General features: G+C 42.0%; 3 protein-coding genes and 1 non-coding gene across 9 annotated transcripts in view; 1 reads left to right on the top strand and 3 right to left on the bottom strand.

Annotated features, from left to right (window-relative positions):
- Positions 1–9,989, top strand: part of LOC129701311 (bestrophin-4-like) — an 18,887-nt gene extending 8,898 nt beyond the window's left edge. The window contains exons 4-9 of the mRNA XM_055642476.1: positions 258–412; positions 2,076–2,153; positions 4,993–5,145; positions 5,652–5,732; positions 8,412–8,566; positions 9,692–9,989. Coding sequence (XP_055498451.1) covers positions 258–412; positions 2,076–2,153; positions 4,993–5,145; positions 5,652–5,732; positions 8,412–8,566; positions 9,692–9,989 — 920 coding nt within the window. The remainder of the gene's footprint in view (positions 1–257; positions 413–2,075; positions 2,154–4,992; positions 5,146–5,651; positions 5,733–8,411; positions 8,567–9,691) is intronic.
- A 17,213-nt stretch (positions 9,990–27,202) lies between these two features.
- LOC129701332 (small nucleolar RNA SNORA35) lies at positions 27,203–27,334 on the bottom strand. Its single transcript, XR_008724187.1, has one exon. It is a non-coding gene; the product is annotated as a small nucleolar RNA SNORA35 (small nucleolar RNA).
- Positions 27,335–27,472: 138 nt separating this feature from the next.
- LOC129700853 (40S ribosomal protein S8) lies at positions 27,473–31,187 on the bottom strand (the record flags this gene model as incomplete). Its single annotated transcript, XM_055641616.1, has 5 exons — positions 27,473–27,628; positions 29,284–29,413; positions 30,274–30,449; positions 30,548–30,647; positions 31,146–31,187. Coding segments are annotated over 5 exons (558 nt in total), but the record flags the coding sequence as incomplete, so codon positions are not given.
- Positions 31,188–36,363: 5,176 nt separating this feature from the next.
- On the bottom strand, positions 36,364–99,990 carry kif2c (kinesin family member 2C). Of its 6 annotated transcripts, XM_055641615.1 has the most exons (23): positions 95,819–96,358; positions 93,890–93,937; positions 85,993–86,087; positions 83,927–84,010; positions 82,433–82,475; positions 78,287–78,310; positions 77,445–77,555; positions 70,804–70,916; positions 70,425–70,523; positions 69,842–69,896; positions 63,993–64,155; positions 62,957–63,047; positions 61,211–61,274; positions 61,041–61,132; positions 59,997–60,139; positions 57,187–57,391; positions 55,296–55,406; positions 51,700–51,767; positions 49,441–49,558; positions 47,095–47,166; positions 44,136–44,231; positions 41,694–41,829; positions 36,364–37,617 (listed from the first exon to the last, which is right to left on the bottom strand). In XM_055641615.1, the coding sequence occupies exons 4-23, from the start codon at positions 83,960–83,962 to the stop codon at positions 37,553–37,555; spliced, it is 1,905 nt and encodes a 634-aa protein (XP_055497590.1). In that variant the 5' UTR covers positions 83,963–84,010; positions 85,993–86,087; positions 93,890–93,937; positions 95,819–96,358; the 3' UTR covers positions 36,364–37,552. The 6 variants fall into 6 exon arrangements, with proteins under 6 accessions (XP_055497590.1, XP_055497584.1, XP_055497585.1 ...); XM_055641609.1 differs by lacking the exons at positions 93,890–93,937; positions 95,819–96,358 and adding an exon at positions 99,783–99,990; XM_055641610.1 differs by lacking the exons at positions 93,890–93,937; positions 95,819–96,358 and adding an exon at positions 99,783–99,990 and having other exon boundaries at positions 70,804–70,901.
- Positions 99,991–144,179: the final 44,189 nt, after the last annotated feature.

Raw genomic sequence — 144,179 nt, 5'->3', positions numbered from 1 at the left:
CACGTTCGATGGAAGAATTTTTTTTTTTTGTGTATGGGTCCCATGCTGCAACTGCGTAGTCCAAATGAGGTCTAACGAGGGTGAAGTATAGCTTCTCCTTGACAGAAGTTGAACAATGATGAAAGTTGCGCCTCAGGAAGTTTAGGACACCTGGTCTTGGCATCATGTTTGGCACAGACATTGTGGCTGAAGGACCTGTTCCTGTGCTGTACTGCTCTATGTTCTACATTCTATTTGCTACTCATTCTTGTTTACAGGTTTTATGACCCATGAAGAGCTGGAGAAATTTGAAAGCCATTACTCTGACTTTAATAAGTATTGGATTCCGTGTGTGTGGTTCACAAATCTGGCAGCTCAGGCAAGGAGAGAAGGACGGATCCGTGATGATGTTGCTCTCAGACTACTGATGGATGTAAGCCTGATCCCTAGCGTACTGTAAATAAATCAGTGTGCCCTATTTACAAGAAGCGCCTGTCATTGAGTTGGAGGACAAAAGAGTGTACGACAAAGCTCACGATAAAATCCACTGCACTTAAGGAAGGGAAATTCACTCAGAGAACAACTCGTCTAAAGCATTCAAGGTTGTACAGTGGCACAGATGGTACAGTGCCACACAGCACCAGAGACCCAGGTTCGATCCTGACCTTGGGTGCTGTCTGGGTGAAGTTTACAAGTTTTACTTGTGACCTTGAGAGTTTCCTCCAGGCACTTCAGATTCCTCCCACATCCCAAAGACATGCAGGTTTTAGATTCATTGCCTGTAAAGTTGCCTTTAACGTGTAGAGTATGAGGGATAACATGGAAATCGTGTGAATGGGTGATCGATGCTTGCTATGGACTTAGTGGGCTCATTAAACATTGAGAAAACTACCTACAACCAATTATAAAGCAATTACTCTCATTGAAAAAAAGAGTAATTTCTCCAGGAAACTACAATGAGTGGAGCACAGTTGGCACACGCATTATCTGCATAAAATCATTCTTAATCTCATTGAACAGCATGAAAAGCAAACCTGACTGAATGACAAATTATCCAGTGGTCTTTACTATGGAACAGAACTACCATTGTTTTCAGCCTACAACACGTTGATGAAGTATAAATGAACACCAGTGTGCAGCATCACTTCAAATGGTCAAATACATTATACGTTAGACTTTAGAGATAGAAACATAGAAAATAGGTGCAGCAGTAGGCCATTCGGCCCTTCGAGCCTGCACCGCCATTCAATATGATCATGGCTGATCATCCAACTCAGTATCCTGTACCTGCCTTCTATCCATAACCCCCTGATCCCTTTAGCTACAAGGGCCACATCTAACTCCCTCTTAAATATAGCCAATAAACTGGCCTCACCTACTTTCTGTGGCAGAGAATTCCACAGACTCACCACTCTCTGTGTGAATTTTTTTTTTCTCATCTCGGTCCTAAAAGACTTCCCCCTTATCCTTAAACTGTGACCCCTTGTTCTGGACTCCCCCAACATCGGGAACAATCTTCCTGCGTCTAGCCCGTCCAACCCCTTAAGAATTTTGTAAGTTTCTATAAGATCCCCCCTCAATCTTCAAAATTCTAGTGAGTACAAGCCGAGTCTATCCAATCCAGATACAGCGTGGAAACCCACCAAGACCGTGCCGACCAGCGATCACCCCCCACACTAGCACTATCCTAAACACTAGGGACAATTTTACCAAAGTCAATTAACCTGCAAAACCTGTACGTCTTTGGAGTGTGGACGAAAACCTGGAGAATCTGGAGTGTGAACCTAGAGAAAACTCAAGCAGCTGCAGGAATAATGGACAAACTCTGCACAGACAGCACCCATAGTCAGGATCGAACCCGGGTCTCTGGTACTATAGGCAGCAACTCTACTGCTGTGCCACCATGCCGCCCCTTCTGCTCACATATTCCTCAGTGATCGTCACTACATAAATGATGATGCATCACTTAACATAATTTGTATACCTGGTATATATATACACACACACACACATATATATGTATATGTATATATATTTCTATATGTAGATATATAGATATGTAGATATATAGATATCTTTACTTTCCTTTCTTGCAGGAATTAAATCTTCATCGTGCAAAATGCAGTCTGTTGTTTCACTATGACTGGATTAGCATTCCTCTCGTGTATACTCAGGTCAGTATTTTATTGAACTTCACCCCACAAAACTGAATGATGCCAACTTCAATCCACTGCTTATGCCAGGTCTGTTGATCTCTAGCATACATGGTATGCATTTTGGGTCAAGGGGAAGGTGGCAGGAAATGGCCCTGGTCTGCCAGGCTATGCTGAGGAAAATGAGCTGAGAATCACCTCAAGACGGCGAAGTCATAAAAATACTCCCAAAAGGTAGTACCTGTATTAGCAAAGGTAGTATTGCACAGGTATGTAGCAGGGGTAAGAATGGGTTCAAGCAGATGGATAGTTATTCAACTGCTGTCAATGCTCACATGCTTACTGGGAGGAAGAAATAAAAGTTTTTTTAAAGTTTACATTTATTGAGTTATTTTAGGTATAAATGCAAACAGCCTAATTTCATCCCAATGTTTAGTTTAGTTTAAGAGCTTAGAAATACAGCGTGGAAAGAGGGCCTTTGGCCCGTCCAGCAATTCCCGCACACCAACACTATCCTACACACACAAGGGACAATTTACAACTTTACCAAAGCCAATTAACCTACAAACCTGTACGTCTGTGGAATGTATGAGGAAACTGGAGCATCCGGAGGAAACCCACGTGGGTAATGGGGAGCACCATCTATACAGACAGCACCCATAGTCAGGATCAAACCCGGGTCTCTGGCGCTGTAAGGCAGCAACTCTACCGCTGCGCCACCGTGTAAGTTATCTTTTCCTCTTTTTGGGCAGGGGAGGGAACTCCTAGGTGGTGCTGAGAATCCAGTTCATTGGCATTTCACTGAAATCAGAAATTCATGATGTGGGGAATTTACCTACATCAATGTATGTCACATCTACCACTGAGTCTTTGCATAGATATAATTTACAATTTATTAGAATTCTTTGAGGATCTATCGAAAAGGGTGGATAAAGGAGAACCTTTAGATATATCTGAATTTCCAAAAAGGCACCTGACCAGCTGCAATATAAGGGATCCTGAGGTAATATGTGCGTCTAGGAGCATGTGAGGCTGGGAAAGCACATCTCGGACCCGCAGACCCTCAGCATAGGAGCACCGCAAGGCTGCGTACTCTCCTCTCTCCTCTACTCTCTCTACATCAATGACTGCACCTACACTGACTCCTCTGTCAAGCTTCTCAAGTTTGCGGATGACACAACCCTGATTGGACTGATCCAGGATGGGGAGGAATCTGCCTACAGACAGGAAGTGACACAGCTGGCGTCCTGGTGCCATCGAAACAACCTGGAGCTCAATGCACTTAAGACACTGGAAATGATTGTAGACTTTAGGAGAGCTCCCCCTCCCCTCGCCCCCACTCACCATCAACAACACCACAGTCGCATCTGTGGAGTCTTTTAAATTCCTGGGAACCATCATCTCCAAGGACCTTAAATGGGGGGCCACCATCGACTCCACAGTCAAAAAGGCACAACAGAGGATGTACTTCCTGCAGCAGCTGAGGAAGCACAATCTGCCACAGGCAATGATGGACCAATTCTATACGACCATCGTATAGTCTGTCCTCACCTTCTCCATCATGGCCTGGTTTGGCTCAGCCACCAAGCACGACATCCAGAGGCTGTAGCGAATCATACGATCAGCTGAGGTTATTGGCTGCAACCTTCCCTCCATTGATGAACTGTACACTGCAAGGGTCATCTCTGACCCCTCTCACCCTGGCCACAAACTCTTTGAATCACTTCCCTCTGGAAGGCAATTCCGGACTGCCACAGCCAGACATAAAAACAGCTTTTTGTCCCATGAGTAGTAGCTCTACTAAATAACCAAAAAATCTGTAGCCTCCTTTTGCTCTGGTATTTTATTTAATTCTCATGTTTAATTGATGTCTTATTATTAATGTTTAATGTTTTATGTGTCATTCCTTGTGGGCGGAGCACCAAGGTAAATTCTTTGTATGTGAATACTTGGCCAATGAACGTATTCATTCATTCATTCAATATGTTGGTAAGGATACAGGAGTGGTTACCACACAGAAAGAAGAGTGTTGGGTACAAAGAACATTATTTGACTTTTACTGGGGTGTCAACAGGAATAGGTGGCAGGGGCTTATCTAGTCACCACCAATATTAATGAGTGGGAGAGACAGTCAATAGACAGTCTGTAATGGAGACATAGATATCAAGAAGTGGGAGAGTTGATAGTCTGTTTCCTGTGTTTGTTAGCCTGAGGAAGGGTCCCGACCTAATATGTCAGTCTGAGGATGAGTCCCCACCGAAACGTCACCTATCCATGTTCTCCAGAGATGCTGCCTGACCCACTGAGTTACTTTAGCACTGTATTTTTTTTGCCAAGATAAATACCTAGATAAAGAAGCCACATACTGAACCACCGGGAGATCAGGTTGGTTAATGCAAACCGATCTCCCAGTGGCTCAGCACTTCAATTCGCCCTCCCATTCCGAATCAGACCTTTCTGTCCTCCATGGCCAGAGTGAGTCCCACTGCAAATTGGAGGAGCAGCACCTCATATTTCGCTTGGGTATGAACATTGACCTCCAATTTCAGGTAGTCCTTGCTTTCTCCCTCCTTCCCCTTCTCAGCTCTCCCACAGCCCACTGTCTCCGCCTCTTCCTTTCTTCTTCCCACTCCTCCCTCCCACACATCAGTCTGAAGGGTATCGACCCGAAACGTCACATATTCCTTTGCTGCACACATGCTGCATCACCCACTAGGTTTATCCAGCATATTTGTCTACCTTCGATTTTTCCAGCATCTGCAGCTTTTTCACAAGAGTAGTTCTGCAAACTAATTTTTTCTGATCTTGTGAATGGCCCACATTCCATGAGTTATGACTGTCCCTTTTGTTTCATTCACAGGTGGTCACTCTTGCCGTTTATTCCTTTTTTGCTTGCTGTCTGATTGGACGCCAATTTCTTGATCCAAGGCCTGGCCACGAAGACGATAAGATAGACATCTATGTTCCTGTCTTCACCTTACTGCAGTTCTTCTTTTATGCAGGCTGGCTTAAGGTCAGGACTTTGCAATCAATTGTGTAAATTAAAAGGACAGATTAAAGGAAATTAGATGTTTATAGGGAGTTGCATGAAAATTACGCAACGGTGAATCCGCAGCCCATCTTATTATTCATTTCTAAATTTTATAAATTAAAAATTCATAAGCATGGGAGAAATTCATGGATGGATCCCAGTATCATGTCCAACTTCACATTCTAATACTGTTTATTTAATAACTGTCTGTCAGAACCTTTGGAAGGCAAGCTGTGAATAAACCTAAATATCTAGCAGCTTAACTTAAGAAATGCAAATCATTCAATAGAAATTCCAGAGTGATCAGTTATAACCAATAGTGCATGTGGACTATGTGATCTGTGCCAAACCTTTTTCTCCTATGGTTATTCATACATGTAATTTTCCAATTTTTCATTAAAGCCATCTCATATGATTCTCACATCAATAAAATGGACTCTACCAATAATTTTCTCTGAGCTGCTTTCCTATCTTTCTTCCATAATCAGGTCGCAGAACAGATCATTAATCCATTTGGGGAAGATGATGATGATTTTGAAACAAACAAACTGATAGACCGCAATCTTCAGGTATGTTAATATTGTGCTTAATAATAATAATAATAATAATGCATTTTATTTGCTGGCGCCTTTCTGGACACCCAAGGACACCTTACAGGACATAAAATCACAATACATTTATCAATATTAAAATCAAGTTGATTAAAAACAAAAAAAAAAAAAAAACATTTTAAGTCATTAAAATCAGGGTGATCATGGTGGAAGTTATGTCGGATATGCTAATCTAAACAGGTGTGTTTTGAGTTGTGATTTGAATTGATCGATAGTGTCCAGGTGACGGATGGGAGGTGGGAGAGTGTTCCAGAGATGTGGGGCAGAGCAGCTGAAGGCTCTGGCACCCATGGTGCTGAGTCTAAATGTGGGGACAGTTAAAATTGCAGCTGAGGAGGAACGAAGTGACCGGGAAGGAGTGTATGGTAGCAGCAGGTCAGAGAGGTATTGGGGAGCAAGGTGGTGTAGGGCTTTGAAGGTCAGCAGTAAAATCTTGTAGTTAATCCGGTGGTGCACAGGGAGCCAGTAAAGCTGAGTGAGGATGGGTGTGATGTGGTCCGATGATCTGGTGCGGGTGATGATCCGGGCTGCAGAGTTCTGAATGCATTGGAGGCGATGAAGAAGTTTATGGGAGGTGCAAGTGAGGAGGGCGTTGCAGTAATCGATGCGGGATGTGACCAGAGCGTGGATGAGGACTTTTGTATTGTCTTTGGAGAGGGAGGAGCGGAGTCTGGAGATGTTGCGGAGATGAAAGTATGCAGAGCGTGTGATATTGCTGATGTGGGGGCCAAAGGAAAGTGTACTGTCCAGAATGACGCCAAGACTTTTGACATGGGAGGAGGTGGGTATGGGTGAGCCGTCAACTGAAATGGTGAACGGGTGGGTTTTGGAGAGTATGGACTTTGAGCCAATTAGCATGATTTGTTTTATTTCCATTGAGTTTTAGAAGGTTGAGTGACATCCAGTTGCTGATAGCTTGAAGACAGGTGGTGAGGGCAGTTGGGGGAAGGGAGGTGTTTGGTTTTGTGGAGAGGTAAAGTTGTGTATCATCGGCGTAGCAGTGAAAATTGATTCCAAAATGATGGAGAATATTGCCAAGAGGTTGAATATAGATGATAAAAAGCAGTGGCCCCAGCACCGATCCCTGAGGAACACCATGGGTGACTGTGGCAGTTGTGGATGTGATTATTTCCCTGGATGAACTGTTTTCTGTCGTGTAGATAGGACCTGAACCAAAGTAGTGCATTGTTGTTGATGCCGGTGGCAGATAGACATTCCAGAAGAATTGGGTGGGAGATGGTGTCAAAGGCTGCTGTGAGGTCGAGGAGGATCAGAATGGATAAGTGTCAGCTGCGAGGAGGTCATTTGCAATTTTTACCAAGGCTGTTTCAGTGCTGTGATTGTGGCAAAAACCGGACTGAAATGGTTCAGAGGTTATTGTTTTGAAGGTGGACTTGAAGTTGTGTCACTACTGTCCTTTCCAGAAGTTTAATGATGAATGGGAGGTTGGAGATGGGGCGGTAGTTATTTGGATCAGAACCTTATTGCATTTTTGTGCAAAAGGCACGTGTTTTGGCGCTGCAGAAATGGCTGACAGTAGAGACAATGACAGCAGATACCTCCCTTAGTCTTCACTTGTTACTTAATTTTAATCAATAACATATCAAAGTGCCAGTGTTCTTTCTGACCCCAGTGCCACCTCAGAGAAAATATTGCTATTTGTTTTATTATATTCACGTGTACTGAGATACAGTGATGCTTTTGATGTGTGATAGCCAATTAAATCAGATAGTGGCATATATTAATACAATGGGGAAAGGACAAAGTGCTAAGAGTAACTCAGCAGGTAGACAAAAACGCTGGAGAAACTCAGCGGGTGAGGCAGCATCTATGGAGCGAAGGAAATAGGCGACATTTTGGGTCGAGACCCTCCTTCAGACTGAGCAGGTGATATAATAACTTCAGCTCAGGGAAAATTATAGGTAGAGTCCATTTTGCTGATGTGAGAATCATATTCGATGGCTTTAACTCAGCAGGTCAGGCAGCATCTGTGAACTCTGAAGAAGGGTCTCGACCTGAAACATCACCTGCTCATGTTCTCGAGATGCTGCAGGGTTACTCCAGCATTTTGTGTCCTTTTGTGTATTAACCAGCAACTGCAGTTCCTTGTTTAAATGGAGTTGAATGCTGTTACAATGGGGAATTGACTTCAGAGTGTATCTGACATCAATGGCCCCTTCGAGCATTGACTTTGGAAAAATTAGGTTATCAGAGAAATTTAAAAGCATCACAAAGATCAGATTTTCAAGTTTTAAATAATGATGATTAATTAAAGATTTATTTTGGGATCTGCCTTCGCTCCACTCTCTTAATGTTGTCTTGTGCATATTGAAAATCTTTCAGCTTAGTAATTGTGGACAAAGTTATTTTTGTGCTTCACAGGCCACTAGGATAATTCAAAGAAGCCATATTGTATTCTTTACAAACATAGCTTTATTCCTCATCAAATAATACCTAACATTAAGCAAAAAATCATAACATATACATGTATAAAACAGTATTGAAGACAATCAGGTCTTCCAACTAAAATAGTGAATCCGTTTTTCTTTCCACAGATATTTCCAGTATTTCCTGTTTTTATTGAATATTTCCAGTATTTGCAGCATTTTTGATTTTGACTATTTATTGGTTATGCAGGTTTCCTTTCTTTCAGTGGATGATATGTACCTGAATCTTCCAGCTTTGGAGAAGGATAAATATTGGAACAATACTGCACCTCAACCTCCTTACACCACTGCCACAGCTAGCGAGATACACAAACCATCATTTTTGGGATCTACCTTCGATATGCAGTCAGTATAAGTTCCATTCTATATCTTCATAAGTGGTGGGGGAAAACTCATTAAATATAAGCAATGGTTTAATTCACAGGATGAGTACATCATTGCCAGACCTGGCATTTATTGTCCAACCTTATTTATCTCATAAACAATTGCTTGTAGGATGGGGTGGGAAATCTGGATTAACAAATAGACCAGAGGATAGAAGGATGGCAAATGTATTTCCCCAAAAGCCAATAGTGAACTAAATGGGGATATAAGGAACTGTAAATGTTGTTTTATTTAAAAAAAAAACGTGCTGGCATAACTCAGGTCAGGTTGCATCTCTGGAGAGCAAGGATATGTGTCGTTTCGGGTCGGGACCCTTCTATATTAAAAAAATTGAAAATTGAAAGGCGCGCGAGGTATCTCTGGTGTAGGTCGTAAAGAACTGGACAAGGGGCGATAGGATGGAATCAAGGTATTTGGAGATGTGGGGCAGGAGCATGCAGAAACAATGGGTCTGTTGATGGATTATGTGAAAGACTAGATGGGTTGTTGTGATCCATGATGGGCATCACTGAGACAACTTAATTTAAATTCGGGAACTGTCAATATTGCGATTCAAATCTACTTTTGAGACAGACTCCTAGTTAGTAACTATGATATACAGTATTGTATTAGTTGGCATACGAGCCAAATTTATTATCCAAATATTATTTTTTCAGTTAAATACAATTTCTAAAGTAATTTATATTATTTTATGTATATTACTTGTTTATTGAATGGATTTAATTCATTTGATGAAATACCATTGATAGCTTATCAAAATAAGAGACTTATTCATGATAACTTGTATTAATATAGCATCTAAAATATATCCCTAAGGATCGTCATGATGTTATCAAATGAATGCAACTTGATTGTATTTAAGTTATCAGAAATTTGAAATATCCATTTCACTCTGGGACTAGGGTTCTGATTTAAGTCCACTTGAGGTTTTTTTTTACAATTAGCAGAGATCACACAAATAATCACAAGATCCAATGACCTAAAGAAATCCAAATTATTCAATTAGATATCCATCAGAAAAATTATCCATAATTATTTCAACATCCATTATATATAATTAACTTCACGTTTTTTTGTTTTTTTTAGCATGATCGACAGCCAGGTACAGCAAGAGTCAGAAATGGAGCTCAAAGTTCACACTCCCTTATTTAATCACTTCCTGAATGTTGCTGCTTCACCGGCCATTAGTCTTAGAAACTTTGGCTGGGGCAGTAAACAAAATTCATTACACAGCCACATGGAAGGCAGCTCTTCAAATTGCCAGCTCAATGAAGCTGATCTGGTCATACGTATGAAGGAAGAGGAGTATGAAAGAGGGGATCAAGACAGACCCACTGAACCTAGTCTTGGTTCCCTACTGAAGAGCTCAGATGATCAAAATTAGTGTGACAGCCCGCTGTGCTGTAGACAACCGTATGGAAAAAAATGAAAGAATGTCATCTGCTTTTCCGCTTGCAAAATGTATGAACAATGAATTTTCCAGTTTCAGGTAACTCACCCCATGTTCTCCCAGTCATTTTTCCAACATAGTTCTCTTGTCCTTTTTTCATCTTCCCCATCCCCTTCAATCTGCCCATGATTCCTGCCTCATCAGGTTCCATTGATCATCTATCAGTCTAATTCCAACAAGTGCAAGTCATTTAAATGCAAGTTAAAAAAACATGCGTCAGAGGTTATGGAGATATAATATCAAAGGGGGGGGTCAGTATTTGTGTGTGTGGGGGGTGGTCTGCGTGTGTGTGTAGCTACAGCCCCCCCCCCCCCCCTCCCGACCGCACGTTGAGGGGACGGGAGCAACGAAATTCTAGAATATTGATGGGTTTACAGAATGGCATTATAAATGAGTTGTATTCCAAGCTGCTATGTAAGTGTTACAATTCACATCATGACTAACACAAAACTGTCAGCTGCACACGTCACAAAGCACACACTGAACAGAAATATCTTCTTTTTACGTAGATCACATGGGTGACATTCTTATCTCAAGGTTTGCAAATTCGTTAAGGGAAAACTTCCCATGACTGCAATGATCTAGAGGATGGGGTTGTTTTCCTAGGCAGAAGGCTGGAGAGATTCCCGGCATATTTCTGATAGAGAATGTTTCTGGATAAAGAGGTTGAAAATGTTGAGTTGATATTCAAAACAGATCAGCAATTCTTATTGAGCAGTAAACTCCAGATGCCTATCCCTGCTCCAAAATTTGTAAAAATTCAGATATACAATTTTCAATGGACAAGTAGTCAGATTGTGTTTTTTTTAAATAAAGTGTTTATTAAGTCATTTCCAAAATATATCACTGCAAATTGTATATCACAATATCAAAATATATCACTTCATTTAAACTTTCCACGGACATAGCACGGTTGAGCCACTAATCCTCCATGTAGAGACGCTGGAAGGGGGAAAAAATTGTGGTATTAATACAAGCCAAATTCTAATTAGTATGCTGAAGTGCATTTAATGAGAAAACTTTTTCTGCAATTCTTGCAATTCTCCATTCAGTCCCTGCATTCCGTTAGTTTAAGTGGTGCTTAAATACCATCTGGCAACTTATTTCCATGCCTTCAGTCTACAAAAGTAGCATCATTAATTCAGTAGCAGAACTGGATAATGTTGTCATCATTAGATCAGGAAAAAGTTGATTAGCACCAAGCACTGGAGGTCTACATTCAATATAAACTCATTGTGAATGCCATCTACCAACAACATCACTGATACGTACCATGGAGACTTCTGTTCAGATGGGCCACTACTTTGCCTTTCACACCCCAATCTTCTTCAAGTCTAAGAATACAAAAGAAAACACAAAGATATAGTACCTCAGTAGGCAAACAAGTAATGTTGCTGTCCACTTAATATCCTTCCCAAGTCTTCTTCAGATCACTAGGTGTCACCACAGATATTCAGTAGCAGAACTGACAGAAATTATCATCATAAGACTAGGATCATCGACAGACTACCAATGGTAGACAAGGATTAAATTGACACAGCCATGACCCAAAACAACCATCGGTCGGCCTCCACAGAAGTTGCTTGACCCACTGCATTCTTCCAACAGTTTGCTTTCTGCTTCAGATTTCCACTACCTGCTGCCTGGCCCATGTCCTTTGGCCAGATTTGCAATTACAAACGGCATTCAGTTCTGAACAGTGAAGAAACTGGCAGGGGGCTTAGGTAGGGCAAGATGAATGGCTACTCATGTATGAAAGGAATTGTAGATGCTAGTTTTTACACCAAAGAGACTCTCCTCTCTCTCTCTCTAAATATTTTACAAAGCAATTCCCAAAGAAGAATTAGGAATTAAAATAAACATACCATGACCAAAACATATCCAATCGTTCAACTTCCGAGTCAATTCCACCACTGGAGTTGGTATTACAAATCTGCAGATAGAAAATTGCATTTCAATGACCAAAAACTAGATTTTACATAAGCAGATTTTTACTTAAAAGTGGAAGAAATGTCAACTTAGTTGGTTTTCTCATTATATCTACAAGTGTAGCTGGAAAAATGCAACTCGTGGGTCCCAATCAAGTCAGAAGGGTCCTAACAGTCACCCACATTCTCCATAGATGCTGCCAGATCCAACATCGCGTCCCTTTTCAACTCATGAGTCTAGTTTCCCAAAGCAATGGGTAATTTAATAGTTCAATTTTTAAAAAAGACCCAATAAACAGATTTGGGTTGTAACATTTCATACAGACTATACAACCGCATAGCTACCAAAAAAGTGCTGCAAATGTTTAGCAATGGCTAGGAAAAAAAAAAATCATAAGATCATAAGTGATGAGTAGAATTAGGCTATTCGACCCATCATCATGGCTGATTTATCTCTCCCTCCTAACCCCATTCCTCCTGCCTTCTCCTATATAACCTCTGACACCCGTGCTAATCATGAATCTATCTATCTCTGCCTTAAATATATCCACTGACGGCCTCCGCAGCCTTCTGTGGCAAATAATTGCACAAATACAACCTCACGAGCAAGAATTTGCAATAAATTAGCCTGCAACTCTGTTGAATTTAAAATTACGATACAGCTTGCGAAGTTAACAACGTTGGACCTGAGCAAATACGATTTCACTCCCCGAGCATTTGAAATTTAAATCTTGCCAATTGTGAAACATACTTTTCCCACCGAGCGCTATAAAATTTGTAACGAATGGAAATACACCGACGTGCGGCTTAACAGACAACACAACCTACAGATGCAGGTAGAAAAACCAACTCATGGGCCCCAATGTTCGCTTAGTCTGCCAGATCCACTTTTTATATCATTAAAATAAAGTAAATAAAGTAAACGGGTCTCAGGTCCCTTGCATTAAAGGCAATGCAACCACTCACCACATGGTCGGTGTCAGGGTACAGATCTCTCTACTCGGGTCTCACATCAGAACCGCCTCCAGCAGCTGCATGGTGATGCATCCTCCTCTCCGGAGCCTGAAAGAGAGGAAACGGTGAACGTGAACCCGGGCACAGGAACAGCCGGGGGAAGGGGAGTCAGTGGACGTTGATCAGCGAGTGCTCAGTTCTCCAAGGTATCTCTTCACAGGGTGAACTCAGAGATAGCAACATGTTGTCCTCATCGACACTCACCGCCCGGTTATTGCTCCCCCCCTGGGCCCGGAGCGCTGGCCCCACCTCGCTTACCTGACACGTGGCCCCGGCGAACAGCGACAAAGCCACAAGTCGAGGGTCGAGGATCTCCGGCGGCAAAGGCCGAGCGCCGCCCCGGACCCTGTATATATACACCCGCGCTGACGTCACAACGTGTACCATGTGATTGGACGGAGGCTGCCCATTGTTGCGGGCTATGATCGATCCCATTGGCCGCATGGGGAAGGACCAATGATCATAGAGCTGAAGAAGGGTTTCTCCACAGATGCTGCTGCACCCAACAGCAAAGATCTTATAGCCAAATATCCTATAGGATCTTTGCTTATAGCAAAGATCTTATAGCGGAGCAAGATAGGCTACTCCTGCTAAATGCAATGGACTGACGTGTAGTACGCTATGGAGAGGATCATGGGCATTTTCCACGCCCATTTTAGCAACCTGAGCCTACCTAACCCGACCCGACTCGCACTGTAATCAATGTTGCGGGGCAACAGTTTGTGTGGGTCAGATTCATAAATCTGTCAGTTCAAACTTCTTGTCAAGACTAAAATTTGATTCTGGTAATTGTCTTTTTTAATTTTTTTAAATCATTTCTTTTTAAATGGCTCACAAGCAGTGTTTGAGTTGATTTTGTAGTAACCGGAACCGACCCGACTCGCAGGGTGATTGACAGGGGGGACTTTTTGTGCGTGATTATAGGGTTAGATTCATAATTCAATTAGTTCATAATTCTGTTGATTCTTGTTAAGGAATAAAATGTTTATAAACACACATACATGAAATTATATAAATGTATATAACACACACAATTATATTTATTCTAAACCAATAATGAACTTTATTTCAGACTAGACAAGGGACATTAAATAAGAAACATTGTAAATAAGAAACATTGTCTTGGGGCACTCTCTCTCCCCGCTGCCCCGGGCCCCGCACTCTCTCTCCCCGCTGCCCCGGGTCCCGCACTTCCTCTCCCCGCTGCCCCGGGCCCCTCTCCCCCGCACTCTCTCTCCCCGCTGCCCCGCACTCTCTCTCCCCGATGCCCCCGGACCCCGCACTCTCTCTCCCCGCTGCCCCGCACTCTCTCTCCCCGCTGCCCCGGGCCCCGCACTCCTTCTCCCCGCTGCCCCGGGCCCCGCACTCTCTCTCCCCGCTGGCCCGGACCCCGCACTCTCTCTCCCCGCTGCCCGGGCCCCGCACTCCTTCTCCCCCGCACTCTCTCTCTCCCCGCTGCCCCGGGCTCCGCACTCCTTCTCCCCGCTGCCCCGGGCCCCGCACTCTCTCTCCCCGCTGCCCCCCGGGCTCCGCACTCCTTCTCCCCGCTGCCCCGGGCCCCGCACTCTCTCTCCTCGCTGCCCCGGGCGCCGTACTCTCTCTCCCCGCTGCCCCGGGCCCCGCACTCTCTCTCCTCGCTGCCCCGGGCCCCGCACTCCTTCTCCCCCGCACTCTCTCTCCCCGCCCCGGGGCCCCGCACTCTCTCTCCTCGCTGCCCCGGGCCCCGTACTCTCTCTCCCCGCTGCCCCGGGGCCCCGCACTCTCTCTCCCCGCACTCCTTCTCCCCGCTGCCCCGGGCCTTGCACTCCTTCTCCCCGCTGCCCCGGGCCCCGCACTCTCTCTCCTCGCTGCCCCGGGCCCCGCACTCTCTCTCCCCGCTGCCCCGGCCCCGCACTCCCTCTCCTCGCTGCCCCGCGGCCCGCACTCCTCCTCCCCGCTGACCCGCCGCACTCTCTCTGCCCGCTGCCCCGGGCCCCGCACTCCCTCTCCCCGCTGCCCCGGGCCCCGCACGCTCTCTCCCCGCTGCCCCGGGCCCCGCATTCTCTCTCCCCGCTGCCCCGGGCCCCGCACTCCTTCTCCCCGGGCCCCGCACTCCTTCTCCCCGCTGCCCCGCACTCCCTCTCCCCGCTGCCCCGGGCCCCGCACTCTCTCTCCCCGCTGCCCCGCACTCTCTCTCCCCGCTGCCCCGGACCCCGCACTCCCTCTCCCCGCTGCCCCGGGCCCCGCACTCCCTCTCCCCGCTGCCCCGGACCCCGCACTCCCTCTCCCCGCTGCCCCGGGCCCCACACTCTCTCTCCCCGCACTCTCTCTCCCCGCTGCCCCGGGCCCCACACTCCTTCTCCCCGCTGCGGATCCAATCTTTGGCCGGAAGCAAGAAGGCGGGACCAAGAAAGCGGAGCAAGATGGCGGAACAAGATGGCGGAGTCAGCTTGCTAAAATGTGTCCTGTAATCACCCATGAAACCGCCCATGAGCGAACCTCACGTTTGCGTGAGAGTAACCCATCTTGCTTCGCTATAAGATCTTTGGCTTATAGGGTGATTTCACCAAAGGTCAAATGAGCGTAGATCCCCCCTCACGTGACCGAAAATTCTGACTGGAGGACATCTCTCAGTTTGGTACATGTAAGTGAATGGGGAAACACGCACTTTCCCACCCGTTAAAAACATGGAAAACGGCCGATTTTTGAGCTGAAATTTTCTGTGCTAGTCGGGGTGACCCTGAAGCACAGCGACCTAAATTTTCAGGCAAAACAAAAGATAGAAAGTGAGGTAATTACAAGAGGGAACTGAAGGTAGAAAGCCGCGGAAGTGAACAGCTGACATTTGCCGTGGTGATTTAAAGATCCAAAATATCGGGAATTATCGCGTTTGCTCGCTGAATTTCATCAAAAGTAAGTTAATAATGCCTTAGTTTTGATGAAATTCAGCGATTTCACATTCACTTACATGTACCAAACTGAGAGATGTCCTCCAGTCAGAATTTTCGGTCACGTGAGGGGGGATCTACGCTCATTTGACCTTTGGTGAAATCACCCTATAGCTGCTCTAAGGTCTTTGCCCAACAGTTCAGCATGCCCTAGTTGCATGTAGGAGATATGAGACAGAAAGAGGATTTATGATCATTGAAATGAGGAAAATTGGATTGACAGAAATATCAGTAAAGAACATTCTAGAGTGTGGAAGGAAAGGAAAAGGAATAAAGTTGTTGTTTGATTTCTTGAGGGCCTCTGGGCTTATAGAAAAAAGACATGAGTACTGTGGAATGAAGCCAGAAGATGGCAGCAATGCAACATTGCGGATGCCGGCTGCCGTAAAACTCCAAAGAAGAAGAAGAAGATGCTGCTGCATCCGCTGAGTTTCTCCAGCATTTTTGTGTACCTTCGATTTTCCAGCATCTGCGGTTCCTTCTTAAAAACATAATAGAGCGGATGGTCCACTCGGCGTAAAAGCTACAGTTACAGTTTTTTGGTTATAGAGTAGAGCTACTACTCATGGGAAAAAAAACTGTTTTTATGTCTGGCTGTGGCAGTTTTGGGAGTCCGGTGTCACCTTCCAGAGGGAAGTGATTCAAAACGTTTGTGGCCAGGGTGAGAGGGGTCAGAGATTATCTTAACCTCTCGCTTCCTGGCCCTTGCAGTGTACAGTTCGTCAGTGGAGGGAAGGTTGCAGCCAATAACCTTCTAAGCTGATCGGACGATTCACTGCAGCCTCCGGGCCTCGTAAGCCAAACCAGACTATGATGGAGAAGGTGAGGACAGACTCTACAATGGTCGTGTAGAATTGGACCATCATTGCCTGTGGCAGATTGTGCTTCCTCAGCTGCCACAGGAAGTACATCCTCTGTTGTGCCTTTTTGACTGTGGAGTCGATGGTGGCTCCCCATTTAAGGTCCTTGGAGATGGTGGTTCCCAGGAACTTAAAAGACTCCACAGATGTGACTGTGGTGTTGTTGATGGTGAGCGGGGTGAGGGGAGGGGGAGCTCTCCTAAAGTCTACAATCAATTCCACTGTCTTAAGAGCATTGAGCTCCAGGTTGTTGCGATGGCACCAGAATGCCAGCTGTGTCACTTGCTGTCTGTAGGCAGATTCCTCCCCATCCTGGATCAGTCCAATCAGGGTTGTGTTGTCCGCAAACTTGAGAAGCTAGACAGAGGAGTCAGTGGAGGTGCAGTCATTGGTGTAGAGAGTAGAGGGGAGAGTACGCAGCCTTGCGATGCTCCAATGCTGAGGGTCTGCGGGTCCGAGATGCGCTTTCCCAGCCCCAGCCTGTCTGTCAGGAAGCTGGTGATCCATCGACAGGGGTTCAAGCACAGTCAACTTGGAAAGTTTGGAGTGTAGTAGCTCTGGCACAATGGTGTTGAATGCAGAGCTAAAATCATCAAACAAAATCCTCACAGAGGTCCCCTGGCAGTCTAGGTGCTGGAGGATGAAGTGCAGGCCCAGGTTGACTGCGTCATCCACAGATCTATTGGACCGATATGACAATAGACAATAGGTGCAGGAGTAGGCCATTCGGCCCTTCGAGCCATTCAATGTGATCATGGCTGATCATCCCCAATCAGAACCACGTTCCTGCCTTCTCCCCATATCGCCTGACTCCACTATCTTTAAGAGCCCTATCTAGCTCTCTCTTGATAGTATTCCAGAGAACCGGCCTCAACCGCCCTCTGTGGCAGAGAATTCCACAGACTCACAACTCTCTGTGAGAAAAAGTGTTTCCTCGCCTCTGTTCTAAATGGCTTACGCCTTATTCTTAAACTGTGGCTCCCTGGTTCTGGACTCCCCCAACATCGGGAACATGTTTCCTGCCTCTAGCGTGTCGAAACCCTTAACAATCTTATATGTTTCAATAAGATGCAAACTGCAATGCAATGCAAAGGGACCAGCATTGTGATATCAGTTTGTGATATTTTTCAGCTTGGCCAGCATAAGCCTTTCAAGGGTCTGCATGACTGTAGAGGTCAGTGCAACCCGAAACGTCACCTATTCCTTTTTCTCCAGAGATGCTGAGTTACTCAAGCTTTTTGTGTCCATCGTGTTTTATTGTCCTATGTCCCAGATAGATCAATGGAATTCTTGCAGCAGCATCACAGAATAGGTAAACATAGTACACACAAACAATAAAATAAAGTTGTTTATATATACACATATACACACATTTAATAAACAAATAATAGAAACATAGAAACTAGGTGCAGGAGGAGGCCATTCGGGTCTTCGAGCCAGCACCGCCATTCATTGCGATCATGGCTGATCGTCCCCAATCAATAACCCGTGCCTGCCTTCTCCCCATATCCCTTGACTCCACTCCACTCCCCTAGAGCTCTATCTAACTCTCTCTTAAATCCATCCAGTGATTTGGCCTCCACTGCCCTCTGTGGCAGGGAATTCCGCAAATTCACAACTCTCTGGGTAAAAACGTTTTTTCTCACCGCAGTCTGGCTTCCCCTTTATTATAAGACTGTGGCCCCTGGTTCTGGACTCGTGCAACATTGGGAACATTTTTCCTGCATAAAACTGGTCTAGTCCTTTTATAATTTTATATGTTTCTATAAGATCCCCCTCATCTTTCTAAACTCCAGTGAATACAAGCCTAGTCTTTTCAATCTTTCCTCAGATGACAGTCCCGCCATCCCAGGGATCAATCTCGTGAACCTACGCTGCATTGCCTCAATCACAAGGATGTCCTTCCTGAAGTTCTGAGACCAAAACCAGACACAATACTCCAGATGTGGTCTCACCAGAGCCCTATACAACTGCAGAAGAACCTCTTACTCCTTTACTGAAATCCTGTTGTTCTGAAGGCCAACATTCCATTAGCTTTCTACACTGCCTGCTGTACCTGCACGCCAACTTTCAGTGACTGGTGTACAAGAACGCCCAGGTCTCGCTGCACCTCCCCCTTGCCTAATCTAACCCGATTGAGATAAAAATCTGCCCCCTTATTTGCCGACAAAATGGATAACCTCACATTTATTTATATTATACTGCACTCACTCAACCTGTCCAGGTCACCCTGCAACCTCCTAATATCCTCTTCACAGTTCACACTGCCACCCAGCCTTGTCTCATCTGCAAACTTGCTAGTGCTGCCCCTAATTCCCTCTTCCAAATCATTAATATATACGGTAAACAGTTGCGGGCCCAACACTGAGACTTACGCCACTCCACTCGCCACTGCCTGCCATTCTGAAAAGGACCCGTTCACTCCCACTTTGCTTCCTGTCTGCCAACCAATTTTCTATCCATGTCAACACCCTACCCCCAATACCATGTGCTCTAATTTTAGTCACCAGTCTCCCGTGCAGGGCCTTATCAAAGGCTTTCTGAAAGTCTAGATACACTACATCCACTGGCACCCCTTCATCCATTTTACTTGTCACATTCTCAAAAAATTCCAGAAGATTAGTCAAGCATGATTTTCCTTTCATAAATCCATGTTGACTTGGACTAACCCTTTTACTGCTATCCAAATGCCCCATTATTACCTCTTTAATAATTGACTCCAACATCTTTCCCACCACCGAAGTCAGGCTAACTGGTCTGTAATTTCCCGTTTTCTCTCTCGCTCCTTTCTTGAAAAGTGGGATAACGTTAGCTATCCTCCAATCCACAGGAACTGATCCTGAATCGATCAAACATTGGAAAATAATCACCAATGTGTCCACTATTTCAAGAGCCACCTCCCTGAGGACCCTGGGATGCAGACCATCAGGTCCAGGGGATTTGTCACCCTTCAGTCCCATTAGCTTACCCAATACTATTTCTCGCCTAATGAAAATTACTTTCAGTTCCTCTACCCCCTTAGATCCTCTGTCCTCCAGTACATCTGGGAGATTGTTTGTGTCTTCCTTAGTAAAGACACATCCGAAGTACGTTCAACTTGTTACCCATAATAATTTCACCCATGTCTGCCTTCAAGGGACCCACATTTGACTTTGCTACTCTTTTTCCCTTAACATATCTAAAGAAGCTTTTACTGTCCTTCTTTATATTCCTGGCCAGCTTCCCTTCGTACTTCATCTTTTCAGCCCGTATTGTTTCCTTCACTTGTCCTATGAAAGTTTCCCAATCCTCTGGGTTCCAGCTACTCTTTGCTGTTATACATCTTTTCTTTTAGTTTTATTCTATCCCTAACTTCTCTTGTCAGCCACGGTTGCCTCCTACTCCCCTTAGAATCTTTCTTCCTTTTTGGAATGAAATGATACTGCATCTTTCGGATTATGCCCAGAAATTCCTGCCATTGCTGTTCCACCGTCATTCCTGCAAGGATCCCTTTCCAGTCTACCTTGGCCAGCTCCTCTCTCATGCCTTCATAGCCCCCTTTGTTCAACTGCATCACTGACATTTCCGATTTAACCTTCTCCTCAAATTGCAGGTTAAAAATAATCATATTATGATCACTACCTCCAAGTGGTTCCTTTACCTCGAGTTCTCTTATCATATCTGGTTCATTGGACAACACTAAATCCAGAATTGCCTTTTCTCTGGTCGGCTCCATTGCAAGCTGCTCTAAGAATCCATTTCAGAGGCACTCTACAAATGATCTTTCTTGGGGTCCTGAACCAACCTGATTTTCCCAGTCTACCTGCATATTGAAATCCCCCATCACCACAGTGGCATCACCTTTGTTACATGCCAGTTTTAACTCCTGCTACAACTTACACCCTACATCCGGGCCACTATTTGGAGTAGATAACACCAATTAGTGTCGTCTTGCCTTTACAATTCCTCAACTCAAATCCAGTGACTCTACCTTGTCAGTCCCTATGTCTTCCCTCGCAAGGGACTGAATTTCATCCCTCACCAGCAGAGCTATCCCCCCTCCTCTGCCCACTTGCCTGTCCTTTCTATAGGATGTATAACCCTGAATATTAAGTTCCCAGACCCGATCCTCCTGCAGCCACGTCTCAGTAATCCCTACAATGTCATAACTACCAACCTCTAACTGTGCCTCAAGCTCATCCACCTTACTTCTTATACTTCGCACATTCATATACGATACCTTTAATTCCTTGCGCATCTCACTTTCACATCAATCCCTATTGCACTTGGCCATACTCTCCTATCCCTTTGTGAGCTTTCTTTCCCATTAATTCTGGGGTTACTAACTATCCCTTTACTCTCTTTCCCTTTAACTCCATCCTTGACTATCCCATTTGACACCCCCCCCCCCCCCCCCCCCCATTCAGTGCAAAAAAAAACAAACAAACCCTGAAATCTGTAGCTTCAGAGCTGGAAATCTATGCAGTTCAGAGGTTGTAGTGTTTAATAGCCTGATGGCAGTACGGACGAGGCTGTTCCTGAATTGTCATCCTAACCTTATTGGTTGTATGTCCCATTGTCAACTTCCCCTCAGTCAAAGATGAAACACGTGAGCCATTCTTAGTATAAACTAGTACAATGACTAGGGTGGGGGAGGGACGGAGAGAGGGGTGCAAGGGTTACTTGACGTTAGAGAAACCAATATTTACAGTATAACGCTGGGTTGTAAGGAACCCAAGCAAAATATGAGGTGCTGTTCCTCCAATTTGCATTTGGCCCCACTCTGACAACAGAGGCCCAGGACAGAAAGGTCAGTATAGGCCCAGGTGGACTTAGTGAAGGTGTTCAACGATATGATCACCCAGTCTCCGCTTGCTCTCGCAGACATATGAGTCCATACCTGGAACAATGTATGCTGCAGGTGAGGTTGGAGGAGGTACAAGAGAACTTCTGCCCAACCTGAAAGGACGGGATCCCTGAACAAAATTGGAGGTACAGGTATTGCATCTCCTGTGGTTACAGGGGAATGTACCTGGGGAGGGAGTGATTTGGGCGGGAATGGATGAGTTGACCAGGGAAATATGGAACAAATTCTCCGCGGAAAGTGGTGGAGATGGGAAGATGACTAGTCGTGGGATCCTGTTGGAGGTGGTGAAAACGTTGTGTTATACGCAACTGGGTGAAAGGACGAGGGGGACTTTGTCCACTGACTGGGGGAGGTGAAGCAAGAGCAGAGCTGTGAGGTACCGACATGTGTGAGGGCCACATTTATGATAGAAGGGAACCCGTTTCCTAAAGAATGAGGACTTCTTGGATGTCCAGATATGGAACACCTCATCTTGGGTGCACATGCAGCATAGGAGGAATTGGGAGTAGAGGATAGTGTCATTGCAGGAGGCAGGGTGGGAAAAAGTTGAGATTGTTGTGAATCAATGGTTTAAATCAAATAGGTTTATAATAGCTGTCACTGTCGATTTCACCAAAAATAACAATCAAAAGTGATAAAATAAAGAAACATCAAAAACACACCACAAACAGAGATGCCTCAGTGAAAAGCCAGGGAGTCAAGCATTTTAACACTGGATTTGCAGAGGTGCCAGAGATGGTCCAACAGAATTTGGGCATCCGACTGACCTCAGTACCTCCATGACCAGAAGAGACCGGGCAGAAGCGTATGGTGGAGTAAGAATTCAGTCTGTGTTCACTCCTTCACCTGTGGGAGATGCAGGAAGGTGGTCCAACACCGGAAATGCAGTGAAGTCCTCCGTGGGTGCAGGAGGGTAGGCAGCCAGTGGAGAGGGCAGTGCCTGGAACAGGAATTGTTCAACATACCCTAGAGGTAGGCATAGCTGGGGCCCCATGCGAGTGAAAAACAAAGTGCTAAAGTAACTCACTGGGTCTCGCAGCATCTGTGAAGAGCAATGTACAGATGTTTCAGTTGTGGATCCTATTTAGACTAATAGTGTGGAGGGGGGGAAAGCATGGAAGAGAGGTAGGGATGAACGACCGACAAGCGATAGGTGGATACAGATATGGAAGGGTGTCACCTGAGACTTACGTCAAGAATTAATAGTGCACCACAGGAATAGGCCCTTCACCCATGCCTGCACATCACCTTTGGTCTCCTTCACATGTGGCTGCATCAGACAGTGTATATGTGTGTGTGTATATATCCTACTTATTTTTTTGTCTACAGTGCCCTCCATAATGTTTGGGACGAAGACCCATCATTTATTTATTTGCCTCTGTACTCCACAATTTGAGATTTGTAATAGAAAAAAAAATCAAGTGGTTAAAATGCACATTGTCAGATTTAATTATAGGCCATTTTTTTTGTTTCACCATGTAGAAATTACAGCTATGTTTATACATAGTTCCCCCATTTATGGTGCCCTGAAATGGGGGGACTATGTATAAACACTGCTGTGCCGTTACTAGCCTGCGTTCTATCAAATCCTGGTGTTGCGAAGGATGGGCCTGGCACTGCTGCTGCACCAGAGCTGGATATTGCCCACCCACCTACCCCTTCATGAAAAAAATCTTGCAGACCAACACCATTGACCACAAATCAATCACGCAATGCTAGTCTCAAAACCCTGCTGGACAAGGAACTGATGAATCTTGTGGGGCAATCAGGATTGCCCAGTTAGGTGAAATGAGTCATCGCCAGAACTCACCAACACCAAGCTTGGCTGATACCGACTGATCCTCCCACTTAGTTCCTTACTGCACCATCCGAGTCTTTACTCCCAATGGCATCCACAATCAGTACCCCATTTCTGCCATCTCCCGACTCCGCTATCTTTAACAACCCTATCTAGCTCTCTCTTGAAAGTATCCAAAGAACTGGCCTCCACCGCCCACTGAGGCAGAGAATTCCACTCACAACTGTGTGAAAAAGTGTTTCCTCATCTCTGTTCTAAATGGCTAACCCCTTATTCTTAAACTGTGGCCCCTGGTTCTGGACTCCCCCCAACATTGGGAACATGTTTCCTGCCTCTAACATGTCCAAATCCTTAATAATTCATGTTTCAATAAGATATCCTCTCATCCTTCTAAATTTAAGAGGTGAGAAAATACTTTTTCACCCAGAGTTGTGAATTTGTGGAATTCCCTGCCACAGAGGGCAATGGAGGCCAAATCACTGGATGGATTTAAGAGTTAGATAGAACTCTAGGGGCTAGTGGAATCAAGGGATATGGGGAAAAGGCAGGCACGGGTAATTGATTTGGGACGATCAGCCATGATCACAATGAATGGCTGTGCTGGCTCGAATGGCCTCCTCCTGCACCTATTTTCTACGTTTCTGTTTCTAACCAACAGGCTTTGTCATCCAATGGCAAGGGTGTTTTGTGTACAGGTGCTAAAACGACGAGCATACCACTAGCACATTTGAATGTATAGGGTCTTTATGGTGTTTTGAGATTTCATTTTGTACATATTTGAATTATACATAAAATGTATGTTTATGGCTATCGAAATTCCTTTTGAACATTACTGTATCTGTTCTCATTCTAGGCACCTACCACTCTCCATGAGAAATACCTTGCACATTTTATTAATCTGCCTTGCCTCTCACCTTATGTGCACTCTAGTACAGGACCATAGCTCCCTGAAAAAGGAAACACAAGTAGATAGAGCAGTAAAAAAAGTGCACGTCATACTTGCCTCCATAGGTTATAACATTTGAGTAGAGGAATCAGGACGCCACGTTGCAGCTTTATAGGACTTTGGTTAGGCTACATTTGGACACTTATGCGCCGTTTTGATTGCCTTATTACATGGAAAGGTTTACCAGAATATTGCCTGGATTAGAGCGATTAGCCATCAGGTGACATTAGCCATAACTTAGTTTGTGTTGGCCAAAGTATGGGAGGTTGAGGGGAGACATGACAAATGTGTGAGGTGTAGAGGGAGACAGCCAGAACCATTTTCCCCTTGGTGGAAGAGACAAAGTATTAAAGAGATGTGCGAGACGTGTTTTTTTTAAACGCAGAGCAGTGGGTGCTGCAACACACTGTGGTGGTGGAGACATATATGATGGGGGCACTTGAGATTGGTACATGGATATGCAGGAAATGGTGGAACCATATAACAATTACAGCACGGAAACAGGCCATCTCAGCCCTACAAGTCCGTGCCGAACAACTTTTTTCCCTTAGTTCCACCTGCCTGCACTCATACCATAACCCTCCATTCCCTTCTCATCCATATGCTTATCCAATTTATTTTTAAATGATACCAACGAACCTGCCTCCACCACTTCCACTGGAAGCTCATTCCACACAGCTACCACTCTCTGATTAAAGAATTTCCCCCTCATGTTACCCCTAAACTTCTGTCCCTTAATTCTGAAGTCATTTCCTCTTGTTTGAATCTTCCCTATTCTCAAAGGGAAAAGCTGATCCACATCAACTCTGTCTATCCCTCCCATCATTTTAAAGACCTCTATCAAGTCCCCCCTTAACCTTCTGCGCTCCAGAGAATAAAGACCTAACTTATTCAACCTTTCTCTGTAACTTAGTTGTTGAAACCCAGGCAACATTCTAGTAAATCTCCTCTGTACTCTCTCTATTTTGTTGACATCCTTCCTATAATTGGGCGACCAAAATTGTACACCATACTCCAGATTTGGTCTCACCAATGCCTTGTACAATTTTAACATCACATCCCAGCTTCTATACTCAATGCTCTGATTTATAATGGCTAGCACACCAAAAGCTTTCTTTACCACCCTATCTATATGAGATTCCATCTTCAAGGAACTATGCACGGTTATTCCCAGATCCCTCTGTTCAACTGTATTCCCTACCATTTACCATGTACGTCTATTTTGATTTGGCCTGCCAAGGTGTAGCACCTCACATTTATCAGCATTAAACTCCATCTGCCATCTTTCAGCCCATTCTTCCAAATGGCCTAAATCACTCTGTAGACTTTGGAAATCCTCTTCATTATCCACAACACCCCCTATCTTGGTATCATCTGCATACTTACTAATCCAATTTACCACACCTTCATCCAGATCATTGATGTACATGACAAACAACAAAGGACCCAACACCGATCCCTGAGGCACCCCACTAGTCACCTGCCTCCAACCCGACAAACAACCATCCACCATTACCCTCTGGCTTCTCCCATTCAGCCACTGTTGAATCCATCTTGCTACTCCTGCATTTATACCCAACAGTTGAACCTTCTTAACCAACCTTCCATGAGGAACCTTGTCAAAGGCCTTACTAAAGTCCGTATAGACAACATCCACTGCTTTACCCTCGTCAATTTCCCTAGTAACCTCTTCAAAAAATTCAAGAAGATTAATCAAACATGACCTTCCAGGCACAAATCCATGCTGACTGTTCCTAATCAGACCCTGTTTATCCAGATGCTTATATATATTATCTCTAAGTATCTTTTCCATTAATTTGCCCACCACTGAAGTCAAACTAACGGGCCTATAATTGCTAGAACATAGATCACAAACAGGCAGTTATTAATTTAGTCTAGCACCACGTTCAACAAAGTCTGAGCTTTATCTAGATGCTTATATATATTGTCTCTAAGTATCTTTTCCATTAATTTGCCCACCACTGAAGTCAAACTAACGGGCCTATAATTGCTAGAACATAGATCACAAACAGGCAGTTATTAATTTAGTCTAGCACCACGTTCAACAAAGTCTGAGCTAAATGGTATCACTATTTATATTTTGCACATGTTCAAAAAGTAAACATTCTGCAAGCCTTGCCACTTGAGTATTTAAAATCTGTGAATCACACGAATCTGTGATTCATGCTATTTATGAATAATTCATAAGCATAAGTCTTCCAACAGGTACATGCAATAGCCTGAATTCTCACCATCATACTTTCAAAACTCAATTTTCCAGATGTCAATGCCTGCAAACAACCTACTCCAATCAACTTTAGCAAGTTCCTGTATACCATCAAAGTTGGTCTTGCCCCAATTTAAAACTAACCTGTGAAGCTTTCCTGTCCTTTCCACAACTATTTTAACATACGACTGCAGTCACTGGTCCCAAAATGCTCACCAACTGACACCTCAGTCACTTGCCCTTCCGTATTTCACAAGAGTAGGTCAAGCATTGTCCTCTGCCTTGAAGAGCTACCCATACATTGCTCAAGGAAACTTTCCTGAACACACTTGACAAATTCCATTCTATTTAAGCCCTTAACACCAGGATGCCCCGGTCTATATTGGGAAAAATAAAAAGCTCATTGATGACAGCCTAGGTCTTGCAACTGTCTGCAATCTCCCACCATATTTGTCGCTCTAATTCCCGCTATTTGGAGACATTGTGTAATCTCAAGGGCGAACATATCTTTTAATTTCTCAGCACCACCCACATTACCATCAATAATGTCATTCATATGGAATAGATATTGAAATAAACTCAAAAGATTACCATGTGAAAAATATGTTTCCTGCCTTCGAAAAGGTGAAGCTACAAATAAAAGCTCAATCTTTCTGCAAACAGGAGTTTGATCTTGCACAAGAATGAGTCTTGGAATGCCACAGCAAAAGCACCAAGTCACTAGATTGTGCATAAGAATCATTCTTGTCATGGTAACCATACACAAAGATTGCCATTAGTTTTACATAACTTTTAAGTTGCTGGAAAACACAAATTAACGTGCACTGCTTAGTCTTATGTCAACCTGTTATGGAATTAACAGAAATGGAAATAGTTGAAAATTGTTTTATTAGTATCACATTTTCAGCAAACAATGTCTATTTGCCCTTTTTGGCTTTGATTTTCCTCAGGTAGAATTCAAGCTCTTTTCCTTCAAGAACGTAGCCATCAGCTCTGCCACACTGACCAGGTCTTGAAGCTATGCAAGCTGCAAAAAAAAAAATCATTAAATAAATTAACTGGATTTAATCTTGATATTACATTGGTTCATATATTGTTCAGTGCTGTGAATAAGCAATATCCTTATACTAGTTTCAAATCAGGATGTGATCACCGTGTGCTGGTAAGTTGATATCAACCCACAACTTTTTGGAGCCATTGCTCAGATGTCTATTCTGCACACAGAATGGGTACAGACAATAGTTAGAAGCTGGGCTCACTTTACATTGTTTGCAACTTAATAAAGGGTGGGCCACTGGTGTGTTTAATGGAATGAAAGTGTCTGCAATAACAAAGGCCCTCCATGGACTGCAAATACATATTCACATCCTAGTGTTTAAGCTATGGAACAAGCCATAGCATTAACAAAGAAAAATTGTATGACATAAACAAGGGTGTCACATCCAGATCAAATATCGAAATCCCTGCTTATTCACCAGCTAACCCCCTCTATCTTCACAGGCAACTAGTTTATCCATGAGATCTCAAATCATGCTGTTTGTGTGTTACAGGCACTGATGTTGCAGTAAATAATACAAATGATTGGCCTTAAGCAAGTATGCTGTTTGACCAAATGTGGCCATGTGTGCCAAGCAGGACCCAAATACATTTTCAAGCTGCATCCAATCTGCAGCACAAATTTCATGCCCACAAAGCCATCTACTGAAAATTTAAAGACTAGCGAGTGAATTTGGCAACATTTACATTATGTGCAAAGAAATCTTCAGGTGTTTGGCAGGAATTAGACAGAGAACTGCAGGCTGTTAAGGCTAACAGTAAGTTACACAAGGTAGGATGGTCAGATAGGTAGATTAAACAATTTAATACTAAATTGGCTTGATGGTTAGAGTGTGTTAGTGGAGGGGGGGTGGAAGAATAGTGGACAGTGGAGGAGGTAATTTAAGATCACAATGGACCTGGAACAAATAGGAAAGTGAGCCAAAGGACACCAGATGTAATTTAATTTGCAACGCGATGTGGCGCACTTTGGTAACTAGGTCAGGATTTGCACAATAAATTACAGAGACATCTGGGAGTACAAATACAGTTTCCTGAATGTGGCAACAATGATAGATGGGTAAGTGAACACGATGTTTGTCATTAAGACACAAAAAGCTGGAGTAACTCAGTGGAACAGGCAGCATCTCTATTCCTTCTCTCCAGAGATGCTGCCTGTACCACTGAGTTACTCCAACTTTTTGGGTCTATCTTTGGTTTAAACCAGCATCTGCAGTTCCTTCTTACACATGATATTTGTCATGCTTGCCCTCATTGGTCAAGGCATTGAATACAGTTAAAACATCATGCTATAAATGTACAGGACTTTACCCAGACTGGAGCGGTTGAGTTATAAAGAAACTGGATAAGTTGGGAGTTTTTTTGTTGACTGGGCATAGAAGACTGAAGGGTGAATGTAAAATTGGAGGCAACCCATGGGGCGCCCTTTACTCAGAAGGAGGTGGGTATATGGGGTATATGGAACGTAGAGGAAGTGGCAAAGGCAGGTACAATTAAAACTATTAGCAACTTGGCCTGCATGGACCGGTTTTCACACTGTATAATTCTATCACTCTGTATCGATGTGCAAAACCTAGGATCTTCTCTGCTAAGGGATATCATGTGATAACATTTTAAATTATTTACCAAGCAATTTCCCCTGCTGGAATTGTTCTTCTAGCAACGAGTTGATTTTTGCATTCTTTCTTCGGTCTTCATATTTCTTCTGAATTTTCTTTGACCTCTTCTTGTTCAGAATTTCTTCCTCTTCAGGTGTCTGAAATCAGCAAAGCTTTCTTTTATCACAAAACTGGAATCTAACTATTGTCAGGATGGTCAAATCCCATTTTTTCAATATAATAAATGTTGCAGTGTATCAGTTGAATATTTTAAACTATATTCCCTCAAAAAAACCTGTTAAGACTTCCAAAGCAAAGCCACATGTCATAATCACTTTAAATCCAATTGAATAAGTAATATTGAGGGTTCATATTAGCACATTTATATTCTTTCAGGTACTCATCCCGTCGAATGAATTACATCCCACAATAATGGAAATGGAAGATTAGAAAACTTGCTTTCTTAGATCACGGCCCTAAGTAGTCATGATGCTGCTTTGGATGGGCTGCATTAGGTGTGTTGCCAGCAACTCTAGTCGCCCCATCATAGGAAGGATGTGGAGACTTTGGAGAGAGTGCAGACAAGTTTAACTGAATAATGCCTGGATTAGAAAGTATAAACCACAGAGAGGTTGGACTGATGGGGAAATCAAATACTAGAGGGCACAACTGTAAAGCGAGATGGGCAAAGTTTAAAGGAGATGTGCAGTGCAAGTTTGTTGTTTAAACAAATCGCGGCAAGTGCCGGGAATACACTCCTGGTGTGGTATTCGAGGCAGATACGATAATGGTACTTAAGACTTGGATAAGCGTATGGATATGCAGGGAAAGGGAGGGGACACAGATTATGTGCAGGCAGATGAGTTGGTCTCAACATCATGTTTGATACGCATTACGGGGGTAATGGGCCAGTTCTAGTGCTGTTCTGTTCTCTGCTCAAGGCAAAAGGGTGAAAAAGCACAAAAGTAAACTGCAGTAGTTATAAGAATATAGCAATCAAAATAATTGAGGGACATACCAGCTTGGCACCCTTCTTCCGACCAAGAGGAATGGCAAAGTGAGATTCATACCACTGCCTGAAAGGAGTGCTGTCGATCTGAACAATACAGTTCTTTACTAATGTTTTTGTCCTGACCAATTCATTGTTGGAGGCATTGTACACTACATCAATGATCCTGGTCTTTCGCGTACAACCTGCAAAGTGAAAGATATTTTAGCACTGGTTTAGAAGTGATGAGAAAAAGTCTATTCAAAGTAAGGACAAGCTTGCACATCCCACAAAAGAAACTTACACTCAGAACCCCAGGAGTAGTTTCCAGCATCCAACCTCAACGCCCGATATTTTTTATTCCCACCACGGACTCTCACTGTGTGGATACGACGTGGCCCAATCTGGAGGCAGAATAAAATGTCACTAGTTTAATAGCGAAAGACAATGAAATCTCCAGAAAGCACTCATGGCAAGTAATCCTGACTCTTGGTGCAAAATACATACAGCATGTGCACAATGCTCTGCATGTAAAATCATGCATTATGTTTAAAGTTTTTCTTTGATGTTATTTAAATTTAAATGAGGATCGTTCTGGACAGATTAGCATAAAATTACCTATTCCATTGCAGAAGATGCAACCCAACATTTCTATTAAAATATTGAAAATTGCCCTTTCAAAATTCAGTAAGAAGGCAAGTCAAGCAGTGTGGTCAGAGTAACTATGACAAAGAAACACTGGTGGGCTCAAACATGACCAGAACAGTCAATACAAACCCACCTATCAAAAAGCCAAATACTCATCATTCACACTGCAATAAGTTGTGAAAGACATCCAACATTTACCTGAAGGTAAATCTACGAGCAACAAAGTCACAATTAAACAAACAACTGTATCACACCTTGGTATTTGCAGGAGGACGTCCGAGTTCATACTTCCTTTTTTTTTACAAAGATGGTCTTTACTTTTTGCCTCCTAGTCTTGGGATCTCTTAAAAGATATCTCCCTAGCTCCTTCACTTGGGAGACAATGTTATCTCTCACACCTAGGAAAGCCTAATTTGACACTAAATATAAGCTGTAAGCTAGCCCAGAAACCAATTACCATTCGGCTTCATCAAGAATATAGCAATCAAAATATTCCGGAGGAATACCTGCAACAAATCATTGTTAATAAACTGCCATTCCATGTGAGCAAATCAAATAGATGGTACTCAACAGCAGGTATTCAGTTCTCCAAGGTGATTCTCTCCAATATATATTCGGTGTTTACAAGAGTTTCATCATTTATACCTGCTGAATTATAGATCAACGTTGCTGCAGTTCTGATTCTGTAATAATCAAAATCACGATCTACTATATAATATCTTTAATTAAGCGGCATAATCCAGATGATTCTGATATTCCTAAATCAGGACGGCCAGTGACTCGCTAGAATTTAGAAGATTGAGGGGGGATTTTATAGAAACGTACAAAATTATTAAGGGGTTGGACAGACTAGATGCAGGAAGATTGTTCCCGATGTTGGGGAAGTCCAGAACAAGGGGGTCACAGTTTAAGGATAAGGGGGAAATCTTTTAGGACCGAGATGAGGAAAACATTTTTCACACACAGAGTGGTGAATCTCTGGAACTCTCTGCCACAGAAGGTAGTTGAGGCCAGTTCATGGGCTATATTTAAGAGGGAGTTAGATGTGGCCCTTGTGGCTAAATGGATCAGGGGGTATGGAGGAAGGCAGGTACAGGATACTGTTGGATGATCAGCCATGATTATATTGAATGGCGGTGCAGAAGGGCCGAATGGCCTACTCCTGCACCTATTTTCTATGTCTATGTTGATCCTGAATACACAGATCTTTGATCGCCCAAATGCAGCACTGAAGTGTCACCCGGTTATTTTGATCTTACCTCAATCCCCTCCACCCAGAGTTGCAGTGCTTGCAGCCCAGCTCACTACACTACCAGTCAGCAAACTACTGGGCAGCGGCGTGCATCTCGCAGCGCAGCATCTCCTGACCCAGAGGGCCGCCATATTGACGGCCTCCACCTACCGCCGGCGCTCCTGACATGAAATACTAAAATATCATCAGATCCCGACCGGGTTGTGCCCCAGGCAGAGCTCATCCCTCATCTGCGAGCTTACTTGAACGTAATCTGTGACATATTGACGGTCCCGACCCGACACAAGCGGCGGATTGACGCGGATTATAAACTACAGACCCCGCGGCCTCACGTACCCATTATCAGGCGGCGGTTGGAAAGAGGACACGCAAAGCCTTCTGGGTCATAAGGCGTTTCGAAGTCTCGCGTGAATCAGACGGGAGGGCACGTGACGCGGGAAAGCGGTCACGTGACGTGGATGCGTCACGTGACAGAAGAGCGAAAGGCGTCACGGCCCGCAAGGCAGCGGACGGTGCAGGGACGTCATGAGCAAAGATCCTATAGCAGAGCGAGATGGGTTACTCTCGCGCAAACGTGAAGTACGTTCATGGGCGGGTTCATGGGTGATTTTATGCCTCATTTTAGCAACCTACCTCCGCCATCTTGCTCCGCTTGATCTTTGGCCTTCTTGTTCCCGCCTTCTTGCTTCCGGCCAAAGATTGGATCCGCAGCGAGGAGAAGGAGTGTGGGGCAGCGGGGAGAAGGAGTGTGGGGCCCGGGGCAGCGGGGAGAAGGAGTGTGGGGCAGCGGGGAGAAGGAGTGCGGGGCCCGGGGCAGCGGGGAGAAGGAGTGTGTGGGCCCGCAGCGGGGAGAAGGAGGAGTGCGGGGCCCGGGGCAGCGGGAGAGAGAGAGTGTGGGGGTCAGCGGGGAGAAGGAGGGCAGCGGGGAGAAGGAGTGCCCGGGGCAGCGGGGAGAAGGAGGGGTGCGGGGAGAGAGAGTCCGGGGCAGCGGGGAGAGAGAGTGTGGGGCCCGGGGCAGAGAAGGAGTGTGGGGGGGCGGGGGGGAGCGGGGCGGGGCAGAAGAAGGAGTGTGGGGCCCGGGGCAGCGGGGAGAAGGAGTGCGGGGTCCGGGGCAGCGGGGAGAAGGAGTGTGGGGTCCGGGGCAGCGGGGAGAAGGAGTGTGGGGCAGCGGGGAGAAGGAGTGCGGGGCCCGGGGCAGCGTGGAGAGAGATCTGCTATAGGATCTTTGGTCATGAGGTCATAAGTGATAGGAGCAGAATTAGGCCAATCGGTCCATCATGGTTGATTAGATCTCTCTCTAAACCCCATTCTCCTGCTTCCTCCCCATAACCTCGGACACTGTTGAGTGGTTCATGGCGAAGATAGACTCAAAAAGCTGAAGTAACTCAGCGGGACAGGCAGCATATCTGGAGAGAAGGAAAGGGCGACGTTTCTTCTGAAGAAGGGTCTCGACCCGAATCGTCACCCCTTCCTTCTCTCCAGGGACGCTGCCTAACCCACTGAGTTACTCCAGCTTTTTGTGTCTATCTTTGGTTTAAACCAGCATCTGCAGTTCATACTTCCACATGAGTGGTTCATGGCTCTCAATGTAGGTGAATCAGTCACACAGGTTGTTTCAGGAATCTGGTAAATTAAGTAAATTTTCTTTTTCGGAACCTGGTGGAGTGTGGCTTACGGCGTATGTACCTGCAGCTTGGTGGTAAGCAGTGAAAAGAGGACATTACCCGAATGGTGGGATCTTTGATGAGATGCCTTTCTTGAGGCAGGGCTTCGTATAGATACTTTCAATGGAGGGATGCACCTTTGATAAATCAGTCTGCGCCCCCCAGGCTGCAGGCTCTTGCATTCCTGTGCATTGGAGTTGTATACCAAGCCATGAGTCAAAGTCAATTTTATTCGTCACGTGCACATCACATGCAGTGAAATTAATTTGCCAGCAGCGATACACTTAAAAAGAACACACAATAACATTGAACACAAACATCCACCACAGCATTCTTCGCTATGGTAGAAGGCAAAAAAGTTCAGCCAGTCCTCCTCCTTTGTTCACCCGTGGTCGGGACCATAGACCCTCTGTAGTCACCACTACAGACGGCCCAATGTACAGGCGGTGGGACACACTCCGCGGCTTGGAGGTCCTGAATCGGCACTTTCCTACCGGAGTCCGCGGCTTCAGGATGTTATAGGTCGCAGGCCGGCAGTCGGAGCTCTTTTCCGGTAATGATGTAACTGGTCAGTATACTTGCTGGTGTACATCTGTACAAGAGTATTCGGTAACGTGCAAAATGTCTCCAAACCTAAGAAAGCAGAGGTGCTGGCATGTCTTTCACATGATGGGTCTAGGATATGACATCTGAGATGTTAACGTCGAGGAATATCTCTACTAACACTCTCCACCACAGACTTCTTCTTGCGTATGGTGTGCACAGCCTAAAGTTGTAGGACAACTTGGTCTACTTGATCTTATTTGATTGCATTCGTTGAAACAGGGCGGACCACGTGAAGGTTGCAATCTCCCACCTCCACCACAGACTTAATAAGGGGCATGATTTCCTGACTTCCCCTTTCTGAAGCCTACAATAAGTTCCAGTCTTGTTGACATTGAGCGAGATGTCATTGTTGTGGCACCACTCAACGAGCTGTTTATCTTTTTCTCAATACTGACTCACCACCGGATGTGTCCTCAGCTAATTTATAGATGGCATTGGAACTGCTCTCCCAGTCACGGGTGTAGAGAAATGGGCTTAGCACACAGCTTTTTTCACCTGCACTAATTAACAATGAGGAGGTGTTGCTCTGCTGGAGGTCTGGGGATGAGGAAATCTAGGATCCAGTTGCAAAGGGAGGGACAGAGATCAGGATCAAATTCATTGTATTTTAAGTTGTGACAATTTCCTACCATTCACAGTAGGGAATCAATTTGTGCCATTTGGATATAATACAGGGAGCTAGGTTTAACTAGATAGGCTGGTGGTGCATGTAGTCAATTGCTTCAAAAACACATGTATAGCAGAACTGGTCATTCTGCATTGACATGATGTTGTAAATAAATGTGATATTGTCTCCTCAGTGATTTGTGCATTTGAGAGGAAAAAAAGATTTGAAATATTACTCTTCACTTTGCACTTTTAATGCAGAAAGTATTAATGAAGTCATTAATATAAGTAGGAAAACATAGGAAAAAAAGGAAAAGTTTGTGGAGGTGACCAAATTTGCATCAGCCTTTGGGTTGAAGGCATGCTTAGGCGAAGAACCACAGGGCATTTGGAGGGAATTTCAGATAATGGAGCATCAAATGGGGAGAAGCCAAGTGACCATGGTTATGGGACAGTATGTTACAAAGGGCAGGCTACTGCAAAGAGTAAACTATGGTCTTCTTCTGTCCTCCCAGTACCATCTGTTACTGCACCTTAGCTAATAGGATGCAGGCAGATTTCACTCAACATTCTCTTAAACCAAGGTAGTAGGCAAACTATTGGATACACAACCGAGGCAGATCCTGTCTTCACTTAGGTACCTTGGAAAAAGATCCATTTATGGCCTCCTGCAAACAGCCTTTTTTTTTATGGCCCTGGACACACATTAAAACCAAAATCCAGTAGACTACGTTTGTACATTTTATCAACTGAACTTTATTAAATAATTGTTATTGGTGATAGGCTGTAGCTGCTGGATCTGATCTGATCTGTATTTATGCCTAAAATATTCTGTCGTGCTGCAGCAAGCAAGAATTCCATTGTCCTATCTGGGACACATGACAATAAACTCTCTTAACATAGAAACATAGAAATTAGGTGCAGGAGTAGGCCATTCGGCCCTTCGAGCCTGCACCGCCATTCAATATGATCATGGCTCAGTATCCCGTACCTGCCTTCTCTCCATACCCCCTGATCCCCTTAGCCACAAGGGCCACATCTAACTCCCTCTTAAATATAGCCAATGAACTGGCCTCAACTACCCTCTGTGGCAGAGAGTTCCAGAGATTCACCACTCTTGACTTGACTTGGATGATTCAAAAATCAACAGATATACACTAAATTTCCCGTCTACTAGTTTCACCACGTTTTATACCTAGTGGTCAGTCTGCTTGTATAAAGACCGGCTCAAAAATAAATTGTGCTATTGGTAACTTGATAAAATGTCATATTTCCTGTATATTAGTATTAATCAGTTCACATGTTTGCATGCAAACTAGATTAGTTAAAAATGAAACTTGCATGGTATTTCATTATCTTTATTAAATGTCAAAAAAATGTTACAGTATGATTCCTCAATTTAACAAATTTCAGTGGATTATGCAGTCTGGAGTGGACACAGACAAAAGAAAGTTCATATTTGACTTTCCATCATGCGTACCAATCATTTGAAAGACTAAAAAACCTTAATTCAGTTCTTTGCCAGACAGTTTTTCATTAAAAAAGGTGGCATATTTCAGAATTGTGATTCAATTGATTTCTCTCCTTCTACTCCATTTTTGAATATACAGAATATGAAAATGGTTAAAGTGAATTAAGCAGATTTATGATGGTTTGCTTTGTACTCTGGGTTGAACAATATCAGAAATAAGTTTGCAATGGTTAACTTTGGTTCTTCCAGACTCCAAATTGTACAATTCTTGGCAATACAATAGAAGAATCACAATGTTCTACAGCCAATTTATAAAATTTTAGTTAACCAAAAAAATCTAAAACCATTTTAGCAGGCTAAGAGACATCGCAAATTTTAAAAGGAGATAATGGTAGTATTCTATCTACACACTAAATAGACTTTTAATTATAAACATGCTGAAAACACCAGTCAGTCATTGGTCATTAAACCCAAACAAGCAGGTTATCCTTCTGGAGCCTTACGAAATATTTAACAGGTTTTGCGTGTATTAAACACTTTCACAACTCATGAAATATTCTGCTAAATTTTGAGTCATTGAATGAAAACAAATGTGCCCCAGTGTAGTCATATTAACATCAAGGCACAAAGAACTATGGAAAAAGGTGCAGTTCCACTGTCCTACATAAATACAAGTTTTCTACCTTTAAATAAGTTCACTTTCTCATACGCAATGGAAGGATGAGAGAAATCAATGCATTCTGAAAAAACTAATCATAACTGACTAAACATCATAACTGCATCACTATCTATGTATGCAAACTTGCACTTTTAGTTATGCATCACAAAGCAAGTTCAAGTATATTATATACTAGATATAAATCTGTACATTTTCCAAAAGAAAACATCTAAGAAAGTCATATAGACAAAAGTTTTAGAAAGACGATTGTGAGGACACAAACATTAAAGAGGAACACGTACAAAATTTGCAGCCCCTGGGTGAATGAAAGTTGAATCCAGTGACCACAAGTTACAATCTGAACACTTGAACATCTCAAGATCCCCAAAATGCAGGCTGTGGCATCAACCTTTAATTTTAGCAGCTTGCTCTTCCTTCTGCAAAGCTTGTCGCAAGGCTTTCAAGCTTTCTGCAATTAAAAAGACAAATATTTTAATATATAGAGACCAAGACAATTTTGATGTTCAGATAAACAACATTGATCACTTCATGAAACGGAGTTTTATTTCCAATTTATTCATGTTGCAATACTTGAATACTCAGGTCTGATTTTGCACTCCCATTAAGCAATATCTTAAACACAAAATGATAATTGAGAGCAAATATTGCTATATTAGTCAATGCTCCAAAGTAAGTTAAGTGCATTATTATTTATTTGGATAAAAAATCAAAAAATACACATGCAATTTTTATAAGATAGCAAACATTACTAGTATAAATACCATCTCAGAATGAGGAAAATGTCAACTTTAATTCATTTTGTGGGTTTGAGATCATTGCTGTATAGATTACTTGCTGTTATGGGATTGAGCATCTTTTTCATAGTTCGTCGAGGTTCAATGACTACACTGATAAACATTTGTTCATATTAAGATGGAGGGTTAAAACTAGATTGGCCAGGTGGGATTCAAAGCTGCAGTGAGGCAGAGAGGTTGGAACTTGATACAGAATTATATACTTAAGAAAGTCTGTTGAGTTCAATTGCATTTAATTGTAAGTTCATAATTTCTAGGTGCAGAATAAGGCAATTCAGCCCATCAAGTCTCCTCCGCCATTCAATCATGGCTGATTCGGCTCTCAATCGAATCTCCCCATAACCCTTGACACCCTAATGGGCCTGTCCACTTAGGCGATTTTTTGGGCGACTAAAGACGACTACTGCAAAATTTTCAATGTCAGAACATTTTCGGCGACAGGGGTGACAATTTTTGTCGTAGGTTGACGTATGTGTTGTTGTAGATTGTTGCCAGGTGCCATAGGTAAATTCCATTAAACAAGTCCCTGGCAGTCGCCTAAAGAGTCACCTTAGTGGGACAGGCCCATAATGTCTTAATTTTTCATGTTGAAAAATTAGTGGCGACCAGAATTTTTACACCATGGAGAGAGAGAGAGAGAGAGAGAGTGTGTGTGTGTGTGTGTGCGTGTGTCTCCCACCTGCTACGACTTGACAGTTGCCTGAAAAATTGTCTAAGAGGGACAGGCCCATTAGTAATCAAAACTGTCAATTTCAACCTTAACAATATCCTCCACAACTGCCTGTGACAATGAATTCCAGATTCACCACCACCTGACCAGAAATTCCTTCTCATCTCCATTCTAACGGCACGTCCTTTTATTCTGAGCCTATGGCCTCTGGTTCTAGACTCTAGATTGGTGAAAACATCCTCTCCACATTCACTCACTCTAGGCTTTCATTTCAATACAAGAGGCCTGATGGGCAAGGTATATAAACTTGGCATGAATAGGTACGTGGGACTGGGCCATTATATCCATTACGGAAATGCGGTTAAGGGAGGGACAGGACTGACAGCTTAATATTCCAGGTACAGTTGCTGCAGGCAGGATAGAGGTGTAAGAAAGAGAGGAGGGGGAATTACATTTTTGATAAAGGAGAACATTGCAGCAGTAGTCAGAGATAAAATTACTGAGGGATCCTCCAGTGAGACTATGGGTAGAGATGACAAATAAGGGGGTGATCTGGTTGATCCCATTGTCCTATTGGCTACAAAAGAGTCAATGGAAATTAGTGGAACAAATATGAAGGGAGATTCCAGAAAGTTGCAAGAAGAGTAGAGTTGTTATACTAGGGGATTTTTACTTTCTAACATAGAGTGGGACTGTATGAATAGCTTAGGTGGGTAGGATTTGTTGAATGCATTCACAATAGTTTCCTCTGGCTATTTAGAGTACAAAGCTTGACCTACACTTAGGAAAATGACTGAGGTGCCAGTAGGGGAGCATATTGGGACCAGTGACCATAGTTCTATTCGTTTTTAGATTGTTAAAATGGTTCAAAATTTAGTATAAATCAGGCCAACATTGACTGGAAAAGGTTGTTTGCAGGTAAAGGGACATCCAGTAATCCGGAAGCTTTTAATAGTGAGACAATGAGAATTCAAGGTCTGCATGTTCCTGTTAGAGTGAAGGCAAGGTTGACAGGAGTACGAGAACTCTGGATGACGAGAGATATTGAAGCTCTAGTACAAAAGGCGGAGACATGGGACAGATACAGGATCAAATACTTAACTGTTTGGAGTATGGTGTTCAGTTTGGTCGCCCTGCTATAGAAAATATGCCAATGCCGGAAAGAGTGCAAAAATGATTTAAGATGTTGCCCCGCTCTCATTGACCTTCTTGGTTACATAAACAAAAACGGAATCAAATTCGTGAGATACGATCTCCCATGGACAAATCTGTGCTGGCCATCCCTAACCAACCGCCGCCTTTCCAAATGCATGCACATCTTATCCCTCAGAACCCTTTCCAGTAATTTACCTACCACAGATGTTAGGCTTGCTGGTTTATACTTCCCATTTTTTCTTTAATTAAATTTGCAAAATCAAACCATATAACAATTACAGCACGGAAACAGGCCATCTCGACCCTTCTAGTCCGTGCCGAACACATAATCTCCCCATGTCCCATATACCTGCGCTCAGACCATAACCCCCCATTCCCTTCCCATCCATATAACTATCCAATTTATTTTTAAATTATAAAAACGAACCTGCCTCCACCACCTTCACTGGAAGCTCATTCCACACAGCTACCACTCTCTGAGTAAAGAAGTTCCCCCTCATGTTACCCCTAAACTTCAGTCCCTTAATTCTCAAGTCATGTCCCCTTGTTTGAATCTTCCCTACTCTCAGTGGGAAAAGCTTTTCCACGTCAACTCTGTCTATCCCTCTCATCATTTTAAAAACCTCTATCAAGTCCCCCCTTAACCTTCTGCGCTCCAAAGAATAAAGCCCTAACTTGTTCAACCTTTCTCTGTAACTTAGTTGTTGAAACCCAGGCAACATTCTAGTAAATCTCCTCTGTACTCTCTCTATTTTGTTGACAAAAACCCAAAATAATTAGCTTCAGTGTCTCTTTCGATACATCCAAAGCTAGTGAGATGTATCAAATGAGGCACTAACGTATAGCAACATAATAGTTTTGGGATGTTAGGGAGAGGGATACATATGTTGACCTATATGTAATCTCAGACACATTGCTTGCAATAATTACACCAATGGTTGGAAAAGTGATGGTGATGGGAGCAGGCAGTGGAACAAAATGGACCATTGTAAAATGTCATGCCCATTTTGCACTAAAGGGCCTGTCCCACTTAGGCGACTTTTTAGGCGAGTACAGGAGTTCCCGCATTCTGGGAACTAGTCACAGCCTCAGTATGGTCGCCGCAAATATTTCAACTTGTTGAAAATATTTCTGTGACCGAAAATTGGTCGCCATGGAGAAAATCGCTAATCCTGTAGTTGTAGGTGCGGTTGTAGTGGGGTCGCCATGTAGTTATACGTAGTCGTAAAGTAGTTTTAGTTAATTGCCTTTGCTGACCGGGCATTTTCATTGGCTCATTGGGCAAAAAAACCCATAAGCACGAGTTTTCAGAACCAAGGATAACCAAGGACAATGTTAAATGCCCGCCAAACTTCACAGCTGTGTATCTCTGGCTTATTAAAAGTTGCCTGGCTTCTTAAAAGTGTCTCCACTCCTTCTCTCCCCCACCCCCCTCTTTTAAAGGACTTACCGTACCCTGTGCTAGCCATCTTAACCTTCCTGTTCATCACGGTGTGCGTCTGTATCACCTTGGCTTTGCACCGTGTGAATTTCAGACAGCACTCCCCCACTTTCCCTGGCCCCCACCTTTGCGATGTGTTTGTGTGTGTGTTCCACTCTGACACTCGCTGTTCCAGTTCCCAGTTTTTCAGCGAGTGCCGCGAACTTGACAGTCGCCGGCAGTCCGCTGAAAAATCGCCCAAGTGGGACAGGCCCTTAAATTCACTGATCGTAAAGAACAATGGCATATTAAAGCAAGTGGCCTTTTGTCACATTGAGTCTAATTTCCAGTTCCTTTAGTGAAGTAAGATGACTGATGAAAGGTTGAGAGCATTATGAATTGCAAAGATATTCAACCCTTTGTTTTTACATATTCAGATTAATTCTCCTTCATTGAATACAAGAACATAAATTTGAAAACTGTACTGTCAAATTCTTCGAATATTTCCATCCTCTCATCCATGTACGATTGCAAGATGTTGGTGTAGGTTTCAAGGTTAAAGTCAGGTAGTTGAGTCATCTTCAAGAGCTTGTTATCTGCATCGCCCCACTGCAGTAATTTCTGGTGAAAAGATAAATCATTACTTTCCATATGAAACTACACCCTCTTCTGGTGATTGTTGGTATAGAGAACGAAAAATTAAAAGAAACATTAAGCATTAAGCAGATGCAAGTTTACAAAAAAGTGCTGGAGTAACTCAGCAGGTCACGCAGCATCTCTGGAGGGCATGTTTAGGTAACGTCTTGGGTCAGGACTTCTTCAAACATTAAGCATTCCTATATTTGGCATTGCTCATAGTGGACTAAATAGCTACTACCCTGTTCAACGATGGCTGTTTGGCAAAATATTTGGGAGTCATTTCCTTTTAATTTGGTTTGCAGGATCCTTTGAGGATCATTGGTACATTTTTATATTATGAATTATTTTGTTATACAAGATACAAGAAACATTTAATTGTCATTTGGACCCCTTGAGGTCCAAACGAAATGCCGTTTCTGCAGCCATACGTTACAAACAAATAGACCCAAGACACAACATAATTTACATAAACATCCATCACATTGCTGTGATGGAAGGCCAAATAAAGATCCAAACAGCATTTCTAGGCCCCCCCCCCCCCCTTGCAACTCTTCCAAACATGTCTACAAACATTCAGTGCTCTCAATGTAGCATCCCTTACATTCGTGAATGTGCAGACTAGTCACTGCCTTGCTAAACAACTGCACTTTAAACAACAACTTGATCTGGAGTTCCTAGTTGCAACCTATTTTAATTCCTGCACCAATCTTTGTCCACAGCCTCCTCCACTATCAGAGTGAGGCCAAATGCAAACTAGAGGAACAGCACCTCAAATTCCACCTGGATAGTCTAAAACCTGATGGCAAGATCACGGAATTCCCAAATTTCAGGTATTCTGCTCGTTCCTTTCTCTCTCCTTCTGATATACCCAGGTCCTCTCACACACCACCTTTTCAACCCACATCCCATTCCCATCGCCCAGTTTATTCCCCCATCCACTTCATCTGTACTTCACCCACATTCCAACCACTGTTCTCATCTGCCCACCCCACCTCCCTCATCTGGTTCCATGCTTCACTTGCCTGACTATCTGACTCCACCATCTACTGTCCTTTCTTGCCTCTCCCCATCACCTCCTAACCTCTCCATTTCCACCCTTCCCTCTCCCTGACTCCATCTGCCAATTAACCATTCCTCATTGGAAATAGACACAAAGTGCTGGAGAAACTCAGTGGGTCAGGTAGCATCTCTGGAGGAATAGGATGGGCGACGTTTCAGGTCAGAACCCTTTTTTAGACTGAAGGCGGCTCCCTTTGGTCGATCTTTTACCCATCTTTAAACCAGCATGTGCAGTTCTTTGTTTCTACATGCCCTCCTCATCTGTATCACCCATTGTTTGCCATTTCTTGCCCCAACCCACCCTGTACCGGCTACTTCCCCGCTACTCCTACAGTTCAGATGAAGGGGCTCGACAGAAATGCTAACTCTCCATTTCCCTCCATAAATGCTGCTCAACCTGCCAAGTTCTTCCATCAGATTCTTTGTTGATCAAGGCTCCAGCGTCCGCAGTCTGGTGTCATCAACTGCAATGCTCTGTTTTATATGGAATTCCAAGGAAAAATGGGATTTTGCGGGAGGCACTGCCCAGGACCAACCCTATCATATGTGTTGATTCAAAGGTAGAGTACCATATCTTTGTGGTCTCATTGACATTACGAAATCAAAATATTCTGGCAATCATGAAAATTGCTTTGTGCTATTGCCAAAATACATCACCATTCCAACAGAGGCAGAACAATACTGGATGAAAATAACTTTCAGGCTCATACTGCGCTAAAACAAACTAAGGTTGTGATATTCTGGGGTTTGGAAACAGCACAATTATTTGGTCTCTTAGTTAAATGTTTCTTTATCAAATATCATCTTGCAGGATATTACGAGCAGACTAGGTTGTTCTGTTAAAATTAAATAAGTGATTTGTATTTTTAGTCAAAGTTTTCTTAAAATATTAAATACCCAAGCATATTAACAACGTGGATCAAGAATTCCATCAAAACATTTAATGAAATAGTAAATCATGAATCAAATAAGATATTGTTAGAGAGCCATAACTGGATAAAAGTAGCCCACTGTAAGTTGGAGGATGGGGAGGAGACAACACTGAGGGAAGGCCTGTTATCTTAGTTCTTCCAGTTGTAGCACTTAAAGCTTTCCCAAATATAATTAGCTAAGATATTGAGGGGACAAATCAGAATCCTGCCGGTGTAAACGGTTCAGTTATTCACCCACTGGGGAAAAAATAAATTAGTCAATATTATAATTTTTGCAAAATAACGTCCATTTCTTACCTGCTGAATTTCTCGATGTTCATCCACCACCTGTTCTTCCAATTCAAGTAGTCTAGAAACATCTACGTGCATGTCACAAATCTTTGATGGTGCCTCCTTAAAATAAAAGTTTATACATATGTAAGAAACCTTTTAAGTTCAAATTTTAAGAAGCTTGATTCAGCTGACAAAGACCAATGCCATTTAGTTAAACGTGGATGTAGATTATTTCTAAAGTGTTTGTAATTTTAGAAGTAACAATGTTTTAGTCTTGCAACGTACTCTAAATCAAAGGGAAAATTGGGTGTAATCATTCTTGTTGCATTGGTGGCTTGTCTCCAAATTCGAGCAAGAAGATTATGTAATTGAAGTAAAACATGACCTGATGTCAGATATTACAGCTTTCATCAATTATTATCTCGACCTTGGCCTTAAGTAAGATAAATGACACATTCAAGTAACTGGCTGATTTTACCTTCGACATTATGGCCAATTAACCTTAAGGTTAGATTTCAGCCAAGCCAACAATAATTTTTAAACAAATACCATGAACATTGGAAGTCTGTCCTGCTACAGATTAACATTAAGAACCTGAAAATAAAAGACCCCAGCTCAAATTATTCTGGTGTTCGCTAAACACAAGTCAGAGCATTTTGCTTTTATTCGAAATTCCTATAACATTGACTCAACAGCACAACTTATTAGAATGGACAATTAGTAAAGTTAGTTTGAGCAATTTCATTTTTAGAAGGATGTGGAGTAGAAAATTGGGGAGAATCAAGTTGAAAATGACAAAGCATCTGAGTATTGTTCCCTTCGTATGTTGCTTAAGAGCACTATACTTTTATTTTAGTTACTTCCCTACATTAAGAAATAACTTTGATCAGGGCTGTTTCAGATACATAAGATGGCAGTGATTTGAAATTCTTGAACTGCTTCCCATTTTCTTATCTTCATTGAATAAATATACCTGCAACTTCTGTTTCATGTGTACACCAAAGTCTCTACTCATTCATCATGGTGCATTATATATTCCCAATAGGCATACTAGGCAAGGACACATTCTCCTCAGAAGTTAGATTTTTCTATTGATCTGGGCACACCAAAATGCAGCCAACCAGACTAACTTCAAATTATATGCTCGTTTCAGAAGATAATACATTATTCACAATGAGCCACACTCGTCTACAGTTGTAAATCTAAAATGTCCTGCACTAAGTGGATAATTAAAAACAATACAACCTTGACGTGGTACAGGAGATGCAAGGGGACAAGTTTAAACACTCATGTTGGAAGTGAAATAATGTTTACCTAATTTTGGTTTATCTACCTATATAGTACTTTCCACATACAGATTGAATACGTTTCCCCAGTAGCCACCCCCATTCCACCCATTCTATTACTGTGTACACTCAGAATTGCTCTAATAGGAAAGAAAATCCCCAATACTGGCTTACCAATACTTTTCATGAAATTCAGCTGTATTTTATTAAAGTCCTTTATTAACAACATTCCAAGAGGCATAGGGGTAAGGGGTGTCATCAATGGCCTAAAACTCAACTAAAACTGCATGCAAATATACTATGGCCGAGAGCAGGACAGAGACAGGGTGACCTATGTTTGAATGATTTGCCTCAACATTTTAAAACTCCTTCCTCCACTGACAAGACAAAAACGTTGCATGATAGAATATTCCCAATACATCTGGATGAATGCTGCTTCAACAACACTCAAGCAGTACAGCATAATCCTGAACAATATAGCCCGCTACAGTGTCAACTCATCCACCAGTCAAACCATGTCCCCACCATCCGTGCACCACAGCTGGATTATGTTCCAATAAAATGCCTCTTATGCCCGTCCCACTTAGGAAACCTGAACGGAAACCTCTGGAGACTTTGAGCCCCACCCAAGGTTTCCGTGCGGTTCCCGGAGGTTTTTGTCAGTCTCCCTAATGGTCGAAAGTGGTTTCCGCTTCTTCTATATTCCGGCGATTATTTCAAAAAATTCAAAACCGGCCGCGACTAAAAATAGGTTGCCGTTTTAAAAATCATTCATTTTTTAGTCGAAGCCGGTTGTGATGCTAGTTGAAGGTGGTTGCCGGAGGTTGCAGGTAGTGGAGGTAAGACCTTTTGAATTTTTTGAAATAATCGCCAGAACATAGAAGAAGCGGAAACCACTTTCGACCATTAGGGAGATTGACAAAAACCTCCGGGAACCGCACGGAAACCTTGGGTGGGGCTCAAAGTCTCCAGAGGTTTCCGTTCAGGTTTCCTAAGTGGGACAGGGGCATTAGTTAATCATCTCGATATGTTGTAACACTCCTAGACCCATAACCTCTCTAGGACGAGGACAGGGTCATAGGGAATAGGTTGAATTAGTCCATTCGGCCCATCAAGTCTACTCAGCCATGGCTGATCTATCTCTCTCTCCTAACCCCATTCTCATGCTTTCTCCCCATAACCTCTGACACCTGTACTGAGGGTTAAAATAGAACACAGTAACCTCAAACATGTGTAGATACGTGCCAGGTCATACATCATTCTAAATGTGAAAACTTGCGATTTGTTCGCCAGGTACTCAACAGCATTGTGAAAATAACCATCGTGGCTCAACACACAGCAGTTCACCCTCTTTGACCAATTAGAGATTAGCATGCATAAATACTGGCCAAGTCAGCAACATGCATCCCAAGCAAAAACTCTAAAAACAGTCCCGTAAAGTAACCAGCTTTGGAAAAAGGTTGTGTCACACCAAACACAACTCTTCAAAGGCAGCCGTGCGTGCTACCACTTCACTGCTGAAAATAAACTCGCAGATAGTGCCAGAGCCTAGATAATGCAACAAAAGGCAATTCAGCATCACATTTCATTAAAATCGTAAGTTTAGAAATGTTGATACAGATTTCAAGCAGTTCCCCGAATAAAATCTGAAACAGCCCTGAGATTTGGGAAAGCTAGTAAGAAACTATTAGCCTAACCTGAGGTACGTCCAAACCACCTTGCGCTGTAAACATTTCCTGATTCTCACTTAGAACTTCATTTTTGCCAGGCTTTAAAGACAATATCAGAGGGGAGAGTGAGAAAGACAGCGTGCTCTACATGCGTTACCTTAACAGAGATTAGATTACATTCCGTAGCAAAAAAAATTAGAACATGGAGCATTGTTTCCAGTTCTCCGGTGAGCTTTTAATAGCGTCTCACAAAATGAATTGTCGATTTTTGATAAAAATTTGATCAAATTATTCTGCCAAGACTTGTAAACAATGCAAAACAATAGATATTGTCTTTATGCATGCATTCACTGTGAAACCAAAAAGGTACCAAGCAGTAGATGTTTAGAACATGCAGTGTTAATTTTGCCAATGTTTTCTTTGTACAGTAAACCCTCTTTAGAAAGGACCATTGAGGGGGAAATGGTGTCAATTATTGCCAATTGTCCACTATAACGGAGTAAGAGAATATGGAGTAATAGAGTATCATTGCACAAGTAATAGAAACAAAGAACGGCAGATGCTGGGTAATACACAAAAGGAGACAAAGTGCTGGAGTAACTCAGGTCAGGCAACATCTCTGGAGAACATCGATAGGTGACATTTGCGGTCAAGGTATTTTTTCAGACGCTGTCTTGAACTGGGCCTGGAAATCAGCCCTGGCCCGCTGCCGCTGGGGGATAAGAAGAGTCATTGGTCACGGCCCTCAGGCGGCGGGACTGTAGGTAAGGGTTAGTGGTTGCAAGCATGGCGTAGAAGCTGTGTGGGCTGGCAGTAGTGGGGAGAGGAAACCATGTCCCGCTCCGAGAGATTTCACAACCACTTCCCGCCTGGACCTTAAACATCATCTCTGTATCTCCTTCAAAAAACACTAACCCGCCTGATCTGCTGAGTGTACGTGATACTTTAACAAAAAATGGATTTTTGTTACTGCAAGCTAAAATACGAAAGACCGTTTGTTGCATTGTTTAATGGAGTTAAAAGTCCATTGAAGCAAATGGTTGTCAATTTCAATTACCTCTGCAGAGTAACCAGCTTAAACAGTTTGTCCGTTATAATTTAAATTTGATATTAAGTGGTCCACAATAACGAGAGTTTACTGTACTTAAAAAATTATACAAATTGCATTGCACATCATTTTACACCAAAGCTACATTAATTCTCAAGACCAAGAATAAATTAACATTAGGTGACAAAATGGTTAATAGGAATATTTATGATACATTACAATGAATAGCAATGCAGAATAAATTATGATTACATGGCAGAGTGCTACCATTAAGCCAATCCTGAATCCAGAAATTGGGACGAAGTTTATTTTTGTAGAATAAATATGCAATAATATGTTCTCTAAACTCAGTAAGATGGTATTTTATTAAAAGATTTGCAATTTCTAACTAATTGCATTAATAGCGATCTTTTCCATTTTACTTCAATGAAATGGACCATTCTTTTCCAAAAAAAGTATTCTCTTACTGGTGGTATGGGATCCATGTCCTTGTTTTGAGCAGATGGTTAAAATAATTGAATGGACAAGTAAAGCCACTAATCAAATTTGATACAGAACCTCATTCTTTAAAATGAACTAAAAATGTAATATACAAGACATTGTTCCCTCCCAGATGAATACGTTCAAGTGAGTTTATTGTCATGTTTGTCATATTAACATACAAACATCAGAATCAACCCGAATTCATGAGTGACATAGGTAGCATCTTATGCCCAGAGAGTGAGGAGTTCATGAAACAGATTATTCCAAATAATCACCAGGCACAATTCATTTGGCAGCAGAAAGATGTAGTGAGTGAACTTACACTCTGAAAGTACCCTGCACAAAATCCAGTGCTGAAATTGGGGGAAAAAAAGATTCCAAACAATTTTAGTTTAAAATAGATCAGAATGTTAGGTAATGAAAATGTCAGAAAGTTAGTAAAAAAAATGAAGTGGACATTGCCTTGGAAACCCAGAAATTATACAAGTCCTGCAATTCAATATCCATTGGTTTGGCTGCTGTCTAACCAAGACACAACCCACTCTTTCTCTCTTCCCCCAACCCCCACATGCATCATGATCAATTTAAACTCATCTGGTTCATTGGGAAATTATACAACAGGGTAACAGCTATATACAAAAATAATACATTTAAGCATGTTGGTATATTAATTAGATTAATTTTAAATAGTCTTGAACATCTGCCAGTCCCGCAAAGAAGATCTGAGGATATCAGAGATTTACTGTGCTTTTGGCACGTGCAAAATTGTTAATGTCATTTCAAAATATCGACTTTAGAATCTCAGAGATTATTTCAAAAGAGCAGCTCCCAACCATACTTACAATTTGCTCACAAAGCAACCGAATATCAGACTGTTCCAAGGATTCATTGATTTCGTTCCCTTGAGAGATTGTAGAACATTCTGGTTCATTGGGAGTGTCAACACACAGTTCTTTCACCCTTTAACAGATATGAATACAATTCAGCACCACTGTAATTACTTAATAATGGGCAATGAAGTTTAAGTCACACAAGTGTTTTATAGTTCTGCCAATGCTAGATTCACCCAGCAAAGACATCTTTAAATTTTTATACAGTACCCTCCATAATGTTTGGGACAAAGACCCATCATTTATTTATTTGCGCCTGTACTCCACAATTTGAGATTTGTAATAGCAAAAAAATCAAGTGGTTAAAATTGTCAGATTATATTAAAGGCCATTTTTATACATTTTTATACATTTTGGTTTCACCATGTAGAAATCACAGCAGTGTTTATATAGTCCCCCTATTTCAGGGCACCATAATGTTTGGAACACATGGCTTCACAGTTGTTTGTAATTGCTCAGGTGTGTTTAATTGCCTCCTTAATGCAAGTGTAACGAGATCTCTCAGCACCTTGTCTTTCCATCACCTGTGGAAACTTTTATTGCTGTTTATCAACACAAGGATAAGAGTTGTGCCAATGAAAGTTAAAGAAGCCATTATGAGGCTAAGAAACAAGAATAAAACTGTTGGAGACATCAGCCAAACCTTAGGCTTACCAAAATCAATCATTAAGACGAAAGAGAGCACCGGTGAGATTACTAATCGCAAAGGGACTGGCAGGCAAAGGACGACCTCCACAGCTGATGATAGAAGAATTCTCTCCATAATAAAGAAAAATCCCCAAAACACCTGTCCGACATATCAGGAACACTCTTCAGGAGTGGATTTGTCAATGACCACTGTCCGCAGAAGACTTCATGAACAGATACAGAGGCTACCATGCAAGATGCAAACCATTGGTTAGCCACAAAAATAGGATGGCCAAGTTAGTTTGCCAAGAAGTACTTAAAAAAGCAACCACAGTTCTGGAAAAAGGTCTTGTGGACAGATGAGATGCAAATTACCTTATATCAGAGTGATGGCAAGAGCAATATATGGATGAGAGAAGGAACTGCCCAAGATTCAAAGCATACCGCCTCATCTGTGAAACACAGTGGTGGGGGTGTTATGGCCAGGGCATGTATGGCTGCTGAAGGTACTGGCTCACTTATCTTCATTGATGATACAAACTGCTGATGGTAGTAGCATAATGAATTCTGATGTGTATAGACACATCCCATCTGCTCAAGTTCAAACAAATATCTCAAAACTCATTGGCCAGCGATTCATTCTACAGCAAGACGATGATCCCAAACGTACTGCTAAAGCAACAGAGGAGTTTTTCAACGCTAAAAAAAAGGTCATTTCTTGAGTGGCCAAGTCAATTACCCGATCTGAACCCAATTGAGCATGCCTTTTATAGGCTGAAGAGGAAACTGGACGGGACTAGCCACCAAAACAAATGTAGGCTAAAGATGGCTGCAATACAGGCCTGGCAGAGCATCACCAGAGAAGTTGTCCATGAATCACAGACTTCAAGCAGTCATTGCGTGCAAAGGAGATGCAACAAAATACTAAACATGACTACTTTGATTTATTTGACATTGCTGTGTCCCAAACATCACGGTGCCCTGAAATAGGGGGACCCTGTAAAAACACATTGCTGTAATTTCTAAACCAAAATGTATAAAAACGCCTTTATTAAAATCTGACAATGTGCACTTTTACCACATGTGATTTTTTCTATTGCAAATCTCAAATTGTGGAGTACAGTGGCAAATAAATTAATGACAGATGTTTGTCCCAAACATTATGGGGAGCACTGTATTTCCACTTAATAACCCAGGTAGGTACCTTATGTTTATACTATCTTAATTTACAAATTGTTGTTCATGAAAGATTACTTCGGATAATTGTATTTTTAAGTATCGTGGCTTCTTTGACAAAGATTTTCAAGCTCAAGAACAATACGAGAGATGTTATATTGAAACTCATGGCCAATAGCTTTTTGATTTTCAGTTAATCCTTTTTTCAAAAATGACCTCTTCATGAATCAAGGAACAACTCATTATAACTCTCCCCTGAGCACATTTTTAAATATCTGAATGCAAGGAACTAATACATGACTGAACAACAGGCATGGCACATTGAATTAATTGAATACCGTCTTAGGCTCCCATTTGTCTTCTTCATAAAACATTCCCAAAATTGAACTACAAAGTTTCAAAAGTTACCTGTCTGCATATCTCAATGTGTTTAGAGTGTGCTCACACGAATTTAAGCCTGGTGAAATCATTGCCATCTAGAAAAGAGAAGAAAATATTACCTGATGATAATGACAAAAGGCTTTCCCACAGATCTACAGTGCCCTCCATAACATTTGGGCCAAAGACCCATCATTTATTTATTTGGCTCTGTACTCCACAATTTGAGATTTGTAATAGAAAAAAAAAAATCACATGTGGTCAAAGTTCACATTGCCAGATTTTAATAACGGCCAGTTTTATACAGAGTGATCTCTCTCTCTTCCCCCCCCCCCCCATTTCAGGGCACCATAATGTTTGGGACACAGCAATGTCATGTAAGTGAAAGTAGTCATGTTTAGTATTTTGTTTCATATCCTTTGCATGCAGTGACTGCTTGAAGTCTGCGATTCATGGACATCACCAGGTGCTGGATGTCTTCTCTGGTGATGCTCTGCCAGGCCTGTATTGCAGCCATCTTTAGCTTATGCTTGTTTTGGGGGCTTGTCCCCTTAAGTTTTCTCTTCAGCATATAAAAGGCATGCTCAATTGGGTTCAGATCGGGTGATTGACTTGGTCACTCAAGAATTGACCTTTTTTTAGCTTTGAAAAACTCCTTTATTGCTTTAGCAGGATGTTTGGGATCATTGTGTAAGAAAGAACTGCAGATGCTGATAAAATCGAAGGTAGACACAAAAATGCTGGAGTAACTCAGTGGGTGAGGCAGTATCTCTAGATAGAAGGAATGGGTGATGTTTCGGGTCGAGAACCGTCTTCAGACTGATGTCAGGGGAGGGGGCGAGACAAAGAATAGGATTAGGAATACTTTATTATTACATGTGACGAGGCAGTGAGATTCTTTGCTTGCATACACAATGTATGTATAAATAGCAGCCACCTACGGTGCTGACAAGGTTATAAAGCACGCTGGCTCCCCCTTTTGTCCCCCCCCTCCCCTCCCATCACAGCAGTTCCCCCACACCGGGTCCCCATTGTATTTTGTGTCTCCCCCCCATTGTCCTTCCACTCTCGGCGGTCCTCCATGCCGGGTCCTCCATTGTTCTTCCCCTCACCCTTTTCTCCATGCTCTCATCGACCGCTGGTCGACCCGCAAGGCTTCACCACCGCCACGAGGCTTCACCGTTGCAGCCATCGAGGCCTCACCCCTGTCGACACCCCACTTGATGCCTCTGTGGTGCCGACCTGGGCTCCAGCTGCGGGCTCCGTTGGCCGCTTCGCCCGACCCAGATTTCTACCCACGTGGCCCCGGCTGTGCCCTATCCAGGCTTCTACATGGCGATCCAGGAGGCATCGAGACCGCGGCGCCTCAATTGCATGTAGGCGGAGACAGTAAGAATGTAGGTGGAGACAGTAAGACTAGTGGGAGAACTGGGAAGAGGAAGTGGATGGAGAGAGAATGCAAGGGCTATCTGAAGTTAAAGAAGTCAATGTTCATACCGCTGGGGTGTTTGCGATCATTATCTTGCTGTAGAATGAACCCCCGGCCAATGAGTTTTGAGGCATTTGTTTGAACTTGAGCAGATAGGATGTGTCTATACACTTCAGAATTCATTATGCTACTACCATCAGCAGTTGTATCATCAATGAACAGTACCAGTACCTTCAGCAGCCATACATGCCCAGGCCATAAGATCCCCACCACCGTGCTTCATAGATGAGGTGGTATACTTTGGATTTTGGGCAATTCCTTCTCTCCTCCATACTTTGCTCTAGCCATCACTCTGTTAAAAGTTAATCTTCGTCTCATCTGTCCACAAGACCTTTTTCCAGAACTGTGGTTGCTCTTTTAAGTACTTCTTGGCAAACTGTACCCCGGCCATCCTATTTTTGCAGCTAACCAGTGGTTTGCATCTTGCAGTGTCGCCACTGTATTTCTGTTATGAATTCTTCTCGGGCTGTGGTCATTGACAAATCCACATCCGACTCCTGAAGAGTGTTTCTGACATGTCGGACAGGTGTATGGGTATTTTTCTTTAATATAGAGAGAATTATTCTATCATCAGTTGGTGGCCTTGGGTGTCTTCCTTGGCCTGCCAGTCCCTTTGCGATTTGTAAGCTCACCACATGCTCACTTTCTTCTTAATGATGTTCCAAACAGCAAGCCTAATGTTTTTCTGATGTCTCTAACAGTTATATTCTTGTTTCTCAGTCCCATAATGGCTTATTTGACTTTCATTGGCACAACTTTGGTCCTCATGTTGATAAACAGCAACAAAAGTTTCCAAAGGTGATGGAAAGACTAAAGACTAGGAAGTGAGAGCTCTCTTATACCTGCATGAAGGTGGGAATTAAACACACCCGAGCATTACAAACACCTGTGAAGCCATGCATCCCAAACATTATGGTGCCCTGAAATGGGGGAATTATGTATTCTCTACTCTACATGGTGAAACAAAACAAAAATGTATAAAAATACCCTTTAATAAAATTTGACAATGTGCACTTTAACCACATGTGATTTTTTTTCAATACGAATCTCAAATTGTGGAGTACAGAAGCAATTAAATAAATGATGGGTCTTTGTCGCAAACATTATGGAGGGCACTGTACATGAGGGCAACATTGTTTCTCACAAAATGTTAATATATTTTTGCTATTTATGCATGGCCCTTCACATGTCATGTTGTTATCAAATCTTAAGTCACAAACATTCCCATCTTCCAGTTTATTTTGTGAACAATCTCATACAGAACAGAAGACATGGGCAAATGCTTCTAGCCATTAGAGAAAAAACAAGTGCAAAATCTGTGGTGGGCTACCACTTGTTTTTGGCTTTGAATCTTGGATGCTGTGTTATGCAAACACGAGCTATGGATACACCCTTGGCCATCATTTGCTGTAGAGTTAATGTGCACTGAGTGTACAATATGTACAGCAATGCATTGCCAAAATAAATCAATATTTACAGATAATTACTTTTCAGCATCCATGGCTGGAAACAAAATAAAAAAATAATTGGATTCTGATAGTCTCCTGTGAAGTGAAAGTCACCCGCAAATAGATTATATGTGGAAAAATCATTCTGTATAATGTTACTGTTAGGATCATATACAAATAATATTTTAAAATATTTAAGTTAAAATAAGTTTTACTTGATATAACCCTTTTAAGAAACAATAACCCTCCCTAGTGCAGAATTTTAAATACCCGAATTAAAGGAACTAATACACAACTCTGTAAACGACTTGAATCAGTTGAATAATGTGACAGGCTCCATTCTCCTGTGAAGTGAAAGTCACCCATGACTACATTATATGTAGAAAAATCATTCTATATGGGATCGGAAGAGCTGATGTTACTGGTAGGATCATGTACAAATATAATACAATTAAATGATAAGATTATAAACCCCACTTTTCAAATGTTAACATTGATATTCATTTGAAACTGCAGAAATTTGATTGTGGACATTATAGACAAGTGTTAAATCATTGAAGATACCACATGCAACTACTCAGATGTTAAAATATGTAACTGTAAGAGCATTCAATTGCCATGTGGAGGAGGGGGGAGAAGAATCACAATATTAACTAGAAGCAAATCTTTATCTTGGGATGAAATCATACCATGCAGGTTCTCGAGTTTTCACCAATAAATGAATCTCTCAGCACCAAAGTTAGCTTGCTCGCTCGGAAAGGTGTATAGTTATTATTCTGGCCCAATGATCGAATGCACTCCTGGAAAGCAAGGAAGTAATTATGGCAAAGCATACATGTAAAAATGTTTAAGCTGATCGATTAAGCCTTCCATTTCTTCTAATGTACCATTTCAATAAGGCAGTTTAACAAATTGGCCAAATCAGTTAAACATACGCCGAGTTAGAAGTACTATTTCAGTAGAAAAATGCTGTATCATTTTTCAATGGAGTAACGGCAGAATGAAAGGCAGCATCCAGACTAATTTTGTACTCGAGCTTGACTTGTAATATTCATGTATTATATTATCTGATTTTGTTTTAAAATAGCATTGAAACAAAAAGTTTTTCACTGTACCTTGGTGCACATGACATGACACATGAAATATGATATAGCATTTTTCTACTGAAATGGAACTTTAACTCGGCATATGTTTAACTGATTTGGCCAGTTTCGAAGTGCAACTAATTATAGTAGGTCGCGTCTATCCCCTCTTAATAGTTCTTGTGTATCGCCCACCAAAAATGCATAAGAGCTTTATAAGCCAATTTGCTGATCTGATCTCTAGGCGTTTGCCCAAATTTGACCGAGTCTTGATGATTTTAACATTCATGTCTGCTGTCCTACAAAGCCTCTAGTGAGTGAATTTATGCACCTGGTTGAGTCCTTCAATCTGACTCTACTTACCACTGGACCCACTCACAAACTTGGCCATACACTGGACCTGGTGCTATCGTCCTGTCTCCCAATTTGTAATATAGAAATTATTGATGCTTGTCTGTCAGATCATAGTGCAATTATATTTGATGTATCTCTGCCTTTCTCGCACTCAAAATCCCATCTCCCTGTTCGCTACTCCTGCTACACAAACTCATTGATTGCCAATAAGTTCTCCGAGGCTCTCATAGCTGCTTCCGACATCTGCGACATCGAGGCTTCCCCCCCCCCCCCCCTCCCCCCCCCTCCCCTCCCCTCTCAGCACTGATGATCTAATTTTTTATTCAATACCACTTGCTCTTCCATCCTGGATTCTGTTGTTCCTCTTAAAATGAAAAAGCCTAAACCTCAAAATTAGCCTTGGCTCAATGACACTAAGGGAGTGCAGAAAATCAGAATGGAAGTATAAATGTGATAAGCTTCAAATTTCCTTCAAATTTCTGAGAAACAATCTTCTCAAATACCAGGAAGCAGTAAAGTCTGCGAAAAAACACAATACTTCTGCGACCTTATTTCCAAAAACGCTCAAAATTCCAAGGTCCTATTTAGTACTATTACCTCCGTCATATGTCCCTGCCAAGTACAAAGAATTTGTATTATTTTCTTTCCGCGTTTACTTTTAATGGAAAGGTTATTTACATTCTTCAAACAATTCAGGTTCCAAAGGCATCACACTTAAGAGGTGCCAAGTATTTTTTTATTTACATATACAAGTGCAATGGAAAGATGGGTCAATAACTGGATAATGCAAAGTTAAGGTCATTGGCAAAAAAGGAGATTAGCTGTGAGCTTTTAGTCTCTAAAACTTCCTGAAAGAATGGAAAAGACAAAAGGGAATTTGGAACTTGGGAAACAATCCAAGACTAAGTAACAGTTTGGGTCACTAACATTTTTTTTTCAAATTGATACGCTGAGCCCAAGTCTATTTCAGATTTTCCACCACTGCAACAAACTTAAAAAAAAAATCATTTTCTTCTCCTTTCTTCTTGAAGGAATCAACATTTTACTGGGATATAATCAATCATCCTCAAATACCATTCTGACATTCATAAAATCAAGATAAATAGAAATTATCCAGTTAATATATCCAAATGTGAAGTATTACCTTCAAGGCAAGTAGACTTTTATTGATTTCTGAACTTTCCATTCGTGTTAGTCTGTCTGCACTATTAGTGTCAGCACCTCGCTCATTTCCAGCCAGATCAATGAGCGAAAACTGTCCATAAAGCTTATCCTTCTTTCGTAGAATTATTTGGAAGACTGCATGTGACCTGGATGAGTAATTATTTGCAGAGGTTTGCCCCGAAGTCCTATAAAAACAAAAAAGGAACCTTTTAGAAGCAAACTTGAAGACACCAATTAGTTTTTGAGAGAGCTTTTAATATTGTGCTTTTATAACATTATGATGTATGAATGATGAATGTTAAAATGTACAAATAATGGACAAATTCCAGAATGTGATAAGCCATCAGCACTTGCTGCTCACATTCCTGCAACGCTTATTTCTACTTGAAATGACCAAGAACTTCCTTATTAGCCTCATTAGCAAACTCATTCCATGTTTGGAGATAAGGCACCTCTCAACAATGTAGAACAAGTCTACATTCAAAATGTGTCTTAAAGTTGCAATAATAGAGTGTGCGGACAACAAATTGAGATTATAATCAGAGAATCCAAAACCTTATTAAATGAGAATAACAGGCTCAAGGAACTCTTGATCCTAACTCCCATGTCTGGATGATCTTGGAATTGTGCTCTTGCTTAAATACAAAGTTTCCAAGGGTTTGCTATATTTGTACAAATTAAATTTTGATTGCGAGGATTTAGAATACACTTTGCTCTACCAAAGCTCATACTTTGATTCATATACACCAGGTAGAAACTAAGTCACCAGGTCGAAACTATTTTTTACACAGTTATCTCGAGATTTTTTAAACACAAATATCCACACAATTTTTTAAAAAACAACTAGACAGGTGGGACCCATTGGGTCCCTGTCACACGGGAGGCCTGGTCCCCCAACGCAACCAATTCCCCAAACGCAATATTCCACTTCACCCATATCTCCCAAGGGAGGCCTGGTCCCCCAATGCAACCTGCTCACCAACACGATATTCCACCACTCACCCATAGCCCACAACTGTGCAGGTTCAGCTCCTTTCCCCTCAGTCCCTGCCCCTTTTTAAACTTAACAAAAAATCCAATTCCCTTGCCCTGCCCCTGCCCATTACAGTGTTCCAAATCAGAGGACTCTGTGTCCTGTCTTTGTAACATTGTAACGGGCATGGGAATTGGATTTTTTTTTAAAAGTTTGAAAAGAGAGAGGGTGAAGGAGGGAGTGCTGGGCGATGAGGGGAAATGAGCCACGCCTGCACAGTTGGGGCTATAGTGAAAAGTTAAGTGAAATGTTAACATTTTTTAAGTTTAAAATGTGAATAACTTGTAAAATATAATATCAATCGGAAGGAAACTTTGATAACACACCACAGGACAATGGTGTGTTTAAGAAAGAACTGCAGATGCTGGAAAAATCGAAGGTAGACAAAAATGCTGGAGAAACTCAGCGGGTGAGTCAGCATCTATGGAGCGAAGGAATAGGTTATGTTTCGGGTCGAGACCCTTCTTCAGACTGATGTGTGGGTGGGGGAGAGGGCGGGAAGAAGAAAGGAAGAGGCGGAGACAGTGAGCTGTGGGAGAGGAAGGATGGAAAATGCAAGGACTACCTGAAATTGGAGAAGTCAATGTTCATACCATTGGGGTGTAAACTACCCACGCAAAATATGAGGTGCTGCTCCTCCAATTTGCAGTGGGACCCACTCTGGTCATGGAGGAGGCCCAGGAAAGAGAGGTCGGATTCGGAATGGGAGGGGGAGTTGAAGTGTTGAGCCACCGGGAGATCAGGTTGGTTAATGCGAACTGTGCAGAGGCGTTAGGCGAAGCGATCGCCAAGCCTGCGCTTGGTCTAACCGATGTAGAGCAGTTGATACCTAGAGCAGCAGATGCAATAGATGAGGTTGGAGGAGGTGCAGGTTAACCTCTGCCTCACTTGGAAAGACTGCTTGGGTCCTTGGATGGAGTCAAGGGGGAGGAGTGAAGCAACAAATGTAGCATTTCCTGCGGTTGCAAGGTGAGTAAGGTGGGCCAAAAATTGTAGCACTATCGGGTACTGTTTTGGCGTAGTTCCGGGAGCACATGGGCATGCAGGCAGAATCACAAACAAGATGAGTTTTAGTAAAATATAGATATTATCTCAAATGTCCCTTAGCCACTAATCCCAAAATAATTGTTATTTCTTTGTCTTCAATGCAATGGTTTATTTTCCTTGGGATAGAGAAGATTAAAGGTGGCCTGATAGAGATATATAAGCTTATGAGGCATAAATAAGGTAAATATGATAATTTTTTTCTTCGGCAGTGATATTTTAGACCATGTGATTTCAGGCGAGTAACAAGAGGTTTAGCAGAGATCTGGGGTAGAATGTTTTCACGCAGAGCGTGGTTGCAAACCAAATGTCACTTCTGGTATTCTCACATTTGAGAATCGCCAAAAGATTGGTTAGTACAGGTGTTAGGGGAGAAGACGGGAGAATGGGGTTAAGAGAAAAAGATATATTAGCCATGATTGAATGGCGGAGAAGACCTGATCGGCTGAATGGCCTAATTTTGCTCCTATCACTTATGAACTTATTACTGGCAATAAACCAAGTGTAGGCAAATCAAATTAGTATAGTTATGTACTTGATGAAAGATGGATTTGTGGGGCAGAAGGACCAATTTCTGTGCTGTATAACTCTACCACTCTGACAAGTTATTTTGCACCACTGTATTTCTTCTTGTACAAATCAACCTGGGTTGAGGGGAGAAAGCAAGAATCCCTGACAAAGAAAATTGAAAAATTGAGTGTGGAAAGAGATACCTGTAATTACTCCCCATATCAATATTCATGATCACATCATCTACACAGAAGACATCCTGCTCTAGCAGCCCTACTATCTGCACTTGTTGTTTGTTGTCTTCCATTATACGCAACTTTGTTTTCTTATTCAAGAGATCAAATACCTGCAAGAGAATTTTCAAAATCAATCAATAGTCAACTAGGGTAAACAACATATCTTTCAAGTGTACAATATTAAATATGCTTTTGCTTGCTCAACTTTTAGCTTCACTGAGAGAACACTGAAAGATAAGCATTAAAAACCTGATACAGAAAAAGAATGAAACCTACTGCCTATTATTTTTTTAAAGACACCAAATTTATGACCATTTTCCAAACACACTTCCTTCATTGAGCTTCTTTTGAAAGTCACGTTCTACATTTGCCATTTTGCTAATGCTGTTTGACTAACTTTAACTATTTAAAGTAATCATTTCCTTTCTTCAGTAGTGATATTTTAAACAATTATACATCAGCTCTGACAACTTCCAAATATAAAAGATTGAACAAAAAAATTAAGAGCCTGTTAGCCAATAATTTCCTTCAATAGTTATTGACTGCAGCATACAGATATAGCTACATTCATCCGTAATTTCAACACCTTCTTTGACAATGGATAGGTCGCATCATCGCCTCCATCATCATTTAGTTAAAATGTGGGGGATAATTAATTTGGTGACATATTTCAGCAAATAAACTAGTAAAATGCACTAATGATAAGTCGCAACTACAGAAGAATAAATGCACAGGGCGATTCCCATATAAACACACTATGTATTGACATGAGTAACTAGAAGCAACCTTATACAGGCTGGGAGCACACAAATACACCTTTAAAAACATTTTTCTCCATTTCATTTTTGCCAGTTGAACAGCCCCATCCTCAATTACTTTTCTTTCTGAATTGTTTCAAATTCCTTGAGAATTTGAGTGCTTTTCTAGCTCACACATTTTTATTTTTATGATTTCCATTGGTAGTTAGCACACAACTTATATACACCTTTGATTTATGAAATGTGCACTTACCTTACCGCTATAGATTTCAAAAAAGCTTACAAATACTTTCAGATTAAGATCCTTGTATCGGGGCTGTTCAAGCAGCGAAAATACATCTTGAGCTGAAGGAAAAAAAAGGAAACTTAATAATTGTGTCACAGACACATTATATTTCCATCCATTTTTTATCCATTGCTTACTTGCAAGTGCGTAGATTCCTTTGGAAGAGTCTTGATTCTTCCCAGAGAAATCACCACCCATTGTCTAAAAAAAGGAAATATTAAAATGTTTGTGTTACCGTTACACTGGAATAGTTGAAGAAACAAGACTTGCTGTTGCAAATTAAGACACTGTCACAAAAGCAGACAATAAGTCATGCAGGTAACATCCTCAATTTCCCCATATCTTATTATTTTCATGTGTCATAGGTTGGGGCTCACATTTGCGAGGATTCAATTAGTCATAGATCGTGGAAACAGGCCTTTCAGCCCAACTTGCCCACATCCGGCCAAAGCTACACTAGCCCCACCTTGTTGTGTTTGGCCCATATCCCTCCAAACTAGTCCAATCCATGTATCTGTCTAACCGTTTCTTAAATGTTGGGATGGTCTCTGCCTCAACTACCTCTTCTGGCAGTTCGTTCCATACACCCACCACCCTTTGAGTAATAAAGTTACCTGCCAGATTCCAATTAAATTTCTTCCCCCATCACCTTAAAACTGTCCTCTGGACCTCGATTCTCCAACTCTGGGCAAGAGACTCTGTGCATCTACCCTCGATTTTTATCTAGCTTCGATTTTTCCAGCATCTACAGTTCCTTCTTAAAAACTGTGCATCTACCCGATCTATTGACCATATGATTTTATACACCTCCAAGATCAACCCTCAACCTCCTGCACTCCAAGGAGTACAGTCCCAGCCTACTCAACCTCTCCCTATAGATTAAACCCCGAGACCCTGCAAACATCCTCAAAAAAAATCTCAATTGGGATTTATTATCTATTTAAGGTGGTGCACAGCTTCCTTTGTGGGAACACCTCTGGATTTTTTTTTACCAGATGGCCACTTATAGACAGGCATGTACTAAATTTCACCAGTCCTTGCTTTTATTCTGTTTTCCTGGCACTGGACTCGCCATCCCAGCACTAGAACCATAACTTTAAATTATGCTCCAGGTTTTGTGCAATGAATTTGCACCAAATTAGAAATGGCATAGGTTCAACTTATATCACTAGACAAAACAACTTCAAGGCAAAGGAAATAAATATTTACCAATTGATTTATTTAACAATTATTGGCAAGAATTAGAAACTATTTCATTTTAAAATGTGCCCTTTTAAAAAGGTGTTTGAATATTTTAGCTGACCAGCTGACCATAAATTCTCCATTTTAGGTGAATTTATTATGGGGAACAAGGAAATGGCAGACAAGTTGAACAGGTACTTTGGGTCAGTCTTCACCAAGGAAGACACAAACAATTTCCCTGATGTACTAGTGGCCAGAGGATCTAGGGTGACGGAGGAACTGAAGGAAATTCACATTTGTCATGAAATGGTGTTGGATAGACTGATGGGACTGAAGGCTGATAAATGCCCAGGGCCTGATATTCTGTATCCCAGGCTACTTAAGGAAGTGGCTCTAGAAATGGTGGACGTATTGGTGATCACTTTCCAATGTTCTATAAATTCAGGATCAGTTCCTGTGGATTGGAGGGTAGCTAATGTTACCCCACTTTTTGGGCAAATGGGAGGTCTTTCCCCTCACTCCCTATCCCACATTCATTAGGCTTAGTACTTCAAGCCCTGTTTTCTAATATCATTCTAAATGCAGATCATAAATGATTCTAGAGCAAAAATAACATATCAGTAACTCCATACAACCCCAAACAAAATCATAGGGTTAAAATATTTTTTTACAAGGAATCCACGTTATGCATAATATCTTACATGAGTCTTGCCACTTCCAGTCTGCCCATAGGCAAAACAGGTAGCCATTCCTCTTTCAAAGATGGTTTGTACCAAAGGCTTTGCTGTGAACCTAGGATAAAAAATTACATTGAAAACACGGCAACATTTTTACAAACATACATAATTATGATCAAACTCAAGGATTTAATTGCTAAGCAGGAACAACATGATGGTCTTACTGCAGAACCAAGTCATTTTGAAACCAAAGATAGGCTACTAATCCCAAATTTGATAGGATCGAACATGTCAGAAGTGTAATCTGTAGCATGCATTAAGATTCAAATCCAGGCAGTTCAGTACTTTATATAACTGAATGCATTATTATTATATTTCAGCAAGTTTCTTTTCAGAATTTCCATGTGCAAATGCCTCCCAAGATAACTTGTTTTCCTCGGAATAAACCGACTAAGAAAACAACAGCTGAAAGAGTCAGACCTGAAACAAAACCACAAGCATTCAGGCTTGGGTTACCCATGTTTGGGATGCAGTTGTATACCTATGGAGAACACTATGGGGAAACAAGGCCAGATCATTGAAAGATATAACATACATTTTCCTCAACCTAGTAATATTAAAATAAACTTCGCAAAATCTGAGCACCAAGTAGATTGCAGAGCAGCCACCGCTCAAACAATCCACACCACTATATATATGTACCAATTTACCTCAATACACATCAATGCAGTTTATCCCATCAATAACATCCTATTGGATTCTATTTTTTGTAAATCCAACTTCCTCTTAAATGTATACATTCTAATGTCAAACACGTTAATGTCCTAGGGAATATCCTGCCCGCTATATTATATATGAATTGAGAATGACTCCAAATTTAAAGAAATAACAGTTGAGGAGACGGGTCATAAGATAAGAGACCTTCATGGTTAAAGTCTCACTATCGTGTATCCGTACCCTGCTCATTTCACACACCAGTGAAAATATAATTAATAATCACTAAAACCAGGAATATATTACTGCTGTTCAAACTGTCATTTTCAAACAAGATTTACAGTACCTATATACTTCTTCGTTGATAGCTGAATCATCAAAGACATAGTCAAATTTGAAAGGCTGGTTATCCAAGAACTTGGTGAGATCAACTTTCATCTTTGGCTCATGCACAAGGACAACATTTTTACTTGAAACGGTAATAACATCAATCTCTTTTTTCATTTTTTCTGTGAAGTAAAAAAAGATTAAACCCCAAACAGGTCATTTAAGAAATCATATCCACTGCCACACCTACTCTTACGTTAGCAAGACTACGTTATTCCCTTTTATTCAAATATTTGCAAACCTATGATTAACACATGCTATTAAGACATGTGGCTAACCTCTCTTTTCTCAACAATGCACAATATCTTAATTTTTTTATTTTTTTTTTAAGTTATCCATTGAGTGCAACAGAAAGAAAAAATCTATTCAGTGGGAAAGAACCCTGTGGGTCTTGAGTTTTAAAATAGTACACCCAATAAATAGCTTATTTCCAAAAGCATGATAAGTGGACAATAATTCACATGCATTTGGCAATTGAAAAAAAAAAGCTATTTTCATTTGTTTACTGGAGTTTAATAAATATAACTACACTGGCAACTTCAGATTTAAAGTAAAGGTCATAGTTTACAAAAAGGTAGGGAAGAGATGGAATAAAACAATATTTAAAATGGGTCCCGTCTTAGGATCCTGCACAGTAGTTTCAAAATATGGAAGTTTTTGTATGTAGCCTTGATTCTAATACTGTTGAATAAAGAAGTTTCACCCAAATTCCTTCCTGGATTTCCTAATGATCATCTTAAATTTGTGATCCTTCATTAGGTTACACAACAATTGGTAAATGGCTTTATGAAGCATAAGCTATCATGTATATACGATCCTCTTCGGATCGTTTACCTTGTCGTGGTGAAGAAGCTTGCTAGTCCCCATGATTCTGAGAGCGATGCCGACGGAGGCACCACCTTCTGGTAGGGCCACCCATGACGGGGTAAGGTCGAGGATGAGGATCCAGACTAAGAACAATCCGATCCAACCTACAAGACCTCAACGGCGGACCAGGTGGACAATTATCTTGAACTCAATGGCTGTGAAGGCGAATTAAGGCTGCAACAGATCTATCAGCTCCAATTGTCTTGGTTCCCTTGCCATTGGAATAAGTTGATTGATTTGTGAAGGACCATGTGCCTCTTGGAGTGCAACATCAAGTACACGTTTAACAAACAGGCATCTTCGGTCTGTGAGCAGCACAAAACTTCCAAAGACTTTCGGCGATCGGGAAAGGGCGACGGGAGCAGGCCATGTGATGGCTGGAAGCTCCTAGTCAAGAACTGGCACCGAAGCGGCAAATACTTGATTCAATCGTTCAACTTTGGACAGAAGCAGGAAAGTTGTTCGGTGGCAGTATTCATGTCTGAGCAGCCCTATTTAGGATCCACTCTGCTCACCCCGAACTAGGAAGGGGCTAGAAAAGGTGCCCTAAAAATAGTCTGCTTTGTCTCTTCCTGTCTTGAAAGCCGCATACATTATGCGGTCGAAAACCATCAAGAAACAAAATTATGAAACTCAGAACTTGGAATATACAAACTCTGATGGACAACTCAAACTCAGACCGACCAGAGGGAAGAACCGCCTTTATTGCTCGGGAACTCCGAAAATTCAGCTTTGACATCGTTACTCTGAGTGAGACCCGCAGAGCTGGAGAAGGGCAACTGAAGGAAGAACAAGGTCAATACATCTTTTTCTGGAAAGGTCTTGATCCTAAGCGGAGGAGTAGGTTTTGCCATCCGAAGCAGCCTACTTCAGAAGCTGACAGAACAACTACTGGGAATCAACGAACGTTTTATGACTCTACGAATCCAGCTCGTCAAGAACCAACACGCCACCATCATCAGCGCCTATGTTCCAACTCTGGACACTGAAGATGAAGTAAAGGAGAACTTCTACGCCCAACTTGACCACGTCCTATCCTCTGTTTCCAACGACGACAAGATCATTCTCTTAGGAGACTTCAATGCCAAAGTCGGGAAAGATCATAGGCTCTGGACTGGAACAATCAGCAAGGAATGAGTTGGCATGGTCAATGCCAATGGAGCACTCCTCCTCCCCAAATGTGGTGAACACAACCTGGTGATTACAAACACCTTATTTCACCAGAAAAACGGGCACAAAGTCTCTTGGCAGCATCCACGTTCAAAACACTGGAACCTCGATTACATCATCGTACGATCCGGTGACCAACAAGATGTACTGAAAACAAGAGCTGTTACTGGTGCCGATGAGTGCTGGACAGACCATCGTCTCATCTCGTCCACCATGAGAATGAAGATTCTGCCCAAAAGGAAACATCAAAACCAGAACACCATCAACAAATTCAATGTTGACGTCCTTCAAGACATCAACCATGTACAGAAGTTTCAACAAAAACTTCAAGAACAATTGCCTCAACAAGTCCCACCATCTGTCGAAGAACACTGGAATCGATTAAAGAACGCTATCATCACCTCCTGCACGGAAACAATTGGGTTCTGGTAAAAAAAAACCATCAGGATTGGTTTGACAATAATGACAAACAACAACAACTCATCGATGAAAAGAGAAAAGCTTTCATCACCTTGCAAAATGACCAACAGTTGGCTACCAAAAGGAAGTGTTATCAGAATGCAACGCTGCAGTCCAGAAGAGCACCCGAAACCTGAAAAACCAATGGAGGATGGAGTAAGCTCAGGGAATCCAACAACTAGCAGACTGCAACGACACTGGAAGCTTTTTCAACCCCATCAAAGCCATTTTTGGTCCATCCACTCACGGTCAAGCCCCTCTCAAAAGCAAAGATGGGTCAACCATTCTGAAGAGCAATGCTGACATCAATTCTAGATGGAGGGAACACCTTGAAGATCTAAATCAAATCACCTCATTTGACAGGAATGTGATCCCCAACATTCCAAAGCAGCCTGTTGCTGACTCCCCAAGCAGATTACCATCACTTGAAGAAGTCAAAGAAGCCGTCAAAACCTTGAAAAACAACAAGGCAGCTGGACTCGATGGAACACCAATCGAGGTCTACAAAATTGGAGGTAACCTGCTCCATTACCATCTGCATCAACTTCTCATCAAGATCTGGATAAACAAAGACGTACCAAGAGATTTTAGAGACTCAGCAATCGTTGCCATCTACAAAAGGAAAGGCGATCGATCTGACTGCGAAAACTATTGTGGAATTTCCCTATTAGCAACAGCAGGCAAAGTCCTCCCCCACATCATGAACAACCGACTCAAACCTTTAGCCGAGAAGATCCTTCCAGAGACACAAGCCGGTTTTAGACCATCATGTGGAACAGCCAAAATTGATCTTCACAATACATCAACTACAAGAAAAATGTTGCCATTCATCGACCTCACTAAGGCCTTCGACTCTGTATCAAAGGAACTCTCATGGGACATCCTATCCACCTTTGGATGTCCTGAAAAGTACATTCGAATCCTGAGACTCCTCCCCAATGACAGGCTTGCCACAGTCATGGCCAACAACAGCAACTGTGAGCCATTTCAATTCAGGTCAGGAGTGAAACAAGGATGCGTGATTGCCCCAACACTGTTCACCATCTTTAATTTGACAACCATCCACATCATCCAGGATGACCTATCGCCAGGAATCGCCTGCAGAACAGATGGCAGACTTTTCAATCTTGCCCGTCTCAAGCCCAAAACTAAGACAACTATGAGCTCCCTCATCGAGTTCCAATACGCAGACGGCAAATGTGTTGCAGCTCTCTCAGAAAATCATCTGCAACAGATCCCGACTGCCTTCAACAGTGCCATACACAAAACTTGGACTTACCATCAACTCAGGTTATCTACCGATCGTCACCAACTGAGACAAATCGGAAAGAACCAATTCAACTTGGTGAAACAACCTTGGAAAATGTGGATCACTTTCCGTACCTTGGAAGTCACCTCTCCTCCAATATCAATCTTGATGACAAGATTCAACAACGCCTTAAGTGTGCTGGAACAGCTTTTGGACGTCTTCGAACGAGAGTCTTTCAAAATTGTGACATCCGAACAGACACCAAAATGTTAGTGTACAAGGCAGTGGTGATTCCAAAGCTCCTGTATGCATCAGAAACCTGGACACCATACGAAAACACTTGAAAAGTTCCATCAATTATGTCTTCGGAGTAGTTTAAATATCAGTTGGGAAGACAGAAGAACCAACGTCAGCGTGCTGAATGAAGCAAAAACATCTAGCATCCACGCCTTCGTCATCAAGAACCAACTAAGGTCATGTTGTTCAGATGGAAGACAAGCGTCTACCAAATCAAACCTTCTAATCCCATCTTAAAGAAGGCAAACGGAAAAGAGCCGGACAAAAGAAGAGATTTAAAGACGCCTTAAAGGCCAGCATGAAGAAATGTGCAATCGACATCGATAATTGGGAAACCAATGCCAAGGACAGGAAACTCTGGTGAACCTTCATCCAAGAAGGAACAGCGACCTTCAAAGCCAAGAGATGTGCAGAATTAGAAGAAAAGAGAAGAAAACAGAAAGAGAGGCAGCAACAACCAAAGCCCGATCTGCCATCTGGAATTACCTGTTCTGAATGTCGAAGAACTTTCAAAGTCAGGATTGGACTCATAAGCCACTTTATAGTCCATAAAACCAACAGAACGTAGACCATCATCCTCGACCTCGAGGGATAGCCACGACAATCATGTGTTTAAAAAGGAATCTAGTGAAACACAGATGCAGGGCTCGAAACTAACGGTTGCCCGGGCGCCAATGGCGACCTAAAGTCCTGCTGGGCAACCTAAAAGCTGTGCCATTTTGCCCGGCTTGGCAAGCACCTACTGTTCAACTCTGAGCGGGCCCCCCTCTCCATCTCTCTCTGTCACTCTCCGTCTCCGCCCGCCATCCGTTTACCATTGTGAAAGCAGATCTGACTCCTGGCACATGATGTATAGACAGAGCTAGCGGGGCTTTGGGCATGAGCGAGAAATTGTGCAAAGGTGAAACTTTGTTTGCCTATTCAAAACAGGCATAAAAGGCATTTGGCTTATCCAGTAGAGTTGCGTCATAGGTAGAGATCACTCCCAACGTCAGCTTGTAAGGGTATTTAACCTCTGCCACAGTCACCTTGCATAGACTTAATTGAATTGAGCCTCTAGCTAGTTTTTGAAATGGCTCTTGGAAATCCTCTTCGCATGTGGAGATTCTTCTTGAAAGGGATTATTCTTCCTGAAAGTCTTGGATCTTGACTTTAACAGAGAGTGAATACCACTGTTCATCCAAAGTTTCTCATAAGGGTAGGCCTGTCTTTGATAGCAATTGAGAACGCATTTCTTAATGAAACTGTTGATGTTGGAGATAATACTCATTCAGGCTAGATGAAGTGGCCTTGAACATGTTCCAGTCTACCAGGCAGTCTCGATATAGATCCTTGGCCTCGTCAGACAGCTACGGTATTTTTTCATTCCTGCCTCGCGATTCAGTCTCTACATACCTACAGGAGCAGCACCGACGGAGGATTGAGACATGGTAGGAGTAGTTATAAATGCAACTGATGGTGGTATAACAGTGGTCAAGCATGTTAACAATGCATATGGTAGGAGACATGATGATTATAACTGAGGAGTACATTAGCACGAGATTGGCACTGCACAATTTAAGTACAAGGCAATGGAACATATTGAATGGTAAATTTGATTTTAGAATTTATCAGACCCATAAAAGGTGGATACCCTTCCTCACTCCAAGGCAAGACAAAGCCAAGCATTGACGATAAATTCCAAGCACTTTTAAGCCCACGGGGCAGCACAGCCTCAAAAATGTGCAATATATTCTTATCTACAATTATAATATAATTGAGCAAACCTTTTCTGCTGAGTGGCCGTTTCCGGACACAGACGCATATTTTGTGCAACTCAACCTGAAAGAATTTAAAAGGCAACATAATGAAAAGAGCACTCAATGTAAGATTACACCCAAAATCTTCAATTTCTGAAATGAGACAAATCACAAATCCCAAGGGTGCAATTGTCTGGACTAAGCTATATTGTAAATCTTTAAGATAACCAGCACAAAACCATAATATCGGGAGAAAGCAGGAACAGGGTACTGATTCTCGATTATCAGCCATGATCATATTGAATGGCGGTGCTGGCTTGAAGGGCCGAACGGCCTACTCCTGCACCTATTTTCTATGTTTCTATGACTGTGCTTTTGTAAACAAGTTTTTTAGCAGTCAGTTCAAAAGTATTACTATGGTATCTTTATCTTGCGCCACTGTTCAAGGTAGACTTCAGTTTCATGCTACAATTTGCTAGAACAGGGCAAGTGTACTCTTCAGATGCCAAACCTTGAGGCCAGTTCTCTTTGAGGATCAAGGCAAAGAGTACAGCATCACTGATAGCCATTACATCCAAATCATTAAGCATGATACAAGATTATTACTCACAGGATCGGAAGTAGACAGTGGATGATAACAATCTAGAGATGCTCTAAATTCTGTAATCATTTTCATGAATTCCCAGTTTGGATTGCTGGTGTCATATTCCTGTAACAATTAAAAAAATGAAAAATATTTAGCTGCAGAGAGGTTTTAAACAATAAATTAAAAATAGATTTGCATTTTATACGAAGTATAAATTGCACACGGTAAAGTGAAATTGCAGGAAAATATCATCTTTTAAGATATAGGGAAAACTGAATCAAGACAGTCCAAAAAAAAAGTGTTTTTTTGGAGAAGGTATCAAACTTCAAAGTTACATTTTATATTCCAACAAAGATGCTATTTATTCAACTTGCTCCATGTCTGGATGTGCACAAGTTCCTACCTGAGCACGTTTCCCCCTTATTTCGTGAAGCTGCGTTCGCCTATCATCCCGCTGTTTCTTCAATCTTTCAGTTTCTCTTACACAAGTGGATTTTCTTCCTGCAAAACATTTCACTACTAAATTCACTACTAGGATTTTGATTTTACCAGAAACATGAACCAGCAGGGAAAAAAATGAACATATGCAGCAAATTCTTTCATCAATTTCTCACGAATCACTTAAAGAAGCAATGTATTTATGGACCCACAGAATATTTAAACCTACCACATCATTCAATTTACAAGGGTACGCAAGTAGTCTACAATTTGAGAGGGAGATGGGTAAATCGGAGGTGTCGGTATTACACTTGAGCAAAGAGGACTATGGAGCCATGAGGGAGGAGCTGGCCAATGTTGATTGGCAAGATACCCTAGCAGGGATGACAGTGGAACAACAATGGCAGGTATTTCTGGGAATAATAATAATAATAACTTTATTTATAAAGCACTTTAAACAACTGCAGTTGCCACAAAGTGCTGTACATGAGAACTCATGGACAAGAAGTTATTACAAACCATTAAAAACCGTAAAACAAAGGACTATAAAACAGTAAAAATTAAAAGACATTAAAAGCACTAAAAACAGGAGCAATGTCTCAGCCAGTGTCGAAAGCCAGAGAATAAAAATGAGTTTTTAGGGTGGATTTGAAGATGGACAGTGAGGGGGCCTGTCTGATGTGCAACGGCAAGGTGTTCCAGAGTGCCGGAGCAGCAACAGAAAAGGCTCTATCCCCTCTGAGCTTCCGCTTAGACCTTGGTACCTCAAGGAGCAGCTGATCAGCTGACCTGAATAATACAGAAGGTGCAGGATCGGTTCATTCTAAAGAGGAAGAAAGATTACAAGGGGATTAAGGGGAAACCGTTACTGACACGGGAAGTCAGGGATAGTAAAAAAATAAAATAAAGAAATATAACATAGCAAAGATGAGCGGGAAGCCAGAGGATTGGGTAACTTTTAAAGACCAACAGAAGATAACTAAAAAGGCAATACGGGGAGAAAAGATGAGGTATGAAGGTAAGCTAGCCAAGAATATAAAGGAGTAAAAGCTTTGTTAGGTACAGTGACTTGCAAAAGTATTCATACCCCTTGAACTTTTACACATTTTGTCACGTTACAACCACAAACATAAATGTATTTTATTGGGATTTTATGTGATAGACCAACACAAAGTGGTGCATAATTGTGAAGTTGAAGGAAAATGATACATGGTTTTCAAATTTTTTTACAAATAAAAAAACTGAAAAGTGTGGCGTGCAAAAGTATTCAGCCCCCTTTACTCTGATACCCCTAAATAAAATCCAGTGCAACCAATTGCCTTCAGAAGTCACCTAATTAGTAAATAGAGTCCACTTGTGTGTAATCGAATCTCAGTATAAATACAGCTGTTCTGTGAAGGCCTGAGGTTTGTTAGAGAACATTAGTGAACAAACAGCATCATGAAGCCCAAGGAACACACCAGACAAGTCAGGGATAATGTTGTGGAGAAGTTTAAAGCAGGGTTAGGTTATAAAAAAATATCCCAAGCTTTGAACATCTCACGGAGCACTGTTCAATCCATCATCCGAAAATGGAAAGAGTATGGCACAACTGCAAACCTACCAAGACATGGTCGTCCACCTAAACTGACAGGCCGGGCAAGGAGAGCATTGATCAGAGACGCAGCAGCCAAGTAACTCTGGAGGAGCTGCAGAGATCCACAGCTCAGGTGGGAGAATCTGTCCACAGGACAACTATTAGTCATGCACTCCACAAATCGGGCCTTTATGGAAGAGTGGCAAGAAGAAAGCCATTGTTGAAAAAAAGCCATAAGAAGTCCCGTTTGCAGTTTGCCACAAGCCATGTGGGGGACACAGCAAACATGTAGAGGAAGGTGCTCTGGTCAGATGAGACCAAAATTGAAGTTTTTGGCCCAAATGCAAAACGCTATGTGTGGCGGAAAACTAACACTGCACATCACCCTGAACACACCATCCCCACTGTGAAACATGGTGGTGGCAGCATCATGCTGTGGGGATGCTTTTCTTCAGCAGGGACAGGGAAGCTGGTCAGAGTTGATGGGAAGATGAATGGAGCCAAATACAGGGCATTCTTGGAAGGAAACCTGTTGGAGTCTGCAAAAGACTTGAGACCGGGGCGGAGGTTCACCTTCCAGCAGGCCAACGACCCTAAACATACAGCCAGAGCTACAATGGAATGGTTTAGATCAAAGCATATTCATGTGATAGAATGGCCCAGTCAAAGTCCAGACCTAAATCCAATTGAGAATCTCTGGCAAGACTTGAAAATTGCTGTTCACAGACGCTCTCCATCCAATCTGACTGAGCTTGAGCTATTTTGCAAAGAAGAATGGGCAAAAATTTCAGTCTCTAGATGTGTAAAGCTGGTAGAGACATACCCCAAAAGACTTGCAGCTGTAATTGCAGCAAAAGGTAGTTCAACAAAGTATTGACTCAGGGGGGCTGAATACTTTTGCACGCCACACTTTTCAGTTTTTTATTTGTAAAAAAAATTGAAAACCATGTATCATTTTCCCTCCACTTCACAATTATGCACCACTTTGTGTTGGTCTATCACATAAAATCCCAATAAAATACATTTATGTTTGTGGTTGTAACGTGACAAAATGTGGAAAAATTCAAGGGGTATGAAAATTTTTGCAAGCCACTGTATATGAAGAAGAAAAAAACTAGTTAAGGTCAAAGTTGGACCCTTGAAGAATGAAATGGGTGAATTTATTATGGGGAACAAGGAAATGGCAGATGAGTTGAACAGGTACTTTGGATCCGTCTTCACTAAGGAGGACACAAACAATATTCCTGATGTAGAGACCAGAGGATTTGTGGTGGCGGTGGAACTGAATGAGATTCACATTAGGCAGGAAACGGTGTTGGGTAGACTGATGGGACTGAAGGCTGATAAATCCCCAGGGCCTGATGGTCTGCATCCCAGGGTACACTTAAGGAAGTGGCTCTAGAAATTGTGGACGCATTGGTGATCATTTTCCAATGTTCTATAAATTCAGGATCAGTTCCTGTGGATTGGAGGGTAGCTAATGTTATCACTCTTTTTAAGAAAAGTGGGAGAGAGAAAACAAGGAATTATAGACCAGTTAGCCCGACATCGGTGGTGGGGAAGATGCCGGAGTCAATTATAAAATTTGAAATGGCGGCACATTTGGATAGCAGTAACAGGATCGGTCCGAGTCAGCATGGACTTACGATGGGGAAATCATGCTTGACTAATCCTCTGGAATTTTTTGAGGATGTAAGTGGGAAAATGGACAAGGGAGAGCCAGGGCATGTAGGTTACCTGGACTTTCAGAAAGTATTTGATAAGGTCCGACATAGGAGATTAGTGGGCAAAATTAGAGCACATGATATTGGGGGTAGGGTGCTGACATGGATAGAAAATTGGTTGGCAGACAGGAAACAAAGGGTAAGAATTAATGGGACCCTTTCAGAATGGCAGGCAATGACTAGTGGGTACCGCAAGGCTCGGGGTGCTGGGACCGCAGCTATTTACAATATACATTGATGATTTGGACGAAGGCATTAAAAGTAACATTAGCAAATTTGCAGATGACACAAAGCTGGATGGCAGTGTGAACTGTGAGGAGGATTCTATGAGAATGCAGGCTGACTTGAACAGGTTGGGTGAGTGGGCACATGCATGGCAGGTGCAGTTTAATGTGGATAAATGTGAGGTTTTCCACAGGTGGCAAAAACAGGAAGGCAGGATATCTAAATGGTGTCAAAATGGGAAAAGGGGCAGTACAACAGGATCTGGGGGTCCTTGTTCATCAGTCACTGAAAATAAGCACGCAGGTACAGCAGGCAGTGAAGAAAGCAAATGGCATGCTGGCCTTCATAACAAGAGGAGTTGAGTATAGTGGGTATTGTGTGCAATTTTGGTCTCCAAACATGAGGAAGGATATTCTTGCTATCGAGGGAGTGCAGTGTAGGTTCACGAGGTTAATTCCCGGGATGACGGGACTGTCATATGTTGATAGATTAGAACGGCTGGGCTTGTATACTCTGGAATTTAGAAGAATGAGAGGGGATCTTATGGAAACATATAAGATTATTAAGGGTTTGGATAAGCTAGAGGCAGGAAACATGTTCCCAATGTTGGGGGAGTCCAGAACCAGGGGCCATAATTATGGCTCGTACCAAGTCATCCAACGCCTACCCTAAAGATTTGTGATCAATCAAATGGAAAAACTGACACCATATCCGTCGACTGATTAAAGCCAGCATACGTCGAGAACCAACCGACTATCTCACCCACAGAACCAGCAAAGTCACATGACCCCCAACACTTCCTGTCAAAGAGCTCCCACACTGCAGTACCAAACAAGATCAGGCTGTAAAATCAATCCGCCACACTGGTACGGGTCAGGACAAAGCCAGGCGGTCGCCACCTTGTATGACTCGTTGCCTGAGGGGGGAACTGTGGCGCCAGCTACAAGAGCCAATATCAACTCCCAAGCTCAGACGCACTAATTGGTCTTATCTGCACACGGGTTATGATTAGTGAGAATTAAGGTAAGAGGCTTCTGAAATAAACGTGACTCAAGATGTCTGGCTCAGCTAAGTGTCGCTTGTTCTCTACTTCCTGTCGTGAGATTTTGTAGATTATACAATACTACCTCATCTGTGAAACACGGTGGTGGGGGGTGTTATGGCCTGGGTATGTATGGCTGCTGAAGGTACTGGCTCACTTATCTTCATTGATGATACAACTGCTGATGGTAGTAACATAATGAATTCTGATGTGTATAGACACATCCCATCTGCTCAAGTTCAAACAAATGCCTCAAAACTCATTGGCCAGCGATTCATTCTACAGCAAGGCAATGATCGCAAACATACTGCTAAAGCAACAAAGGAGTTTTTCAAAGCTAACAAATGGTCAATTCTTGAGTGGCCATCATCTGGTCTGAACCCAATTGAGCATGCCTTTTATATGCTGAAGAGAAAACGGAAGGGGACTAACCCCCAAAACAAGCATAAGCTAAAGATGGCTGCAATACAGGCCTGGCAGAGCATCACCAGAGAAGACACCCAGCAACTGGTGTTATCTATGAATCGCAGACTTCAAGCAGTCATTGCATGCAAAGGATATGCAACAAAATACTAAACATGACTACTTTCATTTACATGACATTGCTGTGTCCCAAATGTGGGGGGAGGGGGGGGAGGAAACGATGTATAAACACTACTGTAATTTCTACATGGTGAAACCAAAATGTGTAAAAATGGCCTTTATTAAAATCTGACAATGTGCACTTTAACCACATGATTTTTTCTATTACAAATCTCAAATTATGCAGTAGAGGTAAATAAATAAATGATGGGTCTTTGTCCCACGCATTATGGAGAGGACTGTACTCGGTGGGCGGCGCGACTCTCGTCAGCAGCGGCCTCTGTAGTCCGTCTGTGGTTTTATTATTTTTTGTCTCATTTTTATGTAGTTTTTGTTTGTTTTTTTCTCGGGTTGTGTGTGTGTGGGGGGGTGGGGGTAACTTTAAAATTTTTCCCCTGCACGGGAGAACCGACCTTTTCTTTGTCGGGTCTCCGTGTCGTTGGGGCTGCAACGTGGAGCGGCCTCCAACAGGAACGACCTCGGGTTCTAGCTGCGGAGCTGCCGACTACTCACCGTCGCGGAGCTGGCCGAGTCCGGAGCGGGTGGAGCGGTGGTGGAGCGCTGCTGCCACCCGACCTCCGGAGATTCGGAGGCTGCAACTGCGGGTCTGGCGGACGGCGGCACCGGGAGCCCGCGGGTCCCTGCTGGGAGACCGCTTTTTGGGGCTTCCGCAACGGCGACTTCTCCCGCCCGAGTTGCGGGGTTGAAGAGCACCTGAGCGGGGCCTTACATCATCGCCCCGCGCGGCTTGGAATGGCCGCGGGACTTTGCGAGCGCACGCCGGGGGCTCTAACAACTAGACCCGGTGTGCGACCTTGCATCACCCGGCGTGGCTTTAATGGCCGCGGGACAATCGCCATTGCCAGCCGGGGGCTTTGACTTTTTCCCTTCCATCGCAGCAATGTGATGGATGTTTGTGTAACAGTGTTGTGTCTCGGGTCTTTTTTGTTTTGTAATGTATGGCTGCAGAAACGACATTTCGTTTGGACCACCGGGGGTCCAAATGACAAATAAATTGTATTGTATTGTATTGTATATAGTGCTCCCCCCCCCCCCCCCCCCCCCCCCCCCCCCCCCCCCCCCCCCCCCCCACCCCCCCCCCCCCCCCCCCCCCCGCCCCTGACAGTTACATGGGACTATGTCCTGACAAACTTTGGACAAAACTATAAACTAAATTGCTTTACCAAGGAAACCTCCTCTAAAGCCATCTTTGTGGCGAAGTGACGTGATGAAGCCATGCTTCATGATTGTAAATAAAGTTTTGATCAAAGCCTATCCATTACATGTACCATAGCACGAGGAATATTCCTGAGTCTCATCACAAGGTGAAGATGAATGACATGTTTATATCCGATCAGATGGAGAACAATATTATATCAATATAATAAACATTAAAAGAGAGCTTCAGTGAGAGTGTGCATTTAATATCAAAACAGGCCGTGTGACAAGCCTTTTACCTGCAGAGACGTTCTTGTAGTTTACAGGTTCTACTTCAGCCATTCTCAAATTGGGCGCAATTTGTACTTCCAATGCAGCTTGTGCTTGTGCTCTTGAACGAGTGGACCGTACTTGGAAAACAGATTAGAAAAAGACCATATTTTAACATCTCAAAGCCTAATTCAGTGACTACTCATTTATCCTCAACTCTATTTTGTATTAAGGACCCAGATTCCATTTTACACCCAATACAACCCCAGAACCCCTGTAGAGCAAACCATCCAGCAAATCCATTTTGACCTGGCCACCATCTTATGCAACTCCCATGAATGCGCATATAGCACAAAGTAACAGTCCCATCTACATTATGGAGTGTTTGCTATTCATACCATCTGATCGCCACTTCATCAGCAGAAATTCAACAAATGTCCCAAAATGGTTAAGAAAATGGAATATCAAAAACACTGAATTATTAAATAGACTTGGCGATACCAATTTTGTTTTTTTAATGGATAGAGCACACTCTGCACTGGTCAAGGAACAAGGCATATCCTAGAAATAGAAGCTGGCAAATAAGGCAGAAAATAAAATACAGCTAGGTTCTCTGGATGGTGCTCTACATTTACACTGATTATACCTGCTGTCAATCAGAAGTGAAATGGTCAAGCATTCATACCAGTGGAAGTTTGGAATTATTTAGATAAAACTATAAGCGTTGCACTCAGGAAACACTTTTAATATCACCTCAACATAGTTCAAAGTTGTAAAAAGAACCAGTGCTGCAAAAACTAGACTGTACTTCATTAAAGTGATTGAAAGATATGATACAGTGCAACTTGGTGAATAGCATCAGTAAAGTTACCTTCATGATCATCAGAGAGAGGGTCTAGAATATTCATCACATGAAAAGATAAAAACTCCATTAGATTCTGCAAAACCTGTTCCTCTCTTCTACCAACCCAAATGGTTGCAGACAAACAAATCAGTTTGATATTAATTTGTATTTAGATGCAAGATCTTATTTAATTATGAAGCTTCAAACATTTAACATTGCTTCCCATATAGTAATTAAATCAACCAGCATGCTGTAACAATACAATAGACTTCCAGGTCAAACTTAGAATACAGATATATATTTTTTTAATTACAACATTCCAATTTGACATCTTCATTCACCAATGGCAGAAATGAAAGCTCTCAATTACAACGAGAACCAAGCAAATGAAGTGATATTTTAATGACACTAATTCTGCATTTGATACAGTCTGGTTGTTTATGATTTATTGGAAGAATTTATTCTCTCAGTATTTTCTCCCACACCTTTTCCTTCCTGTAATTATCACCTGCTGACAAACGTATAATTTTACATCTACCAAGGTCAAGGGCCAAGTGGAATTTGCTTCCAGACCTTAAATATCATCAGGTTATTTCTGTGTCCCAAAGATTATGGTGCTCTGAAATAGGGGGACTAGGTGTAAGCACAGCTGTAATTTCTACATAGTGAAATCAAAATGTATAAAAATGGCCTTTAATAAAATCTGACAATGTGTATTTTAACCACATGTGATTTTTTTCTATTACAAATCTCAAATTGTGGAGTACAGAGGCAAATAAATAAACAACGTCTTTGTCCCAAACATTATGGAGGGCACTGTGGTTACAGGAGTGAAACAGTGCTGGAACGCTTCCATTGAGTTATGTTGCATTATTGAACATCCTCTCCACATTCCCCATTGAGAGAACCTATAACTAGAGATCACTATTTAAATCAAGATGAGACAAAATTATCTTATGGTTTTGTCATTGCAACACCTCTGTCAGTGAATAATGGAAGGTGTGTCTGATTGTTATTTTAAGGCAGAAGTTAAAAAAAAATCTGGATAAACTACAGGATGAAAAGCTACTGGGAACAACGTTGAGGTCAGCATCATTGCTTAGCTCAAAGGACCAAGTGACCTACTCCTGCTTCCAATGTGAATTCTAATTTGTATATAATGACTGACCAGCATAATCATACAGAAATCTGCCAGTTAAGCAATACCAGGAAGGATATATTTTAATCAATATCCTTTCTCAAACCTGTAGCATTTTAACTTAATTAAATTGTTTTACCTAAAAGATAACTAAATGGAAAGAACAGGTATTATTGGTTGAATGCCTAAGATCATGATTATTTATTAGATTCACCTCCATCATGCAATCCGTGATATCTTGCACACAAATAATTACATTTGGTTTAAAAAAAATGTCCATTATTAGGTAAAGGAGTCCAATGTTATTCCTTTGTTTAAGAAGAGAAGTAGATCATGGGCCAGTAAGTCTCACAACAGTGACTGCGAAGAAATTGGAGAGGATACTTTGGGATAGGATCTATTCTCATTTGGAAGATAATGAGCTAATTAGGCACAGTCAGCATGGCTTTGTCTGTGGCAGGCCATGTCTTGCAAACTCGATTTGAGGTATTTTTTTCTTTAAAAGAGGTGACAAAGGTGATGTGCAATGAGGAGAGGGCAGTGGATGTAATTTACTTGGATTTTAATAAGACATTTGATTTAAATGTTTTTATGGTAGGTTGATCCACAAGTTTAAGGTGCATGGAATCCATGGTGAGATGGTTGTTTGGATTTAGAACCGGCTTACCCATAGAGGACAGTTGTGATGGAAGAGGGTTACTCTGACTAAAAGTCTGTGACCAGTGGAGGTCTGCAAAAATCTGTGCTGGAACCTCGTTTCTTGGTTTCTTGGTCCTCCAAAATATTCCAAATGGAATTTAAACTGGAGGTTTGTGATAAATATAAACTTGGATGTAAATGCAGATGGAATTTTACATATTCCGATAGAGATTTATCCCGTGGAGTCCAAAATCGCTTTATCTGAAAAGTTCTTGCATTATTTCCAGAGTTATTAATGAAAATGTTCACAAATCTCAAAAAACGTGGAAAAAACTGTATTTCACTTATTCCCTGTGCTTAGCCCTGCTCACAACATTGTTGCTATCCATCTACACGGAGTCCTGCTAGCCCTAGCAAGTGCAAATGCTTTTTTTTTTTAAAGTCACAGTACACTGAGTTCTGCTAGCTAGCAAGTGCAATTGCATTTTTCTTTAACATTTAAAAATGAGGGAGGGTGAATAAGGCAAAATGAGCAGCCCCTGTGTTAGAGAAACGGGCGAGTGGTGGAATATTTCCTTGGGGAACGGGTTGCGTTGGGAGACCAGGCGTCACGTGGGGGCTATGGGTTAGTGGTGGAATATTGCGTTGGGGAACCGGGCTTCCCGTGTGACAGGGACCCAATGGGTCCCACTTGGTCTAATAGCTATTAAAACTCTGATCTTGGATGTGGATTTGTATGTTTATTTGTTCATGTGTAATCACATCTTCTCGAAAAACGACGCGCTAACAGTAAATCTTTGACATATTCCGATAGAGATTTATCCTGTGGAGTCCAAAATAGTCGTATCTGAAAAATTCATGCATTATTTCTTGAGTTATTAATGAAAATGTTCAGAAATCTCATAAAACGTGGAAAAACCCCATCTTTTCTTATTCCCTGAGCTTAGCCCTGTTCGCAACATCGTTGCTATCCAAGGCGAAATGAGCAGCTCCTGTGTAGTTGTTGGCTATGGGTGAGTGGTGGAATATTGTGTTGGGGGAATGGGTTGTGTTGGAGAAACAGGCGAGTGGTGGAATATTGCCTTGGGGAACAGGTTGCATTGGGGGACCACGCTTCCTGTGGGAGCTATGGGTGTGGTGGAATATTGCGTTGGGGAATGGGTTGCATTGGGGGACCAGGCCTCCCGTGTGACAGGGACCCAATGGGCCCCACTTAGTATATAGCATATTACTAAAACTTTCATCTTGTTTGTTTTTGAGTCTGCCTGTCTGTGATTATACATGCCCGGAACTATGCCAAAACGGTACACGCTAGCGCTACATTTTCTGGACCACCTTACTCACATTTGTCCTGTGGTGTGTTTTTAATCGTTTCGTTCAGATTGACGTTATACTTTACAAGTCATTCACATTTTTTATGTTACAGAATCCCACTTTGTGAAAAATCTTTCGTCAGTTAGCAGCTATGACGTCACAATGGGATCTCATTTACATAAACTGCCCGTCAACAGTGTTCGACCCAGTGCAATGAGAAATTTGTTACATTGTTGTAAGGAGGGGGGTAGAAATGTTATTTTAACATTGTGTTTAGTGGAGGAGTTGGATAGGGGAGAGGAGTGGGGGAGCAGGGAGATAGCGGGAGAGGAGGGGAAGGGAGAGGGGTTATGGAGGGAGGCAATGACAGTGGATAGGGGAAAGGAGAGAATGTAGGGGAGGAGAGAGAAGAGGGGGAAGGGGGTGTTGGGGATATGGGGAAATGAGCCACGCCTGCACAGTTGGGGTATGGGTGAGTGGTGGAATATTGCGTTGGGGGAACGGGTAAGTGGTGGAAACGGGTTGTGTTGGGGGAACGGGTGAGTGATGGAATATTATGTTAGGGCAACGGATCCCACTTGGTCTAGTATATTATTTTATTATATTATTACATTATTAAAACTCTCACCTTGTTTGTTTTTGAGTCTGCCTGACTGTCTGTAATTATTTATGCCCGGAACTATGCCAAAATGGTATACGATAGCGCTACTATTTTTGGACTACTTTACTCACAATTCTCCTGTGGTGTGTTTTTATCAAGTTCCGTTCAGATTGATGTTATATTTTACAAGTTATTCACATTTAACTTTACAAAATCCCACTTTTGAGAAAAATCTTTCACCTGCACTGGCAGTTAGCAGCTATGATGTCACAATGGGATCTCATTTACATAAACTGCCCCTTACCAGTTTTCCACTGGCAGTTAGCAGTGTATGACGTCACAATGGGATCTCATTTACAAAAATGTCCGTCAAGTGTTCCACCCAGTGCAATGAGAGATTTATTACATTGTTTTAAGCAGGAGGGAGGGAGTGGGGGAGGAGTAATACATGCATTTGAATTAGCATTTATCTTTAACTTACTTGCGATTCCATTCCTTGGCAGAGCCAATTCACGTTTTGGGATCTAAAATAGATAATAAGGTATTTATTGTAACTGGAAGGGGAATGCAAAATGTTCCATTTAGTTCCTTTAAAAAAAAATACAGCTTTCCATTATTTTATGATCTCAGCATAGACATTGAACATGCAATAGCCTGTTCCACCAAGAGTGGAAAATAATTGCACGTGACAATTAATAAACTAAATTAGTTTGTACCAATAATATACTTTTCCAAAACAAACAAATATTTGATTCAATGACACAAAAACATGAAAAGAGCCAGCTGAGAAATTAAGCAATGTAGTTTGACCTTTCATGTTAGGGTTCAGGTCAGCTGAATCCATAGGTACATATTTGGTAGATTTCGTAGTAATCTCTAAATAATCTTAAAATTAGTCAAATTAATTGATATGTCAAGAAATTTCATACATAGTGCTATGTAAAACATACAAACAGCCATTGCTTTCAGCTCAATTATTTTGCCATTTTTTGGTAAGAAATTTCTACTAAAGATGCCTACAACTTCTCCCACCCCACTCTCAAAAGATGTATGTCCCATGGGTAGCTTACAACCCAGCGGGAAACAGCATCTCAGTTCTCTTGGGTAGCTTAGGATGTTGAATTATCTACACCTCCCTCCCCTCTCCATTAAAAGTCCATTATCCAGCTCCACAGCTCGCAACTACATAGCCCTCTTGGGCGTATACCTGTCTCTAGCCAACAGATGGACTATCGGGGAAGCCCATTGCCTGAGGTCATCTGTTGCCAGCCCTGATATGTCCTGTTTTTTTCAACACTTCCAATTCCCCACAATCGTTCTGAAATAGGGTCACCTATCCATTTGCTCCAGAAATGCTGTCTGACCAGCAGAGTTGCTCCAGTATTTTGTGCTTGACTTTAACAAAAATATGCCGTTTGGAATTCTCTTTCAAACCCCAAGCTGGAAATGGTCTTCAAAACATCTTGTTTCCACATATGGGCGTTTACTCAAGATGGGTAAATCGAGTTGGGGATACACAAGTAAACATGGCACACTTGGGAATTTTTGTGATCTGGAAAATCCACAAGTCACACTTCAAACTATTTGTTAATACTCTCTCACATTAAATTATTAAGATATTAGAGTGGCATTCCAGTGAACCTGGCAGGTTTAAAGTGCTGGAATCCAGGCCAAAGTGAGGGAATGGGGAGCACAGCAAGCATCATCTTGCGAGGCTGACCATTGGGTTAAATCCAGATATTGAACCATTGGGACCTCCGAATGGTCAGATATTAGATGATCAGTGTTACTGTTTCAACTATGATTTAACTGAATTGTAGAACATGATTAATTGAACTTTTCTTGCATATGTGCAATACTTTTCTCCACTTAGCTACCATTCCTTGTGGGGAAAATGAGTTACCAGTCAAATAAGGATATTGCAGGAATTAAAATAAATATATCAACTCCCATGAGCCAAGAAATTAAAACTTGCCTGTGTTCTCCTTCTTGGGAGGCTTGGAGGTGGCATCTTTTCTACTAAGTTAGGATTTAACAACAGCAAGTTTTCAATGTCAATCTAAAAAAAGCAAAATAAATGTATTCAGAACTCATTCAAGTCAACACAAAAGTTTGTGACAACATAAAACAAGTTATGTGTAGGTTGATACTCAATGAGTTATATGAAGGTAGACACAAAATGCTGAAGACAGAAGGGTCTCGACCCGAAACGTCACCCATTGCTTCTCTTCAGAGATGCTGCCTATCCCGCCGAGTTACTCCAGCATTTTGTGTCTACTTTTGATTTAAACCAGCATCGACAGTTCATTCCTACACGTTATATAGTGATATATACCAAGATGCCTTTACTACAAAACAAATGTCAAATACATATGTCATCATCCATAAGTTATCAGCATACAAACCTATCATGATCGTTATTATATGGAGACAGAGCAAATATCTGAAAATTTACAAAATATGAAATTGTAGGTGCAGGTTGTGCATAAAACGCAGGGTTTTTATTTGTGGAATCTGAAAAAAAAGACTACAGTGATGGATGAATATTTCCTTGTCATCAGCTACGGGATTTCCACAAGATGACAATTTAATTTGTCTTAACCACACTTCAACATGCAACAGATCTATCCTTAACCTTTTCCCAAATGGCTATTCATTTGGAGGCCACAGGATAGCTTATGGATGATGGGGGCAGGGATGTGGGGAAGGGGATTTCCAAACACATCCCAAGCTCCTACTACACTGTAGCTATTCCCACTTCCTAATTTCCCACTAATTAAGGATAGATGTTTAATAATCACATTCATGCTAACTATGAACATGGAAAATAAAGTATCACCTCCCCACACAAAAAAAACATATACAGAAACCTCACCAGCACTTAGAATGCGTTCCCAGGAACAAGTGCGTTAACGAACTCTGTGCTAAAAGAGCTGCCATAACATTATACTTGGAAGAGTTGTTGACAGTAATGCTGCACCACGAGCTGGTGCAAATATCAGTCCTCTCGTTGTGTGCACTGCAAAGACCTAGTGCAAATTACCCCAGGTCTTAGTTTGGAGAGCCTGCTTAGAAACATTAGTGTTGGGCAGGCTGGGGCAAGCAGAGCAATTGCTCATTGCTGAGATACCAGGCTCAGGCTACATTCTGTCCAGCAGGAAATTATGGGCCATTGCTGAGAATGGGTAGAGGATGCGACACGTATTGACAAACAACTCTAAACTCTGTGTCCCCACTGGATGTGATGGAAGCTGTCACCTTCCATTCTGTCAACCTGCACAACTCTCCCAAGCACAAAAAATGCAGACCGAGGCTTTATAATACTCGTTGCACAAACCTGTGAGGACCACAAACACTATAACAATTCAATGCTCTGTGGCACAGCAATGGCAGTGAGGCACCAGTGTAACTGTGCTTCATTACAGTCAGTGTCATAAATATGGCAATGGAAACACAGGACGGCACAATGGTAGAGTTGCTGCCTTACAACACCTGGGACCCGGGTTTGACCCGGAATACAGGTGCTGTCTGTATGGAGTTTTCATGTTCTTCCTGTGGTCACGTGGGTTTTCATCAGGTGCTCTGCTTTCCTCCACATTCCTAAGTTGTGCAGGTTTGTAGATTAATTGGCTTCCATAAAATGTCCCTCGTATGTAGGATAGAACCAGTGTGATGGGCAGCACGGTCTGGGTGGGTCGAAGGACCTGTTTCCATGCTGCATCTCCAAACTAAACTGGCCCATTGGAACACTGAAACCACATTGACCATCAAACATCCATTTATGCTAATCCCATTATTTGTTTTCTTGCAAAAAAAGGTTCAGAACTATTAATTTATGTTCAAACAAGAATAAATAGGAAACAAATAAAATGGTGTTAAGTTAAAACAATACTTTGTGTCAGTCTTCATGACAGATGGTACCAGACATGTCCAAAAGGTAACATGTTTGTTTCACGTGACAAAAAAAACCACTATCACCTTTGAAAAAGTACACCATCTCCAAAAAAAGCAAGATTCATATCTGACAGAGGATTTCATTACCTCTTTGGCTTTCGATATGGAATCCTCCAGCCACTCGACTCTTACGACAGATTTTTCAGCAGTCACTTCAGTTATACTTGCATCTTGTATCACCCCTATGAAAAAAGGTGCCATAATCATCAAAAGGGAAATATGGATAAACAAAATACATTCTCTTCTTCCAAGCACGAATGACATAACATTGTTGTCTCAAGTATATAGCACCCATTTTTTAAAGTAATTTTTCATGCTTAAAGTGTATTTATTGGCATCTACATAACGAGTCATTGACCCAAACGCTGTATTCAGACTTTGCAAATTTGACTAGGCTGGGAGTGACTATTCCTTAAACATCTGGTAGGTATGTTGCAAAACCTACCTGAATCGTCGTTGAGAATCTGCCCCAGGCCGTGTGCGCGATTTTGGCGCTGTTTAGAGGGGGCGGGTTTAAAACGCGATTTTTACTAGGCTGTTGCAATCGAAAATGTTCAGCCTAGTAAATCATTAACGAAAAATCGCTGAAAGACCCCGTCGCAAAAGGTATTATTAGTTTTTATGGCCTTGTATAATAGTTATAGTAGTTTAAAAATCACTCTCTAAACCCGCGACCTCTCGCAGCCCCAGGGTTTTATAAAGCCAACAATTAAAGGTATGTACCTTATTTTTACATTAAAAGGGGCTTCTTAAGAACCCTGTAAATACAGTTTTCTATAGTGAGTAGCTCATTTTGGGCTCTTTATATCCCGCTGTATTTTTCTGGGCATTTGAGGGCACAAATCCAGCGCAATGTGAACGTTCTAAACCAGCGCGTTCACAGGATCCCACTAGAAAGCCAATTTAAAATGGACTTTAATTTACAGCAATTGAACACTAAATTCCTTCCATTTGGCCTATAAATTGATGTAAATTAGATTTTAAAATCATGTTTTATTGTGAATTATTTGTGAATATTATTTGGACACTTAGGCTATTTAAAAATGTTAATCATTTATTAAGAAATGGATAGATGTTTAGATCTAGTAATTGAAGTTTGAAATTAGCTACAATTGGGTAACTAACTAATTATATGCTTTAATTTCAGGTTATCCAAGTAAGATTATTTTATGGTTACACAAAAAAGCTGGAAAACTCAGCGGGTGCAGCAGCATCTATGGAGCGAAGGAAATAGGCAACGTTTCGGGCCGAAACCCTTCTTCAGACTATTTTATATTCGTTTCAGAATGGTTCAATCTATGATAACTGAAAATGTCATTCAGTTCTCTTAATTTTTAAGAAGGTTATGGGCTTTTGACTGTCCATGATCACAGCTTTTTTGTTATGTCCATAGAAAATCAATAGGGAACAAGATGCTAATTTCCGAGTATGAAAATGGCCATAACTTTTTTATTACTTGAGATATGAAAGTGAATTAGGTGTCAAATTAAACTTATTTTTATGCTTTATCTGATGGGATAAATTGCAGACTTGATTTTTTAAATCTCAAAACTTTGTTATCATTGCTACATCTGGGGTCAAATTTCAGGAGAGCTGTCCCACAAGTCCCGCATTTGATTAAACTTGGCCAAATGGACTACTAAATTATGTCACCCACCAGGGGAGATTGTGGAGGACAGGAATAAGAGTCTTAGGGTTTCCAATACCAACTCCAGTACTCAAAATTTCATGCTAGCAGCAAACCTCCTCGGGAGTACCAACCACTGTCTTCCCTCAATAATGTGCTCCTCCATGTTGAATAATGCCTGGAAAAGGCATAGAAAGCAGGGCAGAGAAAGTACTCTAGCTTTGGGATCAACATCCACTACTATGAGTGACTTAATAGACCACCACTGACAGATTATCGTCCCGAATGTCATAACCTGCAGGTCTAGTTTTTTTTAAGCAGGGACTGAGTGAACCAAAGATAGACAAAATGCTAGAGTATCTCAGCGGGTCAGGCAGCATCTCTGGATAAAATGGAAAGGTGATACTTCGGGTCAGGATCCATCTTCCGACTGATTATAGTGAAGGAAGGGGGGTGAGGAAACTTGAAGCAAGGAACGAACTAGGACAAATTAGGGCCTGCAACAGATTACCTCGGGCAAGGAGGTTCCCTGATAGTCCAATTGCTGGCTAGATCCATCTTAAAGGCATCTCGAGAACTTCACTGCCAGAGCCTGTTTTTAACTATTTTGACGCATTCATTTCACGCAATATCAAAAAATAGCCAAGAGCACTAGAAATAATAAAAGGCTATATATCATTCCAGATGTTGCATTGAAGACCCATGCTCCAGAACTAGTTGCACCTCTAGCGCAGAATACACATGCACCTTCTTTCTAACCTGGTCTGTTGCATTCAGTGCTCACAATATGGCCTCCTCTACATCAGTAAGACCATGAATTGATTAACCAGTTGTTTTGTAGAGCACCTACATTGTCTGCAACAGTAATCTTGAGCTTCCTGTTGCATATCATTTCAACTGCCTTGCCCATTCCCAAACTGACCTGTTCATCTTCTGCCCTCTCCACTGCCACAGACAGGCCAAATACAAACCAGAATGACCTCTTCTTTCTGCCTGGGTAGCTGCAACCTAGTGGTATGAATATTCAATTATCCAATTTTCAGTTACCCTTGCCGGTCAAACCCCTTCCTCACTCCCACCAGTCCACCCAGATTCTCCATTCTTTTGTTTACTTGAAGCCAGATTGAAATTGTTCAAGGATATTATTTGTTTTCAAGGTAGGTCTGGAGTTGAGATGAAACTACCCTCTCAAGAATTTTGGAAATGAATGGCAAGTTGGAAATAGGCTGGTAGTTGTTTTGGTCACTAGAGTCCAAACCAGGTATTTTCAAGGTTGGTCTGATTATGGCAACTTTCAGTGAAGAGGAAACTATACCAGTGCAGAGAGGAGCTAATAATGGAGGCTATCAGGGAAATGATAAAAGACAGGCATGCTTTAACTAGGGTTGTGGGGATTGGATCCAGGCGACATGTGGAGTTATTGGACTTATGGGGACAGTTCATGGTGCTTATTGATGGTAATTCAGTCTGCATGATGCTGGCAGAGGTCAGCTGCTCATGGATTGTGTTAATTTTGGAGTTGAAAAACTTCAAAAAAGCAGAGCATTGTTCATTGGAAAGGTTACTGTTCATATTGGTTTCAGTAGCCTTTTCACTGTGGAGAAGAGAGTTTTGGTATTTCCTTCACCCGTGCTAATGATATTTTCATAATAAGAGGTTTTAGCTATTGAAAGCTATTTTTGTAGTGGAGTAGATGATCAAAATACATTTGTTTATGAACAGCAAGTTCAGTCTTGGTGCAGCCTTTCCAGGCGTTGACCTAAAACTTTGAGTAGTTCAGGTGTGTACCAGGTAGCAGCATGGGAAAATGAGACAACCCATGTTTTCCGAGGGGCTGGATAATCAAATGCAGAAGATAAAGTGTTGTTGTAGTAGTCCATTAGATCTTAGAGTGAGGAGGCTGGAACAGGAACAGGGTTCGAGGTAATTAAACTGATGAGATCTTGTGGATTACATGTCTGATGTTGCGGTTTGACATGATGCGATGCACCTTTGATTTACTGAGCGGTAGGTTGGTGTTGAATAATACAGCTTTATGGTCCGTGATGGGTAGTTCAGCGGAGGTGATGTTATATGGTGTAATGCCAGAACAAACTAGGACAAAGATATGGCCCTTGGTGTGTGTTGTAAAATTGATATATTGTGTTAGGTCGAAGCAATCTAACATTTCTTTAAAATCTTCAGTAAAAATATTGTCAATGTTATCAAAATGAACATTACTATCCCCCATTAGGATGATATTAGGAGACATTGCACCAAGGATGGTTAAAACTGTCGATAGTTCAGAGATAAAAATATTAAAAAATGGTTCATTTGAGACTATTCTTTCAAAACTTGATGCTCACTTCACCCCGGAAAATATTAAGACAAAGATTACTTGGTGGGCGGTGCGACTCTCGTCAGCAGCGGCCTCTGCAGCCCGTCCGCGTTTTATTATTTTCTGTCTATGTTTTTATGTAGTTTTTGTTATTTTTTGTTGGGGTGTGTGTGTGGGGGGATGGGGGGGGTGGGAGGGAGGGAGGGGGAAACTTTTTAAATCTCTCCCTGCACGGGAGACCCGACCTTTTCTCGTCGGGTCTCCGTTATCGTTGGGGCTGCAATGAGGAGCGGCCTCCAACAGGAAGAGACCGGGGACTCTGGTGCCGACGACTCACCGTCACCGTCGCGGGGCTGGCCGAGTCCGGAGCGGGTGGAGCGGTGGAGGAGCGCTGCTGCTGCAGCCCGACCGGAGAGTCGGAGGCTTCAACTGCAGGTCTGCGGACAGCGGCACCGGGAGCCCGCGGGTCCCTGGAGGGAGACCGCTTTTCAGGGCTCTCGCAACGGCGACTTCTCCCGCCCGAGTTGCGGGGTCGAAGAGCTCCTGGAGCGGGGCCTGACATCACCGCCCCGCGCGGCTTGGAATGGCCGCGGGACTCTGCGAGCGCACGCCGGGGGCTCCAACACCAAGACCCGGTGTGCGACCTCGCACCATCCGGCGTGGCTTTAATGGCCGCGGGACAATCGCCATCGCCAGCCGGGGGCTTTGACTTTGACTCTGACATCGGGGGGGGGAGAGTGCAGTGGAGAGATAAGTTTTTTTGGCCTTCCATCACAGCAATGTGATGGATGTTTATGTAAATTATGTTGTGTCTTGGGTCTATTTGTTTGTAATGTATGGCTGCAGAAACGGCATTTCGTTTGGACCTCAAGGGGTCTAAATGACAATTAAATGTATCTTGTATCTTGTACTTAAAGAACTCCATAGTGAACAGATGTTGCAGGAATAAAGTCTACAGCCAGAGGTTGTATGTATTTGCCAGGATTGGACAATGACATAGAAGCAATGGCAAGCAAATGTAGCACCCATCAGTGATAGAAGTAGGCCTGCCCAAACCCCTTTGCAAACATGGTCTTGGCCTACTAGACCTTTTCAGAGGGTTCATAGGGTTGGGTCATGTGATATATTCAATATCTTATCAGTCTCGTGAATATGCGCAGTGTACTTTTGCAAAATAATGACGACCCACACTGGCAACAGTGAACTGGCAACTGAAAACCTGTGCTTGTTTCTATCTACATGCTGAAGCCATAATATCTTTCAATAGTGGCAGGGATCCGATAGAGTTTGTGAACTTAACCTTTAAATACAATGCAGGACTGTTTTGTAATTTGCAGTATTGTTTAACATTTTAAATAGCAAATATAGAGCCGTGTTGCAGTTGTTTGCGAACTGGCCACAATAGGCCAGATCCTTCTATACATGGGAGTATAGTTTAAAACAGCAGCTGTACAAAGCGTCTAGCGTTTGTCAGGCTATCTTTTTGTGTCTACGTGGCAAGATGGCATCCTTGGGATACAAAGGCCGACTAGGAACTTTTGAAAAGAACTGTGAAACCTTTACCTCGTGAATGGAAATGTTTATTACAAATTACATTATTGATGCTGAAGAAACAGAAGATGACAATCAAGTGCAGGTAAGAGCACAAAACAAGTCCACCCAGGAATGAATGAAAGCCTTTCTATTAACTGAAATTGGTCCTGAAGTTGAAGAAACTCTCACCAACATCAAAGCCCCAGAAAAAGCAATGTTTCATTTGAGACTCCTTTCAAAACTTGATGCTCACTTCAACCAACCCGAAGCTCATAGAGATTGCAGAAAATTACACATTTCACATAAGAAACTAGGTCCGGTGAGACTGTGAGTGAGTACGTCTCATTGATGAAGTTGTCCCTACACTGCAATTTTGTAACATTTCTGGATTGAGCTTTGTGTGATAGATTTGTATGTGGAATGCTGGATGAGTGAATCCAATCAAAATTACTGAGCACATCAGCCCTTACTTTTGATTTGGCATGCAAAACTGGTTTGGCCATGGAGCGGCATGTCAAAGTGCACATGAGTTTCCACCAAAACATGCTGGCCAGTCAACAAGTCAAAAAGCAGTTCCAAAACACAAGCATGACAAGACAGGGAAAAGGCCTTCACAACAAAGTTCTAGGAAAAGCACAGATATTCAGCTCAGCTGTGATTTCACATGTAATGGAACATGGACAATAAAGCCTATAGCATTTGCATCATGCACACTTACCAAGAGTTAGTGTAATTATGCATAAATCGAGAAAGAAGCCCTTGGTATCATCTTTGGGATCAAGAAATTCCATTAGTATCTGTTGGGTAGGAGATTTCACCCTGGTTACTGATCATAAGCCACTTCTCACTCTTCTTGGTCCTTGGCAGCCTTGAGGATGCAGTGCTGGGCAGTTCTCCTGTCATAGCATGACTACAGCATTGAGTACCGCAGCTCAAAAAAAAATGCTATCGCTGATGCATTGTCGCATTTGCCTCATGAAGAATCAGATGTGGGCACTGAAGGTGTCACAGAAGCAGTGGACAATGACTTTCCAGTCACAGTATCTGAAATTGCCGCTGAAACTCAAAAGTACACTGCGCATACTCACACATATTCACGAAACTGATAAGATATTGAATATATCACATGACACATATCATACCAAAGTTACAGTTACCATTATATACACTACAATGGATTTTCAGCAGCCAGAGATTAACCTCGAGGTACTCCAAAGCCTTGCCTCAGCTATGTGGCTTAAATAACCAGTATGATAGCATGCACCAGTACGATAGTATGCACTCCAACTTTCAAGAAGTTCAACACAACCAAGGATAAAGTAACCGTTGAGTGGAACGCCATCCACCATCTCAAAACGTCACTACACTACAACCACTCCACTACAACCACTGTACTCCATCAATAAAAGACAATTACAGCTACCCATTCAGGCTGCTCCGACAGCAACTATCAAGCCTGTAATTCCTACCCCCAAGGGCAAAGGCTAGGGCCGAAGGAAACACCCATGGGTTTCCACCCAAGTAAAAGTATTCTAACTTGGAGTTGAAACATTGGCCCTTTGTTGTCCCTTGACCCAAATCATAGAACGTCTCTAGAACTTTTGGTAATAAGCGAGATTGGTTTTCCGACTGCGCATGGCCAGGACATAGGTCACTAGCTATAAACAGTCTCGGCAACGGTGGCGCTGCATTGTGTGCAAGCTTGCGTTTCGTCCATGGTCGGGGTCGGGCCTGGCTCTCCATCACTGCGGGTGCTCTTGAGTTGCTGTTGGGCCGGAGGAGGCAGAGCCCAGGCTGGCGCTCAGGGTTGTGGATGACGTGGCAGAGGGTACCGTAGGGGCAGAAGTCAGTTGTGTGCAAGGTGCGGCACTGCTCCATGTTGTACTTGGGGTGGCGGCTGAGGGATCGCAGCTCGGCCAGGCCGTGGGCGAACTGGCACTTGCTGCCGTACCGGCCCATCGGGGAGCGGGTTCCTCAGGAGTTGGAGCGGGGTTGGGCTGGGGTCAGCGCTGGCTGTGGGTTCTCAGTGCTGACGGTTGGCCTGGGGGCTGGTGTCCCGTCGGTCCGGATGTCTTGGGCCGCCCCCTGGGGATGGGACACTCGAGGGGGTGGGGGAGAGAAACCGGGGTCGGTCCAGTGGCGGTTCGGCAGCCCTTGCGGCGCCGGGGTCACGGGTTCGATCCTGGCAGCGGATGAGGCGCTGTTCTTTGGATGAGAGCCGGTACAGTCATCCCCCACCCCTGCCCGGTTTCCAACTGAAAAAAGACAAAAACAGACCCAAACTATACTCTCAATCTACAGCGCTTTGTTCAATTTTTATTTATAGCGTATGACCTTTGACAAATCCCATTATTCCTTGCGTAATTTGGAATACCGAACTCACTTATTGAATTATATGTTTTAAAAATGGTTGATTTAGATTCTAAAATGAAGCTACAATAATAAAACCAGTGTACAATAATAAAAATAATCAATAGTAGGCAAATGACTCTTCTATACATGCTTACATTTTTCATTAGAAGTGGTAGATGTTCTGTTCAAACCAAGAGATATCGCTACAAAGTTAAAACAACGTCATTATTTTTTTTGTTATCAGATGCGTGAAACAGCTAATTAATGATAAGTATTGCTTCTGAACACATGAAACTGCAATCCATGTTGTAGGAAGCATGATACAGGCAATATAATTTAAGTCATTCATAGGTTATTCACATGGTCCTGGCAGAATCACTATAATGGACAAGAACATTTCAGCCAAATTTATCATGGCTTCGACAGTCTTCAATCCATTACGTTAATCGTCTCTCCTGCACTTCCTCTCTCTGCCCAAAAGTTGCTACCTGATCATTTTCAGCATTTGTTTTTATTTCTTCTTCTTCTGGGGTTTTAATTAGATTATTATTTCTTGAACACTTGAGAATTGGCAATGAAGGCCAACAATAAAGCATTTGTGGTTTCCTGCCGGCATTTAATACATTACATAAAGAAAGTTTGTTGCAATGAGTGTTGATCATACATAAAATAAATATTCAAGTACGTATGTAATGTACTGTAATGTAATGTACAAATGAGAGATCCATAGTGGATCTCTCATTTATTTCCCAGGTACTTTCCCCTGTAACCACAGGAGATCCAACTATAGTCCCTGAACCTCCCCACTCACATCCATCCAGTGACCCCAGCAGTCCTTCCAGATGAGAGAGAGATTCACGTGCTGGTCCTCTAATCTCATCTACTTTATTCTGTGTTCCCGATGTGGCCTCCCTTACATCAAGCATCAATTCGGCAAATGTATCGCCGAATACTTGTAATCAGTCTGCCAAGGCCTGCTGAATCTCCTGTTGCTAACCATCTTAACTCCCTTTCCCATACTGACCTTTCTACCCTGAGCCTCCATTGCCAGAGTGAGGCCACACGCAAACTAGAGGAACAGCGCCTCCAGCTTACAACCCAACAATATGAACAACGAATTCTCAAACTTCAGGTCACTAACCTACTATAAATCCCACCCCGTCACTTAATATTGCCCCACCTGGATCTGCATCCAATTCTTCCCCCCATAGCCACAATTAATCCAAAGAAGGGTCCCGACTCAAAATACTTCTCCACGTTCTCCATAAATCCTGCCTCACCTACTGAGTTACTCCAGCACTTTGTGCAGAGATATTTATGAGGATGTTGCCAGGATTTGATGATATGAGCTATAGAGATAGGTTGGGCAGGCTAGGACTATATTCCTTGAGAGCAGGAGGATGGGAGGTGATTTTAAAGAGGTGCATTAGATTATGAGAGGAATAGATAGGTTGAATGCAGAGTCTTTTACTCAGAGCAGGGGAATAAATAACCAGAGGACATAGATTTAAGGGGCGAGAGGAAAAAAATTATAGGAACCCGAAGGATAACATTTTCCACAGAGGTTGATGGGTATATGCCAGAGGAGGTAGTTGAGGAATATACAATAACAACATTTAATAGACCTTTGGTCAAATACTTGGATAGGAAAGGTTTAGAGGGATATGGACCAAAAGCAGGCAGTTAGGACTGGTGTAAAATGGGCATCTTGGTGGACAAGTTGGGCCGAGGGCCTTTATCCCTGCTGTGTGACTATTGTGGCTTTTTGTTAAACAGCATCAGCAGTTCTGTGTTAGCATTTAAATGGCATATGGACAGGTAAATGAATAGGGACAGGTTAGAGAGACATGGGCTCAGGTATGTGGCAAATGAGAAAAGCTTAGACGAGGCATCTCAGCGGAATGGATGAGTTGGGCCGAAGGGTCCATTTCCATGCTGCATGACTATTAGTTTGAAACATTTGATACAACAACCCAATCCAAAGGATATGTTGAAAAGTACATTAATCACAAAATATCATTGAGTGAACAAAGGCAAGCCACTGTTCAAAACCAAATTTGTGACATTTTAGGCACACTTCTCACATTCTGAAGAGTATCCCAATTTTTCATTCTGTCAAAGGTTTTAAAAGCACTTCAGCTAGTCCAGAAGATGTGATGAACATTAAACAGACAAATTCATCTTGAAACACAAAATGTTGGATGGGAAATGTGGCCTGATCACACTGCTGAAATAACTTTTAAATCATCATGAGGAAGATATTGTGACATCATAGAACAGGTTGATTACCATTTGTGGTTCAAGTTTTAGTTTACTTATAGTTTTGAAAATACAGCCAGGAAACAGGCTCTTCAGCCATCCAAGTCTACGCTGACCATCAAACACCTGTTCACACTAGTTTTGTCGTCCAAATTTCTCATCCACTCCCTACACCCTGTAATTTTAGAGGCCAATTAACCTACCAACCCGTACGTCTTAGGGATGTGGGTGGAAACCACAGAGGAAATTTACGTGCTTACAGGGAGAACATGCAAACCCCATGAAAACAGCACCTAAGTTCAGGATTGAATCTGTTTTTCTGGCACTGAGGCAGTAGCTCCACCAGCTGTACTCTGTACCACCTTAAAATACAATAGTGTACAAGGTGTACCCAAGCAGATTCAACAACTCTCCACTTAGTTTTTTAATTCTAATTGTTCCTTTTCAAGATAAAATAAACATTGTCAGCATATTTTTTCTTTAATATTCATTGAACTCATTAAACTAGAACATTTTTTAAAGACATCCCAAAAGTTTTGATGTTCTTTCTTATTGGTAGGAAACAAAGCAGTGCCCTGACATACAATATTCAATGACAGAGTAACAGGTATTTTGTCACTAGACTAATAACCCAGGAAGTTTCTACCAGCAATCTGGAGACGATTTCAAAGCCCATCATGGAGATTATAAATTTAAATTCATTAAATCAGATCGGTGAAAAGACTTATGTGGTTACCTAATATCCTTTGAGAAATCAGCTTCCCAAAGTTCATTTAGCCTAGGAGATGGTAAATCATTACTAATTTCTTTGGCTCTTGACTACCTTCTAAAATGATCTAGAGAGCTATTGAGTGTTAAAATTTGGAATTTGAGATGACTTAAATATTACCCACAATTTATTCAATGAAGAAATATAAAGGCTGTCGGATACCATGACATCAAATTTCAGCCCACTGGTTTGAGTTATACAGCAGCCTTCTAATTCAGCCCAAATTTTAAGTGCACGACTTCTCTAAACTGCTGGGATGATTGTAAATGTTCTCTTCTTCAGTACTTTAGCTTAATTATGAGTAGAATGACCATGGAATCACAACTCTGTCGAGATGAAGGGTCTCAAACCAAAACATTTATTGATCATTATTGCTTTATATTCAGTTCAGCAATAAGAATTTACGATCCAACCAAGCTTTCAATTTAGAATCTTAGAAATGACAGCACTTCATCTATTTGTACCATCATCAGTAATACTTCACATCATGTAGATATGTTTGAAACCTGCACTGCGTTGGCAAATAAAAGTGGAACTGCGCAAAAGGATAAGTACTGTTAAAAATGATAATACGCAGGTTTGCAGGTCTGTTCCGTTGAACAGCGGCAGAATGACTACAACTTGGTAAAAAGGGTAGTGAAGACGAATAGAAATATCATGAAAAATGCAGTTCTTTACCCCAGGGTCACTTTGAGTCTGATTACATTACCATTTTTATCACACTTGACACAGATCACTGATAAGAACTCCATCTGGACTCAATACCTTCTTGGCCTGCAGACTTGCCAGTCCATTTACAACCTAACTTCTTTACCCTAGTTGAGTACATTTCAGTTACATAATACTTAACTACATCAAGATAGCATATTTAGATCTAGACTACAAAAAATCTTCCAATCTCACAAAAACAATGGTCATCTTTAACCTCAATTAGTTTTAATTGTCCATGTTAATTCGATTTACAAAGGGGAAATCATGCTTGACTAATTTTCTAGAATTCTTTGAGGATGTAACTAGGAAAATGGACAAGGGGGAGCCAGTGGATGTAGTATACCTGGACTTTTGATAAGGTCCCAAATAGATTAGTGGGCAAAATTAGAGCATATGGTATTGGGAGTAGGGTACTAACATCAATAGGAAATTGGTTGGCAGACAGGATACAAAGAATAAGGATAAACAGGTCCCTTTCAGAATGGCAGGCAGTGACTAGTGGGGTACTGCAAGGCTCAGTGTTGGGACCACAGCTATTTACAAAATACATTAATGATTTATTCTAAGCCTTACATTAGTTATCCTGAATAACTTTACTATTCCATTCCCTTGTAAGATTATTATTAATATTGTTTATTATGCTATGTTAAGTTTCCCGGGAGTATATATTCAGGGATAGATAACATAACAGTTCACAATCTGATGGAATTATTCCAAAATTTTACACTATATTGAACTGATATAAGACAAATGTGCTGGAAATAGCCAAGTGTTTAATTCTATGAGATAAGGTCAAACCATCTTGATACACGTCAATAGGTAGACACAACATGCTGGAGTAACTCAGCGGGTGAGTCAGCATCTCTGGAGAAAAGGAATGGGTGACGTTTCGAGTCGAGTCCCTTCTTCATACAAAGAAAGAAAATGGGCGGAGACAGTAGGACGCAGGCGAACTGGGAAGGGGAGGGGAGAAATCAAGGGCTATTTGAAATTAGAGAAGTCAATGTTTATACTGCTGGGGTGTAAGAAGGAACTGTTGATGCTGGTTTAAACCGAAGATAGACACAAAAAGCTGGAGTAATTCAGTGGGACAGACAGCATCTCTGGAGAGAAGGAATGGGTGACGTTTCGGGTCTGAAGAAGGGTCTCGACCAGAATCATCATCCATTCCTTCTGGATCTGGCTGTAGTATGCTGAAAATCTCTAAGTAGAGCATCACTCAGCACTATGATGGCAGTGGTCCTCTCCAGAGATGGGGGTGTAAGTTGCCAAAGTGAAATATGAGGTGGTTCCTCCAATTTACACTGGGCCTCAATCCGACAATGGAGGAGGCCCAGGACAGAAAGTTCAGATTAGGAATGGGAGGGAGAGTTGTGTTTTTGATTTTTTGTCTTTGGAGCGAATTCTGTCTTTAATTTGTGTATTGATGATGTCATTATTATTTATTTTACTCCAACTATATGTTTTTTCTCTCTTGTTAATTTTCTGTAAGTTGTCCTTGAGATTTTGAAAGGCGCCCGCAAATAAAGTTTATTATTATTATTAGAGTTGAAGTGCTGAGCTACCAGGAAACCAGGTGTTGATACAAGATACATTTATTTGTCACATGTACCAATTGGTATAGTGAGATGTGTGGTCACCATACAGCCATACAAATTTAAAAAATACAACACACGATAGACTCCAACATAAAACATCCCCACACAGCAGAATCAAAGTTTCCCACTGTGAGGGAAGACTTGCTTCAGTAAGTCAGTAATTATTATTTGCAAGCAATAATTACATGGGTACACAAAATTGCTGGAGAAACTCAGCGAAGGAAATAGGCAACGTTTCGGGCCGAAACCCTTCTTCAGACATGGGCTTAATTACATGGGCTTGTTTTACTGAGTAAACTCTTTTAATAAAAACTACTATAGCAAATCTATTCTGTTTTTGCAGGTCTCATAGGACTTGCTGCAAATTCAAACTCCTCGTGTCTGATGAATGGACAGTTGACAGCGACCAATAGAGGGCCGACGTTGACGTCACAATGTAGCGGTCATCCAATCACTGTCGGGATCTCTAATGAGGCGGGTCCGATGCGGGTGACGTCGACACGGCGGGACATTCGAAAAGGAAATCATGGCCTCACTGCGCATGCACCGTCTGCCCGTCCAACAGACAGGCAAACCGCCTGCTTGTATTAAAATCTCGTCCCGATCAAAATAAAACGGCGAAACAACCCTCTCCCCCCTCTGTGGTGGAATCGGGGCGATTCGTTTCAGCATTGACAATATTCCTTCGTTTAGGGAAAAGTAACGCCTTACCATTGCTGCGTTTAATTTTAACCATGAGGCCCACTTTCAGGTTGACTATGTGCGCGTCCATCCCGTGGCGCGGCCGTTAACTCAGCTCAGCTCAGCTCAGCACCGACCGTCCGTCCGTCCGTCCGTCCGCGCGCCGCCGCCAAACCGAACAAACTTTCAAAACACGAGCGCTCCGGCGAATGAGCATGCGCGGCGGGGGCGTCACACAACGCTCCGAACTTTAAAAGCGGTACTTAAAGGCGAGGTCCGAGCAGCTCTCAGGATGGAAGTTAAGAAGCGGTGGAAGGGGGCTAATCGCCGCAGTGCCTTTAAGAACGCAAAGGACCAGCATAGACTCTGCTGGAGAGAGAGAGAAGCAAAGATGTTAGAGAGAAGTACGGACTTGCATTTATATAGCACCTCTCACGTCCCTTTCATGACGTGTCAAATTTACTTTACCCAATCAGGGGTCATGGGGAGAAGGCAGGAGAATGGGGTTAGGAGGGAGAGATAGATCACTCGTGATTGAATGGCGGAGCAGACTTGATGTAGGAATGTTACAAAATTTTGAGATTTAAAAAATCAAGCCTGTAATTTATCCCATCGGATAAAGCATAAAAATAACTTTAATTTGATACCTAATTAATCTTCATATCTTAAGTATTTAAAAAGTTATGGTCATTTTAATACTCTGAAATTAGCATCTTGTTCCCTGTTGCTTTTCCATTGACTTAAATCAAAAGCTGTGATGGGGACAGTCAAAAGCCCATTACTTTCTTAAAAATTAAGAGAACTGAATGAAATTTTCAGTTATTATAGTTGGAAACATTCTGAAACAAATATGAACCATTTTACTTGGATGACCTGAAATTAAAGCATATAATTAATTAGTTACCTAATTGTAGCTAATTACAAAATTGACCGTTGTGACGGAAATATAATAAACACTCAGACGAAAATTCAAAAATGTCATATTCTCAAGATTAGAACTTTAATATTATTTTTATTAAATTGTACAATTATACATTTTCTAGTAAAAGACCAAGTCTTCATGGAGAAGATCAGTTGCTAGCTGGTACATTGGCATATCATAATCAGTAGCATCATCATACTCCTGAGATTGTAACCAATAAGCAACCCTGTACACCTTGTTTTCCTCAACTTTTCAATTTTGGCATTGTATACTACAAGTTTTTGCTCTTCAAACCATGCATGACATGCCTTTCTGCCCACTACTTACCCATTACGAATATCCTGTACAGGGCTCGAAATTAGAGGTTGCCCGGGTGCCATTGACCACTCAAAGTGCAGCCGGGCAACCTAAATGCCGACTCATTTTGCCCTGCTTGGCAATCAAACACTGGTTTATACCGATAGACACAAAAAACTGGAGTAACTCCGCGGGTCAGGCAGCATCTCTGGAGAATAGGAACGTGACATTTTGTGTCGGCGGCGGCGGCTGTATTCGTCTAGTATCTTTGATTGTGGGGCAAAGATACTAGGTGCGTGGTGACGAAGTGTCGGAGCAAATGACGGGCCCCGAACAGCGGCAACAGCGGCTCCATCGCCTCCTCATCCCGCACCCCACCCGGCGGAAGGAACCTCCCTCCCTCCTCCCAGCCTCGGCGTGCTGGAGGGGTTGTGAAAGCTCTGTTGGCGGATTTGTTAGCAGCGGCGGCTATCGCCCTGATAACGGCTGCTGCCTGCAAATCCACCAACAGCGGTTTCAATACAACCCCTCCCGCACGCCGAGGCCGGGAGGAGGGAGAGAGGGAGGCGGAGGCCTCCTTCCGCCGTCTGAAGCAGCTGCACGACAGATCCTACAGCTTTTGGATCTTTGAGCTCCCGCTCCGTCTGAAGCAGCGCACGACAGATCCTACTTTTGGATCTTGGAGCTGCAGGGCCCCGCATGGGCGTTGGACAAGGGCAGCGGGGCGATGTCTGTCTCTCTCTCTCTCTCTCTCTCTCTCTCTCTCTCTCTCTCTCTCTCTCTCTCTCTCTCTCTCTCTCTCTCTCTCTCTCTCTCTCTCTCTCTCTCTCTCTCTCTCTCTCTCTCCTCCCCCCCCCCCCCCCTCCTCCCCTCCCCCTCGCCACCACCTCACTCCCCCCCCCCCCCCCCCCCCCCCTCCCTCCCCTCCCCCCCCCCCCCCCCCCTCCCCCGCGCTCCCCTACCCCCCCCCCCCCCCCCCCAATCTATTCATCACCCTACCCACCTCACATTGATTCTCCTGCCACAACACCCCCCCATCCATCCTACACTGGTCCCCCAATTTATCCTGTACTGACCCCCCTTCCCATCCATCTTGCATTTCTCCCCCCATTCATACTGCACTGAACCACCCATTCATCCCGTACTGACCCACCCTCCATTTACCCTGCATCAACCCCCCCATCCATCCTGTAGTGATCTCCCCATTCATCTTTTACTGCTCCCCCATTCATCCTGTACTGATCCCCATTCTTCCTGTACTGATCCCCTCATGAATCCTTTAATTCTCCCCTCATGCATCCCGTACTGCTCCCCCCTTCATCCTCTACTGACCACCTCATTCATCCTGTAGTGATTACCCATTCATCCTGCACAGACCCTCCGATCCACAGTCCTGACCCCCCCAATTCATCCTGTACTGATCCCCCCCATTCATCCTGTGCTGACACCCCCCCCATCCATCCTGTACTGATCCCCCCCCCCCCAATTGGAGAAGGGTCTCAACCTGAAACATTGAATATTTCCTTAGCTGTAGTAAACCAGTGGGACAGGTAGCATCTCTGGATAGAAGGAATAGGTGATGATTTGGTTGGAAATCCCTTTTCTGAAGAGTCCTTCATGCATAGTAACAATGGTGTTGATAGTAACTCAATAATCTGTGGGAAATTGGGGCATGAAAATCTCAAAACAAGGATGCTATGTACTGTACCTACTGTATCACTTACACAACCCTTTTCATACCCAAATCCACCTCTCCTTCCAGTTCACTCTACTTGTTTAAAAACATTTTATAATACGCTATCCTTTTTTACTCATTTTTGTGCATATACATATTTGTCTATAAATGCATTTTGTTTCTTTGCAGGGATGTCATTATTCAAGTTGCTAAGAAGAAAAGAAGATCTATGAAGGACACAAAGAAAGTTACTCACAAAACCAGTACAGATTTCTGCAGCTGTCACCTATGCATCCAGAACAGCAGAGAGAATTATTGTAAATTGCCCTTAGAATAGGTGAATGGTAGGAGAATCTTTACACTACGATAGTTGGTCTATTGCTATTTTTCAGTTTTTGCATGATCTAGTTTTTTTAAGATAATTTATTATATGTTTCTTTTTGGTGTTGTTGCATCGAATGTGCCTGTAAAGCTGCAGCAAGTAAGAATTTATTTGTTCTAATTGATATCGGATGCAAATTACAAAAATACATATATTGGAAATTATATACACAGAGAAGAGGAAAAATGGGGGATTAGAGCAGATGTGTGCATGATGGTAAACACAAATGGGTGGGCCAATTGCATGTTTCCATGCTCTACAGCTTCATAACTGCTTAAGATCAAATAGGCTCTTCACATGATGAATGTAGAATGGAGGGTTTCTGTTGTAGGCAATGTTAAAAATGAAAGGTCACCCATTTGAAATAAATTTGTTCTAAGAGTGCTGGGGGTCAGGAGAACTATTTTCCTCAAAAGAAGATGGAAAAGGAGTCTGGATATGTTTAAGTCAAAGGCAGATAGTTTATTGATAACAAGGGGTGAAAGATTCACGCCTGATCACAGGTGCCGTCAGATTGAAATTTGAACATTCTGCCCATGACATGGGTGTGTCTGTGGTTGCTTTTGTTTCCTCCCACAGTGCAAATAAATGATGGTAAGCTAATTGATTACTATAACTTACTATTTAGTATCATGCAGAGTTGATGGGCAAGTGAGAGAGAAATAAATTGCAAGGCTCCAGAGAAGGTGGGAAGTGGAATGATGAGCTTGCCCTATTGGGAGCTGATATTTACCCAATGGACTGAATTACTTCCTATCACAAGTGGACAAGAACATGGAGTTGAGGCTACAATTCAAACAACAATAATCTTATTAAATTGAGGTGTAGACTCATGGGGCTGAATGGCTTTCTCCTGTTCTTTAATATGAATGTTCATAAATACGGACAAGATGGAGGACCCCTATTTTGTGTCAGTGCTTTGCCAGAATAGAATGCAGCTGCCCTGTGGTTTTACTGGTGTTTCAAATATTTAACAAACTGTCCCTTCTTCAAAGCAATTATTATCTGCCTCTCTCATTCTGTGGCATACGAGGCAAGATCGTTAACCACTCCTGGAGCCATAAAATGGAAGATTAAAAAAAAAGAAGAGAAGTATTTTACTTCAAATATTTTCTCTGTCCAGCATCATTTGATTAGTTCAATGCCTGCACTGGAGCCTGACTACCACGTGGTGGCATAAGACGATTGCTTTAAATATATTTGTAGTATCTACTGAATCCCACGACAGAAAGTAAAGAACAAACGACACTCAGCTGAGCCAGACACCTTGTGTCTCGTTTATTCCAGAAGCCCCTTTTACCTACATTCTCCTCAATCATAACCCATGTGCAGATAAGGCCAATTAGTGCGTCTGACCTTGGAGTTGTTATTGACTGGATCTTCTCGTGAGGCTGCTGGCGAGTAGCCAGCGGTAACAGGCTGTATGCAAAACCAATGTGGGCGTGAAGGCGCCACATATTAATCATTTGAATAATCTGCACTGGTCAAGATCATCTTTGCTTATGCTCCCTATTTTTGGATAAATTCAGTAAATGAGTAAAAGAGGAAAGTGAGCTCAGATGAGGAGGCAAATCCTTGCCCCTAAGCAGATCTACTGCAATTTTCTTTTTGTGGCAATGATGGTAATTAAAAGATCCAATAATCTCTATGGTTTGTACTTATTTTCCAATATAAATTGGTCAGATGAGGAAATCACTGAAGTTGAACAACCTATCACATTACAGAATTCTTATAGACTGAAACATAGGCAGTTATGTTAAAATGTTCTGACTATACCTCATAGAATTTGTACATACAATTATAAGAGGGATAGATAGCATAGACAGTCAGACCTTTTTCCCAGAGTGTGAATAACACTGAACACATGTCTACTAATCTGCGTGTGGTTTTACTGACCTGTCAGTGCCCTTAATGTGGTTTGAAAATGTAGTTTGAAAATGCAAAAGTGTTTTTTGGTTTGAGAATGCAAAAATTGCCTTGCCTAATTGAAAAGTCGGGTTGAGAATGCAAAGGTTACTTTGCCTAATTGAAAAGTTGGTTTGAGAATGCCTTGCCTAATTGAAAAGTTGGTTTGAGAATGCAAAAGTTGCCTTGCCTAATTGAAAAGTTGGTTTGAGAATGCAAAAGTTGCCTTGCCTAATTGAAAAGTTGGTTTGAGAATGCAAACGTTGCCTTGACTAATTGAAAAGTTGGTTTGAGAATGCAAAAGTTGCCTTGCCTAATTGAAAAGTTGGTTTGATAATGCAAAAGTTGCCTTGCCTAATTGAAAAGTTGGTTTGAGAATGCAAACGTTGCCTTGACTAATTGAAAAGTTGGGTTGAGAATGCAAAAGTTGCCTTGCCTAATTGAAAAGTTGGTTTGCCTAATTGAAAAATTGGTTTGAAAATGCAAAAGTTTGCACCGTATATTGATTTTAGGAAAAATGCTACCACGTACGGCTGTGAATTTTGGCCATCTTACTCAGAGTCCCCCTCCGCTCATCAGGTGCCGAGGATTTTTCCCATCGATGAAAAATAAAAGAGTTATTAGTGTTTAAAAAATGTTGAGATTCTCTCTCCTGTCAATCACGCCATGAAGGCCACGTCCTTCTGGTAGGAGGGACTATAAAACCTGGAAGTGTGGGCGTGTCTCAGTCTCTGCAAGAAGGGGGAGGGAGAGGTCACGACTCTCTTTCTTTAGTGGCCTTGCACCGTGCTTGAAATGGTATGAAACTGAATTTGACGGACTTGCACCCTGCTTGAAATGGTAGGAAACGGCACTCAAATTTGGTGGCCTTGCAACCTGCTTGAAATGGTATGAAACTGCACTCGAATTTGGTGGCCTTGCACCCTGCTTGAAGTGGCATTTCAAGGAGTCGCCGTGAGTCAACTGCCAGCCCACCAGCCTTGAGTGAGTGAGCTGCCAGCACAAGAATCCATTCGGCCCACAATGTCCAGACTAGCGATCTGGAAACCAGTCCCTTCAGCCCACAACACTCATACTCGCGCACCAGAAATCCCCCTCCCCCTCCCCCCCACTGGCCACTAATATTGGAATTGGTGGAGAGGTGGAATATTGCGTTGTGGACCAGCCCTCCCAACGGGTCCCACTTAGTCTAATATATATATATCTGGGGGAAGTTGGGAAATCTAAATGGGAGTATGTGGAGAATAAAAAAAGATTGTTCTCCGTTTCCCACATCAGGCGAAACAGCAAAGTAATCTATCACCAAAATGAAGTGCATAGTCCATTTAGGGTGGACCTGACTGAAATCTGATTTTATGCTTGCCTATCTTCGGCCGCTGGTCAGATGCTATAATTGGATACTTACCCTGCCCAAGGTCCTCCGAAGGCCAATTGCGTTTATTTAGGAAAGTTTTAGCAGTCTAAAGCCAGTTTAAATGTAATCTTCTCTTTGCCTTGGGAAGTGATTGAGTTATGAAAGTCAGAAGAAAGAAGCAGGAAGCACCTGGCTTCTTTTCCTTTCTTAACATTTACTTTCAAGATATATTTATATATATTTATTGTTAGGTTTCCTTTATATGTAATATATCAAGCCTTGTGGTATAATTTCCCCAACACCCACAGGCGAGTCATCTGCACCTCCCCTGAGTTCCAGTCCATAGACACCATTTGTCATAACAATACACTTTTCCTAAATTAAAGACCTTTTGTCGAGTACATAGAAACATAGAAAATAGGTGCAGGAGTAGGCCATTCGGCCCTTCGAGCCTGCCCTGCCATTCAATATAACCATATAACAATTACAGCACGGAAACAGGCCATCTCGGCCCTTCTAGTCCGTGCCGAATGTATGATCATGGCTGATCATCCAACTCAGTATCCTGTGCCTGCCTTCTCTCCATACCCCCTGATCCCTTTAGCCACAAGGGCCACATCTAACTCCCTCTTAAATATAGCCAATGAACTGGCCTCAACTACCTTCTGTGGCAGAGAATTCCAGAGATTCACCACTCTGGTGAATCTCTGTACAGATTCTCGCCTCAAACAAAATGATGTCTGTTTGTATATAATATATAAATAATATACACACAATATGTTTTCTTTCGGGCATTTCCTCATCTCTCATGTTAAGTTATTAATGTAGATAGTAAATTTCAATACCAACATTGAAGCCTACAGGAAGACACAGATACTGAGTAAACATTGTATTAAAGGAAATAAGTTATCTGGAATATTTTCTATCAATCACAGTAATCCATGAAATACTAAATTGACATTGACATTGAACAATGGTGGTGGGTTTAAATTTCAAAGATTTGAAAGCGTATGGAGTGTGCCACATAGAAATATTCAAAAGAAAGAACATTTAGCACTCCCTGACAAAAAAACAATCCAGGTTGTTAGCAAGATACTGTCTTAGAATGCCTTTCAGTGACCACCATTAATGTAAAAAAGAACAGTCACTCTAGCATTTCTAAATCTCAATACAGATTGAACCTCAGTTCTGCCCAACTTGGCATTTGAGCATTTAACATCTGCCACCCAGTCAAGAATTGTTTTTACAGTATTAGGGAAAATAAATGTGAGATTACAAGCTGTGATGCCAATAGTACTGAGATGAAGGACATGAAATGTGGAGGATACATTGTGAAGAGGCAAACTGTTTTGTTTTGTTTTTACTTTACTTTAGACTTTAGAGATACAGCATGAAAACAGGCCCTTCGGCCCACCGAGTCTGTGAACACCCCATACACTAATATTATCCTACACACTAGGAACAATTTACAATTTACAGAAGCCAATGAACCTACAAACCTGGAGATTATTGCTCCATACAGAATTTAAAACATTTAAAGGATAAGTGTTAAAGATGCCTTGAAGAATTGCTGCAATGTACCTTCTGTAATTAAGGGAGTGTGATTAATGTCTGTGATTAAGGGAGTGTTTCTGCAAAGCCATTCTTCACTTCCCCTTTGCCATTCATTTCCTTTAATGAACTGAACATCATCCAGAACTCATTGCCATTTATGCCTACATTGCCAATAGGTATTTTTAGCTTTTGATATGCCAGTAATACCATTAATTGTTCAGTTTCAGTACCATTTGAAAATAGTGACATACACACCTTGTAAACTTTCATATATTTTGGAGTGAATGACACATTCCTTCATTCAACCAAGGCCCCCCCCCCCCCCCCCCCCCCCCCCCCGCCAAACCCATCTAAAAACAGAAGTAGGAGTTTGCCTGCATGGATATATGTAATCCAATAACATTCCCAAGGAATTCACCATCTTTCAGGACAACTGCACTTAGTTGGCACTCCATCCACACAGCCTTCAATGTTTTCTCCGTTAATCACAGACATTAATCACACTTCCTTAATTACAGAAGGTACACTGCAGCAATTTTACAAGGCATCTTTAACACTTCTCATAAATCACAATCTCTACGAACAAAAGCAAAAAAGCAACAGGCACTTACGAACAATAACTCCTGCAAGTTCCCTTCCAAATCATCCACTGGTATGACAAGAAAATGTATCTCGTCCTTCACCTTAATTGGATCTAATTAAAGGAATTCTACAGCATAAAAGAACTGCAGCAATATCATCTCAGGGCTGGTTAGGGATGTGCAGTAAATACCGGGTTTGCTGATAACATAGCTGAGTATAAAAAAAAACTTTAAAAAAAAATTTAGATTATATCAATCACCTACTGATGAAATCTCAAAGAAATGTTATGGATGGTTTAAAACAATGTAAAGTTTAACTTAGCTCGTGAGCCATAAAAGATCAGGAAAGTCAAGAGTTGAGAAGAGTGTTTACTTCTGGCAGTACTGGGAGTGGAACAATGAAATTCTTAATCTGCAGCTTTCACATACATTAAAGCAACAGCACAACGTAATCTAATCAAATAGGGACAAGCAGAAACCTAGTTCTCTGAGTTTGGTGATAGGTTTAAAGGGGATGATGTCTTGTTGCTGAGCTGTAGTTGATGACTAACAGCCTGACGTATGTGGTCTTATTGGCCGAGTGATCTAGTGCAGAGTGGAAAGCCAGCGAGATCGTATTCGCTGTTGATCCGTTGTGGCGGTAGGCCAATTATGGTGGGTCCACTTCATGAGACGTGAATTGGCCAAGATAGACTGGCAATTGATTCTTAAAGGGTTGACGGTGGATAGGCAATGGAAGGCATTTAAAGACTGCATGGATGAACTACAAAAATTGTTCATCCCAGTTTGGCAAAAGAATAAATCAGGGAAGGTAGTGCATCCGTGGATAACAAGGGAAATCAGGGATAGTATCAAAACAAAAGATGAAGCATACAAATTAGCCCGAAGAAGCAGCCTACCAGAGGACTGGGAGAAATTCAGAGTCCAGCAGAGGAGGACAAAGAGCATAATTAGGAAAGATAAAATAGATTATGAAAGAAAACTGGCAGGGAACCTAAAAACTGACTGCAAAAGTTTTTATAGATATGTGAAGTGAAAAAAGATTAGTTAAAAGAAATGTAGGTCCCTTGCAGTCAGAAACAGGTGAATTGATCATGGGGATCAAGGACATGGCAAACCAATTGAATAACTACTTTTGTTCTGTCTTCACTAAGGAAGACATAAATAATCTGCCTGAAATAGCAGGGGACCGGGGGTCAAATGAGATGGAGGAACTGAGTGAAATCCAGGTTAGCCGGGAAGTGGTGTTAGGTAAATTGGCCGATAAATCCCCAGGGCCAGATAAGCTGCATCCCAGAGTACTTAAGGAAGTAGCCCCAGAAATAATGGATGCATTAGTGATAATTTTTCAAAACTCTTTAGATTCTGGAGTAGTTCCTGAGGATTGGAGGGTAGCTAATGTAACCCCACTTTGTAAAAAGTGAGGGAGAGAGAAAACGGGGAATTACAGACCAGTTAGTCTAACATCGGTAGTGGGGAAACTACTAGAGTCAGTTATTAAAGATGGGATAGCAGCACATTTGGAAAGTGGTGAAATCATTGGACAAAGTCAGCATGGATTTATGAAAGCTAAATCATGTCTGACAAATCTTATAGAATTTTTCGAGAATGTAACTAGTAGAGTGGATAAGGGAGAACCAGTGGGTGTGTTATATTTGGACTTTCAGAAGGCTTTCGACAAGGTCCCACATAAGAGATTAGTATACAAACTTAAAGCACACGGTATTGGGGGTTCAGTATTGATGTGGATAGAGAACTGGCTGGCAGACAGGAAGCAAAGAGTAGGAGTAAACGGGTCCTTTGCAGAATGGCAGGCAGTGACTAGTGGGGTACCGCAAGGCTCAGAGCTGGGACCCCAGCTATTTACAATATATATTAATGATTTGGACGAGGGAATTGAATGCAACATCTCCAAGTTTGCGGATGACCCGAAGCTGGGGGGCAGTGTTAGCTGTGAGGAGGATGCTAGGAGGCTGCAAGGTGACTTGGATAGGCTGGGTGAGTGGGCAAATGCATGGCAGATGCAGTATAATGTGGATAAATGTGAGGTTATCCACTTTGGTGGCAAAAACAGGAAAGTAGACTATTATCTGAATGGTGGCCGATTAGGAAAAGGGGAGATGCAACGAGACCTGCGTGTCATGGTACACCAGTCATTGAAAGTAGGCATGCTGGTGCAGCAGGCAGTGAGGAAAGCGAATGGTATGTTAGCATTCATAGCAAAAGGATTTGAGTATAGGAGCAGGGAGGTTCTACTGCAGTTGTACAGGGTCTTGGTGAGACCACACCTGGAGTATTATGTACAGTTTTGGTCTCCTAATCTGAGGAAAGACATTCTTGCCATAGAGGGAGTACAGAGAAGGTTCACCAGACTGATTCCTGGGATGTCTGGACTTTCATATGAAGAAAGACTGGATAGACTCGGCTTGTACACGCAAGAATTTAGAAGATTGAGAGGGGATCTTATAGAAACTTACAAAATTCTTAAGGGGTTGGACAGGCTAGATGCAGGAAGATTGTTCCCGATGTTAGGGAAGTCCAGAACGAGGGGTCACAGCTTAAGGATTAGGGGGAAATCCTTTAAAACCGAGATGAGAAGAACTTTTTTCACACAGAGAGTGGTGAATCTCTGGAACTCTCTGCCACAGAGGGTAGTTGAGGCCAGTTCATTGGCTATATTTAAGAGGGAATTAGATGTGGCCCTTGTGGCTAAAGGGATCAGGGGGTATGGAGAGAAGGCAGGCACAGTATACTGAGTTGGATGATCAGCCATGATCATATTGAATGGCGGTGCAGGCTCGAAGGGCCGAATGGCCTAATTCTGCACCTATTTTCTATGTTTACTAAGGCAGGAGTTGATATCCGTCATTACAACCCCTCATCGCTCTTCATTACAATGGTTGTGAGTGCCATTGATTGCGAGTCAGTGAAACATGTCACATTGCTATTCTGGATGTGCTTTTTACAGCTGGTGTGGGCAGTTGCAGTGAAAGGTTGGAGATATCTGTGAAAACCACAACGCTTTGGTCCATGCAGGTTTTAAGAATGCATCCAGGTACACCTTCAGGGTAGGACACTGTCCAGGGGTTTAACTAATAAAGTACGTTCTGACGTTGGCCTCGGAGACAGGGGCTTTGGTGCATCAATTCCGAAGTGAGTGTAGAAAGCATTGAGCTCGCCAGAGAATGATACATTGCCGTCACATAGAGTAAAATGAGCATGCAAACCTGCCCTTTGGCCCAAGTCATCCATAATTACCATGATGCTAAGCTAATTCCATTTGCCCATGTGAGGCCCACATCTCTCTAAATTTTTCCCATCCATCTCTTGAGCTACTTGGTTTCATCTTATAGGAAGTAACAGCTCTTTGCTTTCTTGATGGTCTTCTCAAGGTCATTCCTGGACTTAATATATTACCAGACAAATTTATTTGTATCAATAAACAAAATGGGAACATATGTCACTGTTATGAGGTTGACAGATGATAATTAATGTCCATAAATAAATAAAAAATGACAACATGAATGTGGTACCAGTAATGGTCACACAGTGGCACAGCAGTATAGCTGCTGTCTTACAGCGCCAGAGACCCAGGTTTGATCGTGACCACGAGTACTGTGTGTACAGAGTTTGTACATTCTCCCTTTGATTGCATGGATTTTCTCCGGGTGCTCCGGTTTCCTCCCATACTCCACAGGCATGCAGGTTTGTAGGTTAATTGGCTTTGGTAAAAATGTAAATTGTCTAGTGTGTAGTATAGTGCCAGTGTTAGGTGTGAACGCTGTTCGGCACAGACTCGGTTTGCCAATGGGTCTATTTCTGTTCTGTATCTCTAAAGTAAAAAACCTCGAAAGTAAATTACAAAAGTATGGTTGTAGCAGTTCAGTAAATTGTACCCCAGCTTGAGCTCATAGCATAGAAAGTGAATACAAAAAGGGGGAAATGGAACAATGGTGATTCCATGTGTAAAATCACTGACCTCACCAGAAGGCAGCGAAGATAAACCTAGTCATCACTAATGAGAAAATGATTGAGTGTTGAAATACGACAAGGCTTAATGTAGCAAAGTGATTTCATAAGATGGATATTGAGAGACATGAGGCTGAGGAACACATTGGCTTAGAATAACATTATAAAACGTCAAGTCATTAATTTATGATGTAGCCCGGTACTTAATGCTATGAATATTGATCTATCTGAAGAATTCAATGGAAACATAATAACTTATTGATGGAGCAAGAAGCGGGATAAGAATTTGTTTGGGGAAAAGATGAAAAATGGCCAGATTGTCTGCCATAACATGGTATTATAGACCGTACATTAGAATATGAAGGCCAGCTAAGTGAGCTATTGAATTTACTGGCTTTTCACTCCTTCAACATTTTGTTGCTCTTGACCTTGAACGACGTTGATACTGTTTGATTTAATATGCAATTATTATTATAGTGGCACAGCTATAGCACAATTGGCCTCACAGCACCGGGATGGGCGGCATGGTGGCGCAGCAGTAGAGTTGCTGCCTTACAGCGCCACGGGTTAGATTCTGACTACGGATGCTGTCTGTATGGAGTTTGTATGTTCTGCCTGTGAGCTGCATGGGCTTTTCAGGATGGTCCAGTTTCTTCCCACACTCCACAGACTTAAAGATTTGTAGGCTAATTGGCTTGGTAAACTGAGTTCAATCTTGACCTTGGGGGCTGTCTATGTGGAGTTTTCACATTCTGCATGTGACCATGTGGGTTTCTTCCAGATGTTCCAGTCTCCTCACCCATCCTAAAGATGTGCTGGTTTGTAGACTAATAGGTCACTATAAATTATACTTTGTTTGTGAGTGGTAGAATCTGGGGGGAGTAGATGAGAATCTGCAAATAATTTGCAAATGGCTGTTGCAGACTCATAGGGCCAAAGGGTCTGTTTCAGTAACATCCGTCTCCATGATTTTCCAATTATATGACTTCAATGAGAAGACCGAACTACAAAAGAGACATCAGAAGGAATTTTATGAATCAGAGAAGTGAGAACACCAATTAGTAGTTTCTTTACCTTCTCCCACCCGTGATGGCATTGATTAATTTTAGCGGTGGTAGAGTTGCTGCTTTACAGCGCCAGATTCCTGGGTTTGATCCTGACTGCGGGTGCTGTCTGTGTGAAGTTTGCACGTTCTCCCCGTGACCGCTGTGGGCTTGTTCCAGGTGCTCCAGTTTCCTCCCCCATTCCAAGGTCGTGCAGGTTTGTGTGTTTGTTGGTTTCTTTAAATTGTCCCTAGCATGTAGGATAAAACTAGTATACGAGGTGATCGCTTGTCGGCATGGACTCAGTAGGCCAAGGGCACGTTTCCGCGCTGTATCTCTAAAGTCTAAATCTTTAAAGTCTATTGCTATCATGTTGGTGGTGGGTTATGTTCTTCGTTAACAAAGATTACATCTCAGAGTGAATGCTTTTGTGGTTATCAAACTCAATTGTGGGCTGAACGACCTGCCCCTGTGCTGTACTGCTCAGTGTTCTATGTTCTAATTTAGGCATGGAATCTTTTTCTGCACTGAGCATAGATAAGCTCTGGTTTTGAGTGATCTTTCAATGAGAATTACAAATAATTGTTTCAACTTTAGGATCTCTGATGCAGCAAATCTTCTTGCCAGATGGTCTCCTATGGGCAATACTAGTCCAGAGCAGACCATCTGGCAAGGTGCCTTTTGAGCAAACTATTCCCATTCATGTTACATCAATGATGCTGAGATTCATTGTTGTTTTCAAGTAGCTTTCATACCTTTTGTAACCTTCCATCTCGTGATCACTTACCTTTCATGAGCTTTCATGGAATATCTTTGGAAAATGGTTGTTTGGATAGAGGCAGCATAGTGGTGCAGCGGTAGAGTTGCTGCTTTACAGCGCCAGAGACCTGAGTTCAATCCTGACTGTCTGTACGGAGTTTGTACATTCCTCTTTGACCAAGTGGGTTTCTCCCGGATGCTCCGGTTTCCTCACACACTCCAAAGATGTTCAGGTTTGTAGGTTAATTGGCTTTGGTGAAATTGTAAATTGTCCCTAGTGTGTAGGATAGTGCTCGTGTACGGGGTGATTGCTGATTGGCATGGACTCGATGAGCTGAAGGGCTGTTTCTGTGCTGTATCTCTCTCTCTAAAGTAAACTAAACTAAATAACAAAGTTTCAGTAACACGTACCTGCTTGACCTTAGAGCATGAATTAGACGTATTTTAAAGGGCTTTCACCATCGAACTGCTATCACTTTACATAAGTACATAATTGTATACCTGACAGTAAAACTTGAAAAATATTTTGTGTACTTTGATCAAGTTGAGTAGAATGATAGGTCGGTAAATAGAGATTAACAGATGGCTCGACATTAATTCAATTATATTGTCCTGATAAAGTCATAAATGTATTGAATCTTTTTAAGTGTAAGATAACAGAGAGCTGGTGGTGAGTTATAAAAATGTCAACCAATTCAGTACCATGAACCACAGCAACTACATATGGTATAACACCACATAGTAGCTTAAAGAAATCAGACTAGTCAGCAATTTCAAAAATGCAGACAGCTCAAACATGATAATCTACTGAAATAGACTTGAATATAAGCATATGAAATGTAGAAGTAGTTAAATTTGAATTGCATTGTGATTAAAACCAGATGCAAATTAGGTTCCAATAATATGGAAGGTCCATCATTTGTCACCGCAGGAAAAAATACAGTTCACAACAGGACACCCAGTGGTTGTGAGAGAAATTCATGAAGTGGAGTACAAATACTTAAAGTAAAGAAATAATCTCCTATTGAAGTTAGTATAAAGTCAAAGAGCCATACAGCATGTAAACAGACCCTTCAGCCCAACATTTCCACGCTGACCAAGATGCCTCCTCTCTGCTTGTTCCACTTTCCCAGATCTGGCTCATATCCCTCTAAACCTCTCCTATCCATGTACCTGTCAAATGTCATAAGCATTGTTATAGTATCTCGCTCAACTACCTCCTCGGGCAGCTCATTCCATATACCCACCACCCTCTGTGTGAAAACGTTGCTCCTCAGGTTCCTATTAAATGTTTCTCCTCTCACCTTAAACCTATGTTCTTGATCCCCCAACTCTGGGTAAAAGTGCATTCACTCTATCTATTCCCCTCATGATATTATACACCTTTATAAAATCTCCCTTTAGCTATAAGTCCTCGCAAAATCCATGTAAATCTAGTGTGCATTCTTTCCAGCTTAATGACATCCTCTCTATAGCAGTGATCAAAACTTAATGTAATAACCCAAAGCAATATCAAATAGTAAAGAACTTAAGGGATAGCCCTGTCTAGTACCTCGAAAGAGCCTGAAAAAAGGGGATCGCTGATTATTAGTAAATACAGAAGCCTGAGGTATAGGATATATCAGCTTGATCCAAGAAATATATTTTGGACCAATCTTAAAATTTTCAAGTGTATTGAATAAGTATTCCCATACTACTCTATCAAACGCCTTCTTGGCATCAAGTGAGATGACATATTCTGGGGTTTTATTAGACGCTGTATATACAATATTCATTAATCTCCTAACGTTAAAGTATGAGTAACGATTTTTAATAAAACCTTCACAGATAATTTGCGGTAAAATCTTTTCCAACCTCATAGCTAATATTTTGGAAAGAATTTAGAAATCTACATTTAACATTGATATAGGTCTATATGATGTCACTTCAGTAGGGTCTTTATCTTTTTTAAGAATTAATGAAATAGAAGCTTCATAAAAAGATTGTGTTAATCTATTCCTTAAAAAGGCTTCTTTAAATACCTAGCATAGTCATGGAGACAATAAATTTGAAAAATACCTTGAAAAATTCTACTGTAAACCCATCTAAACTGGGAGCTTTATCAGAATTCATTGAAAAATTTGCTTTCTCTATTTCTTCTTCCGTGATGGGTTCATCTAACAACAGAGACTCATTATATGGTAAATTTGGTGAGTTCAGTTTCTTTAAAAACTCATGCATTATATTGGAATCAGTAGGAAAATCTGATTGGTATAGGGAGGTATAAAATTCCTGAAAGGATTTATTAATTTTGTCATGGTCTACAGTCACTTTAGTAATCTGACGCTTGGCCGATACCGTTTTCAATTGATTAGCGAGTAATTTACCAGATTTTTCACCATGTATATAAAATTGACTTTTGGTTTTACGTAGTTGGTTCTCAATCGGTGATACTAATAACAAATCATGTCTCAATTGAAGTTCAACTCTATTCTTATAGAGGTCTCTAAACTAAGACCTCTGCTTCACCCTCCCTCGCAACTGTTAAAGAGTTTCCCACGTAGACTCACGATACATAGGCGGCCTAGCTCGGGGAAGTTTTTTCCCGAGCTTTGGTGTGCAGAATATTTTTTTTTTATCAATTTCTTTAATCTCGTCAGCCAATGTACGTATTTCTTTTTGTGTTTGTTTTTTTAATCCTGCGGAGTATGAAATAATTTGACCATTGGATATTTCTTCAGTAGAGTTTGTCAAGAAGTAAAAAGTATCTTTCATAAAATTAATAAAGTTTAAGTCTTGAAGCAAAGTAGCATTAAATCGCCATTGTTTAGCACTAAACTTGGAATCAGGTAGTTTGATTAATAGTTTCAATGGTGCGTGATCAGAAATAGCAATTGCATCATACTCACATGCAGTGACTGATGGAACTAGCCGTGAATCTAGTATAAAATAGTCAATCCTAGAATAACTATGATATACATGAGAGAAAAATGAAAATTCTTTGTCATTTGGGTGTAAGAATCTCCAAACTTCTAACATTCCAGAGTCAAGTAAAAAATAATTAATAAAATTAGCTGATTTATTTGGAAGCACATGATCAGATGTAGACCTGTCAATCGAGGGGTTCAGACAGCAATTGAAATCTCCACCCATTATTCAAAAGTGTTCATTTAAATTAGGAAAGGATGCAATTAACTGTTTAAAAAACTCAGGGTGATCAATATTTGGTGCGTAGACATTCACCATACCAACATTTTGCATATAAAGAACACCGGTAATCACCAAGAATCTGCCATATGGATCAGAGATTGTTTCATAGTGAACAAACGGAATTGAGGAGTCAATAAAAATAGAGACTCCTTTCACCTTAGCCTGCAAATTTGAATGAAACTGCTGTCCTTTTCAAAACTTGAAGAATCGTAAATTGTCATCTTGCCTCACATGAGTTTCCTGAACAAAGATAATCTGAGCATTTCTTTAAGCAGAACCACATCATATGATTTTTGAGATTTGTTTTTTCAAGTTTTCGATTTGTTTTTCTAATCTTCAAAATCTCTTGCTTTTTAAGTTTGTTTTTGTATGGTGAAAAGGAAGTTACTCACCACCCTCCACTGCATTGCTGACGTCATGTGGCTGCCCTGGTCACCACTGACTTTTCTTTCATTTGTAAATAAATTATCCTATTTCCTACTTCAGAGAATGGTAAGAGATCATTCAGCACAACCAATTCATGCTGTTTATGTTCAGTTCAAATCTCCTCCTGTCCTTCTTCACCTAAATGTTGTGTTTCCATTCTCTAGATTTCCTTATGTACATGCATATTATTCACCTCAACCGTTCATTACACTTGTGGGTTTCACATTCTCACCACAGGTCAGCCATATTGAAGATTGATGGAATAGAAGCATTTATCTGCATAATTTAGTTTAGAAATACAATATGGTAACAGGACAGTAGACACAAAGAACGGCAGATGCTGGTTTATAGCAAAGATTAACACAGTGCTGGATTAACTCAGCAGGTCAGACAGCATGTCTGGAGAAAAAGGATGGGTGACGTGTTAGGTTGGGACCCTTCTTTAGATAGTGCAACAAGACTTTTGGCCGTCCAAGTCCATTCCAATGATCACTCACCTGTTCAAAGACTACAGCTCTACTTTCAGTACCTAGTTCATCTCCATATTCATGAATCTTGGAGTTAGTATTCACCTCTACAACGAGATCCTCGACTTCCTGACCAACAGACATAATCAGTGAGGATAGGGGACAAATCATTCACTACAAAAATCTTCAACTGGTGGCACGCAGGGATGCGTTCTCAGCCCCCTTCTTTATTTCTTATACACTCATGACTAAGGAGCTATATGCCGATCCAACACAATTTACAAATTTGCAGATGACACCATCATACTGGGCCGGATATCAAAAAATGACGAAACAGAGTACAGGAAGCAGATTGAGAACCTCGTAACCTGGTGCCAAGACATCAACCTCGCCCTCAATGTCGGCAAGCCAAAAGTCGATGTGGACTCGGTGGGGTGAAGTGCCTGTTTCCATGTGGAATGTCTAAAGTCAATAGAGTGCCTCTTTGGGTGTCCCAAATTGGGTGTGGCAGACTCCTGGTAAAGAGAGTAAAGTGATGATATCATTAGGTGTGTTCCTGGCGCCGAGAGACTGTCAGCCCCACAAAAACATGAATCGTGCATGATATATGACCAGATCAATTTCACCATGGGCGTGATTCTGCCTGGACATGATTGATGGTATGAGTTACAACTGATTAAAAAGTTGTTTGCGCAACTTGCTCAAAAATAACATACTAATTGATCCAATTTCTGGGCCAACTCTCTGTTAACACGTTGAATTTTTATTTTGTCAGCAGGATTGACAAGAGAAGGTGGCTTCAGATCTTCTGAATTGTAGCCATTGGGCTATGATTTGCCTGACAGTGTCGCAAAAATAAAATCACATTACCACCCTTTAACTCCTCCAAAAGCTCCCACCATATTTTGAGTCTGTACAGCATCTGTGGAGACAGAATCAAGTTATTAACTTTTCATTAACCTGATAAGGTTAGTCAGCATTTTCTATTTTTACTTCAGACTTTCAGCATCTGCAGTTCCTTTTCCTTTTTTACTTTTCACATCTATTAAGTAAGTAACTGGTACCAGTGTTGGTAAATTATAAGGAAATAATGATCTCCGCAAAAGTAGGCTGAAAGTATGTACAGATAAAAATGAAGAGATATGCTTGCTGGACTGGAAGTGGACAAAGTTCGGTCAGATAAAAGGGAGGGGAGAGTGATCTGGTCCACTGATTCATGGTCAGAAATCTTCAGACATAGAATGATGTAAAAATAAACAAAAAATGGATGTACAGTATCAAAGAATAGAATTTTGCTGATGAACACTACATGTAAAGTAGAGCTTGAAGGATGTACAGTATGTTGCAACTACTGCTGACAATGTTCAGGTTCATCATAAAGAATAACAGAGTGTGGGAGGGTGGTGGAAAAAAAAATAATAAAGGGTAATGTCATAGAAAGTAAGTGATAACTTAAAATCACATATGAGCTCTCGTAAGGAAAAGATCGGTAAAGGAATGAGCAGGTCTTCACACAGCTCTATCCCTCCTGGACAGCCAGAAGCGGCGGGGAATACGTGAGGATGCACTGGTGTATAGGGACAGTTCAGGCTTCAACACGATAGTCCCCACAAGCCTACTGCGGAATTGGGGCTCAACACCTCCCGTGCCATCGAAGTCCCTCACCCCTGAGCACAGGATCGCCCCAGGGTTGCGTCCTCAGCCCCTATTTGTACTCCCTGTACACACAGACTGTGGTGGCTAGGTTCAGCTCCAATTCAATAATTGTAGTTTGCTGATGACACTGTGGTGGTGGGCAGTTAGGGAGGAGAATGTGGGAATACTAAATAAATACTTTGTGTTAGATGCTACACATTATTTAGAGAGCAAAATAACTGGTGTACTGAAAGGTGATACAGCTGCCTAGAGAGGGAGTCAAATTTAGCAAGTCACTTTCTTTCATGGTTGTTGTAAATTTTCAGAGAAAGGATTACAGTTAAAGATCCTGGCAAGCAGCGTGGCAGGAATATCCAGGTAACTGTAGACAAGGATATTTTAAAGTCAATTGTGAACAAAATTTAAGTTCCATTTTAATGTGGACTGGGAATTGGATAGGTTAAATTGCTGCCAAAGTAATGTGAAATATGTTAGAAATTCTTGGAGAAGGTTCAAAAGGATATGAAGCTCTGAAGTAGTAAATATATCAAGGTCAATACGGTCTAAAGCAGAGGCTAATCAACATTACTGGGATGCAAGTAGGTACTGATTGTGTACTTTGTAAGAAAGAGGACAAGGATCCACAAACCTGTCTTCATCGACGGGACAGTGGTGGAGAGAGTCAAGAGCTTCAAATTCCTGGACTTGCTGGCAACTTTCTGAAGATGTGGCCCCTGGACCCAGCACATTGTTACAATCATAAAGAAAGCCCATTAATGCCTCTACTTCCTGAGAAGACTGAGGAAATTTGGTGTCACCAAATACTTCTTTGAACTTCTACAGGTGTACAGTTCAGAGGATATTGCACAATTACATCAAAAGACACTTGGTCAGGTACACAGAAAGAACAGGTCTGGAGGGATATGGGCTAGAGTAGACAAGTGGCATTATCGCCAAGTTCGGCAACCCAAATATCCAGGAAAGAAGAAGATTGCAAAAAGGGGTGAACACTATCTAGTCCATCATCGGTATTGACATCCCCACCATCGAAGGGATCCATAAGAGTCGCTGCCTCAAAAAAACTGCCAGCATCATCAGAGACCCACACCATCCTGGCCATGCTCTCATTTCTCGCCTGCCATTGGGTAGAAGGTATAGGAGCCTGAAAAGTGTAACGTCCAAGTTCAGGAGCAGCTTCTTCCCTACAACCATCCGGAAATTAAATACCACTACCTCCAAATAGGCTCCAAATTATGTAGACTTGGGGATCATTATTTTTGACTTTGTACTATTATTGTTTCACTATTTATCTGTTTTTGTAATACATATATTGAACTTTTTGCTGTTTATTATGTATTATACAGAGTACTATGTTTACATATCTGTTGTGCTGCTGCAAGTAAGAATTTCATTGTTTCGTTTCAGGGCATATGAGAATAAAACATTTGACCCTTGACTCTTGATTATATGAGCCAACCTACAGGCTTGGCCAAAGAAATACCAAGTTTTGATGCATGTTAACAGGGACTGAAAAGATCTGGAGAGGGATGTGATTGTCTTTATCAAAGTTTATTGTGAACAATTGTGTGATACAGGATTGTATGTTAAATGGGCCATTTGCACAGCCAGATACTAAGATACTGCAAGTTCATTGCTACCAGAAGATCACCAACATTTTGGTCTGCGTGAAACTTGCTGAATTTCCTGTGTGGGGAGCTGTTCACAACCGAATGTGCTTACTGGCATATTCCAAAATGCAGCAGTATATGCTGAGAGATAGACTGAAACGTGGTGCAACCACTGCAAAGGCTAGGATCCTTACACCGGCACTGGGTACCGAGGGACGGAGCTAAATGTAGCAAATTCTCAAACCTATCGTGTATGAAATGCTGGGGATTTAAAAGTGATACCTTGTTGACATGAGATAAATATTGTAGGCAAATGTAATATTATGCTTGGTGCAGTGAACAATGGTGGATGCATGACCTGTTGTATAATTGTGAGTTTTACGAATGAAGTATATTGGTAGAGAAAAGTAGCCTGAGGCGTACCCTGGGGCTTACCTGGATCAGGAGCTGCTCCAGTACATTCGACTTTTGTAAATGGTGGCAAAATATGGCGACTTGTGCATGTGTGAGCTATGCAAAAATAATTTCATGTGCAGTGCATACGTCACATTAAAGAACCATTGTCAATTTAAAAAGAATGTTTTAAATGGTGTCAGAAGACTAATTTGAGTGTTGCTGCTGTTATCTGGGATTCTCACCCATCTTCACTCAGTAGTTGGCTCCTCAATGTGAGACAAGCAAGGCAAAGGGGAGAGGATAACCATGTCTAACATAAAATTTGACTGGGAAGATTTCTGTTTTATTAGAATTAATACCTGTGTAGAGCAGTCATATCCATTTGTGAAATCCCCTCCTCAAGCCCCATTTCGACAAGCATGTTCATCATGTATATATGTGAGATATTCGATCTAACTACTTCTCCTGTTCCAAGTTGACTGAGCAAGTATCCATTCTCCAGTCTCGCTGGTAAGCGATTTTGTCCATAAGTAGCATATGCCTTTCAGGGGTCTTCCTGCCTGGTATGACTGAATCACTAGTTCCAGGAGTGACTGGGTCTCATTTAGCCATGGCAGACATAATTTTGGAATTTCATAAAAGCTATGGAATAAGAGAAGTTACTGAGGACACCAGAAATAAGATAGACACAAAATGCTGGAGTAGCTCAGCGGGACAGACAGCATTCCTGAGATGCTGCCTGTCCCGCTGAGTTACTCCAGCTTTTCGTGTCTATCTCCAGTTTAAACCAGCATCTGCAGTTCCTTCCTACACCAGAAAAGAGGTTAGGAGTTGTGAGATATATTTCCGTTGAACAGTTATGAGAAGTATAGATAACCGGAGTCTTTTTTTCCAAGGTTGAAATGTCAAGAATGAATGGGCATAGCTTTAAGGTGAGAGGGGCAAACTTTAAAGGAGATGTGCAGGGCAAGTTTTTTTTACCCTGAGAGTGGGTGCCTGAAACACATTTCTGGGGATGGTGGTGGATCCAGATTTAATAATGGCATTTACGAGGCGTTTAGATAGGCACATGGCATATGCTGAGAATTGAGGGATATGGATCATGTGCAGGCAGGTGAGTTTATTTATCCTGGCATCATGTTTGGCACTAACACTGTGGGCTGAAGGCTCTGTTCTTGTGCTGCACTATTCTATGCTTTACGCTTAGCAGAGAAGAAAAACGACACATTAGCACAGGGGACTAACCCGGCGTGTCACTATGCAGCAAATGGTGGGTTATCTGAAATAGTTAGGTCTCTTTGTGTGGGAATGGAAGTTGAAAACATAGGTGTTGTATGGGAATCTGTTGTAACAATGGGAATTGTTATTAGGAATTAATAGTGGACAAGGGAGTAGTGGGGGGGGGGGGGGGGGGGGGGGGGGGGGGAGATGTGTCTGGTGGTGGCTTTTTTTACCCTGGTGGAACTCTGGTCTCTTTAATGTGCATTCTGATGGGGTGGAAGGTGAGGATAAATGCATCCTTGCTCCGACCAGGAAGAGAGGCGCGTGAGAGCAGAGCTGCAGGAAATAGATGAGATGCAGTCAAGCAGTCTGTTAACTATGGTGAAGTTTCGTGGTGAAGGTAGCTATGGTCATTGTTCAGAAAGAAGGATGATACAGTACTTCAGAAGAACTTCTGGGAAATTTCAGACAGAATCTGTGGAAAGAGAAAAATAATAACATTTCAGGCTGAAGACACTTCATCAGAACTTGGTAGCTGTGCCTTATGGCAGAGGTCCCAGCTTCCATTATAACATAGATGAGGATCAGATTGCTGCACTCTAAGCCGTGTTTACTGTCAGTCAAGGTTTGGCTACAAACACATGACACTCAATTACCATAGTTGGTTTGGGCTTCAAGGCTGGGATCCATCTCATAGTGGACTAGAAAGCCTGCAGATGCCCTGGCTTGAAAGAGTAATGGTGCATCTGAGAAGGATGGATATGCTCCAGTTCTTGGTTGTACTACAAGTCAATTGGGTTTTTAGCAGATGGAGAGCGCGAAGACTTTGATCAGACTTTGACAATGTGACAGAGTTTAATCTGCAGTCAACTGTCATCTTAAATGAATTGTAACTCTTTCAACAAACAGCATGTGATTCCTTCAAATGCAGAGCCTAGTGCAATTGTGACCTGACCTCATATGAGTATTAATTGCACAACCATGATTTGATTTCACAAAGCAGCCTGGGAAACTGTTGAAAGTGGATTACTATCGCCTTTGCACACTCTAAGAGTTCGGCAGTTTGGCATGGAAGTGTCTGACCAAGGGATTCATCGGGTGCTTTGAGCATTATCGTTGCCGCCTGTGTTTTGTATAGGATTTGCATGGCAAATCAATCTTACAAATCTGTGCTATGTCAAACTTTAAAAGCATGTGCTGCACAATTGAATTTCTAGGTCACAATGTTCTTTAGTGAAAAAGGCATCTCCTTTTTGAAATATACTTAAATTCCCCATTTTTCCCAATATTTAGTCTATTCAAATGTGGCTTTCAAGGTATTTCTTAGTTCAGTTTAAAACGTGACATAGGTCTATTCTTGAACTGGGGGAATGTCTCCAGCACGTTCAAGGTTAGCTGCAGGAGGTGTCCCCAGGACACAAAGATGGCCGAGTGAGGAAAGGGACTTTGGTTCGCCGATCTTATCCTGCAGGAGCCTGGTGCTTACCAGGATTTGGAACAGCTCCACTAGACCGAGCGTGTGGGCGGGCCAGACTTTGGACTTTGGATATGGCGCCAAAACATGGTGGCGTCCGCATGTGTAAATATGCAAAAGGAATTTCATTGTACAGTTGCATATGTGACAAATAAAGCATTATTGAATTAAACCATTGCAGGGAAGACAAAGAATGAACTCTTTCTGCCGCTCAGCTTTTAATAAACTGATATTACTACAGCTTTTTGACAACGTGAAAATATGTTCTGAGGTCCTGAGATCAATTCAGACTCGAATCGAAGGAATAAACAATTAAAACATGTTAAAAGAATAGTTCATATTTCATGGTTGGATTTCTTATTTCTCTTGAAAATGATGTGACACTGATTTCTCTTGATGATGTGACATGCTGTATTGTATTTCTTTGCCTGTGTGTTGCAACAGATCTGGAACGGACGATTTCTTCTTTAAATCATTTGATCAGATAAATGTCAACGGGTGTATTTCCTTGTTCATCAGGCTGTGTAACTCTCCTCCTCAACCTTGAATTAATTGCGCTTTACAACTTGCAGAGGAATCCTTGCTGGAGCCCCTGTAATCAATCCAGTGTGTCTCCACACTCCAGCCTCAATTCAACAATAAAGCGTGCCGTTAATGCATATAACTATAAACTGCCATTGCAAATATTTAAAAATGGCAGGTTTTAAGTCTTGTAAAGGAAAATCCTTTCTGTTATTCTAGACGTAAAAGGGGCATCTGTTGCATATGGTTTCAGAGCAAGGGATCTGTTTTTTATATAACCGAATTAGAGCCAACATTATAATTTGCCTCAATATACCCATGCAATATTGGTAGAAAAGCAAACTGACATGCATACTGAAAACAAGAGCAGAAGAACAGAAGAAACAGAAGCAATCAGGCCCTCAGCATGCTCTGTTGTTAGTAAGTGCCTATGAGCACTTTCCCATGTGATTCCATATCTTCTGATTGCCATAGAAATAAAATAACAATACTAGGAATACTCAGCTAGTTATTCAGCATTGATGGGGAGAGATGAACACTTCAGATTGAAGACGCTGAGAAATATGAAAATGACCCTGGAAATGAGTTTTGATCAACAACTGACCGGGAACAAGAAATGAAACAGAAACTATTGAGGGTGAGCAAGGCAAAAGAGATAAACGGAAATCCAGTTGGAGAAAAGTGACCGTCTTCTTTAAGATTAGGATTCCTTGAAATAAAACACTGCCACTGTTGGAAATCTGAAATGAAAACAGAAAATGTAGCAAACATACAGCAAGTCAGGCAGGCATTCTTACTGTTGAGGGAGTGCTGCGTAGGTTCCCGAGATTAATTCCCGGGATGGCGGGACTATCACATGTTGATAGATTGGAGCGGCTGGGCTTGTATACTCTGGATTTTAGAAGGATGAGAGGGGATCTTATATAAGATTATTAAGGGTTTGGACACACTAAAGGCAGGAAACATGTTCCCAATGTTGGGGGAGTCCAGAAGCAGGGTTTAAGAATAAGTGGTAAGCCATTTATAATGGAGATGAGGAAAACGTTTTCACATAGAGAGTTGTGAGTGTGGAGTGTGTGGAATTCCCTGCCTCATAGGGTGGTGGAGGCTGGTTCTCTGGATGCTTTCAAGAGAGAGTTAGACAGAGCTCTTAGAGATAGCGGAGTTAAGGGATATGGAGAGAATGCAGGAACAGGGTACTGATTATGGATGATCAGCCAAGATCACATTGAATGGCTCGAAGGGCTGTATATATATATATTTTTTTAAACAAAATAAACAAACAATAAAAGAGTAAAATCGATAACAATGTCCCCAATATAGTTTGGAGCCTATCTGGAGGTTGTAGTATTTAGAGACATGGGAGGGATATAATTTGGAGGTTGGAGTATTTATTAGCCTGATTTTTATAGGTAAGAAACTGCCCCTGAACCTGGATATTACAATTTTCAGGCTCCTTCACCCAATTCCTGATCGCAGAAGTGAAATGAAATGAGAATGTGGCCAGGGTGGTGTGGGCCTCTGACGACGCTGGCTGCTGTTTAGAGATAGCGTCTCTTGTAGATCCCTTCAAGGCTGCCAGACGTTGATACCCATGATGGACTCGGCAGTGTTCACTTTTTACAACCTTCTGGGTATTTTAGTTGCTGATCCAGGCCATTATGTAGCCAGTCAATATGCTTCCTGCTGTATACCTGTAGAAGTTCAAGAGAGTATTCACTAACATACCGAATCTCCTCAATCTTCTAAGGATGTAGAGGCATTGATATGTATTCTTTATGAATGCTGGGATAGGACAGATATTCCGATATACGCATGCCCAGGATTTTGAAGCTTTCTGACTGTTTAAAAAGTATTATCCCTTTCTATTTTTCATACCATAGAATACTGTTTAACCATTTCCCATATTTTGCTCCTTTTTGCCCACACACTCAATCTATCTACATCCTTTTCCTCAATTTCCTCTGATGATGGATTGCAGATGCTGGTTTATACCAAAGATAGACACAAAGTGCTGGAGTAACTGGCAGTATGAAAAAGGGTTCCGACCTGAACTGTCACCTTTTATTTCCCCAGAGATGTTGCCTGACCCGCTGAGTTATTCCAGCACGCCCGCTGTGTTACTGGAGCACCTGGAGTGAACCCTTGATGTCACAGGGAGAATGTGTAAACTCCACACAGACAGCACCCGAGGTCAGGATTGAACTCGGGTCTCTTGAGCTGTGATGCAGCACCTTTACCAGCTTTGCCACTGTGCTGCCCCAAAGAAATATGGACTAAGCAAAGTTTCAACCTTGTTTCTGACAAAGTAATGTGGTAGATTGGGAATAGCACCAAGAAATTTTCCAGTCTCTGTAACAACTTCATACAACCACATTCCAGCCCCATGTTCTAATGTAGATGGATATGCCCCTACAAGTTTCTCAGCTGGGCTGAGCTTTGCTTCAGTCACATCTATGTCCGCATTTGTCATCAGTCTTTCTTTCCTTCATTGCTTTACAGACTTTCCACTTTGATTTGCCCTGCCCACTTTCTTCTCCTCCATTATCTTTAACTTTTCCACATTTTAGAAAGTTTCTTGGCTGAAACATAAACTCTGTTTTTCTCTCCATGGATGCTAACTGGCCTGCTGAGTATTTACAGGATTTTCTGTGTTATTTGAATGTTATTTTGAACTTGTTTTACTGTCATTCCTTAAGATGAATATTACCAACAGGAGTGCAAATAAATGACACAAGTATGCTTTTAATGAAAAGGTGCTTCTGTACTGGTTTTACTAGAGTGTTAGGCTGGCAGCTCTGTTCGGTTCAGTTACACGCTGCCAAAGTAAATAATGAAGTCAACTCCAAAGAAATTTCTTGTTGAAATGCTAAAAGCCAGTAGCTGGATATGGTTTGCTTCTTGAAAACTACAAGCTAAAAACCACCCTAAACTCAATACTCCCTATATATCCGCCCACGCTCAACTATTTTTCTTGATCCAGTTTAATACAACTGGAAATGTCATACCTTGCTCCTTTTAGGCACGCAAATATCCAGCTTCAGGAACTAGTTATGCAGTTCTGAGGATTTCCACTCCATACATTCTCCCTCTGGCCAACAAATAAATGGGCAATTAAAATCTCCTAGAATTACATGCACTCATAAGAGACTGCTGATGCTGTCAAAAATCTTTATCAAAAACAATGTTTTGGGAACTTTAGGCAGGAGCTCAACAAGTCAAGCTGCAACTGTAGTGGGAAATGGACGGAAATAATTTCAGGTTGTGATCCTTCTTCAGATTGATGGGGTAGGGAGAGAAAGCTGAAAAAGGGAGGTATGAGTGGGGCAAAGCCTGACAAGGGACGGGTATACCATCACCTGCAGGTTCCCCTCTAAGTCACGCACCGTTCTGTCTTGCAAGTATATCTTCTAAATTCTGAAACCCTACCCAACATTTTCACCATTCAGTGGCTCAAGGCGGTGACTCGATAGCACCTTCTCAAGGAAAATTAGCGATGGACAGTAAATATTGAACTTACAAGGTGTCTACTTTTTATGAATATATAAGAAAATACATCATGTTTAGCATCAGCCTCTTGCTTAGTCTTTGCTTTTACCAAGCAAGAGGAGGATTGAAAGCATCATGTAAATGATTAGGGCTCAAACCACTGAATCATCCTTGCAGTCATGATGTACCTATTCTACTAATTCAAATGGCTCCATCCCTTCAATACTGGAAGCTTTTCAGCTACTATTGTGAGCAGATTAGCTTCCTGCCCTGTCTCCAGAGAATTCAGGCTATGCGTGGAAGGGTGTGTGTGTGTGTGCGTTTGAGTGCATTCGAACAGTAGAGTGAAGTCAAGAATGGGACAGGAATAATCTGAAAGTTTAGGAATGGTGTGACTTTAATTTCTCCAGCTTCCATTTATTTCAGCAACTTCCACTGGGTTCCGAATATGTGTACATCCTGGGGTTTTCCCCTGCCTGGACCTGTTTCTTTATTGGCACACAGCACAGTGGTGAACCTCACCCAAGTCTGAGCCATGGATGCAGCAACATCTCTCTGGTGTCTATCCCAAAGTGTCTCAGTGATGTGCTAAAGTGGAAGACAGCCTTGTGTGGCATCTATATGAGCGGCAACTGAGTTTTGCAAATGTTGTCTTCTATGCCTAGAACTAATCAGTGTAAGCATGTAAGGTCAATTCAAAAGTCATGTATCCCCTCCTCATGGCTATGTAATCACAAGTGCAAAGTACACTTTTAGGTCCAAAATCAGTAGCAGATTTAAACAGAGGTCTCTTAAACTGAAAGATTTAGATTAACATTGCTCACCATTGCTCCATCTGCCTCTGCTTTTCTGATGTCCTTGATTGTGTTTTTCTTCTTCTAATTTTATTTTCCCATGTGTGAAATTTGTATACATCAAAACATTTGCTTAAAATACGAGATATGCTCTTATGCATGGGCATTTCTCACCTTGTAACATTCAAATCTTTTTTTCCTGGAATAAATTGACTCCAGATACAAATAAATAAGCAGAAACCAAGCTTTTAATACTCTGTTCTCTTCCTGTAGTGTGATTGCCAAAATTGAGTCATTGACCTCTCAAATGGAAACAGCCCTGGAGCAAATATGAGAGGTGAAAATAATCTTCAGTGACAGTGACATTTTTATATTGGTAGACTATTTCAAAATCAAGTGAGATACAAGAGGCTGCAGATGTTGGAATCTCAACTGAAAAAAACAAATTGCTGGAGGAACTCAATGGATCAGGCAGCATCAGTGGAGAGACAAGGATACGTGATGTATTAGATCAGGGTCCTTCTTCAAGACCTGAACCATTTCCCTCCACAGAGGCTGCCTGACCCATTGAGTTCCTCCTACATTTTATTTAAAATGAGTACGATGTAAAACAAGCTGACAACTTGTTATTGCCTCCCTTCAGGCATCACTGAAGACATTTTAGTATCCCCTTGAGGGGCTGAATGGCCTGGTTTTTGTTCTGATATATTGAAACATAGTCAAAATATATGTTTTGAAAACTTAATGCATGGATGTACAAATAGGGCATTTAATATTTTCCTTTGGTTTATTTTGCTCCAATGGACATTTGGAATTTTAGTCGCAATGCGATAATGCACAGACCATAAAGTTTTCAAGAGTAAACTTTTTTTTCAATTACTTAAATTTTTAAATTAAATCATATTATGTCCGATTAGAGTGGAAGCTATTTGTTCAGTTCCATATAATGTTAAGCAGATGAAAAAATACCACTAGCTATTGAAAACATTATTACATTAATAATAGAATTTACTACTTCATGGGCGGCAAGAAAAATGCAGAGTAGGATCCTATTGAATCTGCAGCTCTGCATAATTAGAACTGCAACGCATTCCACAATGAAATTATAATTGTTTTGTGGGAGTGGAGGGCTCAGTCCACCCCACCACATCAGGGTTGCATTATACCAGTAAAGAGTAGGCGGGAGTGGTCTTGTTTTATTTTGATTGAATGCTTGCCAATGTACGAAACTCACTACAGTATCCTGAGAAAGGGGTAGTGGAAAGAAAAGATTTGTTTTGTCATATCTCACAAACAATTCAAAGATTTTGCCATTCATTTTGCCACTATGGTTAGAGAGACTTTTTTTTTCAGTCGCAGGCCTTACACAAACCAAGACAGCAATGAAAGTAAAGGGATGAATGACCAGTTCACCTGGTTCTAGCAACTGAGGTGGAAGAAGAAACAACACATATGCCTTGGTGAAACTTGCTGATCCTTCAATTATATGCTGAAATGCTTAACATCTCCACAATGCATTGAAACAACCCTTCAGCTAAGCATTACTTCCAAAGAGTGGAAATGAAGAATAGAGCTGTGAAAGGTTTTGCAGTTTGCAATGACTACCCTCTTCAAATCTGGCAGGTAATGGTTAAGAGGACCAAGCAACCCAATCAACTGAGTGCTACTGACTGAACTGATTTAGGATTGATCCAATTTTTCAGCCTTCAAATATCCTATGCTGGAGAAAAGGGAGGGAGGCCTAGTGATTTAGCCCTTATGTATCCTTTGGTTTCTTTGATGGCCATCTAGAAATGCTACCCAAAGTGGGTTACAACGTATCAGCCGTGGCTCAATTTGTGGTAACTAGCTTCTGAGGCAGATGGATGGATATTTGTTATCAGTTTATTATTATCATGTGTACCAAGATACAATGAAAACTTTATTTGTGTGCTAACCAGGTAAATTATCCATACATGATCAAAACTTACATAAGGACAACAGGTAATGCAAAAAGACAAAGGATACACAGTACAGAATCTAGTTTTACAGATACGGACAAAGTGCACATAAAAATGTGTAATGACCACAATGAGGTAGAGTGGGAGATTGTGAATACATCCTTATCTTATGAGAGGTCTGCTCAAGGATCTGAAAACAGTGAGGAAGATGCTGACCTTGAATCCAATGTTATCTATGTTTCAATCTCTGTCCAAGAGCGGAGTGGTAGAGTGGAGAAGAGGGTCCTTGATTATGTTAGCTGATTTCCCAAGACAGCATGAAGTGTAGATTTTGTCACAGAACATAGAACAGTACAGCACAAGAACTGGCTCTTCAACTCACAATGTCTGTGCTGAACATGATGCCAAGTTCAACTAACCTCCTCTCTCTGCACCTGTGTTTCAGGTTGATGCCCTTCTTCAGACTGAGAGTCAGGGGAGGTCCATTTCCCTCCATTCCCTGCATATCCATGTGCCAATCAAAAAGCTTCTTAGATGCCACTATCGTATTTGCCACCATCAGCATCCGTGGCAGATTATTCCAGGCACCTACTACTCTCTGTGTTATAACCTTGCCCCACACATCAATAAACTTTGGCCCTTCTGATTAAGTTACTGATTGTATGCCTCCATGTCACCTTCCCCATGGTTGACAATGAACCATTCTCCATTTCCTTTATCATTGTCTGCTTTGATCTACTGTTTTCACATCTTACCCTTCCATATCTCTAGAGTCCTTCGCCACTGTCTCTCAGTCTGAAGAAGGGCCTCGACCCGAAACATCACCTTTCCTTTTCTCCAGAGATGCTGTCTGACCCGCTGAGTTACTCCAGCTTTTTGTGTCTATCTATCTATCTATCTATCTATCATTTGCCCGGCTTTATCCTGTTCCCACTTCTCTTCCAGCTTTCTGCTCCCAACTACAGTCTAAAGAAGGACCCTGACCTGAAACATCACCTAGTCATGTCCCCCCAGCAATGCTGCCTAACCCACTGAGGTACTCCAGCACTTTGTGTCTTTTTTTTCCCAGCAATGATTAAATTGTTGTAAAAAAGGGTGGAACAATTTGGAATGGATTATAGCTAGTTTTGTACAGACTGCTTTTTGTGTTTGCATGTTTTAAAGGAGGTATCAGCATAGTGTTTAGGATTTACTGAAATGCACAATGATGTGATCCAGAAGGATCATACGGCGATGGCAATCGCAAGAAGCTTCAGTAAAATGATCGGATGCACCACAGTTTCTGCCTGTCTTATTGCAGGCAGCCAAGATCGAAGAGAGTCACTTTGGGAATAAGTCGTCACAGATGTGGCTAGAAGGTCATTCGGTTCGTCTTTGTGCAAAGAGAAAAATATTTAATAAAAAAAACAAGTAAAGAATGTTGTAACAAAACAGTTAATCTGTTCAAACACAGCACTGTAGGAATAGACGAGAAAAGGACACATTGTAATCTAACCGTTAAAAGGTTAGTGGATAAGTGCCAAAACTTCACGACTGAGGCATTTATTGAGCTGCTCTGCACAAAAGAAACAAGGAAAATTGTAGAATTCTCTTAAGAATGCTTCTATTTAGCCTCTATTTAATCGGTGCCCTTTCAGTACAGAGGAAGGGCTTTTCACTTCACACTCCACATCAGCTCAACGGGAATCTGTGCCACGTTCGAGATGTTCCCCCACCCTCTTATCTGTCATCAACCTTATTTTAAACAGTGCTTTCAACCACCGGGGAATCTGTAGCTTAAGATGCACTATTTTCTATTGTTTTGACTACAGTATCCAAGACTGCTCCGATAATAGAAGGAAGGCGTTTTATAATACACAGCCTGATGAGTCAGTTGGGCCTATGCCAGAGGCATCAAATAGAGCCTTTGTCAAAGTCTCTGTTGCCTATCTTTTCCCACTAGTTGAGTGGGAATAATCAGCTTTTGAAAAACAAATGTGGTATTCCCTTTTTAACCAGTTTGTGTAGGCTGACTGTAGAAATATAATCTACTTTTTAATAATCAGTAATTTTTTTCCTCAATGCATGTTGATTTATGTCAGAAATTAAGAATTTTATGACATTTTGGTGAAAACAAACCACCAAACACTTTTGTTAAAGTCATAGTCATAAAGCATGGAAACGGGTCTTTCAGCCCAACATGTCCCATCTACATGAGTCCGACCTGCCTGTGTTTGGTCCATATCATTCTAAAATTTTCCTATCCATGTACCTGTCTAAATGTTTTTTAAACGTTGTGTTAATATCTGCCTCAACTACCTCCTCCAGCAGCTCATTCTATATATCTACCACAATTTGTGTGAAAAAGTTACCCCTCAGGTTCCTATTAAATCTTTCCCCCCCCCCCTCACCTTAAACTTATGTCCTCCTGTTTTCGATTCCCGTACTCTGGACAAGAGACTCTGCGTCTACCCAATCTATTCCTCTCATGATTTTGTACACCTCTACAAGATCAAAGGTTCACAGGTTCAAAGGTGGCGGGCGGCGCTGAACAACAACGAGGAGTCCTGGGGCGCCTTGCAGAGGGTCTACAGCAGCAGTCTCCACCCGGCGCGGCCTGCGGACTTTGGAAGCCGCCGACTCCGGTAGGAGGGGGCCGACTCTGGTGTCCACGCCGCTGAGGACGTCCCGCAGCCCCGACGTCGGACTGGTATCATCCCGGCGAGCGGTCCTGGACATCGGGCCGCCCGTAGCTGCAACTGTGGAGGGCTTGGGGAGACCCTGACCACGGGGAACAGTGGAGGAAGAGACTGACTTTGGTGCCTTCCCACACAGTGGGAAACTTTGGTTCTGCTGTGTGGGGATGTTTTGTGTTGAATTCTATAGTGTGTTGAGTCCTGTTTATTTTTATTGTATGGCTGTATGGGAATTCATTTCACTGTGCCATCTGGCACACGTGACAATTAAATTTATCTTGTATCTTGTATCTCTTGTAGGTTATTTTAATGGTCACATACACCTAGGTGTAGTGAAATGCTTCTTGCCATGCAGCACATAAAGAAAGAATACAGACATAACATTAATAAGAGATTTAAACATAAAGAACATCCCCCCACAATAGTTCCCATTATGAGGGAAGGCACAATGTCCAGTCCCCATCCCCAGTTCACCCATAGTCGGGCCTATTGAGGCCTCCACAGTTGCCTCCATGGAGACCCGATGTTCCAGGCCGTTCTCGCCGGGTGATGGTGCTCCGGCGTTGGGAGAGTCCTCACAGCGGCTTGGGACACCTGGAACGGCCGCTTCCATACTGGAGGCCGCGGCTTCCGAAGCCAACAAGGCCGCGCTGGATGGAGCTCCACTACTGACGATCTCATCGAGAGATCCCAGGCTCCCGATGTAAAGTACAGCGCCACTGCCCGCGGCCGGCTGCTCCACAGTCCCGCAGCTCCGCGATGTTTTTCTCGGCGGTCTTCAGCTCACCGGAGCTCCAGCGCGGCGACCCGGGCAAGGCATCGCCCACTCCGCTCCGCGATAACACTTCAGCGCTGTGCCGCCGCCGAAGCCGTGGTTCTTGTTAGATTTCCCCCAGTTCTTGTTAGATTTATTCGTGCCATGCATCATTCCTAAATCTCTGCCAACTTCACTCTTTACCTGGTAGAAATAACGGATTCGGATTCGGATTCAGATTAGTTTCATGTTGTATACATCAGGATGCAATGAAATTCTTTGTTCACATGAAGCTCACTGAGTAAAGAGTATACATACTGTCAGTGTGCATGTGTACCGGCACACCTAAAAAGTTAATAACTAGTTTTTAGGATTGTTTATATTACAAAAAGATTACCAAAGTTTAAAATATATATATTTATTAAATTAGGCAATTAAGTCCTTAAACAGGTTGTAGGATGACAATCCACTATGAACACAAGCTGCAAGGAATGATTTGAGTACTGACACCTTTTTGTCTCTTAATAAAAAGCACTACATTCAGTATAGATAAATAACACAATAAATCCAATGACAAGTGCAAATCAGCAGAATGGTGCATGATGGTGGTGCAATCTGAAGTATTGCAAAAATATTAAAAGTACAATGTTAGAATAACTGAATAAGGTAGAGTTAAGAGTAAGAATATGTGGCAGCACCTCTGGGAAGAATGTGTGAAAGTCAAGAGTCAAGAGTCAAGAGTCAATTTAATTGTCATTTGGACCCCTGGAGGTCCAAACGAAATGCCGTTTCTGCAGCCATACATTACACACAAATAGATCCCAGACACAACATAATTACATTTTACATAAACATCCATCACATAGCTGTGATGGAAGGCCAAATAAACTTATCTCTCCACTGCACTCTCCCCCCCCCCGATGTCAGAGTCAAAGTCATAGCCCCCGGCTGGCGATGGCGATTGTCCCGCGGCCATTAAAGCCACGCCGGGTTGTGCGAGGTCGCACACCGGGTCTTGGTGTTGGAGCCCCCGGTGTGCGCTCGCAGAGTCCGCGGCCATTCCAGCCGCGCGGGGCAGTGGTGTCAGGCCCCGCTCCAGGAGCTCTTCAACCCCGCAACTCGGGCAGGAGAATTCGCCGTTGCAGGAGCCCCGAAAAGCGGTCTCCCTCCAGGGAGGCGCGGGCTCCTGGTGCCACCGTCCACAGACCTGTCGTTGGAGCCTCTGACTCTCCGGTAGCAGCAGCAGCAGCAGCAGCAGCGCTCCTCCACCGCTCCACCCACTCCGGACTCGGCCAGCTCCGCGACGGCAATGGTGAGTCGGCACCAGAGTCCCCGGCTTCTTCCCGTTGGAGGCCGCTCCTCGTTGCGGCCTCAACGACACCTGAGACCCGACGAGAAAAGGTCGGGTCTCCAGTGCAGGGAGAGATTCAAAAGTTTTCCCCCCCCCCCCCCCCCCCCCCCCCCCCCCCCCCCCCCACACACACACCCCAACAAAAATAACAAAAAAACTACATAAAAACGCAGACAAAAAATAATAAAAAAACGCGGACAGGCTGCAGAGGCCGCTGCTGGCCAGAGCCGCGCCGCCTACCGGAAAGTGGTTGTCGTTTCAGGAGTCTGATAACAGAGGGGAAGATGCTATCTTTAAGTCTGGACTTCTGAGCTTTCAAGTTCCAGTATCTTCGAAAAAAAAAAAAAATAGTGAAAAGTTATGGCCAGAGTGGCAGGTATTGTTGTCTTCCTGATGCATGAAGATGGTCTGGATGGAAGGAAGTGACAAGTCTGTGATGGGCCGTAGATAGACACAAAAACCTGGAGTAACTCAGCGGGTCAGACAACAATTCTGGAGAAAAGGAATAATTGATGTTTTGGGGCAACCCCACCAGCTTTTTGTGTCTATCTTCGGTGTTCCTTCCTACACACTGTGATGGGCCTTGCTGTGTTCATCACTCTGCATGTTCAGGTTGTCAAGAGCAGAGCAGTTTTCATACCAGTCTGAGATGCATCCCATCAGGATCCTTTGAATCATTCCTATGTTATTACTTCATACCTTCTCCCCTCTGTATCTACTCAGTGCAACCTCATGATAGTATAGCCATTTTACTCACTACTCACGTTGGAATCATTGATACAGGGCTATATTTTTGCCAGATAATAAAATTAGGTGGTAACATCAGATACCATTATGACAGCACGTGGTTCAAGACCCTGCAGGCCAGGAGCCAAGGCACGAAATGGTCAACAGCAACACTAACACAATCCCCGATTCGACAGCCAGAGACAAACTTCACCTGTGGAAGTTGTGTGAGGGACTGTCTGTCAAGGATAGGCCGAGTCAGCCACAGCAGGAAATGCAACCGCAGATGAAATATTCCCCACTCCAAGAAGGACAACATCAAAGCCGCACCATCATCTCGCAGATGGACGGATGTCAACTAAATATTAGGTAATGTTAGAACATCTAATCTCTGTGATATAATTCTTCTGTGGATTCATCTAAAAGATTATAAAGTGCAATAGGATCTGCCAGTTGTACAAAATTACCTCTGTCTTTTCGGGGAATATCTTGGGCAGGGCCGGATTTAGATGAAGAGAGGCCCTAAGCTGTTCCACTTGTGAGCCCCCCCCCCCCCCCCCCCAATCCCCCACCCCCAATCCCCCACCCCCCCGAGAGGAAGATGGCCCACCAGATTGACACCGATTTGCAAATGAGCGTGGCCAATGAGATAAGGGGCTGGAAAGCTGTGCTTTATTGATTGATTTATTTATTTATTGCCAGTGCTAGTGTCAAGTTATTGGCTTAAAACTTCTCTGGTTGGGAGTTCATTTTCTGGTGACCCCGGATGTGATCCACATTCCCACCTTAAAAGATGGTGGTGCAATACATTGGAATTTCAACATATTCTACCACTAAAACTACTAATCCTTTAATAAGGTATTACATTTAATGATATTGCCAGTCAGACATGCAAATAGAAGTCTGATGGCTTAACATTAGTGAAAGTTGAATATTACTGTGAGAGAAAATCCACCTAACCTGGTTTTAAGGAGTTCCTCCCATCTCAGATTCTATAAAATCCATTTAAGCAACAATGAGTTGTTACAATGTACAAGGAATATAGAGCAAAGAAAGTGGTGATTGATATCTGGCAAATAAATAATTGGAATTTTGTCTGTTTTAAATTCCTGTGCAGATGCTTATTAAATATTGTTACTGTTCTTGCTTCTGTTACCCCCTCTGACAGATCGTTCCAGATACCTGTACCACCTACTCTTTATATGAAACATTTACTGTTTAAATCCCTTTTAAACCTCTTCCCTTTCACCTTAAATCAACGCCCTCAAATTTTAGACACATCTGCCATGGGAAACAAACATTGATTATCTGCTCAATCTATGCCTCCAATACTTGCATATATCCTTATCATGTCACCTCCCATTCTCCTTCATTCCAGAGAAAGCAAACCCCCTTAATGTCTTAATTACATCCTTCCTATGGTGTGGTGACCAGAACTGCACATTACTTCCCAAATTATATTCACTACCTTGGCCGATGAAAGGAAACATGCATATGTCTTTTCCCCTCCCTGTGCATTCATGATGACAATTACCACAGTGAACCATGTTCTTGTACCCCTAGTTCTCTCTGTTCCACAACACCCATTCACTGTGTTTGTCCTGCCCTAGTTTAACTTCCCAAAATTGTGATTGATTGATTGTTACTTTATTATCATATGTGACATGGCACAGTAAAATTCTTTGTTTTGCACTAACAGGAGTCCCAGTTAAATTCCATCTGCCATTCCTGGATCAAATTCCAGTTGATCCAGATCCTATTGTAGCCTTAGACAACCACCTTCACTGTCCACTATACTACCAATTTTGGTGCCGTCTACAACCTTACTAATCATGCCATCTGCAAAACCATAATATAGTTAATATATATGACAAACACCAAAGGACACAACATTGAACTGTGTAGCAGACCAGTGACCACAGCCCTCCAATCTAAAAAACAATCCTCACTAAACTACCTTCCACTACCAAATCAATGTTGTATCCATTTGACTCGCTCATCCTGAATCCCATGCATTCTAATTTTCCGGAACATTTTACCATCTGGGACCTTGTCAGCAAATCGTCTCTTGCCCCACTTAACATCCTAGGATACATCCACCTCTATGCATTTCAAAACCTCCAACACCTCCTTTTTAATGTTGATATGGTCCAGGATACCATTGTTCTCTCCCCTGAACTAACTAACTTCCATTCCTTCTCTACGGTAAATGCAGCCAAGAAGCTTAAGATTTCCTTCCCTTTTCCTGTGGTTCCACACAATATTCTTTAAGGGGACCTAATTTCAGACCTGAAGAAGGGTCTCGACCCAAAAAATCAGCTATTCTTTTCCCCCAGAGATGCTGCCTGACCCGCTGAGTTACTCCAGCATTTTGTGTCTATCTTTGGAGTAAACCAGCATCTGCAGTTGCTTCCTACAAAGGGATATCTTAAGGTTCCTTTCTTTTCATTTCCTTTTCCAGCGCACTCCTACATTCCTTATATTCCGCAAAGAACATGCTTGATCTCAGGTGCTTATACTTGACATACGCGTCCTTCTTTTTCCCGATCAGGTCCTTAACATTTCTCTAGTGAAGGTATGGCTGAGAACACCAGTGGTGGAAAGTGGCGGCAAGAATGGGGCAGAAAGGGAGTAATCGGTAAACGATGGAGAGTTAAAGAATGCACCCACCTGCAGGAATATGAACCTGTCTGACTTTCTAAGAATGGTTCAGTTAGAGTGGAATCCTCTAACGAGCACTGAAGCAGGCCTCAGATCCCTTGTTAAAGTCTACTTGGTATTCTTGCCAAGATTGTGCAACAGAATTCAGAGCAAATGATGTTAAATAAGCACTGCGCAATTGATTTCACTGATCATGATTATCATGCAGAAATGTCAACACCAGTTGTAATCTGTGGTCTTCTGCTGCAATCTGAACATGACCTTGAATCCCAGAGGCTTATACTACTTTGAACTGAGCAACAGAATTTTTCTCCCTCTCACTAAACACCCCAATACAAACTCCGCAAACCTTTTCTCGCCTTAACTTTTCATACATCCCAGACTTGGATTATTTTCTCTGGAACGTCGAATGTTAATGGAATTCCTTTTAGATGTATATACAATTATGAGAGGCATTGATAAGCTAGACAGTCAGAACCTTTTTCTCCAGGGTGGATATGTTAAGGACAAGAGGGCATAGCTTTAAGGTGAGAGGAGAAAAGTTTAAAGCCGTTTTTTTTACAATGAGAGTGGTGGGTGCTTGGAACATGCTGCGAGAGGTGGTGGTACAGGCAGATATGATCGTGACATATAAGACGCTTTTAGATAGCCACGTGCATATGCAGGCAATGGAGTGATCTGAATCGTGCAAGCAGAGGAGATTAATTTAACATGGCTTCATGTTCAGCACGGACATTGTAGGGCAAAGGGCCTATTACTATGCTACACTATGTTTTAATTACCTCCATTGATTATCTGCCTGACCACATAATTAGTCAATACCCTGAATAAGCCAATTCCCTAACAAAAACTCAACCATGGTCTCGTCTACCTTCATCACTCTTCCTCTTCATGACCTTTACTTGCCCCCAACAATTGTTCCCTCCTCCATCTCACAATCACACCTATCCTTTCCATGACTTTCCTCTACTCAAAAACTTACTAAACCTGCTTTTTCCATGATCTCCACTCTCTGCAATGACAGGAGGATTCAGACAAAAGTGTGAGCTTCCCTGTAGAAGGCCTACTCTACTTGAGACAATGTCTGGAGCCTCTTGCCTGATGGACTATCAGTACCAGCAGCCTCTTCCTCAACAACACTTGTAAATTCTGATGCAACACCATTCTAATCTGTTATCTAAACTGTGTTACAACTAGGATGGTGAGTTTCTCCTCAGAGCTTATATGATGTGAGATGATCTGAGATGTGTGTTTCAGCATGCGGTGTGTGGGCACCAGGCTTAGCATTTATGATTTGCCTCATTACCCAGAATATTCGGTAAATATCATTTTCTACAAAGTCAGGGAACTTTTGAAAATAATATGCCTTTCTAGTGTGCGTAATGTGAATCATTCCTTGAGAGAATGCCAAGCACAAATGCCACTGTGACAAACTGTCAGTGAATTGTGGTCTGCGTGGACAGAGTTTCCAAAAGGATTTTGGTTGTCAACCAAACTGGGAACATCGTGAAAACCTTGTGTATAGTAATCATACTAATGATGACTTAACCATTGACCTTTGCTGGGTGGTTACTCTGAAAAATGAGTTGTGAACAATTTTGGCAGAGAGGAGTGAAACCCATTGCTCTTGATGTGGGACAGTCACATCTGATAATGGATGGTTAAACCAGTTGCATGGCTTCAAGTGTAAATTGCAGGGGTGAACAAACAACACATTCTTTTAAGGGACAATATATCAGAGCACAATGTCCTTTTCTAAGGGGAATGAAGTGGAGCGTGGCTCTGGATTTCACACTCAGCTGAGATGAAGTCATCAGCAAGAAATACTGTAGATTAACAACAGCGAGTTCCAATCATTAGCAAGGCAAATGTCAGAGCAAAAGCAAATTGGCATTCAGGGTGAAGTCATAACATTAGATTGAGCCTTCCTCAGAGAATTGTGGAAACAACTCTCCACTTCACCAGCCTCAATCCAACAAGATTCACCTGCATTCTGCATCCCGATCTATGACTTGTTTCCTGTACTCTCACACTTCCCAAAGGTAATCCAGAATGGGATTGCAATTTTGAAATGAAATGTCAGCGGGTTTCTTTCTATTTTTGTTGTATGACTTCTTGTCAATGACATGTGGCTGGTGTGAGCAGAGCTGGTCAAAAGCAACAGGTGCTTCCTTTCTACTCCAGTGACAAAGTGGTATGATTGATCAAATTACTGATTTCTCTCATATTTCTGATATATGGCAGAGAATTGTTGCAACAACATGCCCTACATGTCAGGGTGCAACTTGCTCAACACGGAGTGGTCTGTTCTCAGAGGAGGCTACAATAAGGGATTGAGGGTTGTGAAGGGGGGGAGGGCCACATTGAAAGGGGGGAGGCAGGGTAGAGGCTGCGGAGTGTGACACAATTGGCAGGCAGAACCCGCACACTTTTCTTCTAGGAAAAGAGATACAATCAGCAAATACTACACCACTTCCTGGGCCTTTGGTGCATGCAACTTGCAAAGTACAGGGTACAATAGATTAAGTTGTTCAAGTTAGTGAAAGAAGCGCATGCAGTATTCTCCAGTGTCACCAGGTGGCACTGTTCTCAGCAGCCATGGGGAGTACCAGTAATGATTATTGTAACCAGTGTGAGGAGAATTTAGCTTCAACTGACTAATTTCATGAGAAAATGCATCTTCTAAACCAACAGAATCATACAAGCCAGCTATTAACCTGGCATCGGCATTGCAATTCACATTGTCAGTGTTTCACAAAGAAAATCAATTACTTTCCACAGGGCTGGAAGCCATCAAAATGAAGCACTCCGATCATTTGGAAGCACAACTGAATAATATCAGAACCAAACATTCATACCAGCTGCAGAATATTTACACATCATTTATAAGTAGGTATTCTTGTGATTCTTCTGTTCAGTTTCTCCCTCTTGTACTTATCAATTTCAGCCACCAAGGATTTTACTACTTTGGCATTTTGGAGATTTAGAGACTGGTTTCTTCTTATTAGAGCCAGCTCATGTCTTTTGTTGCCAGATGATACTCCTTCCAACAAAACTTGAATCGCAAGCTTGCATTAATAAAAAATAATATTGGAGATATGATATGACTGAAAGTTATTAAATCTCCAGGACCTGATTCCCTGAATCCTAATTCTATGAAAATGGATGGAGATTGTGGATGCACGCGTTGTTATTATCCACAGTCACGAACTGCTGCCACAAAATGGAAGATAGCAAATGTTGGTGCACTATTTAAGAAAGGAGCGAATGAGAAAATAGCGATCTACAAACAGATAGCTTCCGTAGTACTGGAAATATCAGAACCTATCAGGGGCAAATAGTGCAGTGGTAGAGTTGTTGCCTTATAGCGCCAGAGACCCGGGTACAATTCTGACTGCGGGTGCTGTCTATATGGAGTTTGTCTGTTCTTCCCGTGACCGTGTGGGTTTTCTCTGGGAGCTCCGTTTTCCTCCTACACTCCAAAGACACAAAGGTTGGATGTTAATTGGCTTCAGTAAAAATTGTCCGTAGCGCTAGTGCTAGTGTACGTGGATTGTTGGTCGGCGCGGACTTGGTGGGCCGAAGGACCTGTTTCCGTGCTGTATCTCTAATCTAAACTAAATTGCAGATACACTCATCCAAAATTCCAAAGTCAAGAATTGCTCCCACAAACTGGAAGATGGCAAATGTAATCGTACTAGTTAAGAAAGGAGGGTGTGAGGAAATAGAAACCTACAAACTAATCGCTTCAGTAACACTGAAAATTACAGAACCTATTATTACAGTTGGGTAGAGACAACATGGATTTATGAAAGTTTGACAAATCTGTTTGTATGATTTGAGGTTATTACAAGCAGAATGGATAAGGGGAAATCAGGGGATGTGATGTATTTAGACTGTTGGAAGGCCATATGCAGAAGAGGTCCTTATTAAAAATTAAAGCACATGAGATTGTGAGTTGTAATTTATGTAGATTATAGATTAGTTATTAGACAGAAATTAGGGCATTGTAATACATATGTCACTTTGACATCTGGAGGCTGTGACTATGGTGATGCTACAGGGATTCGATGCCAGGGCTCCAGATTTAGTTTAGTTTAGTTTAGTGATACAGCAAGGAAACAGGCCCTTCTGCCCACTGAGTCCGCACCAACCAGTGATCCCACACATCAACACTATCCTACACATACCAGGGGCAATTTACACTTATACCAAGCTAATTAACCTACAAACTTTTATGTCTTTGGAGTGTGGGAGGAAACCGAAGATCTCAGAGAAAACCCACGTGGTCACGGGGTGTGTGGACAAACTCCATACAGACAGTACCCGTAGTCAGGATCAAACCCGAGTCTCTGGCACTGCAAGCATTGTAAGGCAGCAGCTCTACCGCTGCACCACCGTGCCTCCCTAGATATTCATAGTTGATATATTATCTGGAAGAGGGGGCAATATGTCCAAGTGTATTAATGATGCAAAGCTTGGTGGCAGTCTGGGTTGTGAGGAGAATGCAAAGAGGCTTCAAGGGTATATACACAGGCTAAATGACAGGCACAACCCTAATCTCAACCCTAAGTCAGCACCAAACTACTATTGGTTGTGTACTACTTTGGTTGCACTATTACTTTGCCTTGTATTATT

This window comes from Leucoraja erinacea, chromosome 10 (assembly GCF_028641065.1).
Source record: "Leucoraja erinacea ecotype New England chromosome 10, Leri_hhj_1, whole genome shotgun sequence".
NCBI classification, from domain to species: domain Eukaryota; kingdom Metazoa; phylum Chordata; class Chondrichthyes; order Rajiformes; family Rajidae; genus Leucoraja; species Leucoraja erinaceus.
Note: the sequence above shows the minus strand (reverse complement) of the source record. Positions and strands in the feature narration are given on the sequence as shown.

Excerpts from the sequence above, each read along its gene's own strand:
- kif2c (XM_055641609.1), bottom strand. The coding sequence starts at position 99,843 with ATGGACGCGCACATAGTCAACCTGAAAGTGGGCCTCATGGTTAAAATT. Across the intron at positions 82,476-83,926 it reads TCCCAAGAAGGAGAACACAG|ATCCCAAAACGTGAATTGGC; the intron begins GCAAGTTTTAAT and ends TATCTATTTTAG. Across the intron at positions 61,275-62,956 it reads CTGGAAGTGGCAAGACTCAT|ACAATGGGTGGTGATTTCTC; the intron begins GTAAGATATTAT and ends TCCTTTTTTTAG.